The 144,179-nt window shown below is 43.9% G+C and overlaps 4 protein-coding genes across 6 annotated transcripts; 3 read left to right on the top strand and 1 right to left on the bottom strand.

The window, feature by feature from the left end:
• Window positions 1–12,776: 12,776 nt before the first annotated feature.
• On the bottom strand, window positions 12,777–16,268 carry LOC115207099 (uncharacterized). Its single transcript, XM_029774093.1, has 6 exons — window positions 16,149–16,268; window positions 14,918–15,053; window positions 14,552–14,732; window positions 14,223–14,324; window positions 13,824–13,943; window positions 12,777–13,053 (listed from the first exon to the last, which is right to left on the bottom strand). Exons 1-6 carry the CDS (start codon window positions 16,266–16,268, stop codon window positions 12,963–12,965), a joined length of 750 nt encoding a protein of 249 aa, XP_029629953.1. The 3' UTR covers window positions 12,777–12,962.
• Window positions 16,269–30,170: 13,902 nt separating this feature from the next.
• On the top strand, window positions 30,171–40,387 carry LOC115208047 (cysteinyl leukotriene receptor 2). Of its 2 annotated transcripts, XM_029775773.1 has the most exons (3): window positions 30,171–30,493; window positions 37,205–37,595; window positions 37,746–40,387. In XM_029775773.1, exons 1-3 carry the CDS (start codon window positions 30,487–30,489, stop codon window positions 38,542–38,544), a joined length of 1,197 nt encoding a protein of 398 aa, XP_029631633.1. In that variant the 5' UTR covers window positions 30,171–30,486; the 3' UTR covers window positions 38,545–40,387. The 2 variants fall into 2 exon arrangements, with proteins under 2 accessions (XP_029631633.1, XP_029631632.1); XM_029775772.1 differs by lacking the exon at window positions 30,171–30,493 and having other exon boundaries at window positions 36,829–37,595.
• Window positions 40,388–53,155: 12,768 nt separating this feature from the next.
• cita (citron rho-interacting serine/threonine kinase a) lies at window positions 53,156–105,611 on the top strand. Of its 2 annotated transcripts, XM_029775770.1 has the most exons (49): window positions 53,156–53,291; window positions 53,475–53,587; window positions 53,852–53,993; window positions 55,459–55,634; window positions 55,919–56,017; window positions 57,983–58,125; window positions 58,407–58,500; window positions 58,745–58,951; window positions 59,347–59,500; window positions 61,372–61,561; window positions 67,842–67,947; window positions 68,533–68,676; window positions 69,020–69,139; window positions 75,372–75,542; window positions 75,626–75,679; window positions 75,896–75,949; window positions 76,684–76,824; window positions 77,160–77,285; window positions 77,728–77,823; window positions 78,075–78,191; window positions 80,213–80,322; window positions 82,143–82,317; window positions 84,677–84,874; window positions 85,036–85,089; window positions 85,220–85,417; window positions 86,744–86,937; window positions 87,182–87,317; window positions 87,506–87,610; window positions 87,863–88,003; window positions 88,260–88,367; window positions 88,575–88,773; window positions 89,608–89,772; window positions 89,865–89,888; window positions 93,626–93,763; window positions 94,072–94,252; window positions 94,476–94,567; window positions 94,773–94,877; window positions 95,404–95,573; window positions 95,937–95,981; window positions 96,639–96,719; window positions 96,863–96,998; window positions 97,466–97,605; window positions 97,834–98,035; window positions 98,207–98,335; window positions 99,812–99,892; window positions 100,031–100,109; window positions 100,201–100,371; window positions 102,527–102,917; window positions 103,633–105,611. In XM_029775770.1, exons 2-49 carry the CDS (start codon window positions 53,495–53,497, stop codon window positions 103,654–103,656), a joined length of 6,399 nt encoding a protein of 2,132 aa, XP_029631630.1. In that variant the 5' UTR covers window positions 53,156–53,291; window positions 53,475–53,494; the 3' UTR covers window positions 103,657–105,611. The 2 variants fall into 2 exon arrangements, with proteins under 2 accessions (XP_029631630.1, XP_029631631.1); XM_029775771.1 differs by lacking the exons at window positions 89,865–89,888; window positions 95,937–95,981.
• A 3,893-nt stretch (window positions 105,612–109,504) lies between these two features.
• Window positions 109,505–112,732, top strand: LOC115208045 (myosin regulatory light chain 2, ventricular/cardiac muscle isoform). The gene is made up of 7 exons (XM_029775769.1): window positions 109,505–109,563; window positions 110,092–110,181; window positions 110,988–111,063; window positions 111,181–111,285; window positions 111,507–111,585; window positions 111,679–111,727; window positions 111,992–112,732. The coding sequence occupies exons 1-7, from the start codon at window positions 109,561–109,563 to the stop codon at window positions 112,094–112,096; spliced, it is 507 nt and encodes a 168-aa protein (XP_029631629.1). The 5' UTR covers window positions 109,505–109,560; the 3' UTR covers window positions 112,097–112,732.
• Window positions 112,733–144,179: the final 31,447 nt, after the last annotated feature.

The following is a 144,179-nucleotide window of genomic DNA, read 5'->3' as shown; positions in this document are numbered from 1 at the left end:
AGGTTACAAGTTTATCAACTTTCAAAGCAGATTTATTTTCCCATTGTTCCTCAACTGCAGTGTATGATATACCGTTTCTATGATATATCGTTTCTCCTTTACCCAATGTAAAAAACACAACTTCAAATCTTGCTGCATAAGACTGAATTGAGGCAGTCAGTCACATATAATGGCCATCATGGAAGCTTTGCCCACATTAGTGCAACTTAAGGGAAATGTTTAACCAAAGCAACAACTCCAATCAGCAATGGGGGTATGGTGGGAGGAATGATCAAACCAGGAGACTGGGAGCTTGGCAATGTGCCAACTCATCTGTAAACACACAGAAGCTTCAAAACAGACACACACACCTATACACACTCACTTATGCTAGAAACTGCAAGGGTCTACTGAGCTAGGCCAATACAAAGCAGGGTGGTTCTGGGTAATTACATGGCTGATGTTAGTTATCAGGGCAAATCAGGAGAGAAATTCAATTTAAGATGCACCAGGCCCAGGGATTTCTGTTCCCTGCCTCTCTCTGAAACCTCCTGCGTGCTGACTTTTATTCCTAACTGCTCTGGGTCTTCATAGCCTGCCTTGGCTGCTGTAGGGTCGATAATGAAGGATGCTTGTAGTTAATTAGCAATCTAATGGTCTAATTCTGTGTTCAACCAGCCTTGCTATAGATTTTTCCCTCAACGGCAACGCTAACCAATCTTGAAGGGTAAGTAGTGGATTTTACATCAACAGGCTGTGGCTCCCAGACACAACATAGCACAAATAGCACAATTATTAGCATACAATTAGGCCTACATGTGATACCAAAGGTTATAACAAAAAAATGCATGAAGTCATGTTTTTAGTCAATGGCCTGTGAAGATTCTGCATATTAGTTATTTCAGCTGATTTACTATCAGCTAGGCTTGTGCAAATGTCTGCGTGAAATAAACAAAAGAGTCCTGACACGAAACCTGAATGTTTCACAAGATATACAGAGCCTTCAGAAAGTGTTCATACCCCTTGACTTTTTCAGAATTCTGTTGTGTTACAGCCTGAATTTAAAATTGATTCAATTGAGATTTTTTTGTCACTACACACAATACCCCATAATGTCAAAGTGGAATTATGTTTTTCTTTTTTTACTTATTGATGAAATGTGAAAAGTTGAAATGTCTCGAGTTAATAAAGTATTCAACCTATTTGTTATGGCAAGCCTAAATAAGTTCAGGAGTAAAAATGTGCTTAACCAGTCACATAATTATACAGTGGGCTCCACAATTACTGGCACCCATGACTGGCAATGCACAAACAATACTTAAAAAAATATAAACAATATAATTATAGATACTCAAAATACCAACATGTGAGAAATATTGTCCTTTAATGTTTTAATTGAACCCATCAAAATCATACAATGATTTAATACAAAATACATTTCACCAAAATCAAGGTTTAATAATTATTGGCACTCGTCATATAGTACTTAGTGCAACCACCTCTGGCAATGATAACAGCATGGAGTCTATTCCTGAAATGTTTTACAAGGTTAAGGAACACATTTGGAGGGATTTTGAACCATTCCTCTATGCAGATCATTTCAAGATCCTTCACATTCTTGGGTTTGCGCTTATCAGCTGCCCTTTTCAACTCAGCTAACAGGTTTTCGATTGGATTGAGGTCCGGCGACTGAGATGGCCATGGCAGAACATTGATTTTGTTGTCACAGAACCATTTCTGTGTGGATCTTGAGGAATGTTTTGGGTCATTGTCTCAAATCCCAGCCTTCTGGCAGAGGTAACCAGATTGTCAGCAAAAATTGCCTGATACGTGGCCCCAAAACATCACTGACCCACCAACATTTTTCACCGTGGGTATGAGGTGCCTCTCCTTGAATGCATCTCTGTTGACGCCAAAGATGCCGAATCTGACCAAAACGTTCAATTTTGGTCTCATCTAACCAGAGCACCTTCTTCCAGTCATAATTTAAATTACGTCTGGCAAACTCCAGGCGCTTGCATCTGTGTCTTGGGGTCAGAAAGGGCTTTCTTCTAGCAACCATTCCAAAAAGCTTGTGGTTGTGGAGGTGGCGTCTGATGCTTTTTGAAACCTGGTGACCCCAAGACGCCACCAAGGACTGCAATAATTTCACAGTGATTCTTGGGGATTTTATTGCTTCTCTCACCATCCTCCTCCCTGTCATGGGGGGCAAAATGCATTTGTGTCCTCTCCCCGTGAGGTTTTAAACTGTTCCATATCTTTTGAATCTTTTTATAATTGCCCTGACAGTGCTCAGTGGTATATTCAATCGTTTGTGGATCTTCTTGTAGCCATTACCAGATTTATGAAGGTCTATGACCATCTGTCTCTTTTGAACTGCCAGTTCTTTTGTTTTCGTCATGGTGGATATTGCATGCGTTACCTCATTTTTATACCCTAGTGAAACAGGAAGTGATGTAATGGCTCGATATAGTTCCTTAATTCTTATGGCTTGAATCCCGTTAGCAGGATCGATATGACGACAGCCAGTGAAAGTGCAGGGCAGCAAATTCAAAACAACAAATATCTCATAATTAAAATTCCTCAAACATACAAGTATTATACACCATTTTAAAGCTTTACATCTTGTTAATCCAGCCACAGTGTCTGATTTCAAAAAGGCTTTACGGCGAAAGCAAAACATATGATTATGTTAGGTCAGCGCCTACACACACAAAAACACAGCCATTTTCCAGCCAAAGAGAGGAGTCACAAAAAACAGAAATAGAGAGAAAATGAATCACTAACCTTTGATGATCTTCATCAGATGACACTCATATGACTTCATGTTACACAATACATGTATGTTTTGTTCGATAAAGTTCATATTTATATCCAAAAATCTCAGTTTACATTGGCACGTTATGTTCAGTAACCTTTTGCCTCCAAAATATCCGGTGATTTTGCAGAGAGCCACATCAATTTACAGAAATACTCATCATAAATATTCATGAAAATACAAGTGTTATACATGGAACTTTAGATAAACTTCTCCTTAATGCAACTGCTGTGTCAGATTTCAAAAAAGCTTTACCGAAAAAGCAATAATCTGAGTACGGCTCTCAGACACAAAAACATGCCAAGCAATATATCCGCCATGTTGGAGTCAACAATAGTCAGAAATAGCATTATAAATATTCACTTACCTTTGATGATCTTCATCAGAATGCACTCCCAGGAATCCCAGGTCGACAATAAATGTTTGTTTTGTTCGATAAAGTCCATCCTTTATGTCCAAATACTTCCTTTTTGTTCGTGCCTTCAGTTCACAAATCCAAATTCAGGACGCACAGGTCAGACGAAAACTCAAAAATGTCCATTACAGTTCGTAGAAACATGTCAAACGATGTATAGAATCAATCTTTAGGATGTTTTTATCGTAAATCCGCAATAAAGTTTCAACCGGAGAAATCCTTTGTCTTCAAAAAATGCTATGGAACTGAGGTACCTCTCACGTGAGTGTGCATGCCTGAGGCTCATGCCCTGCTGGCAGTGTTCTGACTCCAGTAGCTCTTAATCACCATCACTTTACAGTAGAAGCCTCAAACAAGGTTCTAAAGACTGTTGACATCTAGTGGAAGCCTTGAGAAGTGCAAATTGACCCCACAGACACTGTAGTTTGAATAGAGAATTAATTGAAGTCCTACAGACCATTTCCTGTTTGGATTTTGTCTCAGGTTTTTGCCTGCCATATGAGTTCTGTTATACTCACAGACATCCTTCAAACAGTTTTAGAAACTTCAGAGTGTTTTCTATCCAAATCTACTAATAATATGCATATCTTAGTTTCTGGGAGTGAGTAGCAGGTAGTTTACTCTGGGCACGTCAGTCATCCAAGCTACTCAATACTGCCACCATCTATAAGAAGTTAAGACTTCTTAAATAAGTGGCATTTAATTCCTGGTTTAATTTTGGTAGATGTTATTTACAATCATCTTTAAGGATGCCATTAATTGTGAAACCTTGATTTGGAGGACATTGATTTAAGAACAAATTCTTATTTACAGTGACGGCCTACACCGGCCAAACCCGGACTACGTTGGGCCAGTTGTGCGCTGCCCTATGGGACTCCCAATCACGGCCGGTTGTGATAGAACCATGGATTCGAACCAGACTGTCTGTAGTGATGCCTCTAGCACTGAGATGCAGTGCCTTAGACCACTGCGTCACTCTGTGTGCAATAAGTGTGTTTAACAAGATTTTTTAACGACTGCCTCATCTCTGTACCCCACAGATATAATTCTCTATAAGGTCCCCCAGTAGAGCATTGAATTTCAAACACAGACTCAACCACAAAGACCAGGAAGGTTTTCCAATGACTCGCAAAGAGCTCCTATTGGTAGATGGGTAAAAAAAGGCAGACAATGAATATCCCTTTGAGCATGATGACGTTATTAATTAAACTTTGGATGGTGTGTCAATACACCTAGTTACTACAAAGATAGAGGCGTCTTTCCTAACTCAGTTGCCGGAGAGGAAGGAAACAGCTCAGGAATTTCACCATGAGGCCAATGGGGACTTTAAAACAGTTACAGAGTTTAATGGCTGTGATAGGAGCAAACTGAGGCTGGATCACCAACATTGACAGAGTGAAAAGAAAGAAGTCTGTACAGAATACAAATATTCTAAAACAAGCATCCTGTTTGCAACAAGGCACTAAAGTAATACTACAAAGAATGTGGCAAAGCAATTGTCATTTTGTTCTGAATAGAAAGTGATATGTTTCAGGAAAACCCAATACAACACATTACTGTACTTAGTACCACTCTCCATATTTTCAAGCATAGTAGTAGCTGTATCATATTATGGGTATGCTTGTAATCGTTAAGGACTGGGGAGTTTTTCTGGATAAAACATTTATGGAATGGAGCTAAGCACAGTCAAAATCCTAGAAGAAAACCTGCTTTAATCTGCTTTCCACTAGACACTAGGAGATGAATTCACATTTCAGCAGGACAATAACCAAAAACACAAGGCCAAATCTACACTGGAGTTACTTACCAAGAAGACAATGAATATTCCTGAGTGGCCGAGGTACCGTTTTGACATAAAACTACTTGAAAATCTAGACAAGATCTGACAATGGTTGTTTAGCAATGATCAAAAACCAATTTGACAGAGCTTGAAGAATTTTGAATAGAATAATGGGCAAATGTTGCACAATCCAGGTGTGGAAAGCTTATAGAGACCAGAAAGAGTAACAGCTGTAATCGTTGCCAAAGTTCCTTCTACAAAGTATTGACTCAGGGGTGTGAATACTTACACTACCGTTCAAAAGTTTGGGGTCGCTTAGAAATATCCTTGTTTTTTTAAAGAAAAGCTATTTTTTTGTCCATTAAAATAACATCAAATTGATCAGAAATACAGTGTAGACATTGTTAATGTTGTAATAGGCTATTGTAGCTGGTGTCACGTCGTGTGTGTAGGTGGCAGGGAAGTCAGGCGCAGGAGAAACAAACTTGGTGTAACTGGAGTAGTTTATTAATAAAGAAAAAACAAACTCCAAAACCAAAGTACATAATAAAATAAACGTGGGTACAATAACCCGTCGCGCACCAATCCAAAAACACGAGCACATAACAACAAACAATCTCTGACAAGGACATGAGGGGAAACAGAAGGTTAAATACACAACATGTAATGAATGGGATTGGAACCAGGTGTGTAGGAAGACAAGATAAAACCAATGGAAAATGAAAAATGGATCAGTGATGGCTAGAAGACCGGTGAGGTCGACCGCCGAGCACCGCCCGAACAAGGAGGGGCATCGACTTCGGCAGAAGTCGTGACAGCTGGAAACGGCAGATTTTTTATGGAATATCTACATAGGCTTACAGAGGCCCATTATCAGCAACAATAGGAACACTGTATATAGATTTTTCTGTTGTGTTATTGACTATACTTTTGTTTATCCCATGTGTAACTGTGTTGTTGTTTGTTGTCGCACTGCTTTGCTTTATCTTGCCCAGGTCGCAGTTGTAAATGAGAACTTTTTCTCAACTGGCCTACCTGGTTAAATAAAGGTGAAATACATGTTGTTGTTTTTAAACATCACTCCTGTGTTCCAATGGCACATTGTGTTAGCTAATCCAAGTTTATCATTTTAAAAGGCTAATTGATCATTGGAAAACCCTTTTGCAATTATGTTAGCACAACTGAAAACTGGTGTGCTAATTAAAGAAGCAATACAACTGGCCTTCTTTAGACTAGTTGAGGATCTGGAGCATCAGCATGTCACGTATACTCCCTCTCCGGCCTCTAGGTCATCAGGCTGCTGATTATCCTGCACCTGTCACCATCGTCTCGTTCACCTGCGCCTGATGACACTCACATGGACTCCATCACCTCCTTGATTTTCATCCCTATATCTGTCACTCCCCTTGGTTCTTTCCTCAGGTGTTATTGACTCTGTTTTCATGTCGGTGTGTTTGTGGTTCGTGTTTATTGTTGCTTTTATTTATTAAAACACTCACTCCCTGAACATGATTCCCGACTCTCAGCGCACTCATTACAGAATAACACCTCACCTAAGGGAAGCATCAGGGAGTGTTTTTTTTATGTATTATTTTGTGTCAGAGTAACGACGTTGGGTCCAGGAACTGCTACAGGCTCTCATGCCTCAACCAGATCACCAGGCTTCCTTGCCTCAGCCGGCTCGTCGGGCTTTAATGCCTCCGCCGGATCGGCAGGCTCCCCTGCTTCTTCTGATCTGTCAGGTTCCCGCGTGACAGATTCTCGTACATCAGCAGGGGTGACCGGTTCGCTCCTGATCCCCAGGTTCGTCCCCTTTGACGGTGTCCTGTGGCTGGAGCCATGTGCCGGGGAGGGTGTACTGTCACGTATACTCCCTCTCCGGCCTCTAGGTCATCAGGCTACTGATTATCCCGCACACCAGTCACCATCGTCTCGCACACCTGCGCCTGATGACACTCACATGGACTCCATCACCTCCTTGATTTTCATCCCTATATCTGTCACTCCCCTTGGTTCTTTCCTCAGGTGTTATTGACTCTGTTTTCATGTCGGTGTGTTTGTGTTTCATGTTTATTGTTTATTTTATTTATTAAAGCATTCACTCCCTGAACTTGCTTCCCGACTCTCAGCGCACTCGTTACACAGCATTTGTCGGTTCGATTACAGACTCAAAATGGCCAGAAAAAAATACTTTCTTCTGAAACTCGTCAGTCTATTCTTGTTCTGAGAAATGAAGGCTATTCCATGCAAGAAATTGCCAAGAAACTGAAGATCTCGTACAACGCTGTGTACTACTCCCTTCACAGAACAGCGCAAACTGTCTCTAACCAGAATAGAAAGAGGAATAGAAAGAGGTTTCACAACCCAGCAAGAGGACAAGTACATTAGAGTGTCTAGTTTGAGAAACAGATGCCTCAAGTCCTCAACTGGCAGCTTCACTAAATAGTACCCACAAAACCAGTCTGAACGTCAACAGTGAAGAGGCGACTCCGGGATGCTGGCCTTCTAACAGACTTGCAAAGATAAAGCCATATCTCAGACTGGCCAATAAAAGATTAAGAGGGGCAAAAGAACACAGACACTGGACAAAGGAACTCTGTCTAGAAGGCCAGCATTCCGGAGTCGCCTCTTCACTGTTGATGTTGAGACTGGTGTTTTGCGGGTACTATTTAATGAAGCTGCCCTGCAAGTGTATACTTGTCAGATGTCATGATACGTCCTCAGAAGTGTCCACTTAATTTGAGGACTGATGGGATAGGGTGTGTCTTTTAAGTGTTTGGAATGCAGCCCTGATCGTGCCTGGTGTTGGTGGACAATATCAACATGCTCACGTGAGCGGTCTGGTCAGCATGTAATTGATGCGTATGAAATGGTTGGATGGAAACCTGGTTACGATTATCCAAATAACTATCCTTCCTCTGTTACTAAAATCAGACAATACTGTAATTGCCCCCCCACCACAAAGTCCCTCGTCCCGAGGGAACAAACAAAGTCTCTGAACCGACCCAGAGGTCTCCTTTGCCTGCGTGGCCATGATGGTCGCAGAGTTTCCAGATGTGAGACAGGGGGCTTAGTATGTGTCAGGGGGCTGCCCCTCTGGGGCCCAGGGGATGAAGGCAAGGACATGGGGGACAAGGATGAGGGAACAGGGAATACAATCTGTAGCTCCGGGGAATCATGAAGTGACACAGGGAGGGAGACTGGGGGAGTGGGCTGTCTGGATCCTTGCCTGCGGCGCCTGGGGAAGTCATTGCCAGAGAGGGGAATTGTGGGGGTCCCTGGGGTTTGGGGAGAAGAGGCCCCTCTAACCTGTCCCGGTGCAGTGCCACCTTTCTCCCCCTGGGAGAAAGCTGCACCCGGTAAACAACCTCCCTTACCCTCTCCAGGATGCTGCAGGGCCCCACCCAGTGGCTGTCCAACTTGGGGCATCTGCCTTTCTTTCTCAGAGGTCTGTAGACCCAGACCAGCTCCCCAGCCACAAAGTGCCTTCCCCGGGTGTACACGTCATAGTTCCTCTTCTGCCTCATGCCTGCATTCACCAGCTGCTCTCTGGTGAAGGTGTGGACTGTCTCCAGGCGGTCCTGAATCTCCGGGAATACTCTGGCCCCAGGGGAACAGGAGGGCTATCCAGGGGCCTCTCCAACATGAGAAGGGCAGGCGTGCAGGAGGTGGAGTCTTGGACAGCAGAGCTGCATGCCATGAGGACCATAGACAGGTGCTTGTCCCAGTCATGCTGGTGTTTGGCAGAGATGATGGCCAGCTGCTGTCCAAGCATTTTGTTGAAGCGCTACACAAGGTCATCACTTTGAGGATAGAGAGGAGTAGTGCGGGTGCATACCCAGCCTCTCACACATGGTGGCAAACACATGGGACTCAAAGTTTCTGCCTTTGTCGCTGTGGATGGACTCCGCAGCTCCAAACCTGGTGAACATCCCAGCTGCCAGGCCGTCAGGCAGAGCATAGGGCTAGTAATAGTCCATGGCCGTGAGCACCCAGCAGTTTCCACTGTCTGTGGTGGGGAAAGGCCAAACTACATCCACTCCCACCCTCTCAATGGGAGCCCCAACTGGGAACTGTTGGAGCTGAGCATGAGAGCGGCCTGGAGGGCCCTTTCTCGCTGTGCAGTTGTCACAGCAGCGGAAGAAGTCCTCCACATCCCTCTTGTGCTGCCCCCAGTAAAAGCCCTGATGGGCCGCCATTTTTTTGGGGACCCCAAAGTGTCGTCCCCCCCCCCCCATGAGTGCTCTGGAGTACAGCCTCCCGCAATGCTTTTGGGACCACCACCTGCCACCTCTCCTCTCCCATAGCTGACTCCTTCCATGCCTGCTGTAGCATGCCATCAGCCAGCTGCAGTCTCTCAAACTTTGACCACAACTCTTTGGTCGCTAGTGAGAGTGCTGCCACCTCTTCCCACAGTGGCCTCAGCTGCGCCACTAAGCACTGAAGCGCTGGCTGTAGGTCTGTGTCCCGTCCCTACTTTTGCCCTCATTCATCCACGTCGACAGTCTGCAGCTCACAACAGACAGGCCCGCTCACCCGACACCCCCTCCTCCGCACACAGCTTTCTCTCACAGCCCTCTCTCGGCGCACAGTGGCGGCAGCCATCTGCAGTACAGGGCCGACGGGACATGGCGTCGGCGTTGGTGTGGCGTGCCGCTGCCCTGTGCACCACTGTGAAGTCACACGACTGAAGCTCCTGCAACCAGCGTGCAACCTGCCCATCTGGCTCTCTGAAAGACATGAGCCACTGAAGAGCAGAGAGGTCAGTCCTTACAGTAAAGGGCAGGCCACCCAGGTAATACTTGAAGTGTTTGATGGAAGCCACAACAGCCAGGAGCTCCCACCAGGTGACACAGTAGCGGCGCTCATGTTTGTTGAATGTTTTGCTGAAGTAAGCCACCACTCTCTCCCCCTCTGGCCCCACCTGGGCCAGCACCCTACCCATGCCCACATTGCTAGTGTCTGTGTCCAGGATAAAGGGCAAGGTGAGGTCAAGGGGGGCAAGCACAGGGGCCTCGATCAGTGCATGTTTGAGGGTGTTGAAGGCCTCCTTGCGCGCCACTGTCCAAGTGAAAAACTTGTCCTTCGGCAGCAGGCGGTTCAGTGGAGCAGCGATGCTTGAGAAGCCCCGTACAAACCTCCTATAGTACGAGGCCAGTTCCAGGAAGCTCTTCAGCTGATGCTGGTCGTGGGGGTGGGCCAGTCTCGGACAGCCCCCACCTTGTCCTCCATGGTGCTGATACCCTCCTTTCCCACTCGGTGGCCCAAGAAGGACACCTCTCTCCTCATGAATTGGCACTTCTCGGGGTGGAGCTTCAGGCCTGCGGCAGCCACCCTCTCCAGCACATGCCGTAGTGCTCCCAGGGCTGACTGGAAGGAGCTGCCATGGGCCAGGATGACGTCGAGGTATACCATCCAGCATCCTGTCCATCAAACGCTCAAAAGTAGCTTGAGCGTTGCACAGGCCGAAGCACAGGACCTTGAAATGACAGTGTCCTCTGTTAGTGGAGAACACAGTTTTGGCTCTGGCCTCTGGGGAGAGGGGCACCTGCCAGTAGTCACTGCGGAGGTCTAGTGAGGAGGACCCCCTAACCAGGTCCAGCGACTCATCGATACGTGGTATGGGGTATCAGTCCTTCCTGGTTACCTTATTCAGCCGTCTGTAGTCCGCACAGAACCCCAGCTCGCTGCCCAGGGGCTTTCTGAGGGCTCGATGAAGTCTGCCCTCTGCTTCTCCAACACAGGCTTGTCTGCCGCCTCCTGGAGTGCCAGCAGGATATGGCGGGGATGCATCTTGATGGGCCGAGCATCACCTGTGTCGATCTCATGCTCCACCAGATGAGTCTACCCCACCTTTTCCTCACTCAGCGCAAAGCTGCCTCTGAATTCAAACAGCAACTGCAACAACCGTTCCTGCTGCTCAGGGTCAAGACCAACACAGTTCCTCCCCCCTATCTCCCTCATTGCAGACAGTGTCCTCTCCTCTCCCATCTGGGGTAGCTGGGGAGGGCACGGCCCGGGCTCACGGAGGGATGTGTCATGGAGGTAGCTGGGGGAAAGTCTTAGGTGACAAGGGGCTGGGGGAAAGTCAGGGGCAGCCATGAGTCTCTGCTGCTTTAACGGTTGGAGTAAAGTGGTTGGCCATGGTGACAGCCGGCCCTCCCTGGAAGCTCAGTGTGACCCCCTTTAGGTCTAACTGGCAGCCTGTGCTCCTAAGAATGTCCAACCCCAGGATACAAGGGTCCTGCACAGTCAACACCCACACAGGATGATGCACAGTACTGCCCCCTACTGTCAGAATCATTATTCCGTTCCCTTTCATGGGTGCCAGCTCACCTGTGACTGTGCGGCGCTGCACAGTTGTGGGCTCAAACTGAGTCCAACCTGGCACTATATCTGGGCTCACCAGGGTTACTGGAGACCCAGTGTCCACCAGGGCAGAGCAGGGCACCCCCTCCACAGTGACAGGGACATGACAAAAGTCCCCAACACAGGTCCGGCCCACCACAACAACAGGCTCCATCCGCTTGCCCCCGTCGGTGGGCTCCTCCTAAAGATGGCCTAAAGATGATGGTGGTTGGGAAAGAGAGCCAGGGTTCCGCACTGCCCCATCTATGCGGACCCCGAGCCGTTTACCTGAGCTCTGGGGGACATGGGGCAATCCCGGAGCAGATGGCCTGGCTGGCCACACCAGGCCATCTGGTTTCCTGCCGCCTGTAGCGACTCAGCACGAATGAGTTCAGTCATTTCAGCTCTGGGCTGCTCTGCCTCCCAGCCTGCACAGTGGGTCTGTCTCCCTGCACCCCCACCGAAGCCCCGGATGAAGCCCCAGCCCACACAAGCTCCCTCTCCAAAGCCATCTCCAAGGCTATCTGCAATGACTCAGGATGAGCCAGCTGGGTCTGTATGCGCAGCTCCGTAAGAGAGAGCGAGCTCGCTCTGCACAGAGGGGGGCATGTGAGCATATGCTCGCCGAGAGAGGCTCTCAATGTCATTAGCTAGCACCCGTAGTGGCTCTCCAGGCTGTTACTCAGTTCAGAGTGCAGCAGCCCGGGATGTACACACTGTCCAAAGCACCACCTCAGTGCTCAAACTTAAGCACCATAATGAAGTCTGTCCCCGGGGCTAATCAATATCAAACAGGACAAAGCATCATCTGTGAGGCACAAAGCCAACTGCAGTGCCATATCTTCATTCTACCACCCTCCAAAATGAGCTAACAGTTCAAACTGAGCATAAAAAGCTTCCCAATCCGCCTTACCGGAGTACTTCGGAGTCTTAGCAGATATGAACACAATCTGGAACTGGGCGCCGCCATGTTTGTTTACATCCTGAGCCCCAGATTCCATGTCCGCAGCGTCTACGTCACCCCTTCGGTCCGTCCATCAGAATCCACGCGAAGCACAGTCGACGAAGCACTCATGCCCGCTTCAGCCGCCATCATTCTAGCGGTCTCCCACAAGCGTTTTTACTCCTGACACCAATGTAATGACCTGGCTAGATCATAAAGGAACAATTGTTCCGACAGAGGTTTACGAATTCACAGTTTATCCACGCAGCCTACTGTTTGGCCCGGAGCCCACGCCAAATAAATGAAAGATACCCGTATAAAACAACCGTGACCTTCTCTTGTGAAGACCAGACACAAGAAAGAGAACAATAGCTAAAACCCGTCTGTATTCTCTTGGTATGAACTCACTCATGCAATACTATCTGTTTGCCACTTGGTGGTGGAACAGCACAGCAGAATCAGACTAAGCTGCAAAAAAGTTACAAGCCGACAGTGTTGATATATGCTTCCTTTATTTCCATTTTAAAACTTGAATTTCAGGTATTATTACTTTACATTGTTACTTTACATTATAAATGAGTTATGAATAATGCATTAAATGAATCAGCTGTCAAGATCAAAACACTGCAGAAGATCTCTGATAAATCCAGTACAGTTTATTGAACATGTGGTTAAACTTTCAGCGTAGGCACTCAGACACAAATTCTGGATGAATGATGTAGTATCCAGCCTGGTAAGGTTTCACCACGTTGAAACAGCTGTATCCACCACTGTAACATAAAAACAAACTTTACATTTGATATAATGTGTCGACTGTAGCTGCAATGGCATGCAGTGGTGGAAAAAGCACCCAAATGTCATGCTTGAGTAAAAGTAAAGATACCTTAATAGAAAATTACTCAAGTGAAAGTCACCTAGTAAAATACTACTTGAGTAAAAGTCTAAAAGTATTAGGTTTTAAATATACTTAAGTATCAAAAGTAAAAGTATAAACAATTACAAATTCCTTATATTGTGCAAGCCGGACTGCACCATTATCTTGTTTTTATTTATTTATCGATAGCCAGGGACACAAGTTAAGCATGTGTGTTTAGTGATTCCGCTAGATCAAAGGCAGTAGGGATGACCAGGGATGTTATTTTGATAAGGGCGTGAATCTAACAATTTTCCTGTCCTGCTAAGCTTTCAAAATGTACCAAATACTTGTGGGTGTCAGGGTAAACGTATGGAGTGAAAAGTACATTATTTTCTTTAGGAATGTAGTAAAGTAAAAGTTGTCAAAAATATAAATAGTAAAGTACAGATACCCCCCAAAAAAACTACTTAAGTAGTACTTTCAAGTATTTTTTAGTTTACACCACTGATGGCATGGAACTACATTCACTATATAACCCAACTGTAAATTTGGCTACAGTATTGTGTGTTGCACTTCACACTTGAAACTGTGGATAGTTCAATATCTTTATATAATCTGTAGTGGGCTATTCAAAACAATGTGTAACTGAGAACATGTACTGAGATGTAAGAGCATGTACTGTACCATGAATCCAGTGTAGTATTGGAGCGAGACTTCCGGTAGTGAGCCTGTGGTAGGAGGTGCCTAACGCCTGGGAGGCTGCCATTTTGAAGTCCATTCTGATGTTCAATGCCTGAGTTTCTCCTGTCAGAAACAATGAATTTGAATTTGAATTTCCCAACAAACTAATGCATATAAATTGGATATGCCCTTTCTAATGAGTTAAGTGTTTACAGTATGGTATTCAAATGGGTGACAGCTAAACAGATATTTTGTATCCGTCAAAAATGGATTGAGACTATGGTTTTTCTATGGGGCTCATATGTTGACATTCGCAATTTGTCCATCTTTTTTTACATGTGTAAAAAGTTGAAATGAGCTTGAACTTGCCTCAGGAGGTCAGGGTTCAAAGGTCACTCTCACCTCAGTCCCTGTGATGAGTGTGGATGGTCACCCCGGTAACACTGGACATCAGTCAGGTAACAAGCTGGCCTCTGTTGTAATGACTTGGAGGAATCCATGTTGCTGTAATCAACATCAAGTCGTATTAATCGCAAGTATTATAATAATCTCCATTGGAATAAATCCCAGAAAAGAACAGAGAGATCACAATCTTGATTTCAATTTCAATCAGAGCAACATATTTTAGGTCTGTGGCAGCATACACTGCATCATTCTAATAATACATGCACTGGCTGACTGATTTGGATAAAAAACTAAAAGACATAAGGAGTGAAGACCTCATACTTTACCTTTGTATGTGTTTTAGGAGTGGTTGGAGTTGCATGTCTCTGATGGAGGGGTCAGTCATGTGTGGTTTGTGTAGCCAGTCTGCAAGTGGCAGCATGTGCTGTGTTGTTCTGGATGGGCTGAGGGGTGGCATGCGTGGCGGCTCTGTGTCCACAGCACTGAGAGAGCATGCACGTTTGCCATCTTGTGGAAGAAGAGCCACATAAGATTATGCAAAACAAATGTACCACTATGTACACACTTGCACACACACACACACACACACACACACACACACACACACACACACACACACACACACACAAACAACAAGGGGGAGATGAGATGATGATAAGTCAATGATTAGAATGGAGCACAGAGTGTCATACCTGGGTTATGCTGAAAAGACAAGTGCCGGACGGGAGGGAAAAGTGGACGGCCGTTGTTTACAGGAGCAGTAGCACCCTGGAACACTGACCGGGAGGCCCTGTGGCTCGTCTGCAGTTTCCAGGGCAACAGGAAGTCCTGTATGGGTAGATGGGGAAAGAGAGGAAATAAGACACCCGTCCCTCGACTCTGAGCACTGAAGATAGATGGATAGTTGGCTCAGGTGACGCATTCTGGATAATTATGGGAATAGTAGTGTAAGAAGAGGATTTGGTAACACTTTACTTGAAGCCTGCGGGTATAATGCATAATAATGTAGTTATAGTGCATTGTAAGACTTGTCAAAAGCTTTTCTCTGTCATAATGATTCTGGCTAAATAAGACATTCTAAAGGCTCATACATGCCTATAACAAGTAATAAAGCATTACAGAAAATTGTTACACTTGCTTTTTGTGTATGTTCTGTGTGTCTCTACTGTCCCGGGCCAAAAACACATCCGGTACTCTATCTAGTATCTATGTGTTACTGTATACACACAATCATTAAGCATTATGTTATGGGTAGGAAAGGTAAAGCTTCCTCGTGATTCTGTTTACATGCCATCTCAACAGGGGAGAGAGGGAAGCATTGAATAATAGATGACATGCAGCTTTCACCCTGTAGAGATGTATGTAAACAATGGCCCTCCAATTAGCGTAAGAGGATTTAGGCCTCATTCTGGGTTATTGAAGAGAGGAAGTGTATAGGGGACAAAGGAGGCAAGAGGAAAAAGTAGCAAACCCACAGGGGGATTTGTGGTCATCTGAAACATCATCCAATCAATTAGAAAACTACTGATACAATTCAGACATCGAGCATGTGCCATTCTCAGTGTTAACCAGGCAGATGTGTGTAGAATTAAAAATTATTTTAGAATGTAGACAGTTGCAATTAAATATGGGTATCAGAGTATTTGAAGGGAACCTGCACAAGGACTTCATAACACAACATTCATAATATAAACAGAATGCATTCATAAGTAGAAGACATTACACAAAATATAGTGAAATATACCGGTACATCAACTTTTAATGCTTATGTCAACAACTGCAAGTTGATATTTCTGTTATGTCGGAGTAATATCACTTATACTGCAATTAGCATCCACTTCAACTCCACTAGATTACTCTTAACCTGTCTGTGTGGTTTGTCCCGACTGTTACCAGTATATTACTATATGTCCTGGTTCTTACCGGTCTGGGGTGGGGGTTATTTCTGCGGTGGGCTGAGGACGGTCTTGGTCGAGTTGGTTTCCCTCGTCCAGGTGAGCTGAACTCCTCTGTGTATGTGCTGATTTGGAGCTGGAGAGACATGATCTCCCCGGGAGCCCCAGTCGCTATACAGTACCTCTCCTACAAAGAGCTATGTGAATCTCAACCTTTCCAACCCAAGCTGAATCCTCCCTCTCTCTGTCATCTGCTCACTCCTCCCTTGCATTATTTCTTTCCATTACCTCTATCCCTCTACCTCCCTCTCTAGTTTGCCCTCTTTTCATTTATCTTCAAGATATACTGTTGTAGTCTGTCTCTGTCATTAACAATCATTTTAACTGCACTCAATGCTGAGATCATTTGCAACAGGACAATAGTTGGAAAGGAGCAATACAAATGTAGGATCTTAATTTGAGCCAGTTTGCTGCAGCATGAAAATAATCCTGCAGCAACAGGAAATGTGAATTATTATGTGGATTATAATTCATGGACATTTTTGTAGGGGTTGAAAATCAAGTATGAAATCTCAGTGGAAATGACAATTTTTTAAACCTCAAATACACTACAAGTTTAAAATGTCCTGCATTGCAGGAAAGTTATCCTGCAACATGGTGATCAAATTCAGTGGTGGAAAAAGTACCTAATTGTCATACTTGAGTAGAATTGAAGATACCTTAATAGAAAATGACTTTGTGTTTAGTGAGTCTGTCAGATCAGAGGCAGTAGGGATGACCAGGGATGTTCTCTTGAGAAGTGCGTGAATTGGACGATTTGCCTGTCCTGCTAAGCATTCTAAATGAAATGACTACTTTTGGATGTCAGGGAAAATGTATGGAGTAAAAATTACATTATTTTCTTCAGGATTGTAGTGAAGTAAAAGTAAAAGTTGTCCAAAATCAAATAGTAAAGTACAGATACCCCAAAACACAACTTAAGTAGTACTTGAACGTACTTTACACCACTGGTGAAAGTAAGATCCTGCCTCTGTAGGCTAATGTGTTGGGTTAGATATTCAGTTTAAAAAAAATCTAACACGTCACGTGTTGAATCCTTTGAATCCTTTGAATCCTTTCAACTTTCTACTGCAAGCACATTGTAGAGTTGGTGCCTCAACCTCCCTTATACTGTATGTGGCAGTTGTGAGATGAGCAGCACCCAAGCCAGGAGGAACCAAAGCACTTCTCTCTCTCTCTTTCTCTCTCTCTCTCTCTGAAATCTGAGCAGCCTTCCTTCAACGGGCTCTAAGCTCTCACAGCTCACTGGCGTTGTCTGTCACCCAATGGTCTCTCACCCAATGGCCTGTCACTCAATGGCCCCTGCTTAGATCTCAACCAAGGTTCACCTCTCTACAGTCACCGTTCTTCACATTCATCTATTATTCAGCCAGCGGCTGCAGGGTGTCTTTGTGTCCCCACTGCACCCCTCTGACATGGTCTTTCCAGGTCATTTTCCCCAGAGTGACAGGATCGGGGTAGCCAATTACAATCCAGTCAAAGCAGACAGGTGCACAATGGTGCCAGAACCCGGAAGGCAGTCATGATGAATCTGTTGGACCCTTACAACCAAATTTCAGCTCAATGTACTCTAAAAGCATGAGGATTCACTCAGGTTATATCTCAAATGTATTGACCCAAGATTTTTCAGAGATATACGGTGACTTCAGAAAGTATTCGTACCCCTTTACTTATTCCACATTTTGTTGTGTTACAGCCTGAATTCAAAAAGGATAAATATACAGTACCAGTCAAAAGTTTGGGGACACACCTACTCATTCAAGGATTTTTCTTACATTTTACTATTTTATACATTGTAGAATAATAGTGAAGACATCAAAACTATGAAATAACAAAATACTTTATTTTATATTTGAGATTCTTCAAAGTAGCCACCCTTTGCCTTGATGACAGCTCTGCACACTCTTGGCATTCTCTCAACCAGCTTCACATGGAATGCTTTTCCAACAGTTTTGAAGGAGTTCCCACATATGCTGAGCACTTGTTGGCTGCTTTTCCTTCACTCTGCGGCCTCCCATAGTACAAAAGTCTATCCTATTATATTCTGTGCAATAAATAAATATTCCAAACATAGTCTGGGACAGTTGTGGGATGCGATAGATCCCAAATTAATACAACCACTAACATCAACAAAAACTTTTTTACGCAATGTGGCTGACGCAACAGATCAGAACGTTTAGCTTAAAATGTTGATAAACTATTAGGCTATTTCTTCACATTATAAGTGCATTAATGCACACATGGTCAAATCAAATCAAATGTATTTGTCACATACACATGGTTAGCAGGTGTTAATGCAAGTGTAGCGAAATGCTTGTGCTTCTAGTTCCGACCATGCAGTAATATCTAACAAGTAATCTACCAATTCCACAACAACTACCTTATACACACAAGTGTAAAGGAATGAATACGAATATGTACATAAAAATATATAAATGAGTGATGGCCGAACGGCATAGTGTCACGTCCTGGCCAGTATAAGGGTTAATTGTAATTGTAGTTTGGTCAGGACGTGGCAGAGGGTATTTGTTTTATGTGGTTCAGGATGGTGTTTGTCTAGAAGGGCATTTGATTTAAGTATTCCGGGGTTTGTTGGGCACTGTCTGATATTCATGTATTCTATGTTTAGTCTAGTGAGTCTTTTTCTATGTTTGGTTAATTGGGGTTGGGACTCTCAGTTGAAGGCAGGTGTTGTCTATTTGCCTTTGATTGAGAGTATATTAGGGTGTGTTTGTCATTTGTGGGAGATTGTTCTGTGTTTAGCCTTGTGCCTTGCCTGACTGTTTTGTTGATCGTTCGTTCTTTTGGTGTTCATTTTGAATTTATTAAACGTCAAGATGAGCATACACATACCGGCTGCATTTTGGTCCTCCTTTACCAACGACAACCGTGACACATAGGCAAGATGTAATAGATGGTATGGAGTACAGTATATACATATGAGATGAATATTTTAGGGTATGAAAACATATAAAGCAGCATTGTTTAAGGTGGTTAGTGATACCTTACATCAGGATGGCAAGATGCAGTAGATGGTATAGAGTACAGTATATACATATGAGATGAGTAATGTAGGTTATGAAAACATTATATAAAGTGGCATTGTTTAAAGTGGCTAGTGATACATCTAATTACATCAAGATGGCAAGATGCAGTAGATGGTATGGCGTACAGTATATACATATGAGATGAATAATGTAGGTTATGTAAACATTATCTAATATAAATATAATAAAGTGGCAAGTGATAAATTGATTACATCAATTTCCCATTATTAAAGTGGCTTGAGTTGAGTCAGTATGTTGGCAGCAGCCACTCAATGTTAGTGATGGCTGTTTAACAGTCTGATGGCCTTGAGATAGAAGCTGTTTTTCAGTCTCTCGGTTCCAGCTTTGATGCACCTGTACTGACCTCGCCTTCTGGATGTTAGCGGGGTGAACTGGCAGTGGCTCGGGTGGTTGCTGTCCTTGATGATCTTTTTGGCCTTCCTGTGACATTGGGTGTTGTAGGTGTCCTGGAGGGCAGGTAGTTTGCACCCGGTGATGCGTTGTGCAGACCTCACTACCCTCTGGAGAGCCTTCCGGTTATGGGCGGAGCAGCTGCCGTACCAGGCGGTGATACAGCCCGACAGGATGCTCTCGATTGTGCATCTGTAAAAGTTTGAGTGTTTTTGGTGACAAGCCGAATTTCTTCAGCCTCCTGAGGTTGAAGAGGCGCTGCTGCGCCTTCTTCACCACGCTGTCTGTGTGGGTGGACCATTTCAGTTTGTCCGTGATGTGTACGCCGAGGAACTTAAAACTCTCCATCCTCTCCACTACTGTCCCGTCGATGTGGATAGGGGGTTGCTCCCTCTGCTGTTTCCTGAAGTCCACGATCATCTCTTTTGTTTTGTTGACATTGAGTGCGAGGTTATTTTCCTGACACCATACTCCGAGGGCCCTCACCTCCTCCCTGTAGGCCGTCTCGTCGTTGTTGGTAATCAAGCCTACCCCTGTAGTGTCGTCTGCAAACTTGATGATTGAGTTGGATGCGTGCATGGCCACGCAGTCGTGGGTGAACAGGGAGTACAGGAGAGGGCTGAGAATGCACCCTTTTGGGGACCCAGTGTTGAGGATCAGCGGGGTGGAGATGTTGTTACCTACCCTCACCACCTGGGGGCGGCCCGTCAGGAAGTCCAGGACCCAGTTGCACAGGGCGGGGTTGAGACCCAGGGTCTCGAGCTTAATGACGAGTTTGGAGGGTACTATGGTGTTAAATGCTGAGCTGTAATCGATGAACAACATTCTTACATAGGCATTCCTCTTGTCCAGATGGGTTAGGGCAGTGTGCAGTGGGATGGCGATTGCGTCGTCTGTGGACCTATTGGGTCGGTAAGCAAATTGGAGTAGGTCTAGGGTGTCAGGTAGGGTGGAGGTGATATGGTCCTTGACTAGTCTCTCAAAGCACTTCATGATGACGGAAGTGAGTGCTACAGGGCGGTAGTCATTTAGCTCAGTTACCTTAGCTTTCTTGGGAACAGAAACAATGGTGGCCCTCTTGAAGCATGTGGGGACAGCAGACTGGGATAAGGATTGATTGAATATGTCTGTAAGCATTTTGCTAGGAGTTTTGCATCACAACACTGAAGTGTAAGAGGTCTCCAATTTTTTAAATGGACTGGATCTTTATATATACCACTTGGGTCCTGTTTCAGTAATAATGATATCAGACCTTGTTGCGTGTCTGATAATCTACCATTTATATAGGAGTGGTTAAAACATGCTAATAATGGTCCTCTGAGTATATCAAAAAAAGTTTTGTATACTTCCACTGGTATGCCATCCAGCCATCCAGCCCTGGAGTTTTCCCAGCCTTAAAGGCTTTAATTGCATCAAGAAGTTCCTCCTCTGTAATTTGGCCTTCACATGAGTCTTTCTGTACAGATGTTAATTTCACATTATTATTAGAAAAAACATCCATACAATTAGTTTCAGTTAGTGGAGATGGAGGAGACTGAAATGAAAACATATTCTTAAAGTACTTTACTCTCTTTCAAAATATAATTTGGTGAATCATGCATGACTCCATCATTTGTAACAAGTTTCAATACATTTTTTGGTAGCATTTCTATATTGAAGATTGAAAAAGAATTTGGTGCATTTTTCCCCATATTCCATCCTGTTCGCTTTATTTTTATAATATATTACACTGGATCTTTCTTGAATAAGTTCCTCCATTTCTTTTTGTTTTTCCTCTAACTTATTCTGTGCCTCTATGGTACAGTTTGTATTGCTATCTAACTGTACTGTTAGTCCTTCAATTTCCTTTGTTAATATGGACTCTTTTGATCTAAATTGCTTTTGTTTTATAGATGAGTACTGAATTGCATGGCCTCTAAAGGCACATTTAAAAGTGTCCCATATAATAAGGGGATCTGCTGTACCTATGTTATGTCTGAAAAAGTCAGTTATAAATTCTTCTGTCCTAGTTCTAAACAATGTATAATCTAGTAGGTTTTGATTAAATTTCAAATATCCTCGCCCACGTGGAAATTCTGGAATAGTAATATATATGCCAATTATGTGATGATCTGACCACATTCTGTCAACACTTTTTAAACTTTTGGTGCCAGAGAGAATGGCATAAGAAAGTAGTCAAGACAATTAGCTTGATTAAGCCTCCGCCATGTATATCTCATTGGCTCAGGGTATTTAAGTCCCCATATATCCACTAATTCCAATATATCCATGACATTCATGATTTCCTTAAGTGCCTGAGGGTGATAGTTTGTAGTGTGATTTCCTTTCCGGTCCACAGAGGTATTTAAGACCGTATTAAAATTTCCCACCATAATAATAGAGTCTAGTGTTGCTTGTAGAGTTGATACATTCTTGTATATATTTTCAAAGAAGCTTGGATCATCACTATTTGGACCGTATAGGTTAATAAGCCATATCTGTTTATTGTCCAATAACATGTTTAAAATAATCCATCTACCTTGATGATCTGTTTGGACAACTTCCCCTATTGGATCAAAGTTACTGTTAAAACCATCACCCCTTTTGAATTTCTTTGCCCATGGGAGAAATATATTTCACCCCCATCCTCAGTCCTTTTTCCACAAAACTTCATCTAAAATTGTTGAATGAGTTTCCTGTAAACAATATATACTGCTCAAAAAAATAAAGGGAACACTTAAACAAAACAATGTAACTCCAAGTCAATCACAATTCTGTGAAATCAAACTGTTCACTTAGGAAGCAACACTGATTGACAATACATTTCACATGCTGTTGTGCAAATGGAATAGACAACAGGTGGAAATTATAGGCAATTAGCAAGACACCCCCAATAAAGGAGTGGTTCTGCAGATGGTGACCACAGACCACTTCTCAGTTCCTATGCTTCCTGGCTGATGTTTTGGTCACTTTTGAATGCTGGCGGTGCTTTCACTCTAGTGGTAGCATGAGACGGAGTCTACAACCCACACAAGTGGCTCAGGTAGTGCAGCTCATTCAGGATGGCACATCAATGCGAGCTGTGGCAAGAAGGTTTGCTGTGTCTGTCAGCGTAGTGTCCAGAGCATGGAGGCGCTACCAGGAGACAGGCCAGTACATCAGGAGATGTGGAGGAGGCCGTAGGAGAGCAACAACCCAGCAGCAGGACCGCTACCTCCGCCTTTGTGCAAGGAGGAGCAGGAGGAGCACTGCCAGAGCCCTGCAAAATGACCTCCAGCAGGCCACAAATGTACATGTGTCTGCTCAAACGGTCAGAAACAGACTCCATGAGGGTGGTATGAGGGCCCGACGTCCACAGGTGTGGGTTGTGCTTACAGCCCAACACCGTGCAGGATGTTTGGCATTTGCCAGAGAACACCAAGATTGGCAAATTCGCCACTGGCGCCCTGTGCTCTTCACAAATGAAGGCAGGTTCACACTGAGCACGTGACAGATGTGACAGAGTCTGGAGACGCCGTGGAGAACGTTCTGCTGCCTGCAACATCCTCCAGCATGACCGTTTTGGAGGTGGGTCAGTCATGGTGTGGGGTGGCATTTCTTTGGGGGGCCGCACAGCCCTCCATGTGCTCGCCAGAGGTAGCCTGACTGCCATTAGGTACCGAGATGAGATCCTCAGACCCCTTGTGAGACCATATGCTGGTGCGGTTGGCCCTGGGTTCCTCCTAATGCAAGACAATGCTAGACCTCATGTGGCTGGAGTGTGTCAGCAGTTCCTGCAAGAGGAAGGCATTGATGCTATGGACTGGCCCGCCTGTTCCCCAGACCTGAATCCAATTGAGCACATCTGGGACATCATGTCTCGCTCCATCCACCAACGCCACGTTGCACCACAGACTGTCCAGGAGTTGGCGGATGCTTTAGTCCAGGTCTGGGAGGAGATCCCTCAGGACACCATCCGCCACCTCATCAGGAGCATGCCCAGGCGTTGTAGGGAGGTCATACAGGCACCTGGAGGCCACACACACTACTGAGCCTCATTTTGACTTGTTTTAAGGACATTACATCAAAGTTGGATCAGCCTGTAGTGTGGTTTTCCACTTGAATTTTGAGTGTTACTCCAAATCCAGACCTCCATGGGTTGATAAATTGGATTTCCATTGATTATTTTTGTGTGATTTTGTCAGCACATTCAACTATGTAAAGAAAAAAGTATTTAATAAGATTATTAAATTCATTCAGATCTAGGATGTCTTATTTTAGTGTTCCCTTTATTTTTTTTCCTTCTCTTTTAGCCAGGTAAATACTGATCTTATTTTCTTATTATCTGCTAAGCCATTACAATTGTAACTGGCTATACTTATTCCACCACTTACCATAATGAGAAACAACTTTCAATTCTATTTATCAAAATGTATGTTTGTAAACGTACCATTAAAAAGTAACATGATGATTGAGTGTCTCTATAGCTGTACCCTGATATTTACATTACTACGAAGTAAACCTCCAATTGGTCCCCACTATTCCACCCGCTAAAAGCCCTCCTCATCCCGAGTTGGGTTGTCATCCCAATGCCTGGCAGATCACCCCCGACCCCCCGTATCCAATAGCCCTGAAAAGACTGGAATCCATTCTTCGAAAAGAGCACACAGTTGCACCATTCCAGAGCCCAACTCAAGAAAGGTCTTGATTTACGAATGCATATACAGTTGCAGCTGTATGAGAAGGCCTGCAAGACTGTGCAAAAAAATGGGCAGAAATGGAGAGATTTTATTAACCATTGTCACGTCCTAGATGATGGAGGTCAAATGTACACCTTTTCGGTCCCCTGTATGGACGGTCCCCTGTATGGACCATATCCCAAGCATCTCCATGCAGTCAGACTTTTGATTTTGTGCCAGCAGGGCCACAATAATATACCCCCTCTCTGAATGTCTGAGTGTGACCCCCTCCGCATGGGTTACTGCAGCTAGTGTTGCCAGCACTGCCACTGCCTGGGTGGGGGAGCAGCTTTGAGAATTTCCTTGTATAGTATGCTCTCCCTTTAGGGGGCTTTGGCTTTGCAGGATCAACCCTGCCAAGCAGGCTCAGAATCTTGATGGGGCAGAGCTGCTCTAGGTCTCTGACCGCATTTTAGCTGCATACAGACCGCTTACATCAGGCCCATAAAACAGTTAGGGACTTCTCCTTAGTATCTGGGTCATTCAGGTGGGTGTCCAGGGTATAGGGTTGTGGACCGTTCCATCAATATAGGATCATAAATAAATACATTCGATATATCATTTATTTAAAAAATGTAGTTTCCCATGATAGGACAATAAATAAATTAAATGTATAATTTATTTTAAAACAGTTCCATCATGATAGGACAATAAATAAATAAATAAGACGTATAATTCATTTAAAAAAGTATATCCATCATCTGAACTACATTGAAAGCTCTCTCACACCCCCGCTCACAGCAATACATTGGTTCTGGGATATGCAACCATTTCCTTTCTCACTCAACGCCACACTTTCCCAAACATAAAAAAACACACACCACACATACTGTGCCTTCTGTTTACTGAGTTTTTATCTTCACCATGTTGAATTAGTGCTTTTGTGTTTCAATTAGTTATATTTGAAGATATATAGAAAAGCTATATTTTTTATTGTATTATTACAATCCATAACCGGGCTAGAATTGTGTTTCATTATTTTCCTCGTCTATAAGAACTTTGTAATTTTTAAAATAGCCATGGAGTAGTCTTTGTGTGTCTGAACAACTGGTTATCAATATATAGTTTATCGACGACGAGAGCTACTCATTTACCTTTTAATCTATTTTCCTTGAAAATTGGATACAGAACTTTACGCCGTTCTGCAATTTCCTTCGGGAACTGGTCATTTATGCCAATTTTGGTCCCAGCAAGTCTTTTACCGAGGCTTTTAACCATTATTTTATCTTTAAAGGAAGCAAATTTGGCAACGATTGGGCGTTCATACCTCTGCCCTCTCTGTCCGAAGCGGTATACACGTTCGAGTTGAATTTTGTCGATAGCTTCGCGTGGAATCAGAAGCGCTGTAAGGAGGAACTCTCTAACTACAGATTCAGGAACTTCTCCTTCTTTCTCTTGGATATATGTAAGTACCAGTTTCTCTCTTATGGATCTAGTCTGTATGTCAAGTAAGGCTTCTCTCAGAACGGTGTTCTCCTTTTTAAGTTCATTCACTTCGGTTTCAATCTGATTGACTATCCCTTTTAGCTTGTTTGTTTCCGTCTCCAATGTCGCAGCTTTTTCATCACTCATCTCGAGGCTTGCCTTCAACTCTTTTATATCCTTACTGACTAATTCAAGAATACCCAGTTTGTTATTTATTGATTTTAACAGATCGGTTTTGACCTTCACCATTCCCGGTGGTGAAAATATTAAATCGTCTTCGTCACATTTTCGTTTTGAAATCGGTTCCCCTGTCTTACTCTCCGTCATGTTTGGGTGTTGCTTATTTTCGTAATATTTGTCGATAACTTTTTTAGGATGGGGCAGCATTCGGAATTTTGGATGAAAAGTGTGCCCAAAGTAAACTGTCTGCTACTCAGGCCCAGAAGCTAGGATATGCATATAACTTGCAGATTTGGATAGAAAACACTCAAAAGTTTCTAGAACTGTTAAAATAATGTCTGTGAGTATAACAGAACTTATTTGGCAGGCAAAACCCCGAGGACAAACCATCCAGGAATTTCTTTTTTGAGGTAACTTTGTTTTCAATAGGTTTTCTATGGGAACCTAGATTTCTGTAGTACTTGGTTTCAGTTCCTATTGCTTCCACTAGATGTCAACACTCTTTAGAAATTGGTTTATGTTTTTCTTTAGAGAAATGAAGAAGTACGGCTGTTCAGAACGAGGGTCCAGCCTAGTGCTCTCTGTTTATGGGACATATTGGAGTGCCAACAGAAGAAGTTCTTCAAAGGTAAGACATGAATTATATTGTTATTTCTGAGTTTTGTGGCTGGTTGAAATCTAATTTTCATGTGTTGGTATGCTGGGCGCTGTCCTCAGATAATCGCATGGTTTGCTTTCGCCGTAAAGCCTTTTTGAAATCTGACACGGTGGCTAGATTAACAAGAAGTTAAGCTTTAATTTGGTGCATTGCACTTGTGAATGTATGAAAGTTAAATATTTAGAATAATTTTGGGGGAATTTCGCGCTCTGCAATTTCACCGGATGTTGTCGAAACATTCCGCTAGCGGAACCCCTATCCATAAGAGGTTTTAAGATTTGTTTTGTGTTATTATCAAGATTGAAGGTTATCACCCACCAGATTGTGTAGTGCTAATATTTAGTCTAACTTGCCGATATTGAATATTACGTTTTTATCTTGAGGTGCTCTACATAACTACGTTCAGCCCGCCATTACCTGCACACAATTTTTGAGAAATAAGGTTTTTGTGCCTATGGAACATATCAGGGATTTTTTTTTCTTCATGAAATATGGGGCCAACACTTTACATGTTGCATTTATATTTTTGTTCAGTGTACTTTGCATCCCTCATTTACTCAAGTGTTTCCTTTATTTTGTCAGTTACCTGAACATTTATGCCAAAAATATGTTAATATTATTCCAATGTTGGCCTTTTAAAATTTCTGGCTCAGTTGACAGACCCATTTATATATTTCAGTAGTACTATTATTAGCCTTTTAAAACACTGTGAATTACCTAGGTCCTAGAGTAGACACGTTGGCATAAAAAAAATATATTGTGTGTGTATGTGTGTGTGTGTGTGTGTGTGTGTGCATGTGTCTGTGCCTATGTTTGTGTTGCTTCACAGTTCCCGCTGTTCCATAAGGTGTTTTTTTTATCTTTTAAAAAAATCTAATTTCACTGCTTGCATCAGTTACATAGAGTTCCATGTGGTCATTGCTCTATGTATACTGTGCGCCTCCCATAGTCTGGGCGTGACAGTACCCCCCCCCCAAAGGTGCGGACTCCAGCCGCAAAACCTGAAACCAAATGGGGAGGGTGGGGGGGTGATTAGTGTTGGTGGTGGCTCTGGTGCGGGACGAAGAAACCGCTCAGCTCCTGGATCCAGCCATGGACCCAGGCTGAACACTGTGCCTGGGCTGGACCTCGGTGTCAAGGAAGGCTCCTGCCATGGAGCGGGACTGGACACCAAATCTGGACTGGACATCAGTGCAGAGGAAGGCTCCTGCCATGGAGTAGGACTGGACGCCGTATCTGGACTGAGCACCGGTGCAGGAGAATGCTCCGGCCTTGGAGCTGGACTGGATGCCGTGCCTGGACTGGGCATCGGCGCAGGCTCCCACCATGGGCGGGACTGGACCGTCTCAGGAGGTTCCGGACTGTGGACCATCTCAGGAAGCTCTGGACTGTGGACAGTCTCAGGAAGCTCTGGACTGGGGACCGTCGCCGGAAGCTCTGGACTGGGGACCGTCGCCGGAAGCTCTGGACTGGGGACCGTCGCCTGAAGCTCTGGACTGGGAAGGCGCACTGGAGGCCTGATGCGTGTGGCCGGCACAGGTGGCACCGGACTGGTGACACGCACCTCAGGGCGAGTGCGAGGAGCAGGACGCACCGGACTGGGAAGGTGCACTGGAGGCCTAGTGCGTGGAGCCGGCACAGGTGGCGCCAGACTGGTGACACGCACTTCAGGGCGAGTGCGGGGAGCAGGCACAGGATGTACCTGACTGTGAATGCGCACTTGAAGGAGAGTGCGAGGAGCAGGCACAGGACGTACCAGACTGGGAAGGCGCACTTGAGGGAGAGTGCGAGGAGCAGGCACAGGACGTACCGAACTGGGGACAGGCACTTTAGGGAGAGTGCGAGGAGGAGACATATGACGTACCGGACTGGAGAGGCACACTTGAGGCCAGAAGCGTGGAACCGGCACAGGTTGCACCAGACTGCTAACCGGATCCTCTGGTCGGATGTTGAGCAGAACACACTTGCACAACATCTCTCTCATCTCACTCTCTCCCAACTTCGCCATTGCCTCCCTGACAGTCTCTGGCTCTTCCCTCTGCTCAGTCGCCAGCTCCAGGTGCCCCCCCCCCCCAAAAAAACCTTGGGGTTGTCCTTGGGCTTTCTGTAGCCGCGAACCCTGTCGTCGTCGCTGTCCTCCATTATCTCCTTCCGATGTCCAGAAATCCTTCACCTGGTGAACACGCTGCTTGGTCCTGGTTAGATGGACCAAGCAGCGTCCATCTAACCAGGTGCCACGTTCGTTGGAATAAATATCGGACCAAGGTGCAGCGCGATATGGTTTCCATATATTTAATATTAGAAATGCACAAAACAACAAAGAAAGAACAAAACAAAGAACGAACCGTAACTAAGAGGTGCTACGTGCACTAACTCAAAACAATATCCCATAAAACACAGGTGGAAAAATTGCGTCTTAAATATGATTCCCAATTAGAGACAATGATAACCAGCTGCCTCTAATTGGGAACCATATCAAGCACACCAACCTAGAAATATGAAAACTAGAATACCCACATAGAAATAATAAACTAGAATACAACATAGACATCCATATACTAAATTACCCCCTAGTCACGCCCTGACATACTATACCATAGAGAAACAATGGTTCTCTATGGTCAGGGCGTGACACCTGTAGGACCTGCCTTGTTGATAGTGTGTTAAGAAGGCAGAGTAGCGCTTTATTATGGACATAATTCTCCTCATCTTAGCTACTATTGTATCAATATGTTTTTACCATGACAGTTTATAATCCAGGGTTACTCCAAGAAATTTAGCCATCTCAACTTGCTCAATTTCCACATTATTTATTACAAGATTTAGTTGAGGTTTGGGGTTTAGTGAATGTTTTGTCCCAAATACAATGCTTTTAGTTTTAGAAATATTTAGGTCTAAATTATTCCTTGCCACCCACTCTAAACTAACTGCAACTCTTTGTTAAGTGTTGCAGTCATTTCAGTCGCTATAGTAGCTGATGTGTATATTGTTGAGTCATCCGCATGCATAGACACTCTGGCTTTACTCAAAGTGGACCTTCTTTCTCAGGCTGCATATGTTAATATGGGCTATTTTTAGCACTTTTCTGGGTTGCTTGATTGTTTTTAATGCTTTACTGGGAAGCGTATCAGAAGTAGACTTACTCATGTTATTTATATTGGCGCTGATAGCGCAGGGTGAGCTAGACAAGTGGTCTTCCTACTAGGGCACACTGCCTCAGTGCTAACAGTGTAACTCTGCTTCATAGGCTCATGATTACTGCATACAATAGTGTTTGCCAGAGTTACACTGTTAGCACTGAGGCGGTGTGCGGGTTCACATTAAATAAACACCAAAACACACTTATCTTACTTTTCCAAAGAACACTGACACATTTCCCACCAACTGGCCAGAGGCAGGAATAACAGTCAAAAATTGTTAAGTCAGTATCTTTCCACCTCTCCCTCGCTCTCCCTCTCTCTGTATATATTTGCATATGACAAACAAAGCAATGATGGTTTCTAATATCTTATCTGCATACTTTGTTATGTTTTGACAAACAGGGCAGACTGAACAGAGAGAGGCGGGTCGGTGAGTTGGTAATCAGCCCAGTAGTTATACTGGTTTGGTTCCATGGAACTCAAGCATGAACAAAGAATCACTTGAAATGTGCATGAACAGTGCACAAACTATTTAAACCCACACTAACACAACCCCCAACGTGTCTAGTGAGAGGAGAATTTTAATGGCGACATCATTTCTACTACTGGACTCCGAAGAGAGGAAAGGGACTTGTAACATTAATCCAGTACTGTAAGATCTAATAACACAGCAAAGATCAACATAACTTTGTTCTGATGTCCCGCGGAGGGTGTACAGCAGAATCCAGCAGCATGCGATACTGACAGAATGACAGGTGAGTGAGTGAAACTCCTTCACACAGAACTGTTTAAAAACAGAAGCCACAGGGAATCAGGGGCTGGTGCAGACCTGACCTGACAAGCCCATACCTGCTTCTGCATCAATGGAAGCTGGGTGCATTTTTATCCAATTATGGACCAGTTAGGGAATTTTGACTGATTGTGAAATGTTCAATGTGCTTCCCGGCAAGAGCTGTGTCAGTCAAATCAAATCAAAGTTTATTTGTCACGTGCGCTGAATACAACAGAAAGGCTATATACAGTAGCGAGGCTATAAAAGTAGCGAGGCTACATACAGACACCGGTTAGTCAGGCTGATTGAGGTAGTATGTACATGTAGATATGGTTAAAGTGACTATGCACATATGATGAACAGAGAGTAGCAGTAGCGTAAAAGAGGGGTTGGCGGGTGGTGGGTGGTGGGTGGCGGGACACAATGCAGATAGCCCGGTTAGCCAATGTGCGGGAGCATTGGTTGGTCGGCCCAATTGAGGTAGTATGTACATGAATGTAAAGTTAAAGTGACTATGCATATATGATAAACAGAGAGTAGCAGCAGCGTAAAAAGGAGGGGTTGGGGGGGGCACACAATGCAAATAGCCACTTGATTACCTGTTCAGGAGTCTTATGGCTTGGGGGTAAAGTTAAACCCTATGCAACCTGGCCTCAGGGCAATTTGTATGTTTTGGAACGTAAATGTGAGTCCCTTCAATTCGTATGATGTATTATGTTACCAGACGGAGGTACACAAATTTACACTCCAAAGGGTACATCTGTTTAAAACTTCTTCAGGATCGGTGTCCCGTCCACGGGATGGTTGAGCTAACGTAGGCCAATGCGATCAGCATGAGGTGGTAAGAAACAAGAACATTTCCCAGGAAATAGACGTATCTCATATTCGCAGAAAGCTTCAATTATTGTTAATCTAACTGCACTGTCCAATTTACAGTAGCTATTACAGTGAAATAACACCATGCTATTGTTTGAGGAGAGTGCACAGTTTTGAGCTTGAAAAGTTATTAATAAACCAATTAGGCACATTAGGCAGTCTTGACCCAAAATTTTGAACAGCAATGCAATGGTTCATTGGATCAGTCAAAAAAAATGCACATACATTGCTGCTATCTAGTGGCCAAAATCTAAATTGCAACTGGCCTGGAATAATACATTATGGCCTTTCTCTTGCATTTCAAAGACGATGTCATTTTAGGCGAAAATTGAAAAGACAGGGCGAATCCTTAATGTGGCCAGCTTGGCCTATGGCAGGGGTCCCCACCTACAGTACATCCAGCCACAGGACAATTTTTTCTTGAGCGTATGGTCGGTGCCGGAACATAATAAATAATTTGTGCACTGAAAATTGATCGCAAAAAGTCCAAACAGATAAAGTATTTGACAAAAACATTGAAACATAATTTCAAACCTTGATTAAATTACATCTCTTTTTAGGCGTGGGAATACTGGGATCACTTTGAGCTGATTTCCCAGGTAAGTATTTATTTTTGCTCTAACATTTTTTTATTTAACCTTTATTTAACTAGGCAAGTCAGTTAAGAACAAATTCTTATTTTCAATGACATCCTAGGAACAATGAGTTAACTGCCTTGTTCAGGGGCAGAAATACAGATTTTTACTTTGTCAGCTCGGGAATTCGATCTAGCAACCTTTCGGTTACTGGCCAAACGCTCTCACCACTAGGCTACCTACCTCCTGACTTGGGGGACCAAATAAAATCACCCGCGGTCCACCTGTTGAAAACCCCTGCCCTATGGGCTGGTACTACAATGAATTAGCTCTTGTGAAATTTAGGGACAGTTTCCCTGACACAGATTAAAGGGGAGTGTCACGCCCTGATCTGTTTCACATATCTTGTGCTCGTCTCCACCCCCACCAGGTGTCTCCCATTTGTCCCCTGTGTATTTATACCGGTGTTTTCTGTTTGTCTGTTGCCAGGTTGCACTTTATAGGCTGTAGTATTTGTTTTCAGCAGAGTGCTGTTTGACTGTCGTACTGCATATAGTGTGTAGTGTCTTGTTATTGTTAACATAGCATTTGGCTCAGGCAGGCAGGTATAACCACTCATTTGCCCGTGGTTTGTAACATTTGCATGAGCGAACGCCTGCCTGACCAAAACAACATAACTCCTGTTCACCTTTTTTAAATGTTCAACTAAAATGAAATACCAAAATCTAATTGCCTGTAGCTCAGGACCTGAAGCAAGGATATGCATGTTCTTGATATCATTTGAAACTAAATTCTTAGAATTTTGTGGAAATGTGAAATTAATGTAGGAGAATATAACACATCAAATCTGGTAAAAGATAATACAAACAAAAAACGCGTTTGGAATTGTATTTATTTTTCATCTGCTGCCATCTGCTGCCATAATGTATTATTACAGTTTAGGCACAATTTAGATTTTGGCCACTAGATGGCAGCAGTGTGTGCGCAAAGTTTCAGATTGATCCAATGAAGCATTTCAATACCGGACAATATTTTGTATCAAGTATGCCCAAATATGCCGAATTGGTAAATTGATACATTTTCAAGTACATAACTATAGAGAACATGCCAAAATGATATGGTAATACAACATTTAAGTTTACATACTCCCAGGAATGTCATACATGATGGATCATTAGCTTATACACTAACTTTCACACATCTAGATGGCCAGGTGTGATGGCTGTGGAGTCAGAAACAGCAGGGGTTCAAACTTTGGAACCAAGTTCCTACATTTAAATAAAAACATTTATTTTATCAAACAAAACTATAATACATTTTATCTCTGGGACACTAAGGATAACAAATCAGAGCAAGATTACTGAATGTAAGTTCATTCAGTACAGAAATAAAGGTGAAATATTTTTTTTTTAAGTTAACCTCTCTAGGGTAGGGGGGAGTATATTCACATCCGGATAAAAAACGTACCCGATTTAATCTGGTTATTACTACTGCCCAGAAACTAGAATATGCATATAATTGTTTGATTTGGATAGAAAACACCCTAAAGTTTCTAAAACTGTTTGAATGGTGTCTGTGTATAACAGAACTCATATGGCAGGCCAAAACCTGAGAAGATTCTGTACAGGAAGTGCCCTCTCTGACCATTTCTTGGCCTTCTATACTCTCTTTATCGAAAACAGAGGATCTCTGCTGTAACGTGACACTTTCTAAGGCTCCCATAGGCTCTCAGAAAGCGCCAGAATGTTGAATGATGACTTTGCAGTCCATGGCTGAAAAACAGTAGTGCATTTGGATAGTGGTCGATCTGAGAACAATGAGACGGGTGCGCGCGTGCACGTGAAGAGGCCATTTTACATTTTCAGTCTTTGAGTTATGTTGCACTGCAAAATTACTCCAGTAAAAAAAACAGTATTGTTTTGGACACAGTATTTGCACCATGCTGCAGTTATACTGCACTCTAACTGCAGTTATACTGTAGTGTACTGCAGTTCCTATATACTGCACTCTGACAGAAATCTTTTTCATAAAGGTATGGCCATTTGTTTGTTTTGACCCTACTTTTTACAATCCACACACACACTGCTGCATGAATACACACGCAATCCGCCCATCTCTACCTATGCATGTAACCACGGTTCCTCCTGAAAATAATCTGTGGACCTTTTCCAGGTCCTAATACGTATAATAATATAGTTATTATTTGCTAAAAGAGCAACGATTTCCTTCTTACTAAAGCCAAGTATAGTTTTACCAGGTCATCATTCAAACTCTGACAGAGCTCCAGAATTTCTCTGTGGAGATGGGAGAAACTTCCAGATGGACAACCATCTCTGCATCACGCCACCAAACAGGCCATTATGGTAAAGTGGCCAGACGGAAGCCACTCATCAGTAAAAAGCACATGACAGTCCGCTTGGAGTTTGCTAAAAGACACCTAAAGGACTCTCAGACCATCAGAAACATGACTCTCTGGTCTGATGAAACCAAGATTGAACTCTTTGGCCTGAAAGCCAAGCGTCACGTCTGGAGGAAACCTGGCACCATCCCTACGGTGAAGCATGGTGGTGGCAGCATCCGATGTGGGAATGTTTTTCAGCAGCAGGCTGGGTGACTAGTCAGGATCGAGGGAAAGATTAACGAAGCAAAGTACAGAGAGATCCTTGATGAAAACCTGCTCCAGAGGGCATAGGACCTCAGACTGGGGTGAAGGTTCACCTCCAACAGGAAAATGACCCTAAGCACACAGCCAAGACAACGCAGGAGTGGCTTTGGGACAAGTCTCTGAATGTCCCTTAGTGGCCCAGCCAGAGCCCGGACTTGAACCCGATCAAACATCTCTGGAGTGACCTGAAAATGGCTGTGCAGCAACGCTCCCCATCCAACCTGACAGAGCTTGAGAGGATCTGCAGAGAAGAATGGGAGAAACTCCCCAAATACAGGTATGCCAAGCTGGTAGCATCAAACCAAAGAAGACTCCAGGCTGTAAACACTGCAAAAGGTGCTTAAACAAAGTACTGAGTAAAGGGTCTGAATACTTATGTAAATGTGCTAGATTTTTTTTCTATACATTTGCAAAAAGTTCTAAACAGTTTTTGTTTTGTCATTATGGAGTATTGCATATAGATTGATGAGGGGGAAAACAATTTAGTACGTTTTAGAATAAGGCTGTAACGTAACAAAATGTGGAAAAAGTCAAGTGGTTGCGTGTCATTATTCTCAAAATATTGTCACTTTATTCTTTAAATATTGCCACTTTATTCTGGAAATATTGCCCCTTTATTCAGAAAATTTTATTTCGACCTTATTGTCGAAATATTGCCACTTTATTCTCAAAATATTGCCACTTTTTGAAAGTATTGGCATGCAAAAAATGATCATCTTTGTACCACCATCCCTCGTTGTTTTTTGTTTTTTCACTTGGCCCTAATACTCTTCTGCAGACCAACACTTTCCATATTTTTGTAGAGTTTATGAAGTGATCTATAATGACGTTGTAACAACTGTCGTAGAGAAAGGACCAAGATGCAGCGTGGCACGTGTTCATGATTTTTTTATTTGAATCCAACAAACACTCGAACAAAAATAACAAAGGGAAAACGAAAGCGCACAGTTCTGTCAGGTACAGAAAACTAAACAGAAAACAACTACCCACAAACACAGGTGGGAAAAGGATGCCTAAGTATGATTCCTAATCTGAGACAACGATAGACAGCTGCCTCTGATTAGGAATCATACTCGGCCCAAAACAAAGAAATACAAAACATAGAATGCCCACCCCACACCCTGACCTAACAAAATAGAGAAATAAACCATCTCTCTCAGGTCAGGGCGTGACAGACGTGTAACTCCGCAACACTTTGGGCTAAAAACTAGCTTTACATTTCACAAGAAAGACAGGATTCCGATGCACATGTGGATATATTTGGTTCATTGACATTGAGACTGAGCTACGACCTTCTAAAGTTGAGGAGACAAAACAATTGACTGTGCGAGGGAAGTAATATAATGTGTGACTGTCGCCATCAATTGAGCTAATCACTTTTTGAAAAAGATGTTTAACTAAATTAATACTTGACGGTTGAAATAAATGAGGCTAAAATATATTTGTTAGTGGAATAACATTTGTAAAAAATAGTATAGACTTTTTTTCCTACCATACTTATTGTCATGAAATTACTTACCCAACTGAAAAGATTTGGCGTGGGTCCTCAGATCCTCAAAAAGTTCCACAGCTGCACCATCGAGAGCATCATGACTGGTTGCATCACTGCCTGGTATGGCAACTGCTCGGCCTTCGACCGCAAGGCACTACAGAGCGTAGTACATCACCGGGGCCAAGCTTCCTGCCATCCAGGACCTCTATACCAGGCGGTGTCAGAAGAAGGCCCTAAAAATGGTCAAAGATTCCAGCCAGTCATAGACTGTTTTCTCTGCTACCGCATGGCAAACGGTACCGGAGCACCAAGTCTAGGTCCAAAATGGCTTCTTAAGAGCTTCAAATGTCTACCCAGACCATTTGCATTGCCCCCCCACCCCCTTTTTTACGCTGCTACTACTCTCTGTTTATTAACTATGCATAGTCACTTTAATAACTCTACCTACATGTACATATTACCTCAATTACCTCGACTAACCGGTGCCCCCACACATTTACTCTGTACCGGTACCCCTGTATATAGCCTCGGTACTGTTATTTTACTGCTGCTCTTCAATTATTTGTAACTTTTTTACTTATCTATTTTTAACTTAACACTTAATTTTCTTAAAACTGCATTGTTGTTTTAAAAAACGTATTTGGTCTTTCACACTAGCTAGTGTAAGTCAGTGGAACAATTCTTATTCCCTACAATGGGCTAAATATAGGGTAATTAGTGTGTTTGTGTTCTGGAAGAACACTACTGTTGTTTTCCATACATCTTTTATTCCACTTCTTCACAGTTTTGCCGGTGCAACTAGGCCTACTTATTTGAAGTCTGATATGCCAGTAGTTGTCTTTGAAAAAACATTTAATGAAGGTATGCATTTTTGTAGGCATTTTCATATCAGCTATGTCCTGGACATTGTTGATTGTAAGTCATAAAACATTTGAAAAGAACATATTGAAATTCCCCTTGCCTCGAGTATCTTTTTTTGTCGCTTTGCTATTTTCTAACACTGAACATAGCATACCCCTTCTTAACATTTAACAAGTTGACCCCTGGTTATGATAGTGATAATAATGTGTCTGTGTCTCTCCCCAGCTCCGTGGCTTGAAACTTCCCACTGGCCTGACTCCACCCTTCCACCAGTGACCCTTTCCCTTAGCAACCACACGGCGACGACATTGACTAGCAACCAGTCCTGTAGCGGTGATGATGAGGTCTTTAAGTACAGAGCCTACACCGTCACCTATCTACTTGTGTTCCCTATAGCATTGCTTTTCAACAGCGGAGCGCTGTTCGTGTTCCTGCGACTGAAGCCCAAACGCTCTCCCTCTTCCATTCTCATGACCAACCTTGCCCTATCAGACGCATGCTTCTCCCTTACCCTGCCGTTTCGATTGGCCTACTACCTCAGGGGCGCTCACTGGGACCTCCCTGATTGGCTGTGCCGACTCTGTGTGTTCTGCTTCTACCTCAACCTCTACACCAGGTATGCATGTGCACACACACTGCAAAACAGCTGTTCACTAAAAAACACAAACACACACACACACACACAGTTATTATAATGTGAGGTGACCCTGCTTGCCCAGAAAGGCACCTAACTAATAAGCTATATTATTATTTCCTTTCCTTATAGCATTCTCTTCCTGACTGGACTGAGCGTGCTCCGTTGGTTGGCCGTGCTGAAGCCTCTTCATCATCGAGCCTTGGCCACGCCCCACCGAGCTTCATTGGCCTGTTTGGGCATCTGGCTGTTTGTGGGTGGAACTTCGGTACCCTTCCTATTTTCGGGGACCAGGGTGAGGGCGGGACTAACACGCTGCTTCGAGCCCCATAACTCCGCCTCCTGGAAGCGGATCTTCATTCTCAACTACGTGGGCATGACATTCGGCTTCCTGATCCCATTCGTCACCATCCTTGGTTGCTACGGCAGCATCATCCACCGACTGACAGCTACAGCCATAAGCCAGAATCTACAGACAGGGAGCCTGAAGCGTAGCCAGGGGAGACGTCATCACCAGACTCTGCGTCTAGTCGCCATGGTGATCTGCACATTTCTGCTGTGCTTCCTGCCCTATCACGTGGCTCGCTCGATGCACCTGCACGCGGTGGTGAGCGGGTGGGGCTGCGTTGTTACTGCAACACAGCAGCGGGTGTTGGTGGTGACGCTGTGTCTGGCAGCGGCCAACAGTGTGCTGAACCCTCTGTTGTACTACTGTGCCGGGGAGTCCTTCAGAATGACCATACGCAACGCCGCGTCACGACGACGGTCCCTCTCCTCCCTCACTCAGGGCAGCTTGCTGTACTCTCACAGGAAGAGGAGTATTCCATCAATGACTTCAAAACCCACAATGCTAGACACACCACTCGTTCAACCCCTAACCCTTCCTGAGTCCATACCAGACACACTCAGCCCTGTGAACGACAGTCCATAAAGGGTTCAAAACCTCCCCAGAATCAGAGACACTTTTCTGCATGTGTAAAATGGAGCCCTGAGGCCTGAACCAGAAACACACACACACACCGAAGACTGAACCCTAACATCCTCTAGGAACATAAGACACTAAAGGTTACTACTGTGCAAGCTCCACTCTGATGATCTACATGCGTGCATGCACGTGGGTGGAGTTGGATTCTTGGAGTGGCAGAAACATTTTGGTAACATGATATCCTCGCCGGTCCCAATTACATTCCCAAGGGGACGATAGAAACTTTTTTTTATTTGTGTATTTTAATTTTGTAAACAACAAGGAAGAGTCACCTTCCCTTGCTAATAGTAGCCACCCATTACCTAGGTGGCAGCCTGGCTGGCTGGCTGGCTTTAGCCTGGCTAAAAACATAGCAAGCTAGCCTTTTTAGCTTTCTCATCTTCATGTGAAATAATCAGAAAAAGTCACATGGCTAGCTAGTTGGCTACTGTCATGACTGTCCTGTGAGGATCACAAAGGGTCAGATCAGCTTGGCAATGGTTGACAATAACCAGACATTATCTCACCCACAGAAGAGGTGAGGAGGGAACTGGGCCGGTTTGACAGTTCACAACCTGTTGTAAATTACAGGAGAAGGGGGGGGGGGGGGCTCGTTCTCCCCCTCCAGTAAAATCCACGAGAGGAATGTCTTTGTTAACAGGCTTTTCCTGCCAAAACTCTAACAGGGTCAAAAGTGGATACGGGAACAATAATTCGAACATAAGAATGTGGGGAATGGTCAGTGGGGAGCTATAGGAAACTAATGTCATATTGGTTTTGATTTTGTGATGTAGTTAAAAATGATATGATATACTTGGAAAGTATATCCCCTTTATCTGTCAAGTTTCCATCCAATACGTTGTGCAAATAATATGAAAAGATGAAAGTATTTTTGTTAAGATAGGGACATGATTTTAAGAGCCATAATAGAAAATAGTTTTACATAACTTTGTGCATAGTAAGTAGCCACGTCCCAAATGAGGTCAGAGAACATGTCAGATTGACAGAACCGTCTACTTTGGCCAGAGGGCATAAAAGGACTGCCAACAGAGATTAACATTAGACTAGGAAAGACAGGGAGTTGCAGCTCACATCTAAAGTGGTTTAAACGTTGAATCTCAGAGACCAGGAAATGTGAGGCGGGAGCTACATGTTTGAAATGGTTGCAACTTTGAACCTCAATACGAGGTGAAGAAATAAACTCACCTTCCTTTAGACCAGAGAGACGGCGTGCTGCAGCTCATTTCCATTGTGGTGCGAATCCTGAATACCATCACGAGGGGCAAAACAAACTCCCCTCTCAGACAATCACTGAGACAGCTGATTAGCTATCTTGAGTCAAATATCTAGAAAAGCAAATCTAAGTGAGACTATCCTACTACGCTCATCACCAATGGGAACTGTCAACGTGGCTGGCTAGCTATCTTCCAGAGTGAACAACAGTAGAAGAGGGGGAAAGGGGAAATCCCTTTCGGACAATCAGAGCCATACAGCTTGCCGCTGAAAAGCCAACAACCTTCCTAAGGAAGGCTGGTTCCGACCAAACAAAGGCTCTCACATGTAAATACATTCATAATTTCTTGTTCAAAATGGGCAGCGGTTCGTGTGCAAACTATATGATTGTTGTGAGAATAGTTCTGAAATGTATCGACGATATGTGTCTTTTTCTCTCCCTCTCTCTCCCTCTCCATGTCGCTGTGTAAAAAGCCACCATATTGTAAAAGTCCACTAGGGACCTTTGTCTCATGTATTAAGTGTGTATGTTATCCTGTTATTATTTAGTTAGCTAGTAAATAAATAATTAAACCAATTTGTGTAGTACTGAATCATGAGTAAGGCTAGGGTTTTTGCAGATGCATGAGCTTACGAATTATATGATAAGATGCCCTGATCTGTTTCACCTGTCTTTATGATTGTCTCCACCCCCCCCTCCAGGTGTCGCCCATATTCCCCATTATCCCCTGTGTTCGTCTTGTTTATTCAAGCCTACCAGCGTTTTGTGTCTCAGCTCCTGCTTTTCCAGTTTCTCTTTTTTTCATGCTCCTGGTTTTTGACCCTTGCCTGTCCTGACTCTGTACCCGCCCGCCTGACCACTCTGCCTGTCCCTGACCCTGAGCCTGCCTGCCGTCCTGTACCTTGGCCTCTACTCTGGATTTTCAAACCCCTGCCTGCCTTGACCTGTCGTTTGCCTGCCACTGTTACAATAAACATTGTTACTTCACACAGTCTGCACTTGGGTCTTACCTTGGTACCTGATATATACCTTAGAGTTGAATTGTGGAGATAGTAACTGTTTAAACAACCTCTTCTGTGGTGCCTCAAATCCTAATGAGTTCGTTGTTACATGATTCATTTAATCGGGTAACAATTAAACATAGTTAGTGGATTAAATAAATAAATCATCAGATTAATGAACGTAAAGTCACGACACTACAGCAGGTTCTACCATTTCACAATAGCCTGTAATCACTAGTTATTACTTCTAAACAAAATACATTTTTGGGTGGATTCTTGTTATCTTCTCATATGTGGTGAAAGCAAAAGAAGGGTCTCTTGTCCTCCCTTGCTTGCAAGTTTGCTAAACACTGCAAGCTAGCTAACCTTTTAACTTCCCATATCTCCATGTGAAATAACCAGATTTATAATGAAACATATGCCCTGGCAAATATTCTTATACAATGAGTGTACAAAATACCTTTTCTTTACCTGGCTCATCGCGCTCTAGCGACTCCTTGCGGCGGGCCGGGCGCCTGCAGACTGATTTTGGTTGTCAGTTGAACGGTATTTCCTCAGACACATTGGTGTGTCTGGCTTCTGGATTAAGCGGGCGGTTTTTAGGAAGTGCAGTTTGGCGGGTCATGTTTCGGAGGACTAATGACTCAACCTTTGCCTCCAGAGCCTGCTGGGGAGTTGCAGAGATTTGCAGAGAGTTGCAGAGTATTCACGCTCATCAGTTTCCCATGTGTATCAAGAATAGATATTCTAAAATCTGCTTAAAACAATATGAGCATTTTCCCACCTGAGACTTGTTTCCATCAAACAGATTTTTGTGGATAAAAGGCTGTGTGCGCGTGATGGTAGTGCAGATAAAAATAACTTTTGCTGTTAAATTCCCATGTACCGAATGAAAAATTCAAGTTAAATGGCTTTCCATTGCATTTTCAACTATACTGATGGTCACAGAAACTGTTGCGTTATTTAGAAAATGTGCCCACTTTGGTCTTGGAACATGCGCTTTAGCAAACAGCTCGCAGATACAGTGCAGGTAGACTACCTACATAATAAGATTATTATGGATAAGAGTGATATTATTTGCATTTGTCAAACTTTAGCCAAGCATCAATCATCATGACACCAGAATAGGAGCATCAAGCTCATCACCTTGCACATTCACTACCCTCTGAAGTTCATCATAACTTATTTAATCTGTAACCTACATACAATTAGGTTGAAGTCATTCAAATTTGTTTTCCAACCACTCCACACATTTCTTGTAAACAAACTATAGTTTTGGCAAGTCAGTTAGGACATCTACTTTGTGCATGACACAAGTAATTTTTCCAACAATTGTTTACAGATTATTTCACTTATAATTCACTGTATCACAATTCCAGTGGGTCAGAAGTTTACATACACTAGGTTGACTGTGCCTTTAAACAGCTTGGAAAATTCCAGAAAATTATGTCATGACTTCAGAAGCTTCTGATAGGCTAATTGACATCATTTGAGTCAATTGGAGGTGTACCTGTAGATGTATTTCAAGGCCTACCTTCAAACTCAGTGCCTCTTTCTGACATCATGGGAAAATCTAAATAAATCAGCCAAGACCTCAGAAACAAAATTGTAGACCTACACAGGTCTGGTTCATCCTTGGGAGCAATTTCCAAACACCTGAAGGTACCACGTTCATCTGTACAAACAATAGTACGTAAGTATAAACACCATGGGACCACGCAGCTGTCATACCGCTCAGAAAGGAGACGCGTTCTGTCTCCTAGAGATGAACGTACTTTGGTGTGAAAAGTGCAAATCAATCCCAGAACAACAGCAAAGGACCCTGTGAAGATGCTGGAGGAAACAGATACAAAAGTGTCTTTATCCACAGTAAAACGAGTCCTATAATCAACATAACCTGAAAGGTCGCTCAGCAAGGAAGAAGCCACTGCTCCAAAACCGCCATAAAAAAGCCAGACTACAGATTGCAGCTGCACATGGGGACAAAGATCATACTTTTTGGAGAAATGTCCACTGGCCTGATGAAACAAAAATAGAACTGTTTGGCCATAATGACCATCGTTATGTTTGGAGGAAAAAGGGGGAGGCTTGCAAGCCGAAGAACACCATCCCAACAGTGAAGCACGGGGGTGACAGCATCAGGATGTGGGGGTGCTTTGCTGCAGGAGGGGTTGGTGCACTTCACAAAGTAGATGGCATCATGAAGAAAGAAAATTATGTGGATATGTTGAAGCAACATCTAAGACATAGGTCAGGAAGTTAAAGCTTGGTTGCAAATGGGGCTTCCAAATGGACAATGATTTCCAAAGTGATGGCAAAATGGCTTAAGGACAACAAAGTCAAGGTATTGGAGTGGCCAAGCCCTGACTTTAGTCCTATAGACATTTTGTGGACAGAACTGAAAAAGTGTGTGCGAACAAGGAGGCCTACAATCCTGACTCAGTTACACCAGCTCTGTCAGGAGGAATGGGCCAAAATTCACCCAACTTATTGTGGGACGCTTGTGGAAGGTTCCCAAAATGTTTGACCCAAGTTTAACAATTTAAAGGCGATGCTACCAAATACTAATTGAGTGTATGTAAACTTCTGACCCACTGGGAATAATGAAATAAATAAAAGCTGAAATAAATCATTCTCCCTACTATTATTCTGACATTTCACATTCTTAAAATAAAGTGGTGATCCTAACTGACCTAATAACCGACCTAAAATGGGGAATTTTTACTAGGATTAAATGTCAGGAATTGTGAAAAACTGAGTTTAAATGTATTTGGCTAAGGTGTATGTAAACTTCCGACTTCAACTGTACATGCAGCTTCTCTTCTGTCATTATATGTAGCCCTAGAAGACTAAATAAACCCTTGCTCACCAGAATAATATCATAAATCGATCAAATGAATGCTTAAATTAAAGTTTTTTTTCATGCTTTTGATTTTACCTTTATTTAACTAGGCAAGTCAGTTAAGAACAAATTCTTATTTACAATGACGGGCTACCAAAAGACAAAATGCCTCCTGTGGGGACGGCGGCTGGTTTTAAAAATAAAAATATAGGACAAACACACATTATGACAAGAGAGACCACAGCACTACATAAAGACAGACCTAAGTCAACAACATCGCATGGCAGCAACACATGACAACACAGCATGGTAGCAACAACACATGACAACAACATGGTAACAACACAACATAGCAGCAGCACAACATAGTAGCAGCACAAAGCATGGTACAAACATTATTGGGCACAGACAACAGTGCAAAGGCAAGAAGGTAGAGACAACAATACATCACACGAAGCAGCCTCAACTGTCAGTAAGAGTTCCATGATTGAGTCTTTGAATGAAGAGATCTTTAGTAACCACAGAGAGTCAGGACACCAGTTTTAACGTCCCATCCAAAAGTCAGCACCATATACGGCCAGTGCAATGTCCCCTTAACTGTCCTGGGATCTCCTTAGACCAAAAGAGAGTGCCCCCTCCTGGACCTCCAACACACTTGCAGCAGCATCTGGTCTTTCATCCTGGGACCGACCAGGAGAGACTCTGCTTAGCTTCAGAGGTAAGACAGCAGTGGGATGCAGCATCCCTTCAACAGGTGCTTGATGCATTCATATGCCGCACATTGTGGCATTGTTGGCAAGTTAGCTATTTTAATGTGGGGATATCGTTTGTTCCTGATTCACTTACATTACTCTAAGCTCCGAAAAAAAAATCTGTAACGTTCTGTCATCTCTGCTTTTTTCGTGGAGCAAAGACGTTTAGGCAGCAGGGAGAAAATGTGCAAAATGTCAGTTTGACCGGTTGTAAGGAAATAGAAAGCTGTGAAAACAACCCAACATGTTTCTGATGAGATTTTAGTTTGGCTTGGATGCATATTTTATGTGATTGAAAAACTATCAGCTTTTATGATGCTGATCAAGGTGTCACATTTACAGATGGTACCTAATTGCTAATTCGCATGAAATAAATACAATTTCTCCAATCTTGTTCCCGCGTCAAAATGTAGCCTAAATTTGGTGTATGATTTTACCGCAATGAATGCTTAATTCTGCATGAGTTAATATTAAGGCTATGTGAAAGGTTATAGACCTACAGTCAGTGTCCAGATTTCCGTTTCCATTTAACCCATCTGAACAGTAGGCTACAGTTCCCTTGACGTGCCATAGGCCTATTTGAAGTGACTGTCAAATTTGTATAGCGCCTCATCACACATAACATAGCTAGCTAGCATAACACTGCTATCATCCTATTTTACCACTTCACCAAATTATTTCACCCAAACATTACTTTTCTGGCCCTCCCTTCTCATTTTTTCAGTGTGTCAAATCGGAGGGCCTGTTGTCCGGACCTCTGGCAGTCTCTATGGGGGTGCCACAGGGTTGTATCCTCAGGCCGACTCTTTTCTCTGTATACATCAATGATGTCGCTCTTGCTGCTGGTGATTCTCTGATCCACTACGCAGACGATACCATTCTGTATACTTCTGGCCATTCTTTGGACACTGTGTTAACTAACCTCCAGACGAGCTTCAATGCCATACAACTCTCCCTCCGTGGCCTCCAACTGCTCTTAAATGCAAGTAAAACTAAATCCATGCTCTTCAACCGATCACTGCCCACACCTGCCTGCCCGCCCAGCATCATCACTACTGTGGACGGTTCTGACTTAGAATATGTGGACAACTACAAATACCTAGGTGTCTGGTTGGACTGTAAACTCTCCTTCCAGACTCACATTAAGCATCTTCTGTCACGGTTGTCGTCGGTGAAGGAGGACCAAAACGCAGCAGGTACGTGCAGGCTCATCTTGACTTTTATTTAACTATCAAAATGAACGTACAAAAATAACAAAACACGAACGATCAACAAAAACAGTCTGGTAAGGCACAAGGCGAAACACAGAACAATCTCCCACAAAAGACAAACACAAACACACCCACATATATGGGACTCTCAATCAAAGGCAAATAGACAACACCTGCCTTTAATTTAGAGTCCCAACCCCAATGAATCCAAACATAGAAACAGACACACTAGACTCAACATAGAATTCATGAAACTCACCCAGTGCCCAAAACCCCGGAATACTAAATCAAATGCCCTCCTAACTCATACAACACCCAGAACCACATAAAACAAATACCCTCTGCCATGTCCTGACCAAACTACAATACTAATTAACCCTTATACTGGCCAGGACGTGACAGTACCCCCCCCTTAAAGGTGCTAACCCCGGAAGCACCTTAAAAACAAAAAAACAACAACCCCAAATAACAAAAAAAAATCCCCCTTACTAAGGAGGGTGGCTGCCGTCAACGACGGCACTGTGCTACACCCCCCCTCCCCAACCCACCTATGTCAGGAGGTGGCTCCGGTTCTGGCCGTTCCAGGCAGTCGGGCCACTCTGGCAGTTCGGGGCAGTCTGGCAGCTCGGGGCAGTCTGGCAGCTCGGGACAGTCTGGGCAGTCTGGCAACTCGGGACAGTCATTCTGAGAGAGATAGCAGGAGAGCTGGCCAAGGACGGCACGTTCAAGAGTGAGAGAAAAGAAAGAAGGGATACTGGTCTGTAGTTGTTGATATCGGAGGGATCGAGTGTAGGTTTTTTCAGAAGGGGTGCAACTCTCGCTCTCTTGAAGACGGAAGGGACGTAGCCAGCGGTCAAGGATGAGTTGATGAGCGAGGTGAGGTAGGGGAGAAGGTCTCTGGAAATGGTCTGGAGAAGAGAGGAGGGGATAGGGTCAAGTGGGCAGGTTGTTGGGCGGCCGGCCGTCACGAGACGCGAGATTTCATCTGGAGAGAGAGGGGAGAAAGAGGTCAAAGCACAGGGTAGGGCAGTGTGAGCAGGACCAGCGGTGTCGTTTGGCTTAGCAAACGAGGATCGGATGTCATCAGCCTTCTTTTCAAAATGGTTGACGAAGTCATCCGCAGAGAGAGAGGAGGGGGGGGAGGGGGAGGAGGATTCAGGAGGGAGGAGAAGGTAGCAAAGAGCTTCCTAGGGTTAGAGGCAGATGCTTGGAATTTAGAGTGGTAGAAAGTGGCTTTAGCAGCAGAGACAGAAGAGGAAAATGTAGAGAGGAGGGCGTGAAAGGATGCCAGGTCCGCAGGGAGGCAAGTTTTCCTCCATTTCCGCTCGGCTGCCCGGAGCCCTGTTCTGTGAGCTCGCAGTGAGTCGTCGAGCCACGGCGCAGGAGTGGAGGACCGAGCCGGCCTGGAGGATAGGGAACAGAGAAAATCGAAGGATGCAGAAAGGGAGGAGAGGAGGGTTGAGGAGGCAGAATCAGGAGATAGGTTGGAGAAGGTTTGAGCAGAGGGAAGAGATGATAGGATGGAAGAGGAGAGAGTAGCGGGAGAGAGAGAGCGAAGGTTGGGACGGCGCAATACCATCCGAGTAGGGGCAGAGTGAGAAGTGTTGGATGAGAGCGAGAGGGAAAAGGATACAAGGTAGTGGTCGGAGACTTGGAGGGGAGTTGCAATGAGATTAGTGGAAGAACAGCATCTAGTAAAGATGAGGTCAAGCGTATTGCCTGCCTTGTGAGTAGGGGGGGAAGGTGAGAGGGTGAGGTCAAAGGAGGAGAGGAGTGGAAAGAAGGAGGCAGAGAGGAATGAGTCAAAGGTAGACGTGGGGAGGTTAAAGTCACCCAGAACTGTGAGAGGTGAGCCATCCTCAGGGAAGGAACTTATCAAGGCATCAAGCTCATTGATGAACTCTCCAAGGGAACCTGGAGGGCGATAAATGATAAGGATGTTAAGCTTGAAAGGGCTGGTAACTGTGACAGCATGGAATTCAAATGAGGAGATAGACAGATGGGTCAGGGGAGAAAGAGAGAATGTCCACTTGGGAGAGATGAGGATTCCAGTGCCACCACCCCGCTGGCTCGATGCTCTAGGGGTATGCGAGAACACGTAGGCAGACGAGGAGAGAGCAGTAGGAGTAGCAGTGTTATCTGTGGTAATCCATGTTTCCGTCAGCGGCAGGAAGTCTAGGGACTGGAGGGTAGCATAGGCTGAGATGAACTCAGCCTTGTTGGCCGCAGACCGGCAGTTCCAGAGGCTGCCGGAGACCTGGAACTCCACGTGGGTCGCGCGCGCTGGGACCACCAGGTTAGAGTGGCAGCGGCCACGCGGTGTGAAGCGTTTGTATGGCCTGTGTAGAGGGGAGAGAACAGGGATAGCCAGACACATAGTTGACAAGCTACAGAAGAGGCTACGCTAATGCAAAGGAGATTGGAATGACAAGTGGACTACACGTCTCGAATGTTCAGAAAGTTAAGCTTACGTTGCGAAAATCTTATTGACTAAAGTGACGAAAATGCTAGCTAACTAACACAACACTACACTAATCAAGTCGTTCCGTTGTAATGTAATAGTTTCTACAGTGCTGCTAGTCGGTAGAGGTTGGCTATTATACAAAAGCAACTTTGTAGCTAGCTAACATAACATAACACTAATCAAGATGTTCCTTTGTAATGTATTTAGTTTCTACAATGCTGCTCGTCGGTAATAGTTGGCTGGGTATGGAACAATGGCGTCGCGGGGGACGGAAATAGCTGGCTAGCTAACCTAGCTAACCTAGCTAGCCTCGATAATTACTAAACTACACAATTATCAAGCTATGACAAAGACAGCTATGGAGCTAGCTAGCCAACACTGCACTAGTCAAATCGTTCCGTTGTAATGTAATAGTTTCTACAGTGCTGCTAGTCGGTAGAGGTTGGCTATTATACAAAAGCAACTTTGTAGCTAGCTAACATAACATAACACTAATCAAGATGTTCCTTTGTAATGTATTTAGTTTCTACAATGCTGCTCGTCGGTAATAGTTGGCTGGGTATGGAACAATGGCGTCGCAGGGGACGGAAATAGCTGGCTAGCTAACCTAGCTATTACTAAACTACACAATTATCAAGCTATGACAAAGACAGCTATGTAGCTAGCTAGCTAACACTGCACTAGTCAAATCGTTCCGTTGTAATGTATTAGTAATTACAGCGCTGCTAGTCGGTAGCGGTTGGCTAACTAGCGGTGTTGACTAGCTAGCAGGCAGCAGTGTTGACTACGTTAGGAGTACGAAAAAAATAGCTGGCCTCGATAATTACTCTAATTACTCTAAACTACACAATTATCTTTGATAGCTAAGAAAAAAATTGTTCAGATCAAACAAACCAAACCGTTGTAATGTAAAGAAGTGTAATATTACCTGTGGAGCGAAGCGAAATGCGACTGCTCGCTCCGGACCTGAGCGGTAACCATGCACTTATGTGTGACTCCCAATCAACAGCAACGAACTTCAGCTGTGCCTGATTTGGGAGCCACACACGGCCCAAAACAAAGAAATACAAACACATAGAAACAGAACATAGAACGCCCACCCAATGTAACACCCTGGCCTAACCAAAATAAAGAACAAAAACCCCCTCTCTATGGCCAGGGCGTTACACAGAGAGCATTTCCAACTGACAATGTAAAAAATATTAACTATTGGAACCAAGGCTAAAAATAACTGATGTTGGAACAAGATGGAGGGAATGTTGGAATATAATTTACGAAATTACAGTTAACGAAAATGTAACCTTAATCGATTATAAACTAATGTATCGAATTTATTATACAAGAGACAAAATTCACAAATTCTACAGCACAATGGCAGAGTCATGTCTTAAGTGTAAAACTAACAATGACTCAATAATCCATGCTTTCTGGAAATGCTATGAAGTCCAAAAGTTATGGGCGGAGCTAGAAAATTGTCTGTCAAAAGTATTGCAATGTAAACATACTTTTAATCTGTCTGTCTGCATATTTAAATACATGACATATGGGGGTGTAGTGAGATACCCAATGGGCTGGATGATTCTCTTCTTATCAATCCGCCATCATTAACACAATGAAAAATCTAATGATTTATTAAATTGGTAAAAATGTAAAGCCATGTGGCAAACAATAATGCAGGCACTAAGGGATGAGGGTGTGAGCATGTGGGTCTGGGCAGATGAGATGTAATAGTTGTTTCTGTGCATCTGTAAATTCAATTGTTGTTCGTATGTGTGTGTTATGTTTGTATCTGGTGTGGGGGCAAAATTTAAAAAATTAAGACAAAAAATTCATAACAACACCTTGTCTTGAATGCAACCATCTAATCCAGGCCTACAAAAAGGGGAGACACAAATTGTACAATATGACGTCCATCTAGCCTGAAGGAGGAAATTATTGTCCCCAAAAAAACCTTCCAGTGGTGCTGATCTAATGATAATGACAGTGAATATACATGCACTCACCGGAGATATCGATATGGCCGATATGCTCTCTGCTGGTGCCAATAAAATAGGCTACTGTTCGCTTAAAACCTCTCTGGGACATGTGGGACGCTAGCTAAATTTCTCAAACATACAACTATTATATCCCATTTTAAAGATACACTTCTCGTTAATCCAACCACATTGTCCGATTTCAAAAAGGCTTTACGGCGAAAGCATAACATTAGATTATGTTAGATCAGCGCCGAGACAAGAAAAACCACACAGCCATTTTCCAAGCAAGGAGAGGCGTCACAAAAACAGAAATACAGCTAAAATGAATCACTAACCTTTGGCGATCTTCATCAGATGACACTCCCAGGACTCAATGTTACACGATACATGTATGTTTTGTTCGATAAAGTTCATATTTATATAAAAAAAAACATTTTACATTGGCATGTGATGTTCAGAAAATGTTTTGCCTCCCAAAACTTCCGGTGAATGAGCACATCAATTTACAAAAATACTCATCATAAACGTTGATAAAATTTACAACAGTTATTGAAAGAATTATAGATACACTTCTCCTTAATGCAACCGCTGTGTCAGATTTCAAAATAGCTTTACGGCGAAAGCACATTGTTCAATATTCTGAGTACAGAGCTCAGCCATCAAAGCAAGCTATACAGTTACCCGCCAAGTTCTGGAGTCAACAAAACTCAGAAATAGTATTATAAATCTTCACTTACCTTTGCTGATCTTCATCGGAATGCACTCCCAGGACTCCCACTTCCACAAGAAATGTTTGTTTTGTTTGTTAAACTCCATATTTATGTCCAAATACCTCCGTTTTGTTCGCGCGTTCAGATCACTATTCCAAAGGCATAATGCGCGAGCGCAAAACCCAAGACGAAAAGTCAAAAAGCTCCATTACAGTTCGTAGAAACATGTCAAACAATGTTTACAATCAATCCTTAGGGTATTTTTATCATAAATATTCGATAATATTTCAACCGGACAATAGCGTATTCATTACAGAGGAAAAAGAAGGAACGGTGCACCTGTGTGACTGCGCAGTAAACAACTCATCGGTCTCAGGCAGTCCACTTGTTGAGTCAGCTCTTATTCTCTCCCCAGTAACAGTAGAAGCATGAAACGAGGTTCTAAAGACTGTTGACATCTAGTGGAAGCCTTAGGAAGTGGAAAATGACCCCACATACACTGTAGTTTGGATAGGCAATCACTTGAAAAACTACAAACCACTTCCTGGTCAGATTTTTTTCTCAGGTTTTTGCCTGCCATATGAGTTCTGTTACACTCACAGACATCATTCAAATTTTAGAAACTTCAGAGTGTTTTCTATCCAAATCTACTAATACTATGCATATCCTACCTTCTGTGCCTGAGTAGCAGGCAGTTTAATTTGGGCATGTTATTCATCTGAATTTCCGAATACTGCCCCCTGTCACCAAGAAGTTAATTGGGATTGAGAATTTTGATAACAAGAGACAATTACAGTATTTTCTTTGTCTTCTCTTTTCAGCAATAACCATTTTCTTTCTAAACCATGTTTTTCCTACGATTGTATTTTGAAATATTGCAATAGGCCTAGCCTAGACCAATTGAATTGTTTTTCACTGACCTCTGCAACTCAACAATCAACTATTTGGTAGGCTATTTGCCGTGCGCTGCCAAAATTCCTCGTTTTTATTTAAAGGGACACCGCTGGTGGCCATGGGCCTGGTAATGATTTTTGTGCAATTTCTCAGTTGTTATAATAACATACACTGAGTATACAAAACATTAAGAACACCTGCTCTTTCCATGACATAGACTGATCAGGTGAATCCAGATGAAAGCTATGATCCCTTATTGATCCACTTAAATCAGTGTAGATGATGGGGAAGGGACAGGATAAAGAAGGATTTTTAAGCCTTGAGATAATTGAGACATGGATTGTGTATGTGTGCCATTCAGAGGGTGAATGGGCAAGACAAAATATTTAAGTGCCTTTGAACGGGGTATGGTAGTAGCTGCCAGGCACACCGGTTGTGTCAAGAGCAAGCAACTCTACTGGGTTTTTCACGCTCAACAGTTTCCTGTATGTATCAAGAATGGTCCACCACCCAAAGGACATCTAGCCAACTTGACACAACTGTGGGGAGCATTGGAGTCAACATGGAACAGCATCCCTGAGGAAAGCTTTCAACTTCTTGTCCATGCCCCGATGAATTGGAAAAAACTGCATCAAAGACAGTCAAAAATAATAATAATAAGGAACAAGGTTTTGAAGTGTCTGTCCTATATCTAGGAGATATAAGAAAGCTCAGGAAATATTAACATTTTTTTTACACATATTTAACCCCTTATTTTTGTTGGCACAAAACTACCTCCATATTACTTTGTAGCTCCAAGTGTGAGCAACTTGTGATACTTGTGGGGTTCATAGAGCAAAACGGAGAACAGCAATGTGTTCATGTGAGTCTCCCCTCTCTATAGAGTGTGTAGGCCAAACAGTTCGGATGCTACAGGCGTTTAAGTAAGAAGCAGGAGCATAACTTTGGCTTCATTCTTTTTTTTAAATCCAGTCGGATAAACACTCCAAACAGCCTACCCAACCGCTCAGAGGCGCCCGCATGGTCTAAAGCACACTGTTGACTTGGTTTGTATCACATTCCAATTATAAAACTTGGGGGGACAAAAATTATATTTCAGAATGTGGGGGGGGGCAATTTAGGGATTTTTAAATTATTTGTATTAATTATTAGACTGACTTTTTTTAATGGTAAATGACTCACTCATGTAAAAGTCACCCTGTAAAATACTAGCCTACTTGAGTAAAAGTCAAAGGATCTGGTTTTAAATGTAATTAAGTAGGCTACTGTGGTGGAGAAAGTACTCAATTTTCATACTTAATTAAAAGTAAATGCTATACATCAAATTCCAGTTAAAGCAAACTAGTCTTTCGAACACCAGCCTCTCTACATCCCTGTGTGGTCAAGTGAATCGCGCGTCAGCCAAGTAAGGAGGGTGGGACTAGACGCCCTTGATCGAATGAACGAGCACTGTGAGAGCGTGATGCGATGACGTAATGAGGCGAACAGAACGCGCAAAATTCGAAAGTGGACCGGAAGTAAAAACAACCGCAAGTCCACAGACAGCAGGAGGATCCTAATGTTTTCTTTTTTAAAAGTATATTGTCCGTTGACTAAGTTTTAGATAGGCTACATTACGTTTTTATTATATGTACGTACTAGGTTGGAAAGTTCATTCGTATTCTATCTCTGTTGGTTTGCTTGCAATGCATGTGTTGAATTATACAGGGCAAGATAGCTAGTTGACTGGCTGTTATTGCTGCTCATAGCTAACGTACAAGCTGGTTTTGTGATTCTAAAACTGTTCCTGCTGTGTCAATCTCTGTTGGATTAGGAAAGAGTCGAGACGTCGGTATGTTTAAATTCAAATATCAAGGGAGCGTGAAAGATCTGGCGTCTCTCGATCCAATGACCAGTCGCTGCTCCCGCCTCAACCACCTACTGCAGGTGAATATTACTGTCTTGTGTAACGTTACTTGATGTACTGCCTTATATATGGGCTAGTAAGAGAGAATAATCAAAACAACAGTAAAAATACATACTCCTAATCATTTGGTTATAAGCTAACTAGCGACTAATATAGCTACTTAGTTAATTAGCTCAACAGTTAAATGCGGATAAAGGTTCAGCAAGGGCTGAGATGGTGGTTGGCATGCCTCGTTGAATTGATGAGAATGATTCGTGTATGCCCCTGTTGCTTTAACACTCCAGGGAAAGATATCCAACCATGGCCTACAGGGTGGGGTGAATGTGACGAGGGAGGAGCTGTTGGACGCTCTGCTCCTTCTCTACCAGGAGTGCTCTTCCCCAGACCTGATGAAGATAGAATATGTGGCCAACTTTGTCAACAAGTGTAAGCATTTGATTTGCATCTATCCTTTACTACTGAAGCGTTTTAGCAGTAAAGGATACCATTTTATTCCACTCCTATGTTTAATAGGGATGGGTATTTTACATGTTTTGACTGATGGAGTACTTGCATGTAAAACAAATGTGTGCATTTATCTATAGGCCTATGACAACAGTGTGCAACAATGCCTAATTTCTCATAACCATTACAGATAACATGGCCCATATATATTCAGCAAGTGCCATTTAATATTCATTTATTGAAACCATAATATCAACTGGTTATATCATATTGTGGAACACAATCTTCAGAACCTCAGCAGTGGCGTTTGCTTGTAGAAGCCTATTGCTGTGTAATAGCCTTGCTTTGTTAATTTCGCAGACAATACACTCTAATTTCCCGAGCCTTTATCACAGTTAATTTTATCGAAAAAAAATAATTTCTGTAATATAACAGAATAAAATAGAACCTCATATTTTTCCCAAGTGAAACAATTAGACGGAACAATTAGACCGTGCGAAGGGATGCACATCTCACGTCTGGAACAGTTATTCTCAAAGACTGATCATTTGAAACAGGGCTCAATTTGGCGAGTTGAAATACTTTTTTTCAGGGTTACAAACCAAGATCTGTCTTTTCGACATACAGGCGTTCAATTTAGTTTGTCCTGCCTCTTCTTTGGAATTTTCTAAATGGATTAACAATTCCACATTGAACTCTGCATGGTGGTGAATTATGGCCACGACATCTGTTTGGTGAGTAAGCCTATGCTTAATGATTCTGATGAAAATTGCGTTTTTGTCTTAATCAAACTAATGTTTTTGCGTATTTTCAGTTTCGAACCTGTCTCTGTTTAGGGGGGTTATAGGTTAAGCTAAGCAATTCTAAATGGCACTAGCAGTTCGCAAAGGAGCCTAAGCGGATAATAGATAGGACGCAATTAGTCCAAACCTGCAGCTCGTGGTTGGAACACATATTTTCCTACTTCATTCAACAAGTCCATTTTGAATTTGTGAACTGTCATCATTTGGCAAGGAATGTAGCTTGTGTATCCCATCAGTTAGATAATGTTTTTAAAGGCATTGATTTCTGTAGGCCTAACGGGAGCTTGTGTGCTCACTCAGCACATGTGTGTGTAAGGAGTGGTCAGAACGCAGTTGAGTGAATGAGACACTGAGAGGAAAGGGAATTTAGGGAGAAGAACTTGCGATGCTTGGCTTGATTTATTTTTTGTTGTGCCCCCGCAAATGTACATGTACAAATGGAACACTAGAGTCAAAGCAAGTTAATGTTGTCTTCTAGGCGAAATTACACTTGCCTGTTCGGGCAACCACAAAGCGCATTGCGCAAAATAGTTTGACAGTATTTGTTGAAAAAAATGATCTCTGGTTAAAGATTGAGCTTTGACGTCTGTTCGAATACTCAATTACTAATGTTTAACTGGTGTATATGTGTGTGTGACTCTCAGACTCTGAGGTGGTGTCAGAGTTACATGAGTTGCAGCCTGGGTTGCGGGACTTTGAGAAGCGCGGGGTGGTTGGACGTGGCCGCTTTGCTGAAGTACAGGTGGTCCGAGAGAGATCCACAGGAGATGTGTGTGCCTTGAAGGTCATGGAGAAGGCAGGCCTGCGCTCCAAAGAAAATGTAAGCTACACAATTTTTCATTCGGGTCCAAAAAGAGTTATTAATTGTGGGGGCGTATCCTCACTTCCACGTAAGTCAGAGAATTTTCACTCAGTCATGCATCAATGTCGAAGAGAGACTGTGAAATTCAACTTAAATGGAAGTAAGTATTCACCTTTGACTGAGGAGTCAATCTGTGAAAACTGTACCATGTTTAGAAAATATCTGTTTGTGGTTTCCTGAAATGTACTTGACAGGCAGGTGCATTCCATTCCTCTGTAACTGACGTTCTATTCCTCCCTCAGGTGTTCTATGAGGAGGAGAGGAGGATACTGGCTCTGAGCTGCAGCCCCTGGATCCCACGGCTCCTGTACGCCTTCCAGGACAAAGACAATGTCTACCTGGTAACAGTATTGAAATGCATAGGTTATGGCCTATGAGTTATTTGTTGCGTTATTGACACTACAATGCAAGATCAATATTCAACACAATTTGTCAAAATCTATAGATATTACTAGCGAGAATGCCCCTAAGACAACGCTGAAAATGATGGCCATGGCCACTCGTCTGTCTCGCTCGAAAACATTCCGTCGCCCTTGCTTTCACAGAAATGTCTCGTTAAAAACAAGGCAATTTGGCCAGGAACAAATCAGATTCCAGATTGTTTAGGGGTCAGTACAGCGGTGGGCAATCTATGGCCCTAGGGCCGAACGCGGCCTGTTTTGTACTTCAATATGGCCTGGGACCCTATATTTATATCTGTAGTTAATTGAATTGATCATGGCATTGCGCTCTGTCAATCCAAATGGAACCCGGGTTGCTATTCAATTTTCTTACATAGTCTTATACCTCTCCACTGCTATCCATCAGATGTCCAATAGATGGCGTCATGTACCATATTCTGTATTGGGCTGATAAACAGTACTATAGATTTTCAAAGCATGTTATCGATGCATAGTGTTTGCGGGGTCTGGATGCTGCCATGTCTTCCTTTTCATAACAAAAACAAGAATCTAAACCAAATGCATGCATAAATAGCATCTATAGACCTTAGTAGGCCGTCATTGTAAATAGGAATTTGTTCTTAATTGACTTGCGTAGCTAAATAAAAAGAAATAGTCAAATTGGTTTTGATCAAACCCTTCATTGGTTTAATTTTCGTTCCTTTGCAGCCTTCTTTGAGCCAAAGGGTCTGACCATAGTGAAAAAGCTACCTTTATTGGGGGCAATTGTCCCTACTATGGCACAGTAATAGAATCCATGCGTAATTAAGTAACAATGTGAATGAAAATGCCTTTAATGCTACTATTACAATTTTGTGGCCTGTAATTCAATTTCTAAATCCCAAATGTGTCCCTTCAGCCAAAAAGTTGCCATTTTATGTTTGTTCCCACTTTACCTAATCAGTACAATTGTGTGTTTCCCTCACTGTACTCCGTTTAGTGCTGGAACGCTCTGTCCAATTCTTCCTGGAAATTGAATGGGAGTAGAATATCCAAAACAAATGCCAAGTGAGCAATGCATTGCTGCTCGGAAAGCGAACTGACTGTCTTAAATTAGAAATTAGTTATTTTCCATGTCTGCTTCAGCTCAGTCAGCCCCCACTCCCAGCTCTGATCTCTGCCCACACTTCCATACTGAGCCCAGTGAAAATACAAAGAATCCATCTCTACCCAAGTGTCAGACTGCTCCAAACTGTCTCTCAGTACCCTGTTGCTAGGTAACCTCTTTAGAATGCTGCTGTTCATTCAGACTCCCCGACCATTCATGCGCTGCGGTATGCTCCTCGTTGCTGAACTTTTAACACCCCTACTGGTAGCTGCTGCCTTTATTGCCTCCTGTTTATATTTAGAATGCATGGAACAACGGCAGCACTGGTAGAATTAATTAGAAACTGTTGCTTTGTTATTTTCTACTCCATATATATATATATGCCATGTTATTTTTACTTATTATTTATAGTTGTTATTCACCGTGTATTTATTCCTCACTCATTATATTTTTTATAACATTTGTATCTTTAACTCTGTATTGTTGGAAATGGACCTGCAAGTAAGCATTTCACTTTTAGTCTACAGCTGTTGTCTACAAAGCATGTGACAAGTATTTCAAATCTGATTTACAGACACATTTTGGAGCTCTTGGTGGTTTAATATGGGACCAATGACCCTAGAAACTGTGTTGTCTGCAATGTGGCGTGGTGATACTTCTGTCTTTTTTCGCAGGGTTTAAAATAAACACCAAATGAATGAAGCTGTTTGGACAGGCTGTTGCAAGACGGCTTCCTGTCTGTCTGATAACATGATTGTCACGTTACTATGCACATGGCTGTGTTTGTGTTTAATTTCTGTGTGTGTGTGTGTTGATAGGCGATGGATTACCTTCCGGGTGGGGACCTGATGGCCCTGATGAACAGATATGAGGAGCAGTTTGATGAGACCATGGCCCAGTTTTACCTGGCCGAACTAGTGGAGGCCATCCACGCTGTGCATCAGATGGGTTTTGTCCACAGGTGACTTCCAAATTCCACACTTTTAATACACTCAAATGTGCTGCACACCTCTGTACCGCTAATGTGAATCCCCAGAATAACAACGTGACTAGTAGTGTCAATGTTCATATACGGTTAATACGCCACAGATATAAGAGCAAAATCATTCTCGCTCTTTGTAAGATCTCTCACCTGGGTTTAGGTCAAATTGTTTTGTCTGGTCTCGCTCCTCCTTGTCCTTCTGTTCCCATTCGCTTTCTCCTGCATTCTCTCACATCCTCCTCGCATCTTTCCTGTTGCAGAGACGTCAAACCAGAGAATGTGCTCATTGACCGCACTGGGCACATCAAGCTGGCAGACTTTGGTTCAGCTGCCAAGCTCACTGCTAATAAAAAGGTAAAGCTCACACATCAGAATGAATATAGTGAAGAGGTTGTGCCGCAAAAACAAACAAAAAAATAAACAAAAACTACTAAATTGCTGGCTCCAAGGAAACAACATGTGAAACCTGTGCAAGGGATGGATTACTACTCAAACATTGGGTTATAACATAATGCAATAGCAGTTATAACCTCCACATAATAACTTTAATTTAGAGATTATTAATGAGGTGAGAGTAACTGAGATGGCTGTTTTGCAGGTGTTTACCCCCAAGGTACCTGTCGGGACGCCGGACTACCTGTCCCCTGAGGTGTTGGGGGCTATGAACGGGGGGTCCCAGTGTAGCTACGGCCTGGAGTGTGACTGGTGGTCACTAGGGATCATCGCCTACGAGATGATCTACATGAAGTCTCCATTCACCGATGGCACCACCACCAAGACCACCCACAATATCATGAACTTCCAGGTAGGGTCCCATTATTATATCTAGTACGTTCTGTCTGATACTTCTTGCACTGGTCTGGAAGTCTAAAAAGGTATGGAATAATAAAGAACTGATATCCTGAAAAAGTAGGTCATTTGTATTTTGAATCTGTAAAATGGATGGATATAAAAATGCTTTGAAAGAAGTGATAGAGCTGTTTTTTTTTGTTTTTTTTACCTGACAAATGATGTATGAGGCTGTCCGCTATCTCTTCAGGCAGTCTAAAGGGAAAATAGGCGTAGCAATTTTACACCAACTGCAGTAGTCATATCACAACATTTAGTGATTCTTGACAACCTTAGCTGCCACAGAGTTATCTGAATTCTATGTTTAAGACCGTTATGACTCTGCATTCTGTCCCTATCGTTTCCTCCCAGCGTTTTCTGAGGTTCCCCCAGGATCCAAAGGCCAGTAAGCACTTTGTAGACCTGGTTCAGAGTCTACTCTGTGGAGCGCAGGAGCGGCTAGGCTTTGAGGAGCTCCGTTGTCACCCCTTCTTCTCCGCTGTAGACTGGAACAACCTGAGACAAGGTGAGCCCTGGCCCCCTCCTAACTGACCAGGGTCGTATTCATTAGCCACCAAATGGAAAACAACTGAACTTGTCCAATAAGAAACACTTATTTTCATTTTCCATTTGCGAAATGTTTTCAAACTTAACCGTTGAGTGCCCTGATGGATACGACCCTGGTTATAAGCTGATCATGGTCCTCTCACCTCAGCCTTGTTTATGAATGTGTGTCTTACATCTGTTAAGTGTTGCAAGGTAGAGAAGAACCATTTGAAGAAAAACTAGGGTTTGATTTGGTTTAAAGGGATAGTTCACTCAAACTTAAAGCTGGCACGGTTTTCCACTTAGCTTGGTTGTTGATTCACTAAGACAGTTTTTGGATATACAGTATATTTTGCTTACCTCAGTAAATGGCTTGTAGAGCTCTTTCTTATTGATCGATGGAATGCACACACTTGAAATACAGCACTCAAGTGCTTTCCATGGTTCACTATACTACTAAAGGAAACAAATATTGTACACAGTACACTATGTACAGCGTAATGTGTACACACACACACACACAGCTGCTGATCTCTCCTCAACATCCCCCCTCTGGACTAAGCTGGCCTCCTGCCAGACCGTAGCGAATCTCATTATCTCACAACTACTGATGCCACTACTACTGTGTGTCTGTGTCTGTGTGTCTGTGTGATCCCCAGGAGAGCAGGGAAAAGGCTGGACATAAAGCCTGACACTAGGATGAGGGAATATATTAATGAGAGAAACGCTTGTGTGTTACAGCTCAGAATCACTCAATAGCATTGACACGTGATGAGAATGTCATGAGAAGAGTGCAAGAGCCTTTGATTGACCAGATATGTGAAATTGCCTCATTGATGCTCACAATATCAGATTGTTGTCAGGGTAAATAGATGAACGTCTGCAATTAGAATTACTGTGGACTATTCTATTTCTGGAAGAGGATTTACTGGAATATCTTTCCTTTCATGGAAGAGCTGTGATTTGTGGACCCTGATTGAAAGAAAGTTGTTGCTGAATTCAGTAAGAAATGGAGTCCCCTGTCCAAGTACTTGATCATAGAGCTCCTTTGTTTCATTGACATTAAAACACAGCATCAGGATGTTTTGGCGCAGCGGTCTAAGGCACTGCAGCTCAGTGCTAGAGGCAGACACCCTGGTTCGAAACCCAGTCTATCACAACCGGTCCGTGATTGGGAACCCCATAGGGCGGCGCACAATTGGCCCAGCGTCGTTCGGGTTTGGCCGGTGTAGGTCGTCATTGTAAACAAGAATTTGTTCCTAACTAACTTGCCTAGTTAAATACAGGTACAATAAAAAAAAAGTGGCCTGGGTGGCTATTCACCCACCTAGCTTAATGGGCTATTTGTCAAATGTGCTGATCAAAGGAACATTAGTGAATCCAAATACTGCCTCTGCTTTAAAATGCTCTTAAAGACTACCATAAGATGGTGTGATTGGTGTGCGTCTTAAATGTGTGTGCGTGTGTGTGTGTGTTGTGCAAATGTATGAGGCTGGGCTTGTTAATGGTTGAGTGAGTGCAGATAGAGCGCTAGGCTATAGGGCTGTGCTTTGGCGGCTATGGCTCCAGCTGATTAGTCCGAGCTGCTGCAGTGAGAGAGAGGGAGACGCTACAACGTATGTATGGGAGGGAGGGAGGCAGGGGAGAGCAATTTATGAGTGTGTGTGAGAGAAGGTGTGTGTGTGTGTGTGAGAGAGTGTGCGAGTTGCTGCGCTACAGCCACATCGCATGTTTCTTCTCCTCACTTCCCCCGTTTTTTTTTGTATCTGTTGACTCTTTCCCGGCGTCTCTCTCTCGCTCATTCACTCTCTCTCCCTCGTTCGTTCTTTTCTCCCTCCCCTCCTCCCGCAGCCCTCCCTCCTTTCGTGCCGACGCTCCGCGCCGAAGATGATACCTCCAATTTCGAGGAGCCTCCGGAGAAGCCTCGGCCCCGGCGAGCGGATGCCCAGCGAGACCCCCCGCGGCCGGGCTTCCAGGGCCAGGACCTGCCCTTTCTAGGCTGGTTCTTCAGCAGGGCGTTGACAGCGCTGGCCAAGTCTGAGTAAGTACTGTACCTTGACCTGCGTCTGTCAGCCGAACCCCTCTCTGCTTGATAGGCGTCATTCACAGGTGGTGGCAGGTCTGATCTGCCTTGAGTAACGCCACGGCAACGCTCCCCAGGTATCATCCAACCATGTCTTTCTATATGCTGCCTGAGTCTATAGGCTATTTTTTTTCCTGCAGTGCTTGGCTGGTGGCTCTATTATGGGCTTGGTGGCTATGTGCTGTGTCAGACGGAATGAGGGGAACTCCGCTGTCTCCTGTCTCGTTGGATACAAGCCCCGCTTTCATGCGTTCATCCAGTCGTAAACACAGACCGGATTCTGACTGTTTTCACCATTGAAAACAGAGCTCTCTGATTGAGAAAGGTTGGGATGAAGAATGAGACGAGAGGTTTGTCGTCTACCTCTGACTGCTGTGGAGATCAGACACACCAGAGCTGAATGGTAGGAGAACGTAGCTTGCTGATGTTATCAGAGCTGGTTGGTATTCCGGTGAGTTTGTCGATGGCGTGCGCTGCTGTGAGGTGGAGGAGACCCTCCCCTCTCTCCCCTCCTCAGTTGTGTGCATGTTATGGCGCTCTGCCTTTGTTATTGCCGCGCAGTGTATAATGGCTTTGCCAAATTAACAGCGGTGTGGTTTGGTTGGTAATTGACTCAACTAGTCATTGGCTTGCTGATTCCCTAATAATGTTGCCCCTGGTTAATTTCTAGCACTGACTGTTCCCTGTGGCAGGTTAATTGCAGAATCTGTGGGTGATGGTGCAGAAAAGGAACAGGAAGAAGAAAAGGCTCACAAAAAATATGAAACAAAAGGCAGATTAGATTAGTCAGAGAAAGGAGTGATGCAGATTGGTGGAGAGAATGTATTTCTATGGAAACGAGGATGTTTTTTTGACCCATCTCTGTATGTTTTTCTCTTTCTCTCTTTCTCGCTCTCTCTCTCTCCTCCCTATTTTACATTCATATATTTTATTTTCTCTCCCATGATGCTGCATCTCCCTAAGAAACGGTGATCTGTTTTTGGTTTTATTTTTTGGGCTGCTTTTAATGGTACCAAACAAGCAGAGCAAACAAGACACAGAAGCTGATTGTGTTAACATATGAGGGCTTGTTGTATATTAAACTGCTCATTAAGCCCAATTAGGGAAAAATGCAGAGCAATCCAGGCAAATGGTCATTTGTTTAGCATAGTGGAAGCAGATGGGAGCTCCTGTAGCTGACAAGTGCTAACATGTAACCACACAGAGCCTGCCCAGCCATCCGTCCTGGCTATCTATGAAAATGCAGCCAGCGCTGGCTGTTGATCTATGATCTCTGCACAGTGTGATGGAGGCAGTGATGCCCATCATGTGTGTTTTGCTGTTCGCCAGCCACCGTCTCTCCCAGGGGCATTGTGATGATGAGGGAAGTATGTTGCTCAGTACGCCCTCAAGGAAAACTGGTGCTGATTTTTGTGGATGCATGTTGTCATGTACCTGTGTTTTTGGCATTTCAATGTATCAGTCCGTTTCAATCTGTACTCATGTAATGGTGGTCCTGAGTGCTCTAGGAAATGTGCTGTTGTGTTTACATTGCAATTTTTCTCATGGTTTGTTTGTCGGACCATATGTCGTTACGTAAACAAGATTCTCTGTGATAGCTAGACATTGACTTGTTGCGGATAAAAGGCTGTGCTTGATGACGTAGTGGACATGAAAATAACTTTTGCGGCAAAATTCCTATGTACCAACTACAAGTTAAATGGGTTACCATCGAATTTTCAATTCAGATGGTTTTGTCACGCAGAAAGTATTCAGACCCCTTGACTTTTCACAAAAAATGGATGACATAGTTTTTCCCCTCATCAATCTACGCACAATGCCCCATAATGACAAAAAAAAACATAGTTTTGAAATTTTTGCAAATGTATTCAATAAAAAAATGAAATATCACATTTACATAAGTATTCAGACGTTTTACTCGGTACTTTGTTGAAGCACCTTTGGCAGTGATTACACCCTTGAGTGTTCTTGGGTATGATGCTTCAAGCTTGACACACCTGTATTTGGGAAGTTTCTCCCATTCTTCTCTGCAGATCCTCTCAAGCTCTGTCAGGTTGGATGGGTAAGGTCGCTGCACAGCTATTTTCAGGTTTCTCCAGAGATGTTCGATCGGGTTCAAGTCTGGGCTCTGGCTGGGCCACTTAAGGACATTCAAAGACTTGTCCCGAAGCCACTCCTGCGTTGTCCTGGCTGTATGCTTAGGGTTGTTGTCCTGTTAGAAGGTGAACCTTCGCCCCAGTCTGCGGTCCTGAGCGCTCTGGAGCAGGTTTTCGGATCTCTCTGTACTTTGCTTCGTTCATCTTTCCCTCGCTCCGGACTAGTCTCCCAATCCCTTCCGCTGAAGAACATCCCCACAGCACAATACTGTCACCATCATGCTTCACCGTAGGGATGGTGCCAGGTTTCCTCAAGACGTGATGCTTGGCATTCAAGCCAAAGAGTTCAATCTTGGTTTCACCAGAACAGAGAATCTTATTTCTAGTGGTCTGAGAGTCCTCCAACCGGTCTGTCGTGTTACTGAGGAATGGCTTTAGTCTTGCCGGTCTACAATAAAGGTCTGATTGGTGGAGTGCTGCAGAGATAGTTGTCCTTCTGGAAGGTTCTCCCATCTCGACAGAGGAACTCTGGAGCCCTGTCAGAGTGACCATCGGGTTCTTGGTCACCTCCCTGACCAAGGCCCTTCTCCCCCGATATCTCAGTTTGGCCAGGCGGCCAGCTCTAGGAAGAGTCTTGGTGGTTCCAAACTTCTTCCATTTAAGAATGATGGAGGCCACTGTGTTCTTTGGAACCTTTTTTTTGGTACCCTTCCCCATATCTGTGCCTATACACACTTCTATCTCGGGGCGATACGGACAATTCCTTCTACTTGGTCTTGGCACGTGCGTTCTAGCCAACAGCTTGCAGATACAGTGCAGGTAGCCTGTAGCCTACATGATGATATTTTTATGAACTAAAAGGTTTGACAAACTGCAGCCAAGGATCAATCATCATGTCATCAGAATAAGACCCTTGATTTTAATGGAAAGGAGAATCAAGTTCATCACCTTGCACTTTCACCACTCTGTGAAAAGTGTAGCCTAATAAACTGCATGGACCACACAACATGCAGTGCTTTCAGAAAGTATTCACACAACTTTTCCACATTTTGTTCTTACAAAGTGGGATCATTTTTTAAATTCTGTACAGGCTTCCTTCGTTTCACTTAGGTTTAGGTTAATATTGTGGAGTAACTACAATGTTGTTGATCCATCCTCAGTTTTCTCCTATCACAGCCATTAACTGTTTTAAAGTCACCATTGGCCTCATGGTAAAATCCATGAGCGATGTCCTTCCTCTCCGGCAACTAAGTTAAGGACGCCTGTATTTCTAGTGACTGGGTGATTTGATACACCATCCAAAGTGTATTTAATAACTTCACCCTTAGGTGCCCTTCTTTGAGGCATTGGAAAACCTCCCTCGTCTTTGTGGTGTTATTGCACAGAGTCCATGCAAAGTGTTAATTAAAAAACTCCTGAACTTATTTAGGCTTGCTATAACAAAGGGGTTGAATACTTTTTGACTGAAGACATTTTAGCTTTTCATTATTATCATTTTTTAAATTACAATAAATAAAAAAACAATTCCACTTTGACATTATGGGGTATTGTGTGTAGGCCAGTGACACAAAGTCTCAATGTTTAATTCAGGCTGGAACACAACAAATTGTGGAAAAGGTCACACAGTACCGGTCAAAGTTTTAGAACACCTCTCATTTAAGGGCTTTTCTTTATTTGTATTATTTTCTACATTGTATAATAATAGTTCAAACGTCAACACTATGAAATCACACATATGAAATCATGTAGTAACCAAAAAAGTGTTATAAAATATATTTTGATTTGTTTATTTGTTTTTTTCAAATAGCCACTCTTTGCCTTGATGACAGCTTTGCACATTCTTGGCATTCTCTCAACCAGCTTCATGTGGTAGTCACCAGGAATGCATTTCAATTAACAGATGTTCCTTCTTAGAAGTTAATTTGTGGAATTTCTTTCCTTCTTTATGCGTTTGAGCCAATCAGTTGTGTTGTGATAAGGTAGGGGGGTATACAGAAGATGGCCCTATTTGGTAAGAGACCAAGTCCGGATTATGGCAAGAACACCTCAAATAAGCAAAGTTAAACGACAGTCCATCATTACTTTAAGACATGAAGGTCAGTCAATACGGAAAATTTCAAGAACTTTGAAAGTTTCTTCAAGTGCAGTTGCAAACACCATCAAGCGCTATTATGAAACTGGCTCTCATGAGGACCGCCACAGGAATGGAAGACCCAGAGTTACCTCTGCTGCAGAGGATAAGTTCGTTAGTTACCAGCCTCAGAAATTGCAGCCCAAATAAATGCTTCACAGAGTTCAAGTAACATACACATCTCAACCTCATCTGTTCAGAGGAGACTGTGTGAATCAGGCCTTCATGTTCAATTGCTGCAAAGAAACCACTACTAAAGGACACCATTAAGAAGAGGAGACTTGCTTGGGCCAAGAAACATGAGCATTGGACATTAGACCAGTGAAATTTGTCTTTTGGTCTCAAGTCCAAATTTGAGTTTTTTGGGTTCCAACCGCCGTGTCATTTGTGAGGCGCGGTGTGGGTGAACGGATGATCTCCGCATATGTATTTCCCACCATAAAGCATGGAGGAGGAGGTGTTATGGTGTGGGGGTGCTTTTCTGGTAACACTGTCTGATTTATTTAGAATTCAAGACGCACTTAACCAGCATGACTACCACAGCATTCTGCAGCGATACGCCATCCCATCTGGTTTCGGCTTAGTGGGACTATAATTTGTTTTTCAACAGGACAATGACCCAACACAACTCCAGGCTGTGTAAGGGCTATTTTACCAAGAAGGAGAGTGATGGTGTGCTGCATCAGATGACCTGGCCTCCACAATCCCCCGACCTCATCCAAATTGAGATGGTTTGGGATGACTCGAACCGCAGAGTGAAGACTGTTCAAAAAGCATTCCAGTTGAAGCTGGTTGAGAGAATGCCAAGAGTGTGCAAAGTGGTCATCAAGGCAAAGGGTGGCTATTTGAAGAAACTGAAATATAAAATATATTTTGATTTGTTTAACACTTTTTTGGTTACTGCATGATTCCATATGTGTTCATAGTTTTGACATCTTCACTATTTCTACAATGTAGAAAATAGTAAAAATAAAGAAAAACCCTTGAATGACAAGGTGTTCTAAAACTTTTGACCGGTAGTGTAGATCTTAACTTGTCTACATTTGGCAAGTTTACCAACAAATTTGTGCTTTCCATCAGGCCCGTCGTGACATTTTTTTTATTCGACATGTACTTTACTTGCATAAAACGGTTGGATGGAAACCTGTTTACTCACAGCTTTTATATAGTAAGCGGGGAAATACATTCTGTAACAGGAAATACAAATGGTTCTAACATAATCCTTTTTGATGAAAGCTATAAAAACACATTTTCCATCAGAGCTGGCCAGAAAAGTGACATGTGAACAATGGATCAATACCCCTGTGCATTTCGTGAGATTTACACACAGCACTTCATTTCTATGATATAGCCTACTGTATCTGTAGTGGTGAAGGAATGACACTGTGAGCAAGATTAGCCTTCAATTTTAAAATATAGCTTGAAGAGGTAGGCCTGAACATCATGTGCTTACTCATTTGACAACAAAAACATAGGCTTCATTGTTTTGGGGGTTATGATCATAACGTCAGACTTTCTTCACTTGTTTTTTTTAAGTGGATTGTTCCATCATACAAATTCAAGCGGTTGATTTATTGTAACTTCCCTTTAATATCTTAATTAATATCTTGATTACTATGTTAAGCATCCCTCCATCTTATTACCACAAACTAAGCTTCTAAGCATGAGGATTGACTTCAAAGTCATTGTCTGCCAAATCCAATTTAACTTTTCAGTTTGACTCAGCGTAGTCAAGATAGACAGTCATTGTACCAAATTATTTTGAGAAGAGAAATGCTTTGAGTTAAATGGTATTAAAGATGTGTTTATTGTTGAGCTTGAATGGCAGTCATGTAATAGCCTAGTCAATGGCCTATAGTCTGGATTGAATAAACAATTAAATGCCAGTTAGAATCCGACACATTTGTCAAACTCATAGAGCACAACCCTTTGCATTCAACTCAAAATGAGATGTGAATGTTTTGTCAAAGAATGGTGCATTGAATGTGTTCTCCCATATGCCTTGTCCCAGGTCAGTGGCTTCAGGCCTCAACTCTCCTGCCAAAACCAACTCCATGGAGAAAAAGCTTCATATTAAAAGCAAAGAACTTCAAGAAACTCAAGACAAATGTCACAAGGTAATGTGCTGCTTAATTTTTTTTCTTATTTTATTTTCCTGGAAATGGGCCACATGTAAATGATTCTGAATGGTGGTCTATATCTATAGTCTCCAATTACTATTTAACCTGGATGTAAACAAATCTTGACACTCCAACAGTATTCCCCTTCTCAGATGAGTTGTTTGCGCACACTGATTTTTAATTGATGATCTTTTTTAAATATCTCATTGTAATCAGAGAGAATTAGGAGGTTGTCGTGGAGCTATAATGTCCATACGTTAGCGTAGCATATACATGGCATACTCTCTAGATGGATATTGATTTGAGTGCTATAATAACCAATATAGTCAAAAATCTGCTTTTTAACCCAATTCATTACTGTTAAATAATTATGTATTGATTACCAGATGGGGCAGGAGATCTCTCGTGACATTTACCGTGACATGGGGAAAACGTTGAGCTCCTTTTGAGTGACTATCTCGTCTCATTTGACAAAATGTGTAAAACTCTGAGAAATAAACATTTCTATATACAACTGAAAAATAAACCTTTGAGTCACGGTATAATATCTAGCTTCGGTGTCCCTTGTGGCTTCCTTCCTAGATGGAGCAGGAGATCTCTAGGTTTCAGCGCAAGATGACTGACCTGGAGTCAGTACTGCACCAAAAGGATGTGGAGCTCAAAGCCTCTGAGACCCAGAGGACCATCCTGGAGCAGGACCTGGCCACCTACATCACTGAGTGCAGCGTGAGTACTTAATGCTGTGTCCATCCAAAACTATCCTTACGGTTACAGCCATTTTTCTAGAAAAGAAATGTGTTGAAACTCCGTGTTAAAATATCTAGTTGCATATCTACACATAGTTGAGTGCATATTGGACAGTGGAGTATCTCGTACACCCGTTTCTACATTACAACCTTGTTAATGCGTCCCATATAGTTTAGTATATGCATGACTGATGATAATGCGGTGTCGTCATGCGTTTCTCCATTTGATTAGAGTAGACCTACCGCATTATAGGGTGATATATTTGAATGCGTTGTGATTTATTTACTGTGTGTGTGTGTTATTTGTGCGTGTGTTTCAACAGAGCTTAAAGCGCAGCCTGGAGGCAGCCCGTGTGGAGGTGTCTCAGGAGGATGACAAGGCTCTGCAGCTGCTGCATGACATCAGAGAGCAGAGCAGCAAACTGCAGGAGATCAAGGAGCAGGTAGAATCACACTTCAACTTTGACTTCACTTCATCAACCCCTTCCTTACCAGCCGCATGCTTACTGAGTTTTCACCCCAAGGCCCACACGTATCAAGCATGCGAGAGCAGGGCTCTACAGTGCAACTATTTTACTTGCATATGCGCCTAAATATTTTGCTGTGCGACATGGAATTTCATTTAAGAAGCTATGTTTAATATCTCAAATATTTTTCAGTGTGTGCCTACATCTTTCAACGTATCTGCACACATGTTCCTTGTAAAAACAAGTAGAGCCCTGCAGAGTATGAGTTGGATCAGGTCAGGATGTAAAAGGTCATAACTGATCTTTGATACATACAGCACCAAACCTACTAACTAACCCTCTGCCTTTCTGAGTTGTATGCATCACACAACTGTCCTCTAGAGGTTCTAGTAAGGGAAACACCATTTTGTAGACTTTCCCAAAATCTAGAACACATACAATTCACTCCTATGTCTTTGATCAGGACTCTTGCATTTCAGGGAAGTTAGGAACCAATATACACAGGCAGTTAGGAAAGCAAAGGCTAGCTTTTTCAAACAGAAATTTGCATCCTGTAGCACAAACTCCAAAAAGTTCTGGGACACTGTAAAGTCCATGGAGAATAAGAGCACCTCCTCCCAGCTGCCCACTGCACTGAGGCTAGGAAACACTGTCACCACCGATAAATCCACGATAATTGAGAATTTCAATAAGCATTTCTCTAAGGCTGGCCATGCTTTCCGCCTGGCTACCCCTACCCCGGTCAACAGCCCTGCACCCCTCACAGCAACTTGCCCAAGCCTCCCCCATTTCTCCTTCACCCAAATTCAGATAGCTGATGTTCTGAAAGAGTTGCAAAATCTGGACCCCTACAGATCAGCTGGGCTAGACAATCTGGACCCTCTCTTTCTAAAATTATCCGCCGCAATTGTTGCAACCCCTATTACTAGCCTGTTCAACCTCTCTTTCGTGTCGTCTGAGATCCCCAAAGATTGGAAAGCTGCCGCGGTCATCCCCCTCTTCAAAGGGGGAGACACTCTAGACCCAAACTGTTACAGACCTATATCTGTCCTACCCTGCCTTTCTAAGGTCTTCGAAAGCCAAGTTAACAAACAGATCACCGACCAATTCAAATCCCACCGTACCTTCTCTGCTATGCAATCTGGTTCCCAAGCTGGTCACGGGTGCACCTCAGCCACGTTCAAGGTCCTTAATGATATCATAACCGCCATTGATAAAAGACAATACTGTGCAGCCGTATTCATCGACCTGGCCAAGGCTTTCGACTCTGTCAATCACCGCATTCTTATCGGCAGACTCAACAGCCTTGGCTTCTCAAATGACTGCCTCGCCTGGTTCACCAACTACTTCTCAGACAGAGTTCAGTGTGTCAAATTGGAGGGCTGTTGTCCGGACCTCTGGCAGTCTCTATGGCGGTGCCACAAGATTCAATTCTCGGGCTGGCTCTTTTCTCTGAATACATCAATGATGTCGCTCTTGCTGCTGGTGATTCTCTGATCCACCACTACGCGGACGACACCATTCTGTATACTTCTGGCCCTTCTTTGGACACTGTGGTAACTCACCTCCAGACGAGCTTCAATGCCATACAACTCTCCTTCCCTGGCCTCCAACTGCTCTTAAATGCAAGTAAAACTAAATGCATGCTCTTCAACCAATCGCTGCCAGCACCTGCCGGCCTGTCCAGCATCACTACTCTGGACGGTTCTGACTTAGAATATGTGGACAACTACAAACTCACACTAAGCATCTCCAATCCAAAATTAAATCTAGAATCGGCTTCCTATTTTGCAACAAAGCATCCTTCACTCATGCTGCCAAACATACCCTTGTAGAACTGACTATCCTACCGATCCTTAACTTCGGCGATGTCATTTACAAAATAGCCTCCAACACTCTACTCAGCAAATTGGATGCAGTCTATCACAGTGCCATCCGTTTTGTCACCAAAGCCCCATATACTACCCACCACTGCAACCTGTATGCTCTCATTGGCTGGCCCTCACTTCATATTCTTCGCCAAACCCACTGGCTCCAGGTCATCTATAAGTCTTTGCTAGGTAAAGCCCCGCCTTATCTCAGCTCACTGGTCACAATAGCAGCACCACCCGTAGCACGCGCTCCAGCAGGTATATTTCACTGGTCACCCCAAAGCCAATTCCTCATTTGGCCGCCTTTCCCTCCAGTTCTCTGCTGCCAATGACCGGAACAAATTGCAAAAATCACTGAAGCTAGAGACTCATACAGTGAGGGAAAAAGGTATTTGATCCCCTGCTGATTTTGTACGTTTGCCCACTGACAAAGAAATGATCAGTCTATAATTTTAATGGTAGGTTTATTTGAACAGTGAGAGACAGAACAACAGCAAAAAAATCCAGAAAATGCATGTCAAAAATGTTATAAATTGATTTGCATTTTAATGAGGGAAATAAGTATTTGACCTCTCTGCAAAACATGACTTAGTACTTGGTGGCAAAACCCTTGTTGGCAATCACAGAGGTCAGACGTTTCTTGTAGTTGGCCACCAGGTTTGCACACATCTCTGGAGGGATTTTGTCCCACTCCTCTTTGCAGATCTTCTCCAAGTCATTAAGGTTTCGAGGCTGACGTTTGGCAACTCAAACCTTCAGCTCCCTCCACAGATTTTCTATGGGATTATTAAGGTCTGGAGACTGGCTAGGCCACTCCAGGACCTTAATGTGCTTCTTCTTCAGCCACTCCTTTGTTGCCTTGGCCGTGTGTTTTGGGTCATTGTCATGCTGGAATACCCATCCACGACCCATTTTCAATGCCTTGGCTGAGGGAAGGAGGTTCTCACCCAAGATTTGACGGTACATGGCCTCGTCCATCGTCCCAGCTTATGCTGTGAAGTTGTCCTGTCCCCTTAGCAGAAAAACACCCCCAAAGCATAATGTTTCCACCTCCATGTTTGACGGTAGAGATGGTGTTCTTGGGGTCATAGGCAGCTTTCCTCCTCCTCCAAACACGGCGAGTTGAGTTGATGCCAAAGAGCTCCATTTTGGTCTCATCTGACCACAACACTTTCTCCCAGTTGTCCTCTGAATCATTCAGATGTTCATTGGCAAACTTCAGACGGGCATGTATATGTGCTTTCTTGAGCAGGGGGACCTTGCGGGCGCTGCAGGATTTCAAGCCTTCACGGCGTAGTGTGCTACCAATTGTTTTCTTGGTGACTATGGTCCCAGCTGCCTTGAGATCATTGACAAGATCCTCCCGTATAGTTCTGGGCTGATTCCTCACCGTTCTCATGATCATTGCAACTCCACGAGGTGAGATCTTGCATGGAGCCCCAGGCCGAGGGAGATTGACAGTTCTTTTGTGTTTCTTCCATTTGCGAATAATCGCACCAAATGTTATCACCTTCTCACCAAGCTGCTTGGCGATGGTTTTGTAGCCCATTCCAGCCTTGTGTAGGTCTACAATCTTGTCCCTGACATCCTTGGAGAGCTCTTTGGTCTTGGCCATGGTGGAGAGTTTGGAATCTGATTGATTGATTGCTTCTGTGGACAGGTGTCTTTTATACAGGTAACAAACTGAGATTAGGAGCACTCCCTTTAAGGGTGTGCTCCTAATCTCAGCTCGTTACCTGTATAAAAGACACCTGGGAGCCAGAAATCTTTCTGATTGAGATGGGGTCAAATACTTATTTCCCTCATTAAAATCTAAATCAATTTTTGACATGCATTTTTCTGGATTTAGTTGTTGTTATTCTGTCTCTCACTGTTCAAATAAACCTACCATTAAAATTATAGACTGATCATTTCTTTGTCAGTGGGCAAACGTACAAAATCAGCAGGGGATCAAATACTTTTTTCCCTCACTGTATCTCCCTCACTAACTTTAAGCATCAGCTATCAGAGCAGCTCACAGATCATTGCACCTGTACATAGCCCATCTGTAAGTTACCCATCCAACTACCTCATCCCCATATTGTTATTTATTTTTTGGCTCCTTTGCACTCCAGTATCTGTACTTGCACATTCATCTTCTGCACATCTATCACTCCAGAGTTGAATTACTATATTGTAATTACTTCGTCACTACGGCCTATTTATTGCCTTACCTCCCTAATCTTACCTCATTTGCACACACTGTATATAGATTGTTTTCAATTTTGTTATTGACTGTACGTTTGTTGATTCCATGTGTAACTCTGTGTTGTTGTTTGTGTCGCACTGCTTTGCTTTATCTTGGCCAGGTCGCAGTTGTAAATGAGAACTTGTTCTCAACTTGCCTACCTGGTTAAATAAAGGTGAAATAAATAAAAAATCCTGCAAGCACTGAATGGTCAGTGAGCACCTTAGTTCATTGTGTAGCCTGGGCCTAGCCAGTGCAGTGTTACTTTTCCACTCTTCCATCTCTCTCATACCTACATTGTAAGGTCATCAGGACATCCATCATACAGAATCCCTTTTCATATTTGCAATACATAATGCATATTTTTTTAATTTAACCATTTAACTAGGCAAGTCATTTAAGAGCAAATTCTTACTTTACAATGACGGCCTACACCGGCCAAACCCTCCCCTAACCCGGACGACACTGGGCCAATTGTGTGCTGCCCTGTGGGACTCCCGTTCACAGCCGGTTGGGATATAGCCCAGGATCAAACCAGGGTCTGTAGTCACTCCTCTAGCACTGAAATGCAGTGCCTTACACCGCTGCGCCACTCGGGAGCTGGATGTGCTCTTAGTACAGTATATGTGCTCTTTAATACAGTATATTATTGCACTCATCACTAACTGTACAGTATCGTTGTCTTTATTATTACCTTATTCTTTGACCCTTCACGTAAATACTGGTCGACAAATGACGCTCATACACACACACTTTGTCATGGAGAGTATGGCTTTATTATGCGGTCCTTTGTAGTAGAGCTGGGAATTTCCATGGACCTCACAATATTATCATGACACTTAGGTGCCGATACAATATGTATTGCGATTCTCACGATTTTATATGTTTTGGGATTCGATACTGTGATTTTATTGCGATTCGATGTTCTAAACATCTTGCTAACCATATGTCTGCTGCAGAGGGATGAGAGAACACGTTTTTATCAGTCATGGAAATTAAAGCTCTGAAAACAAATTGACTCCGAGTTTCGGTAAAGGTACAGCCAACTAGCAAAAATAATATTGTGACATTGTCAAAACGATACGATATATCGTAAAAAATAATATCCAGATATGCAACTGTATTGATTTATGTATTCCCCCCCCCCCCCACCCCATCACTACTTTGTAGCTCAGTTGGTAGAGCGTGGTGCTTGGATAATGGGTCCGATTCCCGGGACACCCATATGTAAAATGTTGCACGTGTGACTGTAAGTCGCTATGGATAAATGTGTCTGCTAAATGGAATGTGTTATATTTATAATTGTGTGTCCCTTTTAAACAAAGATACAAGGAGACACACACACACAAAATCCTTTGTAGAAACTAGCCTGGCGTAGCTTTGCATTCTCTAACTCTCTGGTCTGGTGGGAATCTCTGGGTGATTGTCTGTGGTCTAGGAGCCAGTGATTGGTCTAGGAGCCAGTGATTGGTCTAGGAGCCAGTGATTGGTCTAGGAGCCAGTGATTGGTCTAGGAGCCAGTGATTGATACCCTCTGAGGCAGGCAGCAGTGTGAGAGAGTGTTCCACACCCACAGTAGGGATCAGCAGGCTTAGCAAGCCTCTCTTTGTCTGTGATTCATCCTCTCCACATGCTCATATATTATAGAGCGGCAGGTAAGAGGCTTTTAACCCCACCGTCTCAATGAGAGGCTCATTCTACTGCTGTTAGTACAACAAGCCAGCTCTTGTCGGATATTATCAACAATATTATTAGAAGCGGGTATGTGTGAATCATGAATGGAGAAGACTAAAGAGGATTTTTATTTTGACGGTGTGATGATTATAAGGATGATGTTTTCCGTCCTGAAGAGTGGATGTCATTATAGTAATTATAAAACCTTAAAATCCTCAACGACAACTCCGCAGAAATGATGAGCCAGTCACACACATACACATTCATGAGAATTTAATTCCCAGGGGCCCAGAATATGTTCATCCTGGCCTGCAGTATAATGCTCTTGAACTACATTTTATTTTCCCTGTGCCACAGGAGTATAATGCCTAGCTAGAGGAGACAGACACACACACACACCCTGAACCCTTGTCTCTCTCTGTGCACCCTGCTGTAGGAGTACCATGCCCAGCTGGAGGAGATGCAGGTCACCATCCGGCAGCTGGAGGAGGACTTGTCTGCCGCCAGGCGCCGTAGTGACCTGTACGAGTCAGAGCTCCGAGACTCCCGGAACACCAGCGAGGAGCTCAAGAGGAAGGCTGTGGACTACCAGCAGAGGATCCAGAAGGTGTGTGAATACTGCATAGGACCTCCATGGAGGTGAATAAAGGTGCAGTCTGAATGCTAACATGTCGGATTTCTGTCCCCAAGGCGAAGGAGCAGGGTAAAGCTGAGGTGGAGGAGCTCCTTTCCAAACTGGAGAAGGTATGCCCTCCTGTCCATGGGTGAACTGTGTTGTGGATTACTTTTCAAAAATCTTTGGGTGTCGAATCGTCGTTTTGTATAGTCCCACAGAGAATGAAATGGATAATATCAATAATTGATGTATTGCCTTGCGCTGATGTGTTTTGGTCCCGTAATTAATAGATAATTTTCACACATTGGCATTACAGTCAGCTAATCTTTCATACTGTTTTTCAGACCAATGCTGAACAGCAAGTGAAAATCCTGGAACTCCAAGACAAACTCTCCAAGGTATATTTTCTAAAGTACAGAGCACACACACACACACACACACACACACACACACACACACACACACACACACACACACACACACACACAGGGATCCTGGATGTCACCGTAGAATAGCTTAGTGAGCCCAAATGAGTGCTTAGTCATCAGCTGTCACCACTGTGGTCCAATAGGTACATACAGTTGAAGTCGGAAGTTAACATACACTTAGGTTGGTGTCATTAACTTGTTTTTCAACCACTCCACAAATTTCTTGTATACAAACTATAGTTTTGGCAAGTCGGTTAGGACATCTACCATCTAAACTTCTGATCCACTTGGAATGTGATGAAATAAGTAAAAGCTGAAATAAATCATTCTCTCTACCATTATTCTGACATTTCACAATCTTAAAATTAAGTGGTGATCCTAACTGACCTAAGACAGGGAATTTTTACTAGGATTAAATGTCAGGAATTGTGAAAAACTGAGTTTAAATGTATTTGGCTAAGGTGTATGTAAACTTCCGACTTCAACTGTAGCTTTGAATAGCTTCTGATGTAATCAGTCATTGACATTCACAGTTCACTGATGTTGTGGGTACAAACGTTTCTTGGCTAAATGGCAGTGCCATTTATTTATATTGTGTCATGCCCTTGCTGCCTGTGTTCTTGGGAATAAAAAGACATGAATCCTAAATGGGCTTTGTTGTCTCCACACAATGTCTAATTTGACCCCTTGACCCCCCCCCCCAGGCGGTGAAAGCCAGTACAGAAGCCACAGAGCTGCTGCAGAACATCCGGCAGGCTAAAGAACGTCTGGAGCAGGAGCTTGAGCGGCTGCGCGGCAAGGCCGACCCCAGCGACACCCTCCGACGACGTCTCAGAGAGACCGAGGTACGGTTACTCGTGTGTTGTTGTGTTTATGTAAAAAAAAAAAAATTGTAAAAAAATGTTTTGAATTGTAATGATTTATTGCGTTACATCCATGTACTGTATTTCAGTCACAGGAGGTTGGTGGCACCTTAACTGGGGAGGACGGGCTCGTGTTTATGGCTTGAGCGGAATTAGTGGAATGGTATCAAACACATGGTTTCTATGCGCTTGATGCTATTCCATTCGCTCCGTCCCAGCCATTATTATGAGCCGTCCTCCCCTCAGCAGCCTCCACTGATTTCAGTGTTGTCGACAGTCATCTGGGTATTATTAAGACCTTGTTGTGTGTCCTGCAGGAGGGCAGGAAGACCCTGGAGAACCAGGTGAAGCGTCTGGAGATGGTGGAGCGACGAGAGAACAAGCTGAAGGATGACATCCAGACTAAATCCCAGCAGATCCAGCAGATGGCTGATAAGATCCTGGTGAGAGCCAAGGGATAAGTCCCCTCTTAATACCCTGATCCCCCTCCACTCCTCTATCCCTCTCTATACTACCTTTATCCTAGAGCATAGATTAACGCATACACACATAGGGAATGTCCTGCTTGCTGCCCCATGGCATGCACACACCCATTTCTCTCACTTTGGATGTCCCGCCTGCCGTCACGAGCCACGAAGAAACCACGGCTCACACAGGCGACGTCTTTCCTGACGCGCACCGGCCCGGGCTGCATGCCAACATGAACGGCCACCGCTACCACCGTGTCATGGATAAACAGCTCTTCCAAGCAAGTGTCTCTGTCATGGACTGAGTGACAGCGTGGATAGTGCTTTCATCCATATTTTGTTGTTTCCTTTCATGTTCATTTTGTAGGTCTTTGTTGTTACCTTGCGTGGTATATGGTGTGTGTGTTTGTTTGTACAGGAGCTGGAGGAGAACTTGAGGGAGACCCAATCAACAGCCCAGCGGATGGAGGCTCACCTGGTCCAGAAGGAGAGGCTCTATGAGGACAAAATTAAGGTAGAGAGGACTTTAAGTCAGCCTGCAAATCATGGTCTCAAGGATATCTTTTTGTATTGAAAAGTGTGGCCAAGTGAGCGTACTAGTGACTTGGCTTTCTTGGTCCGCCTGAACTAGGTGTACTGTTCGATTGGGCACACCATAGCAAAACAGTTTGCAACAGAAATAAATACATCTGTGTTCTTATTGGACAAGGTCAGGTAGTACCTTCGCATTGCACTCAGTTTCAAAACATTTTGAACACTGCCCAGGTGTTGGAGGCCCAGATGAAGGTGGACCTGGCAGACAAGGAGAGCCTGGAGTCCAAACGGGCCCAGCACGAGGAAGAGGCCCGGGAGAAGTGTAAACTCCTCAGTGAACAAAAAGCGGTAAGGCCAATTTTCATAAGGATTAATATAAATAATACAATGTGTGGCCGACTTCTTTCTCTCTGCCACTCAATTCTCTAAGACTCAATTCTGCTCAAGCAGGGAAACTGTGCTAAAAGACATTTACATTTACGTCATTTAGCAGACGCTCTTATCCAGAGTGACTTACAAATTGGTGCATTCACCTTAAGATATCCAATGGAACAACCACTTTACAATAGTACATCTATATCATTTTTTTTGGGGGGGATAGAAGGATTACTATATCCTATCACAGGTATTCCTTAAAGAGGTGGAGTTTCAGGTGTCTACGGAAGGTGGTGATTGACTCCGTTGTCCTGGCGTCGTGAGGGAGCTTGTTCCACCATTGGGGTGCCAGAGCAGCGAACAGTTTTGACTGGGCTGAGCAGGAACTGGGCTGAGCGGGAACTGTGCTTCCGCAGAGGTAGGGGGGCCAGCAGGCCAGAGGTAGATGAACGCAGTGCCCTTGTTTGGGTGTAGGGCCTGATCAGAGCCTGAAGGTACGGAGGTGCCGTTCCCCTCACAGCTCCGTAAGCAAGCACCATGGTCTTGTAGACAAAAAATGAAACAAGGTGCAGCTGGAAAAGTTAACTAGCATACTTGCTTTGTGCTTTTTAATTGACTGCGCTCTTTGATTGTAGCCTGTTCTTTACTATTTTGCTGCGCAAAGCTGTGTAGATTGTCCATAGAGTACGTGCAGTGCAGTACCGTCCAACACTGTTTGCTTTTGTGAGGGGGGAAATCTCTCTGCGAATATCAATGTGATGACTGCAGCTAATAGAGGAGATGGGAAAATTGTATGACTCACATAGGCTACATGTTATAGAACAGCAGTGAGCCAATTAGACTCCCAATTATGGGGCCGTGTGGGCGAGAGCCTCCGAGACTTCTGCTACAGCTTTTGTTTGTTTGAGGACAGATTCTCTGACATGTTTATGGGCTAAGTTTTTTTTGTTTTGTTTTTGTTTGGCGCTCCCCTCAATTTGTCGAAGGGAATGCTGTCAAGGCTGCGATTTAATTCGGAGTATTTCGTTACATGGGGTCACTGCAAAGTCCAAGCTTAAGGCTATAATCTAGTTAACGTGATAGACTTGAGTTATCTACCACTAATAGGCTTTATGATCAGAGCCAGACGACATTTTACATTGACAGAAAAAGGGTTTTTGGTCTGAATGTAACATTAGCCTATGTATTAGTTTAGCATTTCAGTACAGGGCAAGTCCACGGTAACAGAGTGACACTGAGACTCAGATTTTTCACTTTAAAATGTATGTCAAACAAAAACCAATGATTGCCAAGTTAAACGAACCATACAACTCTATACACAATGACTACCTCATCACACCGTTACCGTCGAATTGCTCTTCAGTAGCTACATTCAGAGCTATATAATTAATGATATTCTTTTATATTTAGTCCCAGTCTGAATATATGGCTCTGGCTACAGATTTCAACCACAAAAAAAATGGACCGTTTCAGATGTCTGTTTTCATGGAAGTGATAAACAATGAACACATCGTTTTGTGTGTGACGTACAAATGCGGTCAAATATATTGGCACCCTTGCATTTTACATTAGAGTGTAGTGGAGCAGAATGTTCTGTATTTTTCTTTTCAAAACTGGTTGGATGCCTATTTTTACCTATAGGCACCTGCAACTTACCACAGGTGAGAGAAATTACACAGTAAACGAGAATCATTGCCTGTGCAGTTGTAAATCAAACATATACTCGCGTAAACACCCACCGTTTTCAATTTCAACTTATTTTAGAAGACTGCTAGGGTGCTGATACATTTGACCACATCTGTAAGCTGTAAGCGTGCTTATTCATAAATAGATAGAAATGACATTGCATCCATGTCTCAATTATTCACACCCTGGCACAATTTTCACATTACGTTCCGTTAAATTGAAATGGAGGGGGGAAAAAAAGCCTTAAATGGGTTGTGATTTCATGGATCTAAGTCAGCCTGTTTGTGTTGCACTTCCTTTTTTTCCAGACCATCAACGCCATGGACTCCAAGATGAAGAATCTGGAGCAGCGGATCACCGAGCTCTCTGAGGCCAACAAGTTAGCCGCTAACAGTAGCATCTACACTCAGAAAAACATGTGAGTACTAACAGTAGCATCTATACCCAGAACAAAAAACATGTGAGTACTGACAGTAGCATCTATACCCAGAACAAAAACATGTCAGTACTGACAGTAGCATCTATACCCAGAACAAAAACATGTCAGTACTGACAGTAGCATCTATACCCAGAACAAAAACATGTCAGTACTGACAGTAGCATCTATACCCAGAACAAAAACATGTCAGTACTGACAGTAGCATCTATACCCAGAACAAAAACATGTCAGTACTGACAGTAGCATCTATACCCAGAACAAAAACATGTCAGTACTGACAGTAGCATCTATACCCAGAACAAAAACATGTCAGTACTGACAGTAGCATCTATACCCAGAACAAAAACATGTCAGTACTGACAGTAGCATCTATACCCAGAACAAAAACATGTCAGTACTGACAGTAGCATCTATACCCAGAACAAAAACATGTCAGTACTGACAGTAGCATCTATACCCAGAACAAAAACATGTCAGTACTGACAGTAGCATCTATACCCAGAACAAAAACATGTCAGTGTGGTGGTCTTTAGAATAGCGTTATTTTCCCCTGAGGGAACTTCTTATTTGGAGTGGTTCAAAAGACAATAAACATAGCAGGCCACGCAGTACACCTACTAGGCACAAATCGTAGTCTCACCAGACAGACCCGCCTGAGGACAAAGTTACACAAATAATAAACAGCTAGGACAGGGCTGATAAGAAGCCCAATATCTCATTATACAATAAACATATTTATCATACCAAAGATCCCAAACTCTGAGTGATGTTTCACATTTTTACTCAGCAAAGATGTACCAGCTGAATACATAGATTCAATACAGTGCAGTGTCCATTAATACCCTTAGCTCTCACCCCCTCCCTTCCACAAAGATGTACTTCAGTACTTTTCCATCACCCAGGATTTCTCTGTGCTCCTCCGTGCATATCACAGGCTTATCATTCAGGAGAGGCCTTGAGTTATTGGGAGTACACATTCCTGCAGTCAACTACATAATTACACTTCTCATGCACAGTGATTTAACCTAACACTCATTTCTATCTCTAAGGATATATCAAAACGATATATTCATACTAAGAGTATATAATTATATAAAACAGTAACTTACAATCTATCAGGACAATGCAACATTTTAAACGTTCATGTGCAATAGTGTAGGACTTCCCTTGGTTAGCGATCTCAGGCTAGCAAAACCAAAGAGTTGGTGATCTTGTAGCAGTCTGATGGTCAGACTCGCCTCCTGCAATGCATCATGTTCACAGCAACATCTATGGAGATGAGCAGCGGCTATGGACAATCCATGCCCCTCAATCCACTACTGTCTCCTCCCACGCCGACTTGTTGCCCCAGCTGGCCCCTCTCGACAGAGTAGCTAGCTAGGCTCTCTCTGCCAGTAGCAATTGCATCCTGCATGGATACCTGGGGATCAGACAAAATACTAAAAGGTCCTTTGGTTGGCACTTTTTATGTTCTTCATTAGTTCGTACTACCACTTCTATGCACTGCACATGCATTTTTACATATATTATATGCATAAAGTCAACAAAAGACACGAGACGGAACTGACACCAGCCGTCGCCATTACAGCACCAGAAAACCAAATTAAAAAAGACTCCACACCCAACTAAACTCCATCTCCCTCAGTTGTCTTTCAATCATATCATTCCCACCCCATCCCTTCAGAGAACCAAAGTTGCATACGTAACCAGACAAGTTTACTGTTGTTACCCAAAGAATGCATTTTTTGGGTTGAAACCTCAATGGTCTCCCTCTCTCTGTCTGACTGTGGTTGTGGCAGGAAAGCCCAGGAGGAGATGATCTCGGAGCTGAGGCAGCAGAAGTTCTACCTAGAGTCCCAGGCGGGGAAGCTGGAGGCCCAGAACGCCAAACTGGAGGAGCACCTTGAGAAGATGAGTCAGCAGGAGCAAAGCAAGAGGAGCCGTCTGCTGGAGCTGGAGACCAGACTCCGAGAGGTCAGAGTTGAACTGAATTGAATAAAATGTATTGATCCCCAGAGGGGAATTTGGATAAATGGGGGAGAAGCCAGGGAAGAGAAGGGCCCCCTGTATTGTACACAGTAAGACTATGGGCTGGCTTCCCACACACTGATTAAGCCGAGACTAAGAAGCATATTTGTGCTTTTGAAATTGCTTTTGTGTCTAGGGCAAAGCTTAATCAGTGTCTGGGAAACCAGCCCAAAAAGTGTTGACTTTGGCTGGCATTTACACAAAGCTACTTGCATGCAACTTCAGTTTAAAATAATACAGTGCCTTCGGAAAATATTCAGACCCCTTTCCACATTTTCTTACGCTACAGCCTCATTCTAAAATTGATTAAATAGTATTTTTTCCCTCATCAATCTGCGCACAATACCCAATTTTTTTACATTTATATTATTTTACCCCTTTTTCGTGTATCCAATTGGTAGTTACAGTCCTGTTCCATCGCTGCAACTCCCGTACGGACTCGGGAGAGGCGAAGGTCGAGAGCCGTGCGTCCTCCGAAACACAACCCAGTCAAGCCGCACTGCGTCTTGACACAACGCCCGCTTAACCCGGAAGCCAGCCGCACCAATGTGTCGGAGGAAGCACCGTACACCTGGCGACCGTGTCAGCGTGCATAGCGCCCGGCCTGCCACAGGAGTCGCTAGTGCGCGATGGGACAGGAACATCCCAGCCACCCCATTGGTCTCCCGGTCGCTGCCGGCTGCACAGAGCCTGGACTCGAACCAGGTTCTCTAGTGTCACAGCTAGCACTGCAATGCAGTGCTTTAGACCACTGCGCAGAAAACTGGTTTTTAGACATTTTTGCTAATTTATTAAAAATGAAACACTGAAATATCACATTTACACAAGTATTCAGACCCTTTACTCAGTACTTTGTTAAGCACCTTTGGCAGCGATTACAGCCTTGAGCCTTCTTGGGTATAACACTACAAGCTTGGCACATCTGCAGATCCTCTCAAGCTCTGTCAGGTTAGCTGGGGAGCGTTGCTGTACAGCTATTTGCAGGTCTCTCCAGATATGTTAGATAGGGTTCAAGCCCGGGCTCTGGCTGCGCCACTCAAGGACATTCAAAGATTTGTCCTGTTGGAAGGTGAACCTTCGCCCCAGTCTGAGGTCCTGAGTGCTCTGAAGCAGGTTTTTGTCAAGGTTTTCATCTCTCTATACTTTGCTCCGTTCATCTTTCCCTCGATCCTGACTAGTCTCCCAGTCCCTGCCGCTGAAAAACATCCCCACAGCATGATGCTGCCACCACCATGCTTGGGATGGTGCCAGGTTTCCTCTAGACGGGACACTTGGCATTCAGGCCAGAGAGTTCAATCTTGGTTTCATCAGACCAGAGAATCTTGTTTCTCATGGTCAGAGTCCTTTAGGTGCCTTTCTGCAAACTCCAAGCAGGCTGTCATGTGCCTTTTACTGAGGAGTGGCTTCCGTCTGGCCACTCTACCATAAAGGCCTGATTGGTGGAGTGCTGCAGAGATGGTTGTCCTTCTGAAAGGTTCTCCCATCTCCACAGAAGGACTCCTGAGCTCTGTCAGAGTGACCATCAGGTTCTTGGTCAACTCCCTGACCAAAGCCCTTCTCCCCCGATTGCTCAGTTTGGCCGGGCGGCCAGCTCTAGGAACAGTCTTGGTTGTTCCAAACTTCTTCCATTTAAGAATGATGGAGGCCACTGTGGTCTTGGGGACCTTCAATGCTGCAGAAAGTTTTTGGTGTCCTTCCTGACATCTGTGCCTCGACACAATCCTGTCTCGGAGCTTTACGGACAATTCCTTCGACCTCATGGCTTGGTTTATGCTCTGACATGCACTGTCAACTGTGGGACCTTTTTATATAGACAGGTGTGTGTCTTTCCAAATCCTGTCCAATCAATTGAATTTACCACAGTTGTACTCCAATCAAGTTGTAGAAACATCTCAATGATGATCAATGGAAAAAGGATGCACCTGAAGTCAATTTTGAGTCTCATAGCAAAAGGGCTGAATACTTATGCAAATACGTTTTTTAATATATATATATATATATATCAGCAAAAAATGTCTAACCCGGTTTTTGCTTTGTCATTATGGGGTATTGTGTGTAGATTGCTGAGGATTTTTTATGTTTTTATCAATTTTAGAATAAGGCTGTAACGTAACAAAATGTGGAAAAAGTCAATGGGTCTGAATACTTTCCGAAGGTACTGTATATCACCTCAAGCAACTTCACTGTTCTAAAGAAACAATTCATGAAACAAGGTGAAGTTTATTTACCCACACTCTTGTATTATCAAATCCAAAGCAATGCCATGACCCTTTAACCTCTGACCCTTCAACCTTTGGTGTTCTAGATGGGCTTGGAGCACGAAGAGCAGAAGCTGGAGATCAAGCGCCAGGTGACGGAGTTGACGTTGTCGCTGCAGGAGCGGGAGTCTCAGATTAGCGGGCTGCAGGCGGCACGCCACGCCCTGGAGAACCAGCTGCAGCAGGCCAAGACCGAGCTGGAGGACACCACCGCCGAGGCCGAGGAGGAGATCACTGCCCTCAGGGTGAGAGGAAATGATGTTCAACGAGACAAGTCAACCTGCACAGCTGTGCACACACACACACACACACACACACACACACACACACACACACACACACACACACACAACCTGTCTCATGTAAATTACACCAGAGCTCAAGACTTTTGTTTTATTTTTTTCAGGCCCACAGAGATGAAATCCAACGCAAGTTTGACGCCCTGAGAGACAGTTGCTCAGTAAGTAAAATTTGTCGGAATTCCAAATGCAGTAAATGTCAGTATAGATTAGAATGTGCGTTCAAGCAAAGCAATGATTGAATTCCGTTCAGTCGTTGCTTTTGTTCCCCACCCGCCCCACCACCACCAGGTGATCACAGATCTGGAGGAGCAGCTGACCCAGCTGAGCCAGGAGAACGCCGAGCTGAACAGACAGAACTTCTACCTGTCCAAGCAGCTGGACGAGGCCACGGACGAGACGGATGACCGCCTGCAGCTGGGACAGGACGTGGACCGCCTCCGCCGCGAAGTGGCCGACCGAGAGATGCACCTCAACAACCAGAAACAGGTGACGGACGTCTGCTCATCATTTGTTTCCTGTACCTTCCTGAATGTTTGTTAAATGTTTGTGATGCGTTCCATGACTGCTTGGTCACTTAGAAATGTCCTTCTTTTGAAAGAAAAGCACTTTTTTTTTGTCCATTGAAATAACATCAAATTGATCAGAAATACAGTGTGACATTGTTAATGTTGTAAATGACTATTGTAGCTGGAAACGGCTGATTTTTAATGGAAGATTTAAATAGGTGTACAGAGGCCCATTATCAGCAACCATCACTCCTGTGTCCCAATTGCACGTTTTGTTAGCTAATCCAGGTTTATGTGAAGAGGTGACTCCGGGATGCTGGCCTTCTAGGCAGGGTTGCAAAGAACAAGCCATATCTCAGACTGGCCAATAAAAAGAAAAGATTAAGATGTGCAAAAGAACACAGACACTGGACAGAGGAACTGCCTAGAGGAGTCGCCTCCTCACTGTTGATGTTGAGACTGGTGTTTTGCAGGTGCTATTTAATGAAGCTGCCAGTTGAGGACTTGTGAGGCATCTGTTTCTCAAACTAGACACTCTAATGTACTTGTCCTCTTGCTCAGTTGTGCACTGGGGCCTCCCACTCCTCTTTCTATTCTGGTTAGTGCCAGTTTGCGCTGTTCTGTGAAGGGAGTTGTACACAGCGTTGTACGAGATCTTCAGTTTCTTGGCAATTTCTCACGTGGAATAGCCTTCATTTCTCAGAACAAGAATAGACTGACGAGTTTCAGACGAAGTTCTTTGTTTCTGGCCATTTTGAGTCTGTAATCGAACCCACAAATTCTGACCCTCCAGATACTCAACTCGTCTAAAGAAGGCCAGTTTTATTGCTTCTTTAATCAGAACAACAGTTTTCAGCTGTGCTAACATAATTGCAAAAGGGTTTTCTAATGATCAATTAGCCTTTTAAAATGATAAACTTGGATTATTGAACACAACTTGCCGTTGGAACACAGGAGTGATGGTTGCTGGTAATGGGCCTCTGTACGCCTATGTCGATATTCCATTAAAAATCAGCCGTTTCCAGCTTCAATAGTCATTTACAACATTAACAATGTCTACTCTGCATTTCTGATCAATTTGCTGTTATTTTAATGGACAAAAAATTACCTTTTCTTCAAAAACAAGGACTTTTCTAAGTGACCCCAAACTTTTGAACGGTCGTGTAAATACACAGACACAGGCTCTGTCATAGGAAGTGACTAGTGTATCAGGTCGTTATTGCAAACGAGAACGATTACTCAACTTCTCAATGACTTACCTGGTTACCTAAAGGCAAAATCAAACAAGTGACTGGTGTGCCTGTAGAACATTGAGACTCTGAAGACGACGTGCAGCATGCTGGAGGAGCAGGTTGTGGAGCTGGAGAGTCTGAATGATGAGCTGCTGGAGAAGGAGAGACAGTGGGAGGCCTGGAGGGGAGCCCTGGAGGACGAGAAGAACCAGGCGGAGAGGAGGACCCGAGACATGCAGCGCCTGATGGACAACGAGAAGCAGAATAGGTAGACACACCCACACGCACGCCAGATTATCATACCCACGTGTCTTACACACTTCATACATAAACACATGCATGACACACAAACACACACACAATACAGTACATACAAAGATGCTCATGTTACATTTACATATGCAAATGCCTGCACACACACAACCTGCATCACACACACACTACAAACCTGCTGCTACCCACACACAGCTGTGCGTACACAGGGAGTGTTAAGTTTCCATGTGTGTGTGTAGGTTGCGTGCGGACCAACGCAGTACCGAGTCCCGCCAGGCGGTGGAGCTAGCGGTCAGGGAGCACACGGCGGAGATCGTGGCTCTGCAGCAAGCCCTGAAAGAACAGAGACTGAAGGCCGAGAGTCTCTCTGATACGGTGAGTCTTGTCTAAAGCGTGACACTAGCGACGGCAGGTCCATGGGTTTGATTCTCGCTGGGGTCACATATGTAGAAAAACAATATGTACTCACTGTACCGAATTGCTTTGGATAAAAGTGTCTGCCAAATGGCATATATTATATTTTTCTACACAACCTTTGAACTTGTGGTTGTGTGGGTTGTCAGCTGAATGACCTGGAGAAGAAGCACGCCATGCTGGAGATGAACGCCCGCACCCTGCAGCAGAAACTGGAGACAGAGAGGGAGTTGAAGCAGAGGCTGATGGACGAGGTAGAGAGCACTCCGCAAACATGCACACAAACAGCAATATTGTATTTCATTTACCCAAAGTAAGTAAGCCTTGTCCGAGCCAGGACGGCCCATAGGGCAGGAGCATGTCTCCTGTTTGTAGTGTGAGGCAGCTTAATGTACAAGTACACCCCTGGTCAGGACGCTAGTCCAATTTACACAAAAAGTTACAGAAAATAGCTTTTAGATTGTCTTGGAATGATGTGTGTTTGTGTGGTGACCTCCCCACCACAGCAAGGCAAGCTGCAGCAGCAGATGGACCTACAGAAGAGCCACATCTTTCGTCTGACACAGGGCCTGCAGGAGGCTCTGGACCAGACTGACCTGCTGAAGACTGAGAGGACCGACCTGGAGTACCAGCTGGAGAACATCCAGGTAACATTACACTCAGTCCCACTCAGACCGTTTTTAACACTGCTGAGCCCAGCTGTTCTGGGTTGTATTCATTCGGCACCAAACAGACTGAAAAAGGGAGGTACTATGTGGTCTTGTCCAGTAAGACTTATTTTTGTTTTTTGAAACGTCCGCCGTAGTTGCTGGAATGGCTCAGCTCTTACAGCTAATTCCATGTGAGACGTTAGCTGGTAGCCTGATGCATTTATATTGACATTGATTCTTTCTCCTGCCACAGGCTGTTTATTCTCATGAGAAAGTCAAGATGGAGGGCACCATTTCTCAGCAGACCAAGCTGATTGACTTCCTCCAGGCCAAAATGGATCAGCCCACCAAGAAAAAGAAGGTGAGAGAACTCCGCCATGACGGCGAATGGCGCAGTCTGCATAGGGAGCAGATGGTTGTTGTTCTTCGACGGGGGGGGGGGGACAGGCTCAAACACACACACAATACATCTTAATGTTACTGCATGTGAAATGAATGCCACAGAAGTCCGTGGCTCCTTCTGAAACTCTGGGTCCCTTGAACTCGGGCTCCCTCTCTCTCCTGCCAGGGTATCTTCGGGCGGCGGCGTGATGAGCTGGCGCCCAATGGGAACGGGGCTGGGGGTTCCGGGGCCCAGGCCCAGCCAGCACTGCCCATGCAGTACAGCGACATGAAGGTTGCCCTGGAGAAGGAAAGGACACGCTGCTCAGACCTGGAGGACGCCCTGCAGAAGATGAGGATAGAGCTGAGATCACTAAGAGAAGAAGGTGGGTGGTGTCGCCAACAATCTTATTACAGGACATACGCCCACATTCATAAAGCGTCTGAAAGCAGGAGTGCTTATCTAGGATCAGGTCCTCCCTGTTCATGCAATAAGGGACGGGGAGGTGTGGTATATGGCCAATATACCACAGCTAAGGTCTGTGTTGCAGAGTGCCTGGATATAGCCCTTAGCCGTGGTATATTGGCCGTACACCACAAACCCCTGAGGTTCCTTATTCCTATTATAAACTGGTTACCAATGTAATTAGAGCAGTAAAAACAACTCTTTTGTCATACCCGTGGTACCCGAACATCCAGGTAACATTACACTCAGATTGTTTTTAACACTGCTGAGCCCAGCTGTTCTCAGCTGGCCTGGGTCGTATTCATTCGGCACCAAACAGACTGAAAAAGGGAGGTATGCCCGCATATTGGCTGACAGCCATATACCATGGCTGTCAGCCAATCAGCATTCAGGGCTCGAACCACCCAGTTTATAATATTAATTATTATCAAAAAGGCCAAACTGATCCTAGGTCAGCACTCCTGTGAGTTGTTTGTGAATCCATGCCCTGATGATTGTCATGGTGTCTGGTTCAAATTCTTGTATCCGTTCCTTGAACTTCTCACTGATCTGACATATTAGGGAGAGCAGTCCAGTGGAATGCTGACTTTATTCACCCTGTCTTCTTCAGGGAAGTGAGGACACATTTTTGGAAGTATTTCAACAGGGCGATTGTATATTAATGATGGAGACGATGTTCAGGAAGCAATGTTTCTGGCGTGTCGAAGTGTGCCAGGTGTAGCCAAAAGCTTAACATTTCCTCTCTCCCTCCCAGCGGCCCATTTTAAAGCCTCAGAGCACGCCCCGGCCACGCCAGCCTCCGCCCGCCAGCAGATCCTCATGTCGGCCATCGTCAAGTCCCCCGAGCGCCAGCCCAACCCCAGCAGCCTCCTGGCACCCTCTAGCTCTGCACGATGCAAGGAGAGCTCCACGCCCGAAGGTAAGTCCCACAGCCCCTGCTCTCGGTCTGTCTCTCTCTCTCTCTCTCGCCACTTCTCTCTTAATTTTCTTTCTCTCTCATTCTGCTCACAGAGAAGCGAAGGGTAACTTTTGAAAGTAAGTGTATTCCCAGTTTGAAACTGTTGTGAAGAGGTAACCATCTTCCATCTCATTGTGCTTGTTATATTCATCAAGTAAAATGTTTGTTGTCATATGTGCTAAATACAACAAGTATTTAAACTGAAATGCTTCCTTACGAGCCCTTTCCCAGCAATGCAGTTAAAAAGCAAGAACATTTACAAATAGATAACAATGAAATAGTAACACAATAAAATAACATTAACGAGGCTATATATAGCCTATACACAAGGCGTACTGGTACCAAGTGTACTGGTGTACGAGGTAGTTGTGGTGATTGATTGAGGTAATACTGTATGTACAGTTGAAGTCAGAAGTTTACATACACTTAGGTTGAAGTCATTAAAACTCGTTTTTCAACCACTCTACACATTTCTTGTTTACGAACTATAGTTTTGGCAAGTCGGTTAGGACATCTACTTTGTGCATGACACAAGTCATTTTTCCAACAATTGTTTTCAGACAGATTATTTCACTTATAATTCACCGTATCACAATTTGAGTGGGTAAGAATGGGTTTACATACACTAAGTTGACTGTGCCTTTAAACAGCTTGGAAATTCCAGAAAATTATGTCATGGCTTTAGAAGCTTCTGATAGGCTAATTGCCATAATTTCAGTCAATTGGAGGTGTACCCGTGGATGTATTTCAAGGCCTACCTTCAAACTCAGTGCCTCTTTGCCTGACATCATGGGAAAATCAAAGGAAATCAGCCAAGAAAAATTGTAGACCTCCACAAGTCTGGTTCATCCTTGGGAGCAATTTCCAAATTCCTGAAGGTACCATGTACAAACAATAGTACGCAAGTATAAACACCATGGGACCACACTGCCGTCATACACTTTCTGTCTCCTAGATGAACATACTTTGGTGCGAAAGTGCAAAGCAATCGCAGAACAACAGCAAAGGACCTTTGTGAAGATGGAGGAAACGGGTACAAAAGTATCTATATCCACAGTAAAATGAGTCCTATATCGACATAACCTGAAAGGCCACTCAGCAAGGAAGAAGCCACTCCTCCAAAACCGCCATAAAAAAGCCAGACTACGGTTTGCAACTGCACATGGGGACAAAGGTCATACTTTTTGGAGAAATGTCCTCTGGTCTGATGAAACAGAAATAGAACTGTTTGGCCATAATGACCATCATTATGTTTGGAGGAAAAAGGGGGAAGCTTGCAAGCCGAAGAACACCACCATCCCAACCGTGAAGCGCGGGGGTGGCAGCATCATGTTGTGGGGGTGCTTTGCTGCAGGAGGGGCTGGTAAACTTCACAAAATAGATTGCATCATGAGGAAGGAAAATTATGTGGATATATTGAAGCAACATCTCAAGATATCAGTCAGGAAGTTAAAGCCTGGTTGCAAATGGGTCTTCCAAATGGACAATGACCCCAAGCATACTTCCAAAGTTGTGGCAAAATGGCTTAAGGACAACAAAGTCAAGGTATTGGAGTCGCCATCACAAAGCCACAAAATGAAGTGGTGATCCTAACTGGCCTAAGACAATTTTTACTAGGATTACATGTCAGGAATTGTGAATAACTGAGTTTAAATGTATTTGGCTCAGGTGTATGTAAACTTCCGACTTCAACTGTACATGTTGGGTTGGTTTGGTTTGGTGATTGATTGAAGTACTATGTACATGTAGAAAGGGGGTAAAAAGCAGAACGTCTGGGTCGCTGTCTAATTAACTGTTCAACGGTCTTATGGCTTTGGGGTAGAAGCGGTTCAGGAGCCTTTTGCTCCCAGACTTGGTACTCCTATACCGCTTGCTGTGAGGTAGCAGAGAGAACAGACTTCAACTTGGGTGGCAGGAGTCTTTGACAATTTTTAGGGCCTTCCTCTGACACCGCCTGGTATAGAGGACATGGATGGCAGGGAGCTCAGCCCAAGTGATGTACTGGGCCGTGCGCACTACCTTCTGTAGCGCCTTGCGGTCGGATGCCGAGCAGCAGCCAGTCAAGATGCTCTCAGTGGTGCAGCTGTAGAACTTTTTGAGGATCTAAGGGCCCATCTTTTCAGCCTCCTGAGGTGGAAGAGACTTTGTCGTGCCCTCTTCACTACTGTGTTGGTGTGTTTGGACCATAAGTCCTTAGTGATGTGGACACCGAGGAACTTGAAGCTGTCTCCACTCCAGCCCCGTCGATGTAAATGGGGGCGTGTTCGGCCCTCCATTTCCGGTAGTCCACCATCTGCTCCTTTTGTCTTGCTGATGTTGAGGGAGAGGTTTTTGTCCTGGCACCACATTGCCAGGTCTCTAACCTCCTCCCTGTAGGCTGTCTCATCGTCGTTGGTGATCAGGCCTGCCACCGTTGTGTCGTTGTTAGGTACCAGTGTGCGGCAACGCAGTCGTGGGTGAACGTGAAGTACAGGAGAGGGCTAAGCACGCACCCCTGGGGGCCCCCGTGTTGAGGGTCAGCGTGGCGGATGCGTTGTTGCCTACCCTCACCACCTGGGGGCAGCCCGTCAAAGTCCAGTATCCAATTGCCGAGGGAGGTGTTTAATCCCTGGGTCCTTAGTTTAGTGATGAGCTTGGAGGGCACTATGGTGTTGAACGCTGAGTTGTAGTCAATGAACAGCATTCTTTCGTACAGTACGTGTTCCTTTTTTCCAGGTGGGAAAGTGCATTAGAGATTGCGTCATCTGTGGATCTTTTGGGGCGGTATGAAAATTGGAGTGGGTCCAGGGAGTCTGGGTTGATGGTGTTGATGTGAGCCATGACCAGCCTTTTTTGAAAGCATTTCATGGCGTCAGATGTGAGTGCTACGGGGGCGATAGTCATTTAGACAGGTTACCTTGGCGTTCTTGGGCACAGGGACTATAGTGGTCTGCTTGAAAAGTGGGTATTACAGACTGGGTCAGGGAGAGGTTGGAAATATCAGTGAAGACACCTGCCAGCTGGTCAGAGCATGCTCTAAGTACGCGTCCTGGTAATCCATCTGGCCCTGCGGCCTTGTGAACGTTGATCTGTTTAAAGGTCTTACTCACATTGGCTACGGAGAGCGTGATCATCCCCCTCCCTCCAACTGTTTCATGGGACACATTTACAACACTAGTCTGCATCTGAGATGGATGTGATGCTGGGAGGGTTATTGACTGAAGGAACAAGTGTCTAAAATATTAGTATTTAGTAGGCAACAATATGAAGGCAAAAATAGAGAGTGCTTCAGAAGGCCCTCAGGAAAGGCTCCATGCCAGTTGGTAAACAATGTGGGGTTGGCTCTTGGCAAATGTAACCGCCATTAAGTTATATTGAAATCTGTGCCGAATGCCCTCAAAAAGCAAAGACGGTGTTGCGGTTCAGGACTTCTGGTTTACAGTTGTCAAAACCCACCCCCTCCTGGATTAGAGCCCCAGCAGCACTTTTGACTGGAAAATAAAGTTTGTCCTTTAACCAGCCTTTCTTTCTGCAAAGGGAAGTAGATATGAAACCATCTCTTTTACAAATACTATAGTTAAAAGTACAGACACCCATTGTCATTTGCATGAATCGACTCATAATCATGGTTATGTCGCTAGAACCAAAAAATATGCACGTGCAGAAAATGAATTGCTATGCCTCATATAGTACTCTCTTTGTCTTGCTGTCTAAACATTTTTGCTTTCTCTTGTCAGGAGCTTTTAAATGACACAAACAATACTCAAACTATATGCATGACCGCTGCAAAACTCACTCGTTCTAGTTTTCACTCATTGTCACTGTGTTGTTGTAGAGTACGGGCGTCGCGTGAAGGAGAGGATGCACCACAACATCCCCCATCGCTTCACCGTGGGACTCAACATGAGGGCCACCAAGTGTTCTGTCTGCCTGGACACAGTGCACTTTGGACGCCAGGCCGCCACCTGCCTAGGTTAGTAGTCCTAACGGGCTTTACTGCCTTTCTTTCTCATTACTGCTACCATCGCACTGCCTGTTGCGCTCATGAGCAATGTCCCAGACCATTGAATTATGTTCATTAACTGTGTTTCAACTATTTCTTTCAATAAAACTTCCCTTTCTTGTGGTCATTATGTTGAATACATTTTTTTATTTCCGACACTCGTGTACGGGTATGAAGATGCAATGCAACAGAGTACTTGTTTTCAGCCAGCATAACTGAACAAAATCAGTCCTTCACAATACATGTATTTCCTTCTCTCTCTTCCTGGTCTTCTGTAGAGTGCAACACCCTCTGCCACCCCAAGTGCTCGCCCTGCCTCCCTGCCACGTGCGGCCTGCCGGCGGAGTACGCCACCCACTTCTCAGAGGCGTTGTGTCGGGAGAAGGCCAGCTCCCCTGCCCTGCAGCTCAAAGAGGCCACTGGCCACGTTCGCCTGGAGGGATGGATGAAACAACCCAGGTCTGTGTTCTCACAGTAGCATCTTTATTATGGACATTCTTCTGTTTTTACCTACCTTACCTTGCTTTATGTAGAGCACTTTGAGAATTTGTTGGAAAGTGGTTTGAATATGAAACGTCTTCCTCCTCCTTTTCATCTTCCTTGGGCATGAGCTCTGGGTAGGGCCCTTGACAGGGAAAACGTAACACCTCCTGAATTGTAAGGTGTGTGTGTGTCTCTGCAGGAACTCCAAGCGAGGCCAGCAGGGCTGGGAGAGGAAGTACGTGGTGCTGGACGGGACCAAGGTGTCCATCTACGACACTGAACCCAGAGAAGGTACTGCTCCTTGATTTAACTCGCCTTTTTCTTTCACCAGACTGTTTTGGCAGTGTTTTCGTGACCCTTGGCCTCCTGGATCATATTCATTAGGCAACAGTCTGAAACAGAGAGAGTTCTACCTGGACTTGTAGCTGGCCTGGTAGCGTTGCAAAACGTTTTGCTACCGTGTGCCCTAGTAAATGTGTTTCTGGTGTGTTTCCAGACTCTCTGAAGCCAGAGGAGGAGTTTGAGCTGTGTCTTCCTGATGGAGAGGTGACCGTCCACGGAGCAGTGGGAGCCTCGGAGCTCATCAACACGGCCAAGTCGGGTACAATGCACTTACAGATACTGTACACATGTAGATTACAGTCCACCGGTGTTTGTCTTGGACAGAAATAAGTGCTGGTACTCGTTTTGTGCCGGTACTGTTTACATTTAGGTGCAGGAGCGCCACAATACTTGTGAGCTAATATTCTATAAGAGGAACAGGAGCTCAAGCAGTAGAACATTTGAGGTGCCGGTACTCAGCTCCGGTGAGCTCCTGCCCAAGTCGAGCACTGGGATCCGCCTGCCTAATGCACTTGGAGATCAGAGTAGAACTTCTGTTTCCCAGAAAACTCCCCCATCTGGAACGCACTAAGTTAATGAACACCTGACCTCTCCCTACATCCTAACTTGTGCAAAACTACCTAAACGGATCCTATTTGATGACTCTTTGCGGGAGTAATTGCACAGTCGTTAAGTAGCTAAACTGCTGAGCCTGCCAGCTGTTGTTTTGTATTTGAATGTGATCTGTAGTCTCTGTCCCTTCACTCTCGTATCTTGCTTCAGTCTGTGTTTCTGTCTGTGTGCAGACACCCCTTACATCCTGAAGCTGGAGTCTCACCCACACACCACCTGTTGGCCCGGCCAGTCCCTGTACTTCATGGCTCCCAGCTTCCCAGACAAGCAGCGCTGGGTGGCTGTCCTGGAGTCAGTCGTAGCCGGCAGCAGGGGCTCCAAGGACAAGGTGGAGGCTGACGCGGTGAGTGGACGTGCTTGTGTGCATATCTCGAAAGCCGTCTTCAATCTCTAGTCGGGGTTGATATTTGAAGTGTTGTTACTTTCGAGGTCTGCGCCGGAGTTCTCCTACTAGTTTACAGATGGAACCCACACTCAAACATGAGAGACCAAGACTTTCTTGGTGTTTGCCGAGAGAATAGGGTGTACTCCCACTCAATAGTATCTCTTTCTCTCCCCTTCCCACCCCTTTCCCTCTCTCTTTGTCTGCATGTTGTCCCTCTACCGTCTGTGTTTGTGGATGTTGTCAATGGTTTTATGCGTGAATACATATTTTACACACTCTGTATGTGTAAAATACACTGGGGTGTTGTTGACCACACTGTAGACAGCTGTTCCTAAAAGACAGAAGAACCTCTCCCCACTGGTCCAGGTAAAGAGCTGCACGAGCCTCTGCCTTATGCTTGGGCCCAAGCGTATGCTTTGATTGACAGAGCATGCAGTAAACACACTTACTGTATACATACCCATGCGCACACACACTACACCTTCAACATGTCAGTCACATATACAGTGCAAGCACACGCTCTCTCGACCCACATACCCACACAATGCAGCACCCATGCAGCGCATGTATGTGAGATGACACTGCTGCGTAGCGTAGTCCGCCGGCGTCATGCATGCACGTCCAGAGTCATGTACGCCACACCCGCCCATGCAGCCCTGCGATACAATTGATAGATTGATTGGTCCATCAATTGGTTTGTCTGGTGTACCATTATGATTTTGTACATTTTGATATCTTCCTGTTTTTCTTTTCTTGCGTGAAATGTATGGAAATTGGGACGTGCTACATAAGTAAAATCGTTTTAGTTATTGCCCATATCCATCCTCATGTTGTCACCCGCTTCACCCCTGCAAACCACTTGCCTCTGTCACATCCACTGTGTACTGTAGGCTATATGACCCTCACAACTTCCTGCATTGACATTAGTAGATACTGGGGGCTTTGTCTTGGTAAAATGCTAGGTTAGGTTTACACGTCACGATTCCTGACCTGGCCTGTGTTCCTCTCCCTCTCTGATGACAGAAACTGTTGGGTAACTCTCTGCTGAAGCTGGAAGGAGACGACCGCCTGGACATTAACTGTACCCTGCCCCTCACCGACCAGGTACGTGTGCGAGTTTTATGCAGGATTGTGTTTCACTATGCGTACAGAACCAGGAAACTTACCCAGGGAACTGGGTAAGCGATTGGTATTGATTTAAATGTTACCTGAAGTTTCACATTGGCTTTCTCTCTCCCCCGTCATAGATAGTGTTGGTTGGCTCTGAGGAGGGTCTGTATGCCCTGAACGTCATTAAAAACAGCCTGACTCACATTCCCGGCCTGGCCTCCGTCTTCCAGATCCAGATTATCAAGGAGCATGACAAGCTGCTCATAATTACTGGTCAGTATTGTGGACAAACTCTGCCTACTATTATAGGCTTTAGCTTCGTGAGCTACTGGCAACATGGTCTTGAAAAAATGGACCCCATTTCCAATACCAGGTATATGCTAGTATCAGACCTGGCTTGCCTGCGGACCTACAGACTTGTGTTAGCTCCCCGAGCTAAAGCCTGAAAGAAGACATGGGCTCTGGGAGTTAAAATCTGTCTTCAGGTCTCATAATTTGTTCTTAGCTGGCTCGCCTGCTTAAATAAAGCTTAAATAAACAGGCAAGTTACTCAGCATGTGAGTGTAGTTCACTGAACCATCTCCGCTACAGTACTTGCAGTTTAGCAGTACTGCGATTCTGCATCGTGTTAGTATAGTGCAATAACTGTTGAAACAGATCACAAATGTGTTATATTGGATGGAGGATGCAGTTGGTACTGTATGTGTTTGTTGCTGATATCTGTACCATGTCCCATCCAGGAGAGGAGCGGGCCCTGTGTCTGGTGGAGATCAAGAAGGTGAAGCAGTCTCTGTCTCAGTCCCATCTCCCGGCCCAGCCAGATCTCAGCCCATACATCTTTGAGACCGTCAAGGGATGCCACCTCTTCTCCTCTGGCAAGGTGAGCCACCGATTTGCGATTCTTAACTTTTCTTCGTGGATTTTTCACCTCATCGAAATAGGACGAAACAATATTTTCTGGTGTAAAACTTTGTTTCAATCATAGCAAATTATTCAAGCACCTTTTCGTGTTGTCTGTGCCTTCCTTGAAACTGTGGACACAAACTGATTACGCTGTATTTCTGGAGTAATAGTTGTCCCGACTGTGTTGTTATTGGCCCTTGTGCAGATTGAGAATGGCACGTGTATCTGTGCCGCCATGCCCAACAAGATCACCATCCTGCGCTACAACGACAGCCTCAATAAGTTCTGCATCAGGAAAGAGATTGAGACGTCAGAGCCCTGCAGCTGTATCCACTTCACAGGCTACAGCATCATCATCGGCACCAACAAGTTCTACGAGATGGAGATGAAGCAGTACGTGCTGGAAGGTAGGTCAGCAACTCATCACACAGGATACAACATGTTCAAGGTACACTGTTATCTCGGGATAACTAGGGTGTTGTTCAATAGGCACCAAACAGTCTGAAACAAGAAGAGATTACCTGGTTATTTTTTGTATAATTGGTTGATTGATTGGTGTGGGGACCTCCATCTTGCAGAGTTCCTGGATAAGAACGATGTGACGTTGGCCTCGGCCATCTTTGCGGCCTCCTCCCACAGTTTCCCCATCTCCATCATCCAAGTCACCCAGGCACCGCAGAAAGACGAGTACCTGCTCTGCTTCCACGGTCAGTCATGTTTCATACACACTTTTATAGGCCGTGCGTGTGCGTACGTCTTTGTCTTTCTGTTAGGAAAATGTGGTGCCGGATATTTGAGAAATTCACCGGACCCATGTGCATTGGCTGCATAACCTGATTAGGAGCTTAGAATGACCGAAATCACATTTAGATTATGGTAGTTCATCTTAACAGAACATGCAACTCGAGGATGCAATGACGTGTGTCCTTCCTACCTAATTCCGATGCGCACTTTGAAGATGTTAGAATAACTGTCCACATTTCCTCAGCCAACAAGACGAGTAACGAACAGCAATTGGCCTAGGCTATATAAAACAAATATTGTTGAGCTTGAAATGTTGATTAACTATTATTTGTTCACATTATAAGCGTAGCAATGCACACAAGGCAGTTGACTTTGTGTGACTGCTCTATAATGCAATTAGCGGGAAAACACTGACAAAAGTGCACTGCACATGTGAGTGGTTAAATGTGATAGAAATGAAAATATCTGTTAGCAATTTAGAAAGAGTGGAGATCTAAAGATGCAAACACTAGAATTGGTTGTTAAAATGACTAGGATTGTGCCTTTGGCTACTGGACAATGAAAGTAAGTTGATTTGAAAAGCAATACAACATGAGAGAAATATGCTACTTGTTTCAATGGAATATGGAAGTCTTAATAAAATAATTGCCTCCAAGTTTTATGGTCGGATTTTGGCTAGGCTACTTTGAAGCAAGGTAAAACATGCCTCATAATATGAAGTAAAACATTCAATTTTCAACCAATTAAGTACATGTTTTCAAATGCATACTGCCTCCAGCTCATTGCAAAGTGATGTGTGATGCGCGGAAGCCTGCTTACTGTTTCCAATGCACTTGAATGGCGAAAGGAAGAGCGCTTCAATTACCAGTTGAGAAATAAAAGAGTAGCTGTTTTTAATCATGGCCATCAAAACTGTTAACACACGATTGCCTTTAGAATTGACGCGCAATGATTGGCCTTACATTGTTTCACTCCCGAAACAAATTAACTAGCTGTTTGAGGAGCTGTAGCAGCAGCTCTCCCGCTGACAGATTTTCTGCTCAAGCTAGGCTCTGTATCTGTAGGCTGTGTGCGTGTGATAATATAAATGACTACTCGCTCATTTAATTCCACTAAATTATGCAAATGAACTTATAGGCCGATACACATGTCCGGTCAAATGTATTTCCATCAATGAATAGGCAAAAAAGCATTTATTTCTTTTTTTATCGGCCAAAAGCCGTTTTTTTACCGTTTTAAAGGAAACCCTGGTGTGTGTGCATGAGAGATGGCGTGTGAGAGAGGGAGAGTCCCTATGCTGTCTTTATGATTATGTAATGACTGAGTAGTGTAGCCATGCTCTGATGACTGCTAAAAATGTCCGTTATATTCATTTCCACATAGTTTGCCATGCATACCAGCAGTATCACTTATTTCTATTGTGATGATTCCTTATCCAGAGTTTGGGGTTTTTGTGGACGCATACGGCCGTAGGAGTCGAAGTGAGGACATCAAATGGAGCCGTCTGCCTCTCTCGTTTGGTAAGTCCAAAATCATTTTAGATCTGAAACCATCGTAACAGAGTGATCCTAACAAAAGCATTGAAGAATTGCCATCTACAAAAGTGTTATAATAAGACATTATAGAGGCTTATAACACAGTGCTCCTCTCCATATCAGCCTACAGAGAACCCTACCTGTTTGTGACCTACTTCAACTCGTTGGATGTGATCGAGGTCCAGGGCCACTCTGCTCTAGGGTAAGATCACTGATCCTTTACTTAACTGCAACCCTTAGCTAGTTAGCATAACATTGTAATAAATCAATGGGGGGTATTGTGTCTTGGTCAGGGCCCACTCGTACGCTCACCTGGACATCCCCAACCCGCGCTACCTGGGCCCAGCCATCTCCTCCGGAGCCATTTACCTGGCATCGTCCTACCAGAACAAGCTCCGGGTCATCTGCTGTAAGGGCAACCTGGGACAGGAGGGGGAGCTGCAGAGGAATGGCTCTGGACGCAGGTACGTTAATATGGCTCTTTCTTCCAGGATTTGGAGCAACAGTGGGGATTCTTCATTCTGTCACTGCACCTTCTGTTGGCTGAGCTGGTTAGCGGAGGCAGGATTGGGCCGGTCATGGTCACAGTGTGACTTCAGAAGGACTTCCCTTCTCTCTAATTTCGACCATTGTTTAAATTCCACCAGGAATCAATGAAGTGCACGGGGATGGTGTGGAGCTTCTCACAGGTGGCACACTAGCTGCATGGGTTGGCATACAAATGACATACAGTAGGTTGGCATACAGGTGGCATAGGTTGACGTACAGGTGGCATAGGTTGACGTACAGGTGGCATAGGTTGGCGTACAGGTGGCATAGGTTGGCTTACAGGTGGCATACAGGTGGCATAGGTTGGCGTACAGGTGGCATAGGCTGGCGTACAGGTGGCATAGGCTGGCGTACAGGTGGCATAGGCTGGCGTACAGGTGGCATAGGCTGGCGTACAGGTGGCATAGGCTGGCGTACAGGTGGCATAGGTTGGCGTACAGGTGGCATAGGCTGGCGTACAGGTGGCATAGGTTGGCATACAGTTGACAGGTTGTCATACAGTTGATATAGTTTGGCAAACAGGTGGCAAAGGTTAGCATACATAACTGGTGAACTATCTGGTGATGGTGTTCCATCTGCTACACCATCTGAGACCTGGATTAATACGAGCCTCTGTTCTTTGCAGGGGGAAGATTTCATTTTTTATTTGTAACAAAGCCTAAGTAAGGCGACTTCTATTCAAAATGGCCCCTGTGTGATGTTATAATAAAATATTTAAAATAAAGTATGGATACTTGTATTTTCTGAGACTTCCTAAATAAACCAATCAAGCACCTGCATTAATGTACATAATATTGCAGTGACTGTGTGTTTAGAGTTAGCTGAGTTGACCACCGTACCATATAGTGCTTTATGATGTTTAAAGAACAGTAGAGAGGGTTCATTGCTATTTTTCCTCATCTTCATCAAAAATACAGTACAAAGACCGAATTCGAAAAAGCCATCCCAAATGTAATTGTTCAACCCTCATTCAGCCGTTATCCATTCATGGAAAAGTGTTGTACTCTGCAATTTAGGGCTGAAAAATGAGTGTTGATTATAATGCTAAATAAAGTGTAGGTGTGCCATCTCTGTGCAGGTCACGTATGGAAAAAGACCAGCTACAATTTTCATATCATTGATTCTGTAATCCTCTGTGGACGATAGAATTGGAGATGTGACTTCTGGAGCTAACATGGTGACGATATGACGCAATCTCTTTAGCTCGCCATCCATTGGTGGAACCAAATGTGCAGTCCACCATGTCTCATTTTTCTCCGTTGCACTTGCTCATTCTAGTCTCCTACTGTGACAGAGTGTGGCTAACAAATGACCTGTCTGCATTATCTCCAGGGATTTCAATGAGAACTGCTTTCTCCACATCCGAAGCCATTGCTCGCTGCAGTCATTATTTCATTTTACAGAGCTATTGAGGGTATTACACTAGCCATAGTTTTGATTGACATAGGCTTAATATGCATTTACACTGACGTTAAGAACAGCTGCTTTTTCCATGACATAGACTGACTAGGTGAATCCAGGTGAAAGCTACGATCCATTATTGATTTCACTTGTTAAATCCACTTCAATCAGTGTAGATTAAGGGGAGGAGACAGGTTAAAGACTGATTTTTAAGCCTTGAGACAAGTGAGACATGGATTGTGTATGTGTGTCATTCGGAGGGTGAATGGGCAAGACAAAATATTTAAGTGCCTTTGAACGGGGTATGGTAGTAGGTGCCAGGTGCACTGGTTTGTGTCAAGAACTGCAATGCTGCTGGCTTTTTTCACGCTCAACAGTTTCCCGTGTGTATCAAGAATGGTCCACCACCCAACGGACATCCAGCGAACTTGACACAACTGTGGGAAGCATTGGAGTCAACATGGACCAGCATCCCTGTGGACCGCTTTCGACATCTTGTAGTCCATTCCCCGATGAATTAAGGATGTTCTGACAGCAGTACACTATGCAATGCTTTCTTGACACCATCTCTGATGGTCTAACAAAATGTTGACCCTGTGATCTTTGTCATGTGGTCCCCGGCCCTCTCCATCTCCACAATGGGTCTCTCCACCCCCTTTCCGTCCGCAGCCCCAACAAGCGTGGGCCGCCTTCCTACAACGAGCACATCACCAAGCGCCTGGCAGCCAGCCCCGCGTTGCACAGTGACCCAGGCACGCCGCGCCGCTATCGCGAGGCCCGCACCGAGTTCCGCCGCGATAAGTCGCCCGGCCGCCCGCCGCACTCAGTGGAGAGGGAGAAGTCTCCAAGTGGCAGGATGATGATGGACCCCCGTCTGGCCAGGTCTCCAGGAAGGGCCATGGGGGGGGACCTACGCCTCGACCGCTCCCCAGGGAAGCTGATGGACCGGGACGTGAGGAGGGAGAGGTCACCCGGCCGGGGGTTCGAGGAGCAGCAGCCTGGAGTTCGTCAGAGACTCCACACCAGCTCCGGTCGCACGCCCCTCACCACGGTCAACAAGGTGAGACAGTAGACTATGTACACAATACTTCCCAGAGTCCTATGTACTTCCCTTTCCCACATTACAGGACATAACTTGAGTGGTATTGGGTGCATTATTTTTGATCAAAGGCCTATGGTCCCATGCGGTCTTTTTAAAAAATATTTTCTATTGATATGCTGACTCACTGAAATGTATTTTTCAATAAGACTTTCCTATTCCAGTGATATTGTTACGGAACCAATAACTAGCCTATGGATGTTGTTACACTCGTTAGGGGTCTTAGGCCTAGTTAACCGGTCTGTAACCTGAATGAATGTGTGCATTTATGTGAGAAATCAGTGTATGCGCCTAGGTGTTGAATGTACAGTTCAGTCTCTCTCGACCTCTTGGTCGGCCAGTCCAAGCGGATTATTATTTGTTTTCGATGGTGAAGAAAAAGGAAAGTGCAAACAGGCATGCCCAGACAAGATTCAAAACCAAACGAAAGGCCTCATTGCCACCAAACCAACCAGCAGCCTCACGGCTCTCCAAGCTGGCACTCTGACTGATCACCTCAATTGGCAGCACCTGATATGCTTATCAACCAGGCTCAGCGCTTGGACGAGATTGCTGCTTCCCCCTGGGGGAATTGTGTGGAAATGTATTCTGGATAGTGGGTTTACCTATGTCCTAACACTATCCTTCACACTAACCTTATCACCTGACCTTATTTGTCTCTGATCTTTCTGTACAGGTGTGGGATCAGTCATCTGTTTGAGTGACAGCAGCGCTACATCAATCAGAAGAGTGACATCCCCAGCACAGCACATCACTCAGTTCTTACCAGGGTTAGGGAAGAGGAGCGGGGTCAGAATACTGCATCACCTAGAGAGCCCAATAGGAAAAGCAGCTAAAGCGTCGATGACCTACTGTCGATGCTGAATGTCATGTGTATGGGTTTTTACTAGAATAAATAATAATAATAATGTTGATATACATTAAAAAAAAGTATCCAACATTTAAAGTCAGCAAGGACCAAAACATAACATTTGTCACAAACACTGACAAAAACGCTTGGAATATCTGCAAAATTAAATCCTGGAAACAGCACTTACAGATGAGGCTTCAGAGTTTAGAAACACAACTAAATGTTCTCCTGGATTTGCTCTCACCCTGTGCATATCAGCTAGATCAGTGGTGGGCATCTCCTAGGGATGCAGTGTGTGCAGGCTTTTGTTACAGCCTAGCACTAACACACCTCATTCAAATAATCAACTAATCCTAGTCTTTGATTTACATCAAGTGTAATTAGGTGTGTGTGTGTGTTAGAGATGATATGGAATAAAGTCTACACACACACACACAGAGGCCCTCTAGTATTGGTCCATCCCTGAGCTAGATGACTACAGCTGACACATTAAACTGCGCTACCCACAATCCCCAGCACCAGCTGGCTCTCGGGCCTTTATAAATCATCACGATGCTATTTGACACTGTAAATAGGCAGACTTAGGGTTAGTCTGAAATTGTACCCTACTCCATATATAGTGCACTACTTTTGTCAAAAGTAGTACACTTTATAAAGATTAGGGTGCCATTTCAGACTGAGCCTGACTTTTTATAGATACTGAAAGGGAACCTCAAGGCTGGAAAAGCCACGTCTATTTTTGTTAAAGAGAAAAGTGATTGTTGTGTGTCCTCTTGAATGTCAAATGAATATTATTCTTTTAAAAACGTCCTTTATCAAGTGAGCATTTTGCCCTGGTCCCATCTTGTGTAATGCACTTCCACACGCAAAAGCAAACTTACATGCGGCTTGAGAAATCATTAAGCTTACAACCCACTACTTGAATATTTCTTTTTTTTTTTACCCCAATCTCCCCTTACCTTGTGTATACCCTCCAAATTGTTGTTTATGATCGATCGGTGAAGATAATAATGTTCTTTGATTAACTGATTCTTAAGGCATGGATGTACTTAAATGAGAATGGAAAATACATATCCTATGATCTTCAACTTCATTTCAGTGAACTACATGCGATTCGACACTGGAGCATGAGCGATAAAGAAAGAAAGTTACATGTTTTAGTTAGCCTTCAATTTCCATTTTCTTTCAAATCCTCCTGAGCTACTATGAGCGACATTTTCCTACTGCTAAACACCTCTCGTGCAGCAAGAACAAATATTGTATTTTCAGTCACATAAGCCTACTCTTTATACTTTAATATATCTACTTACTTTTGATTTACTTATTCTTGATATTAAAAAAAAAGTTTTTATTTATATTCAACCAAATTCAGTGTAGCACTGAAAGGTCACGTAGCAAATGCTTTTGGAACAGATTGGCTTACATGTGCAATAAGAAAGCTTTTTCTCACATCCTCTATACACAGAAGCAGACATTTTTCGTTTTACTCAGCATCGGGGTGGGAGTGAACAGGGTTGTAAATCGATTTTAATTTCAGACTTGCTTACCAATTTACCATCTGCTACGTAAGTCCAGCCTTCTTCTGTTTCAGATTTCAGAAACTTTGCTGGAGCAAAGTACCAGTGATGCACAGATATGAGCTAAACTTTAGATATGTGCATTTTTTCGGATTCCGTTTAGACGAGGAACATGTCGCCCTGTGCTCGTTATGAAGATATTGATGTCTTACAAATGCTAACAAAAGATGTACTAGCTTTCCATGTAGCGTTTTGGCGCACAATATTAAACATAACCACTGTCTTTAATTGCCCGCGTATATCCTGTGTGGCCTATGTGGAATCGTGCGAGCGAGAAAGAGCGATTGTGTAAGAAAGAGGGAGAAAGAGATTTTGTGTGTGTGTTCATGTCCAGTGTGTTAGTGTAACAACGCACATATGGTATTCACTAGCTGCCCCAGCCTCACTGTGACAATGCCATCCCATTCTAGAGCCACTGGCATGCAGAGCAGCAGCGGCTATTTGTGTCTTAAACTGGGAATAACTCTGAGGAGAAAGACAGCTGCCTGCCTGCCCAGGAACAATTGTTCATCTGAGGGGCGTGGGTGAGTGAGTGGCAGACAAACATGAAATGTAATCTTCATACATGTTGCTTTAACGTTTAGACGTAGACAGCTGTAATTGTCTAAATTAGGGGGAGCTTATACAGTCCTGTTTCACTGTATGTACATGTGAGTAACCTGTACAGGTGTGAAATGGAAATGTGTTTTTTTGCATATTCCACTCCCTCTGAGACACCCTCAGAGAATGAGGTCACAGCCAGGTGATCAGCCATTATCAACGGTGACCCTGGAGAAGTTATGGTTAAGTGCCTTGTCGGCTCAGGCATTCGACCCACCAACCTTTTGCTTACTGGCCCAATACCTCTAACCGCCAGGCTACCTATCGGACTTTTCGACCTCAAATAAACAAGTTACTAGAGACTCCTTCCATGCTGTGAAGGGACAGAGATTATGGCAGAAATGACGACATATGCTACTTAGACAGGCTGAAAGTGAGAAGATTGACAATGACGAGGTGAAGAAGGCTTTCAGCACGTCAGGACCTTTATATAGACAAGCCCCCCATCCAGACATTGTTGGGAGATTCTGCCCCTTCCCTGGCCCTAACACCCTATTCACTGATTGGCACTTTAGCACTTTCCCTTGCCAGCATGATAGGACCTGACAGGAGAGGTACTGGGTGACTTGTGAACTCTAATTGACACATTGCAAGGCGCTGTTCTCCGTCTCAACAGGGTCACACTTAAGTATTGGAACCCAGCTAATGTTGCGCTGCAGAGTTTGGAACGTGAAACTGGGTGCAAATGATTTTGAACATCTTCCTTTCCTGGTCTCCTCTCGTTAAAGAGTTTGTTCACAGAAAATACAAATTGACATGATTTTCCAGCTACCTTGGCTGCTGTTTTTAAACATGTAAAATACACACACTTATGATACAAAGTTGCATGTTCTAAAACCGTTAGAAAGATTTATGTGAAGAGAGAGTTAACTAGCTATGACCGTTTGAGTGAAGTGTGGGCTCTGTAAATGAGTGATATGTATAGAAGCATGTGAGAGATGTAACTGGGCTTGCTCCACTCTTAACCCAGCGTGCCAGTCACACTCCTCTGACAGCGGCAGGGCTATAAATAATGGCTTAATAAGCTAATATATGTCCACACTGCCTTTCATCTTTAAAATTATTGTTTTATTGGCCTTAGACAAACAAATTAACATGTAATGACGGCATAAACACACATCTAACAAATTGAAGAGCATAGAGGTAGAGGTAGTAGCCTAGTAGAGGTAGATGGGTTACTAGCTGCCAAAAACCTTTTTCAACGAGCTGTACTGCGCTGGCCTGATTACAGAACCAGCACAGTACAATTTGGGTACTAAGTAATCGGGGCTATGCTTCCGCTAAAACCACAACCACTCAACATCTGGCTCTTAGTTCCTCTAGTTTTGTCTAGAGTGCAAAGAACCTTGGCATGACTCTGGACAACACCCTGTCGGTCTCTGCGGATGTCAAAGCAGTGACTCACTCCTGCAGGTTTATGCTTTACAACAGGGTTCCCCAACTGGTGGCCCGCGGGTGGTTTTATTTGGCCCCCCAAGTTTTCTGAGCAAAACTATTTATTTAAATGTTTTATTATTTTCATTGTTGGACTTATAAGGCTGTAAAAACATCAGGAAATGAGCTCCAAGGGATTTTAATGTAAGAAATCAGTTCCCAAGTATTCCCACGCATAATAGACACATGATCGTATACAAATGTAAGCAAAGTTTGAAATAATTATGTTTTAGTCAAACATATTTGTTTGGGCTTCTTGCAGTCAATTTGCAGTCTACAAATTATTTGTAATTATATACTTGGTGATTCAAGCCCTGAATGCAGATTGTCTGACAGGTGTGGTATATCAGACCGTATACCACGGGTATGACAAAACATTTATTTTTAATATGCTAATTATGTTGGTACCAGTTTATAATAGCAATAAGGCACCTCAGGGGTTTGTGGTATATGGCCAATATACAACAGCTAAGGACTGTATCCAGGCACTCCGCGTTGCATCGTGCGTCAGAACAGCCCTTAGCCATGGTATATTGGCCATATACCACACCCCCTTGGCCTAATTGTTAATTATGTTCCGGGCCCCCGACCATCTGCTCAAGAAAAAAATCGTAGAGTACGACCCTACCTCATATAGGAAGCGTCGCAGGTCCTAATCCAGGCACTTGTCATCTCCCATCTGGACTACTGCAACTGTCTCCTGGCTGGGCTCCCTGTTTGTGCCATCAAACCCCTGAAATGTATCCAGAACGCTGTAGCCGGCCTGGTGTTCAACCTCTCCCATGTCACCCCGCTCCTCTGCACACTCCACTGGCTTCCAGTCGAAGCTCGCATCCACTACAAGATCATGGTACTTGCCTATGGAGCAGCAAGAGGAACTGCCCCTCCCTACCTTCAGGCTATGGCCAAATCCTACACCTCAACCCGAGTACTCCGTTCTGCCACCTCTGGTGTCTTGGCCCTCCCACCCCTAAGGGAGGGCAGCCCCCACTCAGCCCAGTCAAAGCTATTCTCTGTCCTGGCACCCCAATGGTGGAACCAGCTTCCCCCTGAAGCTAGGACAGCGGAGTTCCTGCCCATCTTCCGAAAACATCTGAAACCCTACCTATTCAAAGAGTATGTTAAACAATCCCACAGCACACCCTCCTCACCCCACCTCCCACCCCCCAAAAAATATTTTGTTAACTAACACTTTTCTCCCCCCCCCTTACTAGTTCTAAATTTGATGATAGCTACTTTATTGAAGAAAAATGTACTTACTATGACTAAGATATGTGGTTGTACCACCTAGCTATCTTAAGATGAATGCACTAACTATAAGTCACTCTGGATAAGAGTGTGTGTTAAATGACTAAAATGTCTGCACACACACACGCACACAATATGGGCTGTGGATTGAACGGGCATCACCTCTGGTTTGAGTTTGTGAGGCATCCCTCACTCATACAGTCAGCAGCACTTTTAAAGCAGGGTAGGAGAGAGAGGGGAATATGCCATGTTCTCTCGGGGTAGGAAAGAGAGATTTGAGTATTGGGTTCCTTTAAACCCCCCCTAGAGTACGTCAGTTTAAGCTAGAGATATCTGTTTGAATGCGTCTCAATCCACTGCATCCGCCGATATCGCACGTCCACATCTGCAGTGAAGGGTGGCAGAGCTAGAGCAGTGTTTGTCAGACCATGAGATATCTTGAAAATTGGTCTTCTCATGAAAACGTCTTTTACCTAAAGGACAAATTCAATATTTTATCAAATTATTTTATTTTTATACCTAAAGGGGTCCTAAAATTCAAAATCAAATAGCTAAAAGATCCATAGTATGACCTTCCAACAATTCCATATGTCAGCTTAACCTTCAGCGTGCAAGGTCCTGTTATTCTAAACCACTGTTATTCCACTCTGAGCGCTGACAATGAACTTTGGGGCAGAGGGCAATCGGGATTATTCTCTGTGTGTGTGTGCGCGTCCCCCTGTGTGTGGGTTGTCATTTACCTGTCACTTCCAAAGAAGGCATGGTTTATTTATATCGTCCAGTAGAATGGAGTGCATGTAGGCTACATAAGGCCAGACAAAGCACTCTCCATTGTTCAGTTGCATTTTGGGAGTCCCATTGTTCTGTTCATCACCCATCTCCTCCAGCTCCAGCTATGGTAAGTTCCTGTCCTGTTCTATGCCACTGTATGATTTCACACTATCAGCTATGTCAAGGGGGTGGTTGTAGGGGAAAGGGAATTATTAATGTAAAACTCCGCTAAGTCCTTAGAGGAAGCAGCTATACAGGTAGATACATGTGTAGTTAGATTGATTGACGATGGTAGCTTGGATGATGATGACAACTGTTCGAATCAATAAAGGAATCTGTTAGATGTCATATTTTCTTTGATAGTTTTCTAGAAAATTAACATTTTCTATCTGTTCAGTATGTTTCCTTCATTACATGTAAAGTATTTTAAGTTGGGCGTGATCACGCCTTAAATCATAGTATCTAGTTTAGTTAGTTCAAAGCATGGTCCTGGCAAAGACCGTTCTATCCCAAACATAAGTTGTATTGTGTCGATACACTGCCGCTAGTATAAATCTGGGTAGATATGCTCCTGGAACTCCACAGTGTGTGCAGGCTTTTGCTCCAGCCCACTATGTTTTATGGATATACCTCTCCTTTCCACCTCTCTCCAAAGGCACCCAAGAAGGCAAAGAAGAAGTCAGCGGACTCTAACTCCAATGTGTTTTCGATTTTTGAGCAGTCTCAGATCCAGGAGTTCAAGGAGGTAATAATCTGTCTCTTCCCTTATTACCATGACGACAGTCCATCGATCACACTGCACCCTTTTCGGGTCTGGTTTGTTTGTCATCGTCCTAGTGCCCAACACATTCTGCCTCTGCTGTTCGGTCTGAATCACACTATCGGGCCAACCCAGAACTACTATGCTAGCTCAGACATTTTCTTTTCACATTGTCCTTTCAAGCACAGTTCCAGCAACTATGGGGAATGTTTAACCAGGCCGCCTAATACAGCTCGGTTTGGCCCTATAGTGTGAATCAGGCATCTCTGTAAGCCTGTAGGTTTACCTGTCCCTCTGTCCATCACCTTTCATGAGTTGTCCATTTTCCACCTGTCTCTCTGCCCTTGTCATGAATTCCAGGCGTGTGGTATGAGCGGTGTCGCTCTTGAAATCATGGCCAGGCATTCAGGCCATGTCATCAGTGATTAGGCAGGGCTGGGGATAGAATGGGAAATATGCCCTGGCCTGGATGCCACTCTTAAACCCCAGGGAGTAACATAGTATGAATAGAGTAACTAAGAATAAAGGCTTAGAAAAAAGGAATGTCCAGAGATCCATGTTCCAGAGAGCATCGACGGGATCGTTTTGACAAAGATTTCTGGCATGGAGATAACATGTGGTCCACTTGACCAAACACCGGCACATTGACTGATTTGATATGCAGAGTGGCTCCAACTGTAGCCCATGGAATTTACTGTCACTCTCCTCCCAACACATACACACACAGACAAACTCTAGTCACTGGAGTCTTTTTCATGTCTCCCATTAAGTGTTAACCTCCATATTGACAGGCCTTCACCATCATGGACCAGAACAGAGATGGATTCATTGACAAAAATGACCTGAGGGACACCTTTGCTGCACTGGGTGGGTTGAAGATGTATTCTATTATTTATCTATTTGTTCAGTTAGGTCAGTAAGAATGTATTCCCGTTTACAATAACGACCTGGCCATAATGGTACTGACCCATGTTTCTGTAACAGGGCGACTCAACGTGAAGCAGGAGGAGATAGATGAGATGCTGAAAGAGGCGTCCGGCCCCGTCAACTTCACCATCTTCCTCACCATGTTCGGAGAGAAGCTGAAAGGTGAGGCGTGCAAACAAGGGATGCATTCAGTTGGTTAAACGTCATGCTACATTTTGCAACAGTACTGAATGTCACTTCCTCCCAAACGTTTAACAGATGAGTTGCCTGAATCCTAATTTGAATGACATTTTCCCTCTGAATTGTGTATGTTGTACTCTTATATTGTCAACGTCTGCCTCCCATCGACTTAGTTCTAATTAGACGTCGTTTTCTCTGTGTAGGCGCTGATCCAGAGGAGACTATCCTCAATGCTTTTAAAGTATTTGACCCCGAAGGAAAAGGGGTCCTGAGGAAGGACTTGTGAGTACTCGTATTTGTGACGGGTCTAAAGGGTAAAAGCTTTGTGGAGATGGTTAATGTAATCCTAAACGCCTTGTTCTTGCTCGTCTTCAGTGTGACAGAGATGCTGACGACACAAGCGGACAGGTTTTCTCCTGAAGAGGTTAGAGCACAACCAAATGTACACTAAACGCAATATAATCTATATACTGTCCACACACACATTGTACACATTGACCCATTGTACATACAACTATTGAAATACAGCAGACAAACCATTTTAAATAAACAACTCATAGCCACTCATAATCAGTAATATAACACAGTTCATGCATAAACATGTCGCGTGCTGCTTCGGAAATGTTGTGAGGTTCATGACGTGTACATCAGTGATTGAGTCACTAAATCTTCTCGCTGGTTTTCTCAGATGGAGCAGATGTTTGCAGCCTTCCCACCAGACGTGGCAGGAAATCTAGACTACAAAAACCTTGTGCACATCATCACACACGGAGAAGAGAAGGACCAGGAGTAACGAACTCACTGCTCCCCCAGCGTGTCTGTCAAAGTGATAGAAATACAAATCTATGGTCAAAACACCTATCGGCTGATCTATGGTCAAAACACCTATCGGCAGATCTATGGTCAAAACACCTATCGGCAGTCATCTATCATCTCCAGGCTCCATTCACGGTCCCGTGTGCTTTCCCCGCCCACTTACATAATCAGATCAGGTGAAGCTCCACAGTGGAAGGGGAGAAAAATGAACAGAGGGAATCTCACTGGCCTCTACCTCCTACAAAAGGCTCAAGACACTTTTCAACTGGCCTCCTTTTGTGATGCATTACGTTTGCCGCTCATCAGTAGTGGTTAAGTCAAGTGTTTTCCATAACTGTCCTCGGGACCCTAAGGGGTGCACGTTTTGAGTTTTGCCTGTAACACTACACAGCTGATTCAAATGACCATGAGCGTGATGATTAGTTGATTATTTGAATCAGCTGTGTAGTGCTAGGGCAAAAATCAAAACGTGCACCCCTTGGGGTCCCGAGGACCGAGTTTGGGAAACGCTGCGTTAAGCCAACTGTCAAAGCCAAATGTGTGTAAATGGTTGAATTCAGGCTACACAGCTATTATACAATCTGATCACTGTCCAATAAATCACTTTAACTCATGTCTTTTGTCGAAAGATCCTCCATTTGTTATTTCTTGCACCTTACGATAATATATTTTGATTTTGAAGCAGCTCATTTGAGAGCATAACAGCTATTAGATGCTCTTTGTTTACTTGATTGACTAATGACGCATTAGAACGAATGTCATATGTTAAAAGTGACATTCTGTATCAACTCAACAAATCTAGTATATGTATCAATGGGTGTATGCTTCCTTAAATTATTAAATGAACCTCTAACAATTTGTCCAAGTTTATCACATAACTGCTGCTGCCACCCTGTGTTGTAAATAGGTAAATCAAAAAATATAGTTTACATCAGGGGTTAATGACAATCAGTGTGGCTTGTAAATAGTGCATAAGCAGACTTTTCTTAATACAAACAGCCCACTAGGCGAGTTTGAGGTTCAATCGATCTCTTCAGTGAGGAAGAGCTTTTCAACTGGTTTATAAACTGATTCAGGGTTTTAGCTTGGTTTTGGCAAAAGTCCAGCCCAGCAGCTGAGGGTATGATGGATCCCCTAAGACTAAGAGCATGTAGCCTTCTGTGTTTAGAGAGGAGCCAGCGAGGTAGCAGAGATGGCTGTCTTCTGACATCAGACTGGGCTTCAAGGTACAGAGGGGCCTGACACTGTCCAAACATGGGGTTTGGTTTGGAAAGACAAAGCCCCTGTGTTTATTTTAGTTCATGTGATGACGTGACGGGGTAACGTTACACCGCATGATGCATCAAACAGGCAGACAGTAAGCTGCCAGCAAGTGATCCCCCTAAAGCCTGTTGTTGCTCCAATGAGCTGATGCCTGGCCATGCTGGGAGACTTTGACACAGAGGTGCAAAGCCCTTAGTCACCCACTGTTTGTTATTTCATTGCCCAAAATGAGGCATTGTTCTTGGGGTGGGGGACTAGGGATAAGGGCCTAGATGAGCTGTGGTATTTCCAACGATAATGGGAACAAACCTGTTCAAAAGTGTGTGTTTGTGTAGGGCTGTTGTGGTGACCATATTACTGCAACACTGGTAGTCATGAGTCATGACCGCAGTAAAATTCCACATAACAATTGAGTCACTGTAATCTCCTTTTATGCACTCTGGACATGCTTGGGTAGTGCCCAACTTGCTAATGACCATCAGGTAAACTCAGTTTTTCACAATTCCTGACATTTAATCCCAGTACAAATTCCTTGTCTTAAGATCTGTTAGGATCACCACTTTATTTTAAGAATGTGAAATGTCAGAATAATAGTAGAGATAATGATTTATTTCAGCTTTTATTTCTTTCATCACAGTTCTAGTGGGTCGGAAGTTTACATACACTCAATTAGTATTTGGTAGCGTTGCCTTTAAATTGTTTAACTTAAGTCAAACGTTTTAGGTAGCCTTCCACAAGCTTCTGACAAAAAGTTGGGTGAATTTTGGCCCATTCCTCCTGACAGAGCTGGTGTAACTGAGTCAGGTTTGTAGGCCTCCTTGCTCACACGCTTTTTCAGTTCTGGACACAAATGTTCTATAGAATTGAGGTCAGGGCTTTGTGATGGCCACTCCAATACCTTGACTTTGTTGTCCTTAAGCCATTTTGCCACAACTTTGGAAGTATGCTTGGGATCATTGTCCATTTGGAAGACCCATTTGCGACCAAGCTTTAACTTCCTGACTGATGTCTTGAGAGGTTGCTTCAATATATCCACATTTCCTTCCTCGTGATGACATCTATTTTGTGAAGTGCACCAGTCCCTCCTGCAGCAAAGCACCCCCACAACATGATGCTGCCACCCCCGTGCCCTCACGGTTGGGATGGTGTTCTTCAGCTTGCAAGCCTCCCCCCTTTTCCTCCAAACATAACGATGTTCATTATGGCCAAACAGTTCTATTTTTGTTTCATCAGACCAGAGGACATTTCTCTAAAAAGTACGATCTTTGTCCCCATGTGCAGTTGCAAACCGTAGTCTGGCTTTTTTATGGTGGTTTTGGAGGAGTGGCTTCTTCCTTGCTGCGCGGCCTATCAGGTTGTGTTGATATAGGACTTGTTTTACTGTGGTTATAGATACTTTTGCTGTTGTTCTGGGATTGATTTGCACTTTTCGCACCAAAGTACGTTCATCTCTAGGAGGCAACGCGTCTCCTTCCTGAGCGGTATGATGGCTGCATGGTCCCATGGTGTTTATACTTGCGTACTATTGTTTGTACAGATGAACATGGTACCTTCAGGCGTTTGGAAATTGCTCCCAAGGATGAACCAGACTTGTGGAGGTCTTGGCTGATTTCTTTTGATTTTCCCATGATGTCAAGCAAAGAGGCACTGAGTTTGAAGGTAGGCCTTGAAATACATTCACAGGTACACCTTGACTAAAATGATGTCAATTAGCCTATCAGAAGCTTCCAAAGCCATGACATCATTTTCTGGAATTTTCCAAGCTGTATAAAGGCACAGTCAACTTAGTGTATGTAAACTTCTGACCCACTGGAATTGTGATACAGTGAATTATAAGTGAAATTGTTGGAAACAATTGTTGGAAAAATCACTTGTCATGCACAAAGTAGATGTCCTAACCGACTTGCCAAAACTATAGTTTGTTAACAAGACATTGTGGAGTGGTTGAAAAACGAGTTATAATGACTCCAACATAAGTGTATGTAAACTTCCGACTTCAACTGTAGGTGGGGGCGAAGTGACTATGCATAGGTAACAAACAAACAGCGAGTAGCAGCGGTGTGTCCGGTGGCGATTTTTATGAATTGTTCAGCAGTCTAATGGCTTGGGGGTAGAAGCTGTTGAGGAGCCTTTTGGTCCTAGACTTGACGCTCCGGTTCCGCTTTCCGTGCGGTAGCAGAGAAAAGAGTCTGTAGTCTCTGACAATTTTATGGGCTTTCCTCTGACACCGCTTATTATATAGGTCCTGGATGGCAGGAAGCTAGGCCCCAGTGATGTACTGGGCCATTCGCACGACCCTCTGTAGCCCCTTATGGTCAGATGCCGAGCAGTTGCCATACCAGGCGGTGATGCAACCGGTCAGGATGCTCTCGATGGTGCAGCTATATAGCCATAGGTTATTTTCATGCCAAGCAGATCTGGGACCAGGCTATCATTGTCCATCCCACTGACTGATCTGAGAGAGCTTTAGCAACATGCAACAGTTCTTTAGCAAGTAATTTAGCAACAGTCATTCTGATTGGTCTTACCTTGGTCTCAAAACAGCCAAGGTGTTCCTTCTATTTCCAGATGGCAACCAGGTAACTGTCATTGTCCACGAGGAGTCTGAATATTTTCGGGCATAATTCTGGCCTGTCTGTGACATTATTGTCTAAATAATCAAATGGTTGTCTGTTTCAAGCCACATAACATGCCTAAATCAATGACGGGCCTAAATGAATAACGGGCCATTCAGGCTACAACAAACACATTTTTCAGATGAGATAGCAGTAGTCACCAGTGGAGGCCACCTAGCCTTCGATTTTTTTGGTTGGTGAATTATTATTTTTTTTACTTCTCACTGTTAATTGGTATTTCACCAATGTATTCTCGTTTATATATACAATTGAGTAACCTACTGGTAAAATATTTGCTTTATAAAAAGTAATAATGCTAGTCTGTGAGTCTTGTGCTAGCGAGGATCGAATATAAAGATCTTTAGGAGATTTTAGAATACTGTACCGAAACAGTCAAGGCGCGTTATCGACTGTGCCGCAAAAGCATGCTCGAGCGGCAGAGTCGATATCCGCGTTTATAAACCCAGGGTCGTTACAATACTTTAGATTTTTTATTTTTTATTCTTAAATAATTACATGAGGATCACTTTGGAAGCGTTCATCAGCGTTCTACAGATTGGCGGGAATGGCGCAACACAAGATCGGGTTGATTTATTATTTAGGCCAGGGTTTCCCAGCCGACATGGACAATTCATCCATACATGGACGAGATGCATACCATTTATCTCCAATAAACAGAAATAGACATTGGTTGGAAATTGGAATTGTGTGCGTGTCACTTATCTTCTCACCAAATATTGAGCTTCCCTAAACCCAAAACAACTGGCGGAGCTCGGGGCTGCCATTTCGCTGAAAAACGAATCCCATATTGTAGCTTTAATCACAACATCCCTAGTAAAAAATCTATTTTAAAAATCGCCCACTGCCGCTAGATGGCAGACTACCGCTAAAAGTTTAAATGCACCAGCCTACTGGTAAAACTTGGAGGCTCCAGGTGGGGGCGAGCTGCGTGTCCCCATGAGTGCATTTGTCTCCTCCTCGATTGTAGCAGGCAGCAGCTAAATTGAAAACTTATTTGCTGCATTCAGATCACTGGAATTTCTGTATAGCAGCCACGGCGTAGACAGATCTGAGCTACCAACAATCGAATCAAAGGACAACCGCCTCGGTTTGCAGAGTAGAACCGACTCCTGCTGCTACCACCATGGATGATTTAGGTACATTTGATTGTTGTTATTTCCTAGCTAGAGCTATCGAATTGTTTCCCATCTTTCCTTACTGCCAGATTACCTGGATATCGCTCGTTCCTCGGCGCACAACAAATCTGTTAATAGCCATAGCACAGGACAACAAATGTCTCTAACGTTATAGCCAGTTATTACCCAGCTGTAGCTATCATATTACACAGCGTGGGAATCGGCAGGTTGGAGGCCCGCTGTGGTTCCGAAATGTAGATTTTTGCCTTGGCGTCATGGAGGGAGGAATCGGCTAGACATCCAATTCGTGATTATGGTGAACTCCTGCTAGCTGTGAAGCAATGCTCCCACATGTGTTTTCAAAACCCAATCTGAACATAATGTTAGCAATTATGATTCAGCCTCTAGTTTTTAACTGCCTCGTCACATTAGTTGATTTGCATATCAACTTTTTAATTACATGACAGATTGCCAATCGGATTTTGCGAGTCGGTATGCAGTTTTGCCCCGTGCTGACGGGCAATGCAACTAAACGATGACAGCGACTATGCATGCACTCATCTTGCAACACTCGCACTTTTCATCACGTTAGGTATCTGGTGACCGAGGTGCACACTGCTACTTTACAAGTTGGGGCTTTTGTTGAACCATAAATGTATAGCCTCAGGGTTTGAAGACATCTGTTCATTCTAGTGCTCTGCTGCCGTTTGTTTTCTTTTTGCGTCTACTTATTTAAAGAGTTCATGCTTATCTCTCAATGTAGATGTTTTATATAGAACATTTCTGTTACCTTTTACTTTGATTTGTTTTACCCGTAACTGTGTGAGCATCTGAGTTTCCCCTCTGTCCTGTCCTATTTGATCTAAGCCAATTATGGGCTCCATGTACAGATGATGAGTAGGGAGTTAATTCTGGTATTTGAGGGTCGGTCATGCAGAAACACAACGCCGCCCCCCCCCCACCCCCAGCCCAGTTTGGACTCGTGGGGTTCATTGTGCATGCTGTCCACAGTGTGACACCATCTGTTGTCTTACAAAATATATTAATCTGCTTTTACAATGAACGTCCTAGCTCCACACGAACTGACCAAGGCTTATGGGCAGATCAGTGTCAGCTCGCAACCTTAATGGGTTTATCAGTGAATAGTGGTGAAAACCTGAATAAACTCGCCTCCCAAAATAGCTAGCCTACAACACATGCTATTGGTTCGCTGCTAACAGCATGGAATGGTTGTGCTGTTGCTTCTGTCATCATTAGGGAACCTCCACAAGTGATTAGAGAAAGCACTCCCAGTTCATAATTGTATCAGAGTCTCAAAATAGACTACGGTCTTGTGTTTGCAGGTTTTGCACACCCAACTCTCACACTCATTCAGCAATGCAATACTGCAGGGGGGGAATCGTATTTGTGGGTGGGTCTAGGTTTGTCTGTTGGACATGGAAACCATGAGGTTAAATTTAGTCAGTCATCTGAAAAACACATTATTGGATGGGGGGAAAAAATGCATTTAATTGGATGCTAAAAATGGTTCAGAATAACAGCTTAACTTCAAGACAGGTAATAAACTGTTCTGTAAAAGACATATGGCTCATGCTGTTATGGTATTGATATAGGATACCATGTAATGTGAGGCCCCCTTTTAAAGGTCTAATTTGATTTTGGATGTTAAAAGAATGGCCGCGCCGACACTTGCAGGACTGAGCGAAGAGGCGGCATCACATGAAATGCACGAGAACAGCATCGTACCTACTGAGTCTTTTACCTGATTCACGTACTATAGGGGACAACCTGAACCGTACTGGCTCAGATACATTCTTTTCACATTGTCCTTTCCAGCAACTATGGCGGATGCAGAACCAGGTCAGCCCAGTATTGCTCCACTCGGTTTTGCCCAGTTTGACTTGGCTCAGTAGTGTGAAAAGGGTCGTAGTTTGTTTTCCACTGGAGTCGAAAGGGGCACTAACAACTTGCGCAGTTGAAATCATACACATCTTCTAAATGACCAAAGGGAAATCACCCTCCCTCCCAAATGTTATCCTTACTGTCCAAAGAAAATCGTGCCGTTGAATGTTTGTCACACTAAACCCTGTCAATATTTATGGACACACAGGTTGCGTCCCAAAAGGCACCCTATCCCCTACATATTGCACTGCTTTTGACCCGAGCTCTATGGACCCTTGTCAGAAATAGTGCACTAGATAGGGAATATGTTGCCATTTGGGATGCAAACACCTCCACCTATGTAGTTGAAGGGCTCCTCCTTGAAGTTCCTCCCTCAAAAATGAGAGTTGCACAATCCAGTGTGGCTTTATGACTGTGCAGTGAGGGGTTGGAAATGTTGTCATAGGGATTTTGAATAGATTTGTGTGTGGGGGTTGAGAGGCACAACACACCTCAGGGAATGGAAGTTATATCTTATACTGCCCATTTCACAATAGAACCACTTGGTAATTCATGTCTTTTTTTACCCTTTTTTTTTTACTGAGTCCTAGTTCATCTCATGGCTGAATTAGAGTTTAGGACCAAGCTTTACCAAGTAATTACTCAGTTATTTAATTGAAAAAGGACTGGTAATTGAAAAAGGACTGGTAAAGTTAAATGTTTACCGGGAAGGTTTAGCCTAGGTAGGCGGAGGTATTTCATGAGAAGAGGGGCCAGCAAGTTCATCCTCGTCTCTCTCTGAAGTGCTGAGGCGGCAGCCCCCAGGTAGCCTCTCTCTCTCTCTCTCTCTCTCTCTCTCTCTCTCTCTCTCTCTCTCTCTCTCTCTCTCTCTCTCTCTCTCTCTCTCTCTCTCTCTCACACACACTTTATGGACTCTGTTGTCTATTTCTGGCACCCTCACTCAAACCACACAACCCCGACCCAGGCCGGGCTCCTATGCATAAACAAACCACACACACAAACGCAGGAGGAGGATGAGAAGTGTGGTCTCAGACTGACATTCGAGCACACTCTACTTCCTACTCCTCTTAAATGTGTTTGCTGACTTGTCAGTGAGTGGATGTGAGAGGCAAAAACACACAAGACCACTCAACTAGTGTTATGTGCCATGTGTTCCACATTTTTACATTTACACTGCACAAGAATATAAACGAAACATGTAAAGTGTTGGTCCCATGTTTCATGAGCTGAAATAAAAGATCCCAGAAATGTTCCATACGCACAAAAAGCTTATTTCTCTCAAATTCTGTGCACAAATTTGTTTACATTTCTGTTAATTAACATTTTTCATTTGCCATGATAACCCATCCGTCTAACAGGTGTGGCATATGAAGAAGTTGATTAAACAGCATGATACAGGAGACAATAAAAGGCCACTAAAATGTGCAGTTTTGTCACACAACACAATTCCACAGATGTCTTAAGTTTTGAGGGAGTGTGCAATTGGCATGCTGACTGCAACATCGTTTTAGAGAATTTGGTAGTACGTCCAACCGGCCGCACAACAGCGGACCGTGTTTAACCACGCCAGCCCAGGACCTCCACATCCGGCTTCTTCACCTGCGGGATCGTCTGAGACCAGCCACCTGGACAGCTGATGAAATTGTGGGTTTGCACAACTGAAGAATTTCTGCACAAACCGTCAGAATCTGTCTCAGGGAAGCTCATCTGCATGCTCGTCGTCATCACCAGGGTCTTGACCTGACTGCAGTTCGGCGTCGGAACTGAGTTCCGAGTGGGTAAATGCTGACTTCCGATGGCCACTGGCACGCTGGAGAAGTGTGCTCTTCACAGACAAATCCTGGTTTCAACTTTATCTTGCAGGTATGGCGTCGTGAGGGCGAGCGGTTTGCTGATGTCAACGTTGTGAACAGAGTGCCCCGTGGTAGTGGTGGTGGGGTTATGGTATGGGCAGGCAGGCAGGCATAAGCTACGGACAACAGACACAATTGCATTTTATCGATGGCAATTTGAAGGCACAGAGATACCGTGACGAGACCCTGAAGGCCCATTGCCGTGCCGTTCATCCGCCGCCATCACCTCATGTTTCAGCATGATATTGCACGGCCCCATGTCGCAAGGGTCATGCCGCCTTAACCAGCTGCAGCATTGGAGCTAGCACATGGACAACCAGAGCTTTGACAGCACTGTGAGTTACACCTACAGGTGCAATCTCAAAAATGTATGTCCCCTGTTACCACAGTATAAAAATATGCAAACAACTGATGCACACACAATTGTCCTTACTCCCTCACTCACTGTGACTGAGTGCAAACAATACACTCAGAAAGCCCCCCCCCCTCCCCGTTCGGCCTTGACAATCAATGCCTTTTAGCAGAAATCAAACTTCAAATTGTGCCTCTTAAGAAAGCACACACACGTGCTCTATTTAAGTGATAATGCCCGAGAAGCCGGTGTTCGGAGGATATATTGGCACGGGGGTTGTTAGGCCCGAGACAAAGTCGCGCACTATGCCGTTCTGCACGATGCGTTTCTAGGACTAGGGTTATAGTGTAGGTCTACATCAACTTCCGCAGGATTCGTATGGTACATCTCACAGGAAGCTGTGTGTTCAGTTTCATTGACAGAGGAGCCTGATTTACCCCCCCCCCCCCATGACTAGACATGAACCAACACGATCTGAATGTGAAATGGCCCCCTGCTAAATGTATATGTACTTGTGTTTTTATCAGAAGCTAAAACAGGCCAGTTTGAAGTGCCGTTGGTGCACCAAGAGGACTGGGCTGAGTGAGGTAACTCGTTGTTACCCCTAAATGACAACTGACATACAAAGACTCCTCCTGTCATCTGGTTCTAATGTTCACCATTACACTGCACACGGGACCACTACAATAGTGTGTGTGTGTGTGTGTGTGCCAAGTGTTGATAAGATAAACTTAGGCCAACATTTTATGGGAATAGAATATGCTTGACATGGACAGTGTTTTACTGTATTTTAAAGGGCTTCTGTCTGTGTTGTGTGAGTGAGAGGGCTCAGTGGAATATCTTAGTTGTCACTGTCTGTTTGTCAGTCTTGGCGTATGAGGCGGAGGGAGATGGCCCGAGGGCCAATGTGTCATTTCCTCTCGTAATGCAAAGCACAGCAGCCCTATGTCTCTGAGTCTGACTTGATCTGTGTGCCTGCCTCTGCAGCCCTATGGGTCTGACTGGGTCTGTGTGCCTCTGACCTAATGTGTAGCCTTTGTCTGGGAGGCTGCATGTGACTGAGTGCTTTCTTGTGTCTGTGGTGATGCGGAAGTGACCGGGGCTAGGGAAGCACAGTGACTTGTGCTTCAGGTCCTTCTAAGACTTTTTTCCCAGGTACTATTATTCCTTGACTAAAAAGCACTTTGGAAGGAGAATCTTCGTCGAAATGGCTGTTCAGTCCAGGACTAGGATTATTTTAAATCCGGGAAACAGACCCCAAACATTCCAAATATTATGTAGTCTTGACTTTAAGATTCACAAGTTCTATCCGTCACTTGTGGGAAAATGTGGTTCTGTCTAAATGTGGCCATGCCCATATCTAAATCTTTCCTTTTCTAGTGGTAAGTGAGAAGTAGCCTATGACTGGTAAATATTCAGACCCCTTGACTTTTTCCACATTTTGTTACGTTACAGCCTTATTTTAAAATGGTTTAAATAGAAGCAATCCTCCGCGATCTACACACAATACCCCATAATGACAAAGCGAGAAAAAAATAAAAGGTCAATTTATCACTTGTTTAGCATTAGGTGAAGGCGCAGTTAAGCATTAGAGGCAGAAAAGAATAGGTCTAAATTTCTAACATGTTTTCACTTTGTCATTATGGGTGAGAATAATCTATTTAATCCATTTTTGAAAAAGGCTGTAACATAACAAAATGTGGAATAAGTCAAGGGGTCTGAATACTTTCCAAAGGCACTGTAGACGTTCAACAAAGTCCTCCACTTGAAATAATCACTCAAAGTTGATGTCAGTTTTTCTGAAGTAACATCCTCTTTTTCTTCCTTTGTGGTGGTGACAATGCCTGTGAACTACGCCCAACATTTTAGGTCAGCTACAAAACAATCACATCTATGTACACTGAAACAACTACTAGTACAGACCACAAAACAATGCCGGTACAAACTTCAACCAAACACCTCTGAAATGAACAATCGCCATAATACTGCAGCGTCACTGGACGTATGTGGAAAAGATAACCCGTCGAAGAAAATTCACACATTTGAAATAGCCAAACACTTCAAAGGCCTAACTTCACTGAGGAGGAGGAGGTAACAGCTGTTTCAGAGCTAGTGAAGGGTGTGACAGGTGTTTTAAAGGCCCGACTTCATCCGTCAAACAGTACACTGTCCTCCTGTATTTGGGGGGCCAGCACAATGCAGTCCTTTTATTAGGTGTGTGTGCGTGACAGTGCGTTCATTCTTATGTGGAGTTCTAGGGAGAATGAACAACATGCGCGGACGGTGGAGCGCTTCTGTAGGTTCCAATCATCTGCCGGATCCAGTTATAAGGCGAGCTGGACCAATCCAAACTCAATTTCCAGTTGGCTCCTCTGACAACACTGATTACAGATTAGGACTATAACCCACTGCTGCAGGAGATGGGACTTCTGTGTCTACGGAAACCAGGCCAACTACTGCTTAATAGAAGCCTCCCGTTCTCAGTCCGAACCCTTTCACCCTCTCACTCTCCCTCTCTGGCACTTAAACAGCACTGATTGTTTTCCAGCCGATGATGTGGCCTGGCGGGATGTTTGCCTGAACTTTATGGCGTTTCAGGGGCAGTCCCCCTCCTCCTACTCTTATTGTGTCCAAGACGGAGGTTGACAAAGGCAGGCCTGTCTCAGACCCTGTGATCTACACTGGCCTCCAGAGATGAGACAGCACCGCTCAGAGCCCAGGCAGAGACGAACATCAAGTTGGTCAGTGGTCTAGTCAGCAGCCCCCAACCCAAATAGACCAGTATGTCTAGACCTAGTAAAGTGTTCAGTCAAGCCTCTTGCTCGTCGTAAACAGTGTGGATTCTTATGCATCTCTGCACATTTCGTGAAATAAGACATGGGTTGTAGTCATTCACGCAAATTCTATTCCCAGAAATGTACGCAATAGTTTGAAAACATTGCATTTGGTCTTGGTCATTTGTTTATGAATTAGAGATGAGAAGCTGAAACCAGAGTGAAGTGTGAGATTTGAGAGTAGGGTAGAGAGAACATAAGCAGGTCTCCCCCTGTGCAGCAATGTTTGATCTCTCTAGAGTTGGTACAATATCCCGGAGGATCTTTGACCTCGGTTGTGTTCATTAGGCACGAAACGGAAGGAAACAAACTGAAACAGAGAGGGACTACCCGAACTTGTGTCCAATGAGAAACACGTTTTCGTTTTTCATTGTAAAACGTTTTGCAACTATGTTCCCTTGTGAATACGACACAGGACTTTTCTGGTGGATCATTAATTGAAATGTTTTTATTGCTTATGTTCTGGATTGCAATGTGGATGTGCACAGGGCCCTGGCCAGAAGTGTTTCTAGTGCTGCATTGGTGTTTGGATGTTACTGCACTTTGGTTACAGTAGAAGATGTCTGGGTCACATAGCCCGAGGCTATGTGTTAAAGCCTTTTGAAATTATTGCTGTGGCCAAGGGCTCACTTGAAAAAGAGATGCCCATCGATCTCAATGGGACCTAAATTTAAAGGATGTGTGTGTGTGTGTGTTTGGAGAGTCCCATCTGAAGAGTGAAGTACTCTGGGTCATTTTCTCTTAAGTCTGTCTCTGTGCTTGCTGTCAAGTCATTATTTTGGAAACCGTATGGGTAGCCATGCATGTCATATTCCATCCAGAAATATTCTAATGCTCCTAATAAGTCTCTAATTAGCCTGACTGAACAATATTTGTATCTTAAGGTGCAATTCTGAGGCCGAAATCCGGTATCTGTGACCAACAGATGCATATCTGTATTCCCAGTAATGTGAAATCCATAGTGTAGGGCCTAATGAATTCATTTCAATTGACTGATTTCCTCATATGAACTGTAACTCAGTAAAATCTTTGAAATTGTTGCATGTTGCGTTTATATTTTTGTTCAGTGCATTTAGTAGGGCGAGGACAATACCAGTTTCGCGATACTCATTAGTATCATCGCAAGGAAACAAAACAAGAAGCGAATATCTTTAGGAAAACAGCCCTAATGTTGGAAACAATGTCACCCAGTCGCATTTGTTTATTTCCCATTAATTTTCCAAGCTAAAGGCACACCTTATTTTACAGGATGTTTTTAAATGACCAAATAGTTCGGTCTGCTTCGTGTTGTAATTTTTGCCATGGAAAAAATATCACAAAACTGGTATCGTCCCGGCCCTACTTTTTAGCACATACTGTGTAGTAAAAAATACATACTGTGTAGTAAAAAATACATACTGTGTAGTAAAAAATACATACTGTGCTTCTCATCCGTACTGAGAAGGCATCATCTTAGATGCGTGATCACACTTGTTCCCAGCCGTTCGTACATTTTTCTAGAGAGCGTCCCCTATTCTGATGATCAGCTCTTGTCAAACATGGCTAGCTGTGAGAATACTATTCTCTTCCTCAATAGTGTGCAGTGAATTCTACTAGATTAAAAGCCGAAATTAATATGAATTCCTGGCATTTAACCCTTTAGCTCGTTTGAACTGTCCTGTATGCAAAGGGCTAAATTGAAATGTTTCTTACAGAATAAATATGAAAAGCATATGCATAACCAGTAGTCAGAATAAAGAACCCTTGAATGAGTAGGTGTGTCCAAACTTTTGACTTGTACTGTAGCTTGAAGATTTAAAAATAAAAAAAGAGTAATGTGCAAATATTGTGCAATCCAGGTGTGCAAAGCTCTTAGACTTACCCAGAAAGGCTCCCAGGTTTAATCGCTGCCAAAGGGTGTTCTAACATGTATTGAATCGGGGGTGTGAATACTTATTTAAATTCCATATTTTTGTATCTCATTTTCAATAAATTGGCAATAAAGATATAATTTATCACTTGTTTAGCATTTGGTGAAGGCGCAGTTGAGCGTTAGAGGCAGAAAAGAATAGGTCTAAATTTCATTATGTGTGAGAATAATCTATTTAATCCATTTTGAATTCAGGCTGTAACATAACAAAATGTGGAATAAGTCAAGGGGTATGAATACTTTCTGAAGGCTCTGTAGCTAAGTTATAAAATACTATCTTACAGTGTTATGCTTTCACAAGGCAATTCAGACAAACCGATCAGAATTATGGTGCTCATTGAAAGGAGTCATGTGGCCTGGCAAATTTTCTTCACAATAACAGACATACTGTAGGATCAGTCTGTTCAGAACAACCCAGGGTATGGCGCCATGTCATCTTGTAACTGTACATCAAATATAGTGATCATAAATGTTGACACTGTATATAACATGAGTTCCATGATTTGGAAATGTGAAGTGCATATTTGGACTTAATGGGTGTTTGGCTTGCTTGTATGACATCAATGCAGTATTTATTATAATCCTCAGCGCCTCATCTTTCAAATACATCAAGCCATTTTAATTTACAGAATTTCCCTCACTCAGACGACAAACATTTGCAAAAGTTGCCCAATTGCCGGCAGGGATGGGGCCACTTCTTGTCACGTGCGTTGGTCAAGTTCAGAATGGCTGTTAGTGAAAACCCAGACAGCGCTGTGAAGCGCAGAGCCAAAGCTCTGACATCATGTATAGCATGTTACTATATAGCCACTACGTTCCAATTTAGACGCTTATAGAGCCCCACAGTGGAGGTGTCATAATACCCATAAAACCTAGCAGTCAAACAGGAAAATGGTTCCAATTGGTTTTTCCACCATTCATTTTTCCCATGGGGGATTTTAGAAACACTTCAAATAAGGGATGTGTTTAGTGAAGGCTTATCACGGCGCAACGTTTTGATAACCATGTAAATCTCTCTCGGACAAGAGGATTTATCAATATATTCAGCTCTATTTGGTCTCTTGATTCGAAAAATGCTAATTTGCATCAAAGTAGACATCATGCAAAACTACAAATCCTTGCAAGCTCCTGCATGTCATCTCTAGCTGACACTTTTGCTAACAGTTATTGTGTGTATTTAAAGCTTGCACAGAATTGTGAATTTAAAGACATTTTGCCAATACATTCATTACTAAATTTAGCTAACATTAGATAAGAATCCAGAGATTTTTACCTTTACCTCGATTCGGCAGTATCGTCCAGATCATCATGTAATTTATAGTTCTTTATGATAACCACGCTATCTGTCACGTCCTGACCAGCAGATGGAGCTATTGTATTAGTTTTGGGGTCAGGACGTGGCAGTTTTTGTGTATGTGAATGATTGTGTTGTTGATTGGGACTTCCAATTGAAGGCAGGTGTGTTGAGTTGCCTTTGATTGGAAGTCCTATATAGGTGTGTGTGTTTTTCTTTGGGGTTGTGGGTGGTTGTTTTTGCACTGCGTTTAATAGCCTGCAGAACTGTTGCTGTTGTCACCTTTATTGTTTTGTCAAGTGGATGCTTTACTCCTTTTTTAAAATTAAATATGAGTATTCACATACCTGCTGCGCCTTGGTCTTCTCTCCATGACAACTATTGTTACACAACCACCCACCACCAAAGGACCAAGCAGCAGAAGAGGTGGAAGCCACAGGAGAAAAAAATGGAGGAATGGACATGGGAGGACGTCCTGGACGGCAAGGGAGCCTACACCTGGGAAGAGATCCTGGCCGTAAGGAATCGCCTCCCATGGGAACAGGTGGAGGCACTCAGGAGAGTGGAGGCAGCTGGACAGAGGAACCAACGGGAACGTTATGCTGGAACACGGTTGGGTAGGAAACCCGAGAGGCACCCCCAATAATTTTTTTGGGGGGGGCACACGGGTAGCTTGGCCAGGCCAGGGAAGAGCCGTAAGCCAGCTACCCGTGACTACAGGGAGGTGCGTATGAGGTGGAGGGGGCCATGTTACGCTGAGGTACGCACCATCTCGCCTATACGGACGCACAGCCCAGTCCGCCCGGTACCAGCGCCCCGCAGGTGCCAGGGCAAGGTGAGCATCGAGCCGGAAGGGGTGATGTCAACCCTGCACTCAAGACCGCCAGTGCGCCCTTTCGGTCCGGTGTTTCCCGCTAGACACACTAGCATGGAGGTGCGTGTCTCCAGGCTGGCACGTCCAGTATCAGCCCCACGTATCAGGAGTCTAGTGCGTCAGCCCAGCCTCGCCAGTCAACAGTCACCAGAGCTGCCCGCCAGTCGTAAGTCGCCAGAGCTGCCAGCCAGTCAAAAGTCACCAGAGCTGCCCGCCAGTCGTAAGTCGCCAGAGCTGCCAGCCAGTCAAGAGTCACCAGAGCTGTCCGCCAGTCGTAAGTCACCAGAGCTGTCCGCCAGTCGTAAGTCACCAGAGCTGTCCGCCAGTCGTAAGTCACCAGAGCTGCCCGCCAGTCGTAAGTCACCAGAGCTGCCCGCCAGTCGTAAGTCACCAGAGCTGCCCGCCAGTCGTAAGTCACCAGAGCTGCCCGCCAGTCGTAAGTCGCCAGAGCTGCCCGCCAGTCGTAAGTCGCCAGAGCTGCCCGCCAGTCGTAAGTCGCCAGAGCTGCCCGCCAGTCGTAAGTCGCCAGAGCTGCCAGCCAGTCAAGAGTCACCAGAGCTGCCCGCCAGTCAAGAGTCACCAGAGCTGTCCGCCAGTCGTAAGTCACCAGAGCTGTCCGCCAGTCGTAAGTCACCAGAGCTGTCCGCCAGTCGTAAGTCACACAGAGCTGCCCGCCAGTCGTAAGTCACCAGAGCTGCCCGCCAGTCGTAAGTCACCAGAGCTGCCCGCCAGTCGTAAGTCACCAGAGCTGCCCGCCAGTCGTAAGTCACCAGAGCCGCCCGCCAGTCGTAAGTCACCAGAGCCGCCCGCCAGTCGTAAGTCACCAGAGCCGCCCGCCAGTCGTAAGTCACCAGAGCCGCCCGCCAGTCGTAAGTCACCAGAGCCGCCCGCCAGTCGTAAGTCACCAGAGCCGCCCGCCAGTCGTAAGTCACCAGAGCCGCCCGCCAGTCGTAAGTCACCAGAGCCGCCCGCCAGTCGTAAGTCACCAGAGCCGCCCGCCAGTCGTAAGTCACCAGAGCCGCCCGCCAGTCGTAAGTCACCAGAGCCGCCCGCCAGTCGTAAGTCGACAGAGCCGGCCCGTCTGCCCGGAGATGCCAGAGCCGGCCCGTCTGCCCGGAGATGCCAGAGCGGCCCGTCTGCCCGGAGCTGCCAGAGCGGCCCGACTGCCCGGAGCTGCCAGAGCGGCCCGACTGCCCGGAGCTGCCAGAGCGGCCCGACTGCCCGGAGCTGCCAGAGCGGCCCGACTGCCCGGAGCTGCCAGAACGGCCCGACTGCCCGGAGCTGCCAGAGCGGCCCGACTGCCCGGAGCTGCCAGAGCGGCCCGACTGCCCGGAGCTGCCAGAGCGGCCCGACTGCCCTCCGGCCCAGCCCGAGCGGCCCGCCTGCCCTCCGACCCAGCCCGAGTGGTCCGTCTGCCAGGGTCAGCCCGAGTGGCCCGTCTGCTCGGCGCAGCTATCGGTGCCACCAAAGTGGGCGACGCCGAAGGTGGAGCGAGGTCCACGTCCTGCACCTGAGCCACCTCCAGGATAGGTGGGTTGGGGAGGGAGGGTGTAGCACAGTGCCGTCGGTGACGGCAGCCACCCTCCCTTCCCTCCCTTATTGTTTAGGGGTTATTGTTTATGGGTTTTTTGTTGGTGTTTTCTGTTGGTAGGTGCATTCCGGGGTCTGCACCTTGAGGGGGGGGGGGTACTGTCACGTCCTGACCAGCAGATGGAGCTATTGTATTAGTTTTGGGGTCAGGACGTGGCAGTTTTTGTGTATGTGAATGATTGTGTTCTTGATTGGGACTTCCAATTGAAGGCAGGTGTGTTGAGTTGCCTTTGATTGGAAGTCCTATATAGGTGTGTGTGTTTTTCTTTGGGGTTGTGGGTGGTTGTTTTTGCACTGCGTTTAATAGCCTGCAGAACTGTTGCTGTTGTCACCTTTTATTGTTTTGTCAAGTGGATGCTTTACTCCTTTTTTTTAATTAAATATGAGTATTCACATACCTGCTGCGCCTTGGTCTTCTCTCCATGACAACTATTGTTACACTATCAAAACGTCACGCCAGGGTAAGCTTACACAAAACACAGCCCTTATTTTAAATGTTTCTAAAGTCCCCTATGGGAAAAATGAATGGTAGAAAAATGATTGGAACCATTTATTTGTTTGACTGCTAGGTTTTGTAGGGATTATGACTCATACTGTGGTACTCTATTGATGCCCAAATCTGCCATTTTCAACCTGTATAGGGGTATAAGTGTAAAGGGCTACAGCATACAACATTTTAGAAATGTCACATATTATAAGACATTCTATTTTCGTATACCCTAAAAGCCTGCTATTTAGAACGCAAGTATGGGTATTCTTACACGGCAAGTGATTGGGAGTGGTTAAGTTTCTCTAGTCCCATCCCTCAGCTGTATAGCAAAAAAAGGGATGGGGTGCCTGCTTTATTTTTGTTTGAAACCCAGATTGCCCCTTAAACCGTTTAAAAAAAGTATTTTCTGAAATCCTTTATGTAATTGGCTCATCCAGGTTTGCAGTTTGGGTGGTCTGCCCTGTCCATAGCATGTGTATGGTGAGGTTGCCTGTGTGAGTGTTTGCACTTGTTTTAGTGGTACTAGGCACCTGTGAATATTGTAGCAGAAGCAGCTGGAACCAATGATGCATACACCATTTCAACAGGCAAGAGCCTTCTGCAGCCTGCCACTGATCTGGAGGTATGGGTGTGTAGGGGATCTCTCCTCAAATAGCTTGCCAGCTCGGCTCATGTCATATTCAAAAGCCACTCTGCTGACTGTAAACCGTTTTAGTCAACTTACTCTGATGCTGCAGCCTCAACACTGTAAAGGCATTTAGTATTAAATCAGGAAAGCTTTACCTACTGGTAGCCTACAGATGTAGGATCTTAATTTGAGCCAGTTTGCTAGAAGCAGGAAAATAACCCTGAAGCAACATAAAATGTTAATTATTATGTGGATTATAATCAATGCCCATTTTTTATACGGGTTAATGTATTTTTCTTTAGGGAATATTACATCTGACTTTTTAAAGTGGAAATATATTACAAGTTTGCATTTCCTGTTTTTTCGGCAACAAAAGAGTGATCAAATTAAGATCCTACATCTTTTTTCAGAATTTACTTTCAAAAATCTCTGCTCAAGTGTTCAACTCATTGGAGAACCAACAGCCTTCTAAACATATGAGCAGGGTCATTTCCACCTTTATTTAATCTCTCCCATGACTTCTGCAATCCTCACACCTTCCCCTTTTTCCTTCCTTGCTTTCTTGCCCGTCCAACTCCTATATTCTCTCTCTATCTACCCCGCCCCCCTCGCTTTCTCGTACCTAAAAAGCGAGCAGGCGATAGCATGTCAGTAATTCCCAGCTCACCTCCTTGCCCATCAGTTAAGACGATGAAGGGAAGGAAGAGAGAGTGGGGACATACATGCACAGATAGATAGAAGGCAGGAATGTTCAACAACCTAAACCATGGCAGATTCTCTCCATCTTTCACTCCCTCTGTCCATTGTCTTGTTGAGATGACTGTTTGACATACTGTATTATGGCTTATTACAATACATGTCCCTATACCAAGTAGCCTATTTTCAAGATGGGAACACACAACACAATGACATTTAAAGTACTCATGTTGACCTCCCATTCTGCATAACAGTGCCCCCCACCCCACCTTTCTCTTTCTCTCGCTCAAAACCCAATGACATTTAAAACCTCACTGTTGACTTCCCATTCTGCATAACAGTCCCTTTCTCTCTCTCTTTCACGCTCTTTTAACAATTCAATGTCGCCCTCTTCAGTCTGCAACAGACACTGGTTGATCTGTAATGAAGCAGAATGGTGAACATATTAGCTCATGGCATCTATAATTTATATCCTAAGCAGCTACACATAATATCATCCATCATGAACATGTATAGTGAATAAAACATTTCTGGCTTACATAAGAGAATAATTAAGTGATAATGCCCGAGAAGCCGGTGTTTGGAGGATATATTGTCACGGGTGTTGTTAGGCTCAAAACAAAGTTGAGGGCCTGCAAACCGTGCTAATATATCCTTCAAACACTGGCTTCGAAGGCATTATCACTTTTATACAACGGGTTACCAACATATTCAAATAATGATTGACATATTTTCATTAAAAACATTATTTAGCTGAATTTATTCATACTATTTCATCCTTCCACAAGATATAGTCCCGACACAAATCTAGTGTTGCTACCTAAACCGGCTGGTCGTTCCTTCTATCGGTTCGGTTGCCAGAGACGCAACCCAGTCGTTCAGTCTTTTTGTTCTGTATCTATGGACGTGTCCCAGTCGTTTGTTATAAAGGTGCCATTACCATAATGGCTGGCAACGTTCTTATCCCTTGTTTGCTAGTTAGACAACTACGGCTAACTTACAGTCACGTCAAACAGTGCAGCCAGAATAACAACAGTAGCTGCATTTGCATTTGTTTAAGCTGTTTTCTAGTGACATTTATTTGGATACATCCATAACAACGAGCAAATGAGGCACGATAGCTAACACAATCACTTCAAACTGAAGCTGGAAAGACTGAAAACTAGCTGCACTTCGTTTCACCTTTTTTCAGTTGACATTTCTTTGTATATATCCATAAAAATGATGCCAGCTCATTCATGATTTGGACTAGCCTACAAACGCTGCCTGCCAGTCTGTCTCGTCCGGACACGTTCATTACTATGGGACAGCAGGAGATCGAATTTAAATATTGAAAAAATGTTGCAAATGTTGGAGAGACAGACAGCAAGGTTTATACAAATCTCCGCTGTTGAATACTAAATGTTATTCTAAAAGAAATGTGAGATAATGTCTTGATGCTTTTTATAGTGGAGATGAAGTTCACAAAGTGCCTGGCTGGGCTGATGAGACAGTGGATTGCGCAGTAAGATGTTACATAGTAAATAGGCTTTTTAACTTCATAGATTTAGCCGGCGGTAACTTGTGGAATAGACACCAACTGGAATGAGGTTTTAACCAATCAGCATTCGGGATTAGACTAAATCCTCTTAAGGATCGAACCCTTTTTTTAAATTTTACCCTAAAATGACATACCTGAATCTAACTGCCTGTAGTTCAGGCACTGAAGCAAGGATATGCATATTATTGATGCCATTTGAAAGGAAACACTTTGAGGTTTGTGGAAATGTGAAATTAATATAGGAGAATATAACACATTAGATCTGGTAAAAGATAATTGTACCATCATCTTTGAAATGCAAGAGAAAGGCCATAATGTATTATTCCAGCCCATGCACAATTTAGATTTTGGCCACTAGATGGCAGCAGTGTATGTGCAAAGTTTTAGACTGATCCAATGAACCATTCCATTTCTGTTCAGAATTTTGTATCAAGACTGCCCAAATGTGCCTAATTTGTTTATTAATAACTTTTCAAGTTCATAACTGTGCACTCTCCTCAAATAATAGCATGGTATTATTTCACTGTAATAGCAACTGTAAATTGGGCAGTGCAGTTAGATTAACCTCTTACATCTAGATGTTCCGCTAGCGGAACGTCTGCTCCAATAGCCAATGATGGGCGGGGCGCGAAATACAAACTCCTCTAAAATCCGAAAACTTCCACTTTTCAAACATATGACTATTTTACAGCATTTTAAAGACAAGACTCTTGTTATCTAACCACACTGTCCGATTTCAAAAAGGCTTTACAGCGAAAGCAAAACATTAGATTATGTCAGCAGAGTACCCAGCCAGAAATAATCAGACACCCATTTTTCAAGCTAGCATATAATGTCACAAAAAACAAAACCACAGCTAAATGCAGCACTAACCTTTGATTATCTTCATCAGATGACACACCTAGGACATTGTTATACAATACATGCATGTCTGTTCAATCAAGTTTATATTTATATCAAAAACCAGCTTTTTACATTAGCATGTGACGTTCAGAACTAGCATTCCCACCGAACACTTCCGGTGAATTTACTAAATTACTCACGATAAACGTTCACAAAAAGCATAACAATTATTTTAAGAATTATAGATACAGAACTCCTCTATGCACTCGATATGTCCGATTATTTTAAAATAGCTGTTCGGATGAAGCACATTTTGCAATATTCTAAGTACATAGCCCGGCATCACAGGGCTAGCTATTTAGACACCCAACCAGTTTAGCCTTCACCAAAATCACATTTCCTATAAGAAAAATGGTCTTACCTTTCCTGTTCTTCGTCAGAATGCACTCCCAGGACTTCTACTGCAATAACAAATGTTGGTTTGGTCCCAAATAATCCATCGTTATGTTCCATCAACGACGTTTTGTTCGTGCGTTCTAGACACTATCCCAATGGTAAATCACGGTCGTTCGCATGGCGCAGAACGTGACAAAAAAATTCTAAATATTCCATTACCGTACTTCGAAGCATGTCAACCGCTGTTTAAAACCAATTTTTATGCAATTTATCTCGTAGAAAAGCGATAATATTCCGACCGGGAATCTGCATGTCTGTAAACTGAGGGAAAAACCGAAAGACGGGGGCGGGGCAGGTCGCGAGCCTAAGCAATTCTCCACTGATTGCCCACTTAGCTTTTGCTCTCGTGTGCTTCAGCCAGGGCTTTGAATTACGTCATTCCTGTTTTTCCCGGGCTCTGAGAGCCCATTGGAGACGTGGGAAGTGTCACGTAAGAGCAGAGATCCTTTGTAATAGATAGAGAGAATCAACAAGGGCAAGAAATGTTCAGACAGGGTACTTCCTGAACAGAACCTTCTCAGGTTTTTGCCTGCCATAGGAGTTCTGTTATACTCACAGACACCATTCAAACAGTTTTAGAAACTTTGGAGTGTTTTCTATCGAAAGCTAATAATTATATGCATATTCTAGTTTCTGGGCAGGACTAATAATCAGATTAAATCGGGTATGTTTTTTATCCAGCCGTGAAAATACTGCCCCCTAGTCATAAGAGGTTAACAAGAATTGAAGCTTTCTAACAATATCAGATATGTCTGTCCCGGGAAATGTTCTTGTTACTTACAACCTCATGCTAATCGCATTAGCCTACATTAGCTCAACCGTTCCGTGGGAGACCCAACAAATCTTGTGAGGATAAATTGATGACATGCTCCAGTGGAGAGTTTTGTCTGTTGTGTTAGTATGGAAAAGTGATTTTGTTAGCTAATTGTAGCCTAAAAGCAAGGCATTTTTGAAGACCCGATCATTTACGATAGGCAGTGTCGTGTCTTTGGGTACCATTAAACTGAAGATAATTGATAAACCTAACTCCCTGTAATTATTATCACGCGATTAAACTGATTAATCGCTTAATTGTAATTAACTAGGAGATCGGGGCACCAAGAAAAATATTCAGATTACAAAGTTATAATTTTCCTAATATAACTTTCCTATATTATAATATAGGCCGATTATCTTCTGGTTTCAATGGCGTATTTTACCTCGCGTCCAGTCTCATTCCAAACGTCGTAAATTGTTGTATCTGCACGAACCCAGTCTTTACTAAAATCCTCCATACATCAATTGTCTTAAAATCATTTATTTACTACACTAAGTAATTAACAGAAAACATACAAACAGTAATTATCGTCACAAAGGATTGGTATAGTAATGTGCCCTAATGGCTAACAAGCGTGGCTGGTCTGTTAGACAATGGGTCATAAACGGTCAGCTGAGAAGTTACACAGAGTTCATTAATATTAACAATTGACAATTGAAGGCTCACTCATTCGGGAACAATTGCAATCAATATATATTTACGCTCATGTGTCGTCGGGATCCCTTTTGAAGAGTTATGTTCTGATGGAGAGTTTTGTCCGCGTTCTCTCTCTCTTGGTTAGAATGTATCTTTCAGAGCGACATTCATTAATGTCGTCATAGAATGGATGTTTCGTTGGTCTTCGCGTTCGATGATATAATTTACTTAGCTGCAGACTAATAATTAATATCAAAGACTTGTTCTTATTCTGTCGATATCGATAGTCTAAAAGTTAACCACGTGGTATGGTTCACTTTCAGTAGAGTACTTGGATGATAAAACCTAATGGCCATGGAGTGCAGGCCTGGTCTGTAGAAATGTAAATCAGGGGGTGTTTTATAGTGCCCATAGAACAGGCTTGTCAAATGACGCCTGGTCCTGTATGTGTCCCTGGGGGCGTGCCTATGACTGAGTTCGACTTGGTTACAGGAATACAATTCTATCACATTAACATCAGTACATAGCATCTCAATGTATTACAAATAGCTTTATCCTTATTAATACATTTTATACAACCATTATGATGCCAGTCTCATCACTGAGGCTATTATATAAACAGTTTTATGGTAATATGGCTATATTGTCTCTCTATGAAACATGTGGTAGTAGATTCTCCTCTTGGAATTTTTACAACCCTGGGTTGGGGGGAAGGTAGGTTGGGTGATGGTACAAAGGGGAGGGGGTCAACTGTCCTTCCTGTACCCAAAGAGGCCAACGTCATGACAGCAGTGTCTTGGCAAAGGCCTGCTTTTTAGCTGGGTGGGTAGAAAATGGGACCTAGTGGGTAGTACTGAGATAGCCTACCCAAAGAAAGTGCTGAAAACATTTTGTCTCACTATTTAAAAAGATGTAGAACAAGCTGTAGGATGAAAAATACCAGAGTTTTGGCGTAGGTACAGCTGACTAGCGCTAGCAAACGCTACCTAACAACAACAACAAAGCCCAAAAAGCTTTTTTATTCTTTTTTTTATTTTACAAATCAGTTCTTTGAGTCAAAGTATAGATAATAATATAGTCCAAAATAATATTGCGATATGTAACTTTATTAATAACACATGGTAATGCACTCAAAGTTTATCTTCATTCCCTCTTCTCGTCCTGTTCTCTCACTCTTCTCGTAAATCCTTTTTCTCTTTTTCCTCTGTCTGTCTTCTTGCCGTCTTCTCCTCTGTCTGTCTTCTTGCCGTCTTCTCCTAAAAAAAACACACCGTTAATTTGAACAGGGAAGGAGTCCCCACGGTCTCACCGACCCAGTTCTGCGCTCTAGGGAGGAGCTTCCCCTCTCTCTGTGTCTCTAACTCTCTCTCTCTTCCCTGTCTGGCCTGGTAATGAATCCTAAGTGACTCTATGCTCAAGGCGGCATCGTAATAAATAAATAAAAAAACGCTCACCATTAATATGAACAGGGAGGGAGTCCACGATCACACCAACCCACTTCTAGCCTTCTCTCTCTCTCAGATCTCTTTCCATTCTCTTTTCTTTGTTTTGTGGCACCCTTCAACTAACCTATCTTGGCTTACAGGCTTCACTTCATTCAGGTGTAGTAGGCCTATTGTTCAGTATTTGGTTACAATACACTGCAAGAAAAAATCTAGAACCTTCTTTATGGTTGCTGATCCTGCAGTTTGGTCATGCTCTTCACCCAAGCACATAAAGCTCTGGTGGTGTGTATATTTAGGGGCTTTAGCCTTCTTATTTTAGCCAGGGGGTTGCTCAACCTCTTACCCGGGGGCTCAAGTCACCTTAGTTACCGTCTGTTGGGCGACTGGTTTATGAACTTCATTACGGCTCATATCTTTTTACCGTATTACATTTTGGAAATGTATTCTGTCCGTGATGTTCTCCTCCAAGGGTGTCAGCATTTTTTCAAGGGAAGAGGATTTGTTTAGTATGCAGAGGTTGAAATGCTATCTCCCAGCTGCAGGCGACTCGAGGAGACACTCCCTCATTCGGGGTACTTTTAACTTTGCTGCAGTTTCATTCCCGGCCACTGAGGGACTTAGTTCCAGACAGTGTACTTTCAAAAAATTATACTTTAAGAAAAATGTTTTTATAAAAACATTTTATATGAATGTTTAGCTCACATAATGTCATTTAAAAGTAAGCATTAAGGTGTCTGTAATAGCATAAAAGTGGCAAAAACAAATGCAGAAATTAATAAATGCATTTTTATAGCTTCCAAAATATGTTTTACACTGGTGAAGACTGCCAAAATGGAGGTGCGGTGGCTTCAAAACAGAGGCCCCATTAGTCATCTAGTGTATAAGTAAATCATTGCTTAGAATTCATTCCCAATACAGTGTCTTCAGAAAGTATTTACACCCCTTGACTGTAACCACATTTTGTTGTGTTAGTCTGAATTTAAAGTAGATTAAATTGCGATTTTGTGTCACTGGCCTACACACAATAACCCATAATATCAAAGTGGACATGGGAGTTCAAGAGTAAAAATTAGCTTAACAAGTCATATTATAAATTGCACGGACTCATTCTGTGAGCCAAAATACTGTTTAACATGATTTTTGAATGACTACCTCATCTCTGTAGCCCACACATACAATTATCTGTAAGGTCCCTCAGTCGAGCAGTGAATTTCAAACTCAGATGCAACGACAAAGACCAGGGAGGTTTTCCAATGCCTCACAAAAAAGGTAGGTGGGTACATTTTTTTAAAGCAGACATTGAATATCCCTTTGAGCATGATGAAGTTATTAATTACACTTGGATGGTGTATCTATACACCCAGTCACAACAATGATACAGGCATCCTTCCTAACGCTTAGGGATTTCACCATGAGGCCAATGGTGACTTTAAAACAGTTAGAGTTTAATTCTTGTGATTGGAGAAAACTAAGAATGAACCAAGGACATTAGTTATTCCACAATACCAACCTAAATGTTCGAGGTGAAAAGGAGGAGGCCTGTACAGAATAAAAATATTCCAAAACATCCTGTTTGCAACAAGGCACTAAAGTAAAACTGCAAAAAATGTGGCAAAGAAGTTAAGTACTGTATACAAAGTTATGTTTGGGGCAAATACAACACATCACTGAGAACCACTCTTCATATTTGTATTTGTTGGCAATCCAAGATGGCATAGCAGTCAGACGTCCTTCGTCCTCGTCTTGTCGTGTCCCGTGTATATATATTTACATCTTTTCTTCGCATATCTTTTTTATATATTTTTTTCCTAAAAACTCAACTTCAAAACACTCTCCTGAAACCCGCCTCACCAATTTTTTGAAAAGTATTATTTACCTAAAATCTGAAATCCTCAACAGAAGCTAGCCAGAAGTTAGCCAGTTCACTGGCTAACGTTAGTATTCAGCTAACCACGGTTGGTGGTCATCAGCTATCCTTTAGCTCGAAAAGCTATCGCCAGTTTAGTACATCGCGACTCAGACCAGAGCATACCGGACCTATTTTCTCTCCATATCCCCGGATTTCTACCGCAAGCTCTGGACATTTTCACCTGGATCTTGCAGCTAGCTAGCTGCTATCCGAGTGTCTATTTGCTAACGTCGGTCCCGGAGCAAACATCAATTATTCTGGAGCTAGCCAGCTGAAGAGTTCCATCAGCCACTCCTGGGCTACAATCACCTATCCGGACCTGTTTTACTGCCGATGCGGAGCCCCACCGGGCCTTCACGACTGGACTACCGACGTTATCTACCCGAGGGAGTTATCCAACTGGCCCCTCCATCGCGACGTAACCTATACGCCCATCTGCCGCCCGCTAATCGTTAGCTGTCTTATCGGCTGCTATCTGAATAGGTCTATCGGACAATTTTCTTGGGCCACTATAACTATTTTGCCAATTGGATTGGTCCCCTCTACCACACGGAACCCCACTAATCTTCCGATGGAAACGCACGAGGTGGCTAAAAACAATCCATCTTCTGCCAGCTTGCTGCCCATGGCCCGGCTAGCTGTCTGAATTGCCCGTGACCCCAACCAATCCTCACTACTCACTGGACCCTTATGATCACTCGGCTAAGCATGCCTCTCCTTAATGTCAATATGCCTTGTCCATTGCTGTTCTGGTTTGTGTTTATTGGCTTATTTCACTGTAGAGCCTCTTGCCCTGCTCATTATACCTTATCCAACCTTTCAGTTCCACCACCCACACATGCGATGACATCACCTGGTTTCAATTATGTTTCTAGAGACAATATCTCTCTCATCACTCAATGTCTAGGTTTACCTCCACTGTATTCACATCCTACCATACCTTTGTCTGTACATTATACCTTGAAGCTATTTTATCGCCCCCAGAAACCTGCTCCCTTTACTCTCTGTTCCGGACGTCCTAGATGACCAATTCTCATAGCTTTTCGCCGTACCCTTATCCTACTCCTCCTCTGTTACTCTGGCGTTGTAGAGGTGAATCCAGGCCCTACAGTGCCTAGCTCCAGTCCTATTCCCGAGGCGCTCTCTTTTGATGACTTCTGTAGCCGTAATAGCCTTGGTTTCATGCATGTTAACATTAGAAGCCTCCTCCCTAAGTTTGTTTTATTCACTGCTTTAGCACACTCCGCCAACCCGGATGTCCTAGCCGTGTCTGAATCCTGGCTTAGGAAGACCATCAAATCTTCATCCCTAACTACAACATTTTCAGACAAGATAGAACGTCCAAAGGGGGCGGTGTTGCAATCTACTGCAGAGATAGCCTGCAGAGTTCTGTCCTGCTATCCAGGTCTGTACCCAAACAATTTGAACTTCTACTTTTAAAAATCCATCTCTCTAAAAACAAGTCTCTCACTGTTGCCGCCTGCTATAGACCACCCTCTGCCCCCAGCTGTGCTCTGGACACCATATGTGAACTTATTGCCCCCCATCTATCTTCAGAGCTCGTGCTGGTAAGTGACCTAAACTGGGACATGCTTAACACCCCAGCCATCCTACAATCTAAGCTTGATGCCCTCAATCTCACACAAATTATCAATGAACCTACCAGGTACCACCCCAAAGCCGTAAACACGGGTACCCTCATAGATATCATCCTAACCAACTTGCCCTCTAAATACACCTCTGCTGTTTTCAACCAAGATCTCAGCGATCACTGCCTCATTGCCTGCATCCGTAATGGGTCAGCGGTCAAACGACCTCCACTTATCACTGTCAAACGCTCCCTGAAACACTGCAGCGAGCAGGCCTTTCTAATCGACCTGGCCCGGGTATCCTGGAAGAATATTGACCTCATCCCGTCAGTAGAGGATGCCTGGTTATTTTTTTAAATGCCTTCCTCACCATCTTAAATAAGCATGCCCCATTCAAGAAATGTAGAACCAGGAACAGATATAGCCCTTGGTTCTCTCCAGACCTGACTGCCCTTAACCAACACAAAAACATCCTGTGGCGTTCTGCATTAGCATCGAACAGCCCCTGTGATATGCAACTTTTCAGGGAAGTTAGAAACCAATATACACAGGCAGTTAGAAAAGCCAAGGCTAGCTTTTTCAAGCAGAAATTTGCTTCCTGCAACACAAACTCAAAAACGTTATGGGACACTGTAAAGTCCATGGAGAATAAGAGCACCTCCTCCCAGCTGCCCACTGCACTGAGGATAGGAAACTCTGTCACCACCAATAAATCCACTATAATTGAGAATTTCAATAAGCATTTTTCTACGGCTGGCCATGCTTACCACCTGGCTACCCCTACCCCGGTCAACAGCACTGCACCCCCCCACAGCAACTCGCCCAAGTCTTCCCCATTTCTCCTTCTCCCAAATTCAGTCAGCTGATGTTCTGAAAGAGCTGCAAAATCTGGACCCCTACAAATCAGCCGGGCTAGACAATCTAGACCCTTTCTTTCTAAAATTATCTGCCGAAATTGTTGCAACCCCTATTACTAGCCTGTTCAACCTCTCTTTTGTGTCGTCTGAGATTCCCAAAGATTGGAAAGCAGCTGCGGTCATCCCCCTCTTCAAAGGGGGGTACACTCTTGACCCAAACTGCTCCAGACCTATATCTATCCTACCCTGCCTTTCTAAGGTCTTCGAAAGCCAAGTTAACAAACAGATTACCGAACATTTGGAATCCCATCGCACCTTCTCCGCTATGCAATCTGGTTTCAGAGCTGGTCATGGGTGCACCTCAGCCACACTCAAGGTCCTAAACGATATCTTAACCGCCATCGATAAGAAACAATACTGTGCAGCTGTATTCACTGACCTGGCCAGGGCTTTTGACTCTGTCAATCACCACATCCTCATCGGCAGACTTAATAGCCTTGGTTACTCAAATGATTGCCTCGACTACTCTGGACGGTTCTGACTTAGAATATGTGGACAACTACAAATACCTAGGTGTCTGGTTAGACTGTAAACTCTCCTTCCAGACTCACATCAAGCATCGCCAATCCAAAGTTAAATCTAGAATTGGCTTCCTATTTCGCACCAAAGCAGCCTTCACTCATGCTGCCAAACATACCCTTGTAAAACTGACCATCCTACCGATCCTCGACTTTGGCGATGTCATTTACAAAATAGACTCCAATACCCTACTCAATAAATTGGATGCAGTCTATCACAGTGCCATCCGTTTTGTCACCAAAGCCCCATATACTACCCACCAATGCTACCTGTACGCTCTCGTTGGCTGGCCCGCTTCATACTCATCGCCAAACCCACTGGCTCCAGGTCATCTACAAGACCCTGCTAGGTAAAGTCCCCCATTATCTCAGCTCGCTGGTCACCATAGCAGCACCCACCCGTAGCATGCACTCCAGCAGGTATATTTCACTGGTCACCCCCAAAGCCAACTCCTCAGTCGGCCGCCTCTCCTTCCAGTTCTCTGCTGCCAATGACTGGAACGAACTACAAAAATCTCTGAAACTGGAAACACTTATCTCCCTCACTAGCTTTAAGCACCAGCTGTCAGAGCAGCTCACAGATTACTGCACCTGTACATAGCCCATCTATAATTTAGCCCAAACAACTACCCCTTCCCCTACTGTATTTATTTATTTATTTTGCTCCTTTGCACCCGATTATTTATCTTTCTACTTTGCACTTTCTTCCACTGCAAATCTACCATTCCAGTGTTTTACTTGCTATATTGTATTTACTTCGCCACCATGGCCTTTTTCTTCTTTTTTTGCCTTTACCTCCCTTATCTCACCTCATTTGCTCACATTGTATATAGACTTATTTTTCTACTGTATTATTGACTGTGTTTGTTTTACTCCATGTGTAACTCTGTGTTGTTGTATGTGTCGAACTGCTTTGCTTTATCTTGGCCAGGTCGCAATTGTAAATGAGAACTTGTTCTCAACTTGCCTACCTGGTTAAATAAAGGTGAAGTAAAATAAATAAATACAAATATTTTCAAGCATGGTGGTGGCTGTATCATGTTATGGATATGCATGTGCTTGTCATTGGCAAGGACTAGGGAGTTTTTTAGGATAAAAATAAACGAAATAGAGCTAAGCACAACAAAATCCTAGAGGAAAACCTGATTTCTAATTTCCAACAGATACTGGGAGACAAATTCACCTTTCAGCAGGACAACAACACAAGGCCAAATATACAGTGCATTTGGAAAGTATTCAGACCCCTTGACTCTTTCCACATTTTGTTACGTTACAGCCTTATTCTAAAATGGATTAAATATACTTTTTTCCTTATCAATCTACACACAACACCCCATAATGACAAAGCAAAAACATTTTTTTATGTAATTTCTTTTTTTTAGATATTACAGCCTCGAGTCTTCTTGGGTATGACACTACAGGCTTGGCACACCTGTATTTGGGGAGTTTCTCCCATTCTCTGCAGATTCTCTCGAACTCTGAAGTTGGATGGGGAGCGTTGCTGAACGCCTATTTTCAGGTCTCTCCAGAGATGTTCGATCGGGTTCAAGTGGCTGGGCCACTCAAGGACATTCAAAGACTTGCACTGTCAACTGTAGGACCTTATATGGACAGGTGTGTGCCTTCCCAAATAATGTCCGATCAATTGAATTTACCACAGGTGGACTCCTATCAAGTTGTAGAAACATCTCAAGGATGATCAATGGAAACAGGATGCACCTGAGCTCAATTTCGAGTGTCATAGCAAGGGTCTGGGGATCTGAATACTTTCCGAATGCACTTGTACACTGGAGTTCTTACCGAGATGACAATGGATGTTCCTGAATGGCATATGGCAAGACTTGAAAATGAACGTCTAGTAATGATCATCAACCAACTTGACAGATATTTAAGAATTTTTTAATGTTTAAATATTGTACAATCCAGGTGTGCAAAGATCTTAGAGACTTACACA

The sequence above is a fragment of the Salmo trutta genome, chromosome 14, assembly GCF_901001165.1.
Source record: "Salmo trutta chromosome 14, fSalTru1.1, whole genome shotgun sequence".
NCBI classification, from domain to species: Eukaryota; Metazoa; Chordata; class Actinopteri; order Salmoniformes; family Salmonidae; genus Salmo; species Salmo trutta.
This window is presented reverse-complemented; position numbering and strand designations above follow the sequence as displayed.

What these genes read in the sequence shown, in the direction of transcription:
- LOC115207099 (XM_029774093.1), bottom strand. Translation starts at nt 16,268, where the DNA reads ATGTCTCTCCAGCTCCAAATCAGCACATACACAGAGGAGTTCAGCTCA. An exon ending in ATAACCCCCACCCCAGACCG is followed by an intron (nt 15,054 to 16,148) that starts GTAAGAACCAGG and finishes CTACCCATACAG; the next exon opens with GACTTCCTGTTGCCCTGGAA. An exon ending in GTCTTTTCAGCATAACCCAG is followed by an intron (nt 14,733 to 14,917) that starts GTATGACACTCT and finishes TTCTTCCACAAG; the next exon opens with ATGGCAAACGTGCATGCTCT.
- LOC115208047 (XM_029775772.1), top strand. Translation starts at nt 37,168, where the DNA reads ATGATAGTGATAATAATGTGTCTGTGTCTCTCCCCAGCTCCGTGGCTT. An exon ending in TACCTCAACCTCTACACCAG is followed by an intron (nt 37,596 to 37,745) that starts GTATGCATGTGC and finishes CTTTCCTTATAG; the next exon opens with CATTCTCTTCCTGACTGGAC.
- cita (XM_029775770.1), top strand. Translation starts at nt 53,495, where the DNA reads ATGTTTAAATTCAAATATCAAGGGAGCGTGAAAGATCTGGCGTCTCTC. An exon ending in ACCAGCAGAGGATCCAGAAG is followed by an intron (nt 75,543 to 75,625) that starts GTGTGTGAATAC and finishes TCTGTCCCCAAG; the next exon opens with GCGAAGGAGCAGGGTAAAGC. An exon ending in AGGAGATCACTGCCCTCAGG is followed by an intron (nt 84,875 to 85,035) that starts GTGAGAGGAAAT and finishes TATTTTTTTCAG; the next exon opens with GCCCACAGAGATGAAATCCA.
- LOC115208045 (XM_029775769.1), top strand. An exon ending in AGATCCAGGAGTTCAAGGAG is followed by an intron (nt 110,182 to 110,987) that starts GTAATAATCTGT and finishes CCATATTGACAG; the next exon opens with GCCTTCACCATCATGGACCA. An exon ending in GGGGTCCTGAGGAAGGACTT is followed by an intron (nt 111,586 to 111,678) that starts GTGAGTACTCGT and finishes GCTCGTCTTCAG; the next exon opens with TGTGACAGAGATGCTGACGA.